This window comes from Crocodylus siamensis, chromosome 4, assembly GCF_052110815.1.
Source record: "Crocodylus siamensis isolate JL-2025a chromosome 4, ASM5211081v1, whole genome shotgun sequence".
NCBI classification, from domain to species: Eukaryota; Metazoa; Chordata; order Crocodylia; family Crocodylidae; genus Crocodylus; species Crocodylus siamensis.
The window spans coordinates 19,827,307-19,962,584 of NC_143398.1; the positions used below are offsets into that span (position 1 = coordinate 19,827,307).

Here is a 135,278-nt window from a genome sequence, read left to right on the forward strand (position 1 = left end):
TAGGGCCACATGTCTTTGCTAAAGAGGTAAATGCATCGTGTTACCTGCCAATCATTTGCTTAGTCAGCATAAATGGAAAAGAAGCCAAAAGCTATCACTCAAGTTCTTAAGCAGAGTGTTTACTCTTGATCATGCAAAGAAAAGAAGCAACAGTTATGGACAGTGCAAAGACTAGCAACAATTTCAGGAGAGATTAAACAGATACAGATCTAGCTCCAGTTCTGTGTAATGCAAAGGGCATATTGCTGGATTAATATTAAACAACATCCAAAGAGTAGACAACTCATTTGGAATCAGTGTGCCAGGTTAAGATGCTATGGCTTGGAGTTATGTGACATCGGGTAGATATAGGAATAGGTTATTCAAGGATTTGAATGGTATGGTTTGGAAAGGAATGAGCCTGTGTTGAGCTCTGGAGATCTCCCCCGGACCAATTTAAGACTCTATCATCATGTCTGTTACTTTTGATTTCCATTTGAAGCTAGAGGCTGATCAGCTGTGAACAAATAAATGTCCACTGGGTGGCACAGAATACACAGCTTTTCACTCTCTTCTTCATTGGGTAGTGAACAAGGAAGTGAGGGTCTTGCAAGTTATTTGATCTTTGTACATTTGCAAGGAGAGGCAGGAGGCAAGCTGGAGATCAGTTATAACCAGAACTACTGACAGTTCTATGCAGAAATAGAAGAGACATCTGGTGCCCACTTTGATGACAGAAGAAACAGAATAGAAAATATTACATACATTAGGCTTATTTAGAAATGTGGGATGAATTTAGTAAAATGGGCCATTTGCTCATCTGTGCCTCCATCCTAGACTATTCTGGCAAAAGGAATGTGAAAAATACATTGACTTTTATTAATTATTTGTTAAATATGACAGTGTGTTAATCTATATATAAGATATGATCCCTGCCTTAATCCCCCTAACTGGGTAGGTATAACATTACAGTCACAAACTGCCCTTGATGGCTTGCATTGCTCCACTGGGTAGATAGTTTCAATGAAATGACATTTCTCAGCTGGAAGAAATATATTTTAATGAGGGATTTGAGAGAATGCATACAGTAATTAAGAGTTAAACTTTGATCTGCACTGGTGTGTAAAGGAACACAAGAGTAAGGAAGGAGTTAGAGCAAGTGAGCAGAGGGGCATGGAGCGTGGTTGGGGAGACAGGGTTCTTCTCTCTAACACAGCCGACCCAAGGAGCAGGATGTTATAATTTGTTGCTAGTAAATACAAGCAGCAATTAACTATATCTCCTGGTGAAAGGATGGACAAGACCTCAATTAAGGATCATAGAATCATAGAAGTAGGGTCAGAAGGGACCTTATAGATCTTCAAATCCGACCCCCTGCCAGGGCCGAAGTGACCCCCTGCCAGGGATGGACAAGACCTCAGGAGATCATCTACACCAACCCCCTGCTCAAAGCAGAACCACCCCAACTAAATCATCCCAGCCAAAGCTTTGTCTATCCAGGTTTTGAAAATCTCCAAGGATGGAGCTTCCACCACTTCTCTGAGTAACCTCTTCCATTATTTTACTACATTCCTAGTCAACAAATTCTTCCTAATATCTAACCTAAACTTTTCATTGCTGCAACTTGAGACCATTGCTCCTTGTTCTATCATGACTGAGAACAAACTAGCCCTGTCTTCTTTCGATCCCCTTTCAGGTAGTTGAAGGCTGATCTTAAGTCCCCTCTCAGTCTCCTCTTTTCTAGACTAAATAAGCCCAGTTTCCTCAGTCTTTTCTCATAAATCATGTCCCTCACCATTTTTGTTGCCCTCTGCTGGACTCTCTTCGATTTTTCCACATCCTTTCTGTAGCGGGGGGCCCAAAACTGAATACAGTACTCCGGATGTGTCCTCACCAGTACTGAATAGAGGGGAATAATCTCTTCTGTTGACCTAATGGCAACACACCTAACAATGCAGCCCAGTATGCCATTAGCATTCATGGCAACAAAAGCACACTGCTGGCTCCTATTCAGTTTATTGTGCACTGTAACCCCCAGGTCCTTTTCTGCAGAGCTGCTGCCCAGCCAGTCGGTCCCCAGGCTGTACTGGTGCACAGGATTGTTTTGTCCTAACTGCAGGATTTTGCACTTGTCCTTTTTGAACCTCATGTGATTTCTTTTGGCCCAATTCTCCCATTTGTCTAGGTCAGTCTAATTCCTAGCCCAACCCTCTCCCCCCAGCTTGGTGTCATCTGCAAACTTGCTGAGGGTGCACTCTGTGACATCTTCCATGTTGTTGATGAAGACATTGAACAAAATTGGCCCAGGACTGACCCCTGGGACACTCCACTTGATCCCGGCTGTCAACTAGACATGGAACCATTGATTATTACTCTCTAAGCACAATGCTCCAACCAGTTTTCTATCCACCTTACAGTCCATTCATCCAGCCTATAATTCCTTAGCTTGCCTGTGAGAATATTGTGGGAGACTGTATCAAAAGCCTTGCTAAATCAAGGTATATCACATCCACCAGTCTCCATATATCCACAGAGCCAGTCACCTTATCATATGAGGAAATCAGGTGGGCCAGACATGACTTGCCCCTGGTGAATCCATGTTGACTGTTCCTAATCACCTTCTTCTCCTTCAACTGCTTATAAATGGATTGATTCCTTGAAGATCTGCGCCATGATTTTTCCAGGGACTGAGGTAAGGCTGACTGGTCTGTAGTTCCCTGGATCCTCCTTTTTCCTTTACTTAAAAATAGGCACTGTTTGCCCTTTTCCAATCATCCAGGACCTCTCCTGATCACCATAAGTTTTCAAAGATGATGGCCACTGGCTCTGCAATTACATCAGCCAATTCCCTTATCACCCTTAGGTGCATCCCATCTGGCCCCATGGACTTGTACACATCCAGTTTTTCTAAGTAATCTCTAATCTGTTCTTTCACCACTGTTTGCTGCTCACGTCCTTCCCAAACTGTGCTGCCTGGTGCAGTAGTCTGGGAACTGACCTTGCCTGTGAAGAGTGAGGCAAAATAAGCATTGAGCACTTCAGCCTTTTCTTCATCTTCTCTCACAAGATTGCCGCCCCCATTCAGTAAGGGACCTACGCTTTCCCTGATCCTCCTCTTGCTACCAACATACTTGTAGAAATCCTTCTTGTTACCCTTCACATCCCTTGCTAAATGTAACTCCAGTTGTGCTTTGGCCTTCCTGACTTCACCCCTGCATGCTTGAGCGATGCTCTTATACTCTTTCCTACCTATTTGTCCAAGTTTCCATTTCTTATAAACTTCCTTTTTTGTTTTTTAGTTTACTGAAGAGTTCCCTGCTAAGACAAATTTGTCTTCTGCCATACTTGCTAGTCTTCCTGCAGATCAGGATATTTGTTCCTGCACTCTCACTAATGAGCCTGAAATAAACTTGGACAAAATCTCTTTTGTGTAACAATGTGTAACTCCAGTCCCCAGAGAAAAGACAACATGTTCAAAACAGTAAGAAAAAAGGAGATCATTACCCAACATGAAAAGCTTTATTAATCCTCAAACACATACGGTTCTGAAAGTAGGTGTCTATAACATTTTTAAAGTATATTATTTTATAAAGCTCAGAAACATTTGTTATAAATGCTTGTTCAGTACAATGGCTTAACAAGGAAGAATGGAGATCTTACTTGTAAATCTTAAATACAATACTTGTAAATCAATTAGGGTTATCCTATTATTTTCACTATATTAATACACAATCACTGTAAACAATGTTTTAAATATGTTAACGCATTAACCAAGTGCAGACTAGATGGTGAATATCACCTAATAGTCCAAATCTGCATCGAGACCAATGGGATTCTACACATGACTAAAATTACTTATATTGCATAAGGGATAAGGTTTTCACAATCATAGTCTGAATTTTTGACCATTGCTGCAATAATCCCTAAGACAGGAAAATCTGACCTGTTGGCAATGGACAGTCAGGCAAAAACTGAAGGGAAATCCTGTGTAAGGCAATAGCAGTTTTAACATCAGCTGAGTTAAGATTTCACCATTATCCTTTGGCATGGAAAAATTAGGTATTGTGCAGTCTTGATGTAGAACAGCAGCAGAGCTGTGCTGATTTCAGCTCAAAAGGAGAAGAGCCAAATGAAGCTTACAAATTTGAAGCAACTTTCACGCCTCCATGTCCTTTTCTGCTGGTTGGCTAGCCGTCAGCCCAAATTAGGGGCGTGTTAGGGTTGCCTTATATTGCATTAAGCTCTCTACCAGGCTATTCTGGAACAGAAACAAATATCTGTTTCACAATGAGTGATGAATCAACAGAGAGTAATTAAAAGGCCAATGTTGCACTGTCCTGAACCTTGTATAATCATTTATACCTACACTAATTAAGACAAAGTGCGTGTAAAAATGTCATCATCCTGGTCTTTCATCTTGCTCTGAACTGTAGCAGCTTTATGGCAGCCAATTCCCCTGCATAAAGTTGCCCTAACCACAGTGGGGATCCCCACCACAAACCATTTTAAATGGATCCTTGAGGGTTATGGAACCAGTGTAAGATCTTCTGGGCTACAACCCCCTCCTCACATAGTATGGAGTCATGGCAAGGAAAAAAGGACATGTGGCCAGAATGCCTCTGTGCCTCAGAAATCCTTGGCTGCCAGAATATCTCTTTGGGATTGTTAGCAACTAACAGTCTAACAACTAACCACTAACTTAGCAACACCCCCAAAATTGGGATTTGTATCCGGTACCAGGAAGCTTAAAGGCACTTCTGTCACCTGTTTCTCCATCCTGAGCCTTTGAGAGCTCCACAAGTGTTTCATTACTCAAGGGTGGACAGAGGCAGCCTGATTGCAATCATTTTGCCCAAATGACTACACAAGGTGAAATCCATGGAAAAGAGATCCACTGCAAACAGCTTGTGAGCAACTTGTAGCCTGTGATTTACTTAAAAAAAAAATTCATGGCAAACATGTGCATGAGAATAGATTTGTGGAAATAAGAATGCAAATGATTAGCAAAGACAAACAGAGACAAATTGTTCCAGAATCACTTAAGTGATTTCTCATTTGATTAAGCAGCCTGGCTCCATTATTTCAGACCAGAATTTGGTCCACTATCAGAAATGAATAATTTCGCCAGCTCTAATTATTTGTTACAATAGTCATGTTCAATGCATCACAGGTGCTATTGCTCATTGAGCAGGAACCTACAACTGAAATATATGACAGAATCAGTGTTTTCTCAGTAGTTCATAAACAGTCTTGCTTTCTTCTGGCTGTACAGCAATGAGACTGATATCAGATCTCAAAAGATAGATACAGATAGGCTCTCTTACCTAATAGGCTTGCTTTTCTCCGCAAGTCGAACATCTGCATATCCTAATGTAATGTTTGGATCAGCCTTGGCTGCACATTGTATTTTTATTTAGAAAGGATCTGACCTTTCAGTTCTCCCTGACTTCGATGGGAATGGCATATTTCCTAGTGCAGAAGGTTCTGAACATATAGTAGCACATCAACCATTTTTTCCCCTTCTCATCTTTCATGTTATCCTCTCTTAGGAAGGCAAATTTTCCTGGTTTAACATCTGTTGCAGAATGTTATGATAAGGGTTCACCAGATGAAGCTGTGTTTTTGTGAATATTGGCTGATGTAATCATAAATTTAATTTCCTTTGCAATCACCTTTTGAGAGAAAACACCGAATCCTGAGAAGCATTAATTCATGCAGGTCTCCCTAAATTCAGTGAGTGAACGGGAGTTACAGATACTTCACAGGAACTGACTTTCTTACTTCAGAGTGAGTTGTGGGTCCCAATTCCACTGAAGTCAATGAAAATACAGCACTGATTTCAATGTTCATTGGATCAACCACCAGGATGATACATCCTATTAAAGAGCTAGCTGCACTTGCACAGTCACAGTACATGGCCAGTAAGAGAAAGGTTTGTGGCCCCCCTTTTTGTCTTTGCATTCCTCTATATCAGGAAGGGATGACTGCTAGTGATAGTGTTGGTGTTAGCAGGTCTGCTTTCACTTCTCCAGAGACTGATCCTGCCTATGGATATGGTAAAGTGTATCATGTCATCTGAGAGAAGAATAGGATAGAAGGATAGCCTGAGATGAAAATGAGAAGTTGAGATGAAAGTGAATTTGCAAGATGGAAGGCAGTTGGCTGAGAAACTACCAGAAAAAAGCAGCAAGTATAAGGGGTCAAGTAGGAGGGTGCAGTGGATGCAGGTTAGGGATTAGGAGGCAGAAAGAGATGGTTAGAAGGGAAGCAATTTTGGGTATGGATCTGCCACTCTTAGTGTGCAAATGAACATACATATGTGTGTATTTGAACAGGTGTTCTGTACATACATTGTTTAAAATGACTCTTATAGTAGGTCTTTTATTGACATACATATACACACACACTCTACATAATAAACTTTACATTCATTAAAATTCACATCTCAAACAAGAAGGTAGCAATTCTATTGCAGCAGCTTCCATTCCTTAAAAGAGTGGAAAGAAAAAATTACATGTACACTACATGAGTTTGGTGTCATTACCCTCAACCCATGCTCAGACTAGATCATCAGCAAATGGCTTTCATTCCTATATTTTGCAGTCCCAAGACAAGAAAAGTAGCAAGCTGCATATATGGTGGCAGGTAGATTGCTCTCAAAATTGGATCTCGCTTTTAACCAATTTAAATGTTATTTTACTATTATGTAACAGAGGTTTACACAAAGGTAGCAATTTCAGGGTATGGCTTTGAGCCTCTTTGATGACATGGTAAAAATGTACCTTTGGAAACATTAGCTGTTTCTAGCTTTTAAGATGGAACCTGTATTTTCTTCCCAGCATGAACACCATGTGCCCCCGGAAGCTGAGGCACGGTGAGCTTCTGCAGGCGGCAGCAGCACAGGTGGCAGTAGGAGCATGGCAGCAGCAAGCGTGGAGCTCTTGTAGGCAGCCACAGCACTGTTGGCGGTGGGGGGTGGCAAGCACCGACTAATAGTCAGTGACTACCCACCGACTCTGTTCGCAGCTGCGGCAGCAGCCAGCAGTGATCTCAGACCACCTGCGGACACCACCGACATCAGCAGTGAGGGCAGAAGGTCAGCGGCAACCGCCCACAGGTGCTGCCGACACCAGCAGTGCCTATTCACAAGGGGTGCACTGGCACACTCAGGGGGTACACATGGACCCACGTGCACTCCCTGTGCATCGCTATTGTTTCCCAGAACAGAAAAGTGTGTTTAATTCCATGACGTTTTTGTTTGTATAAAGTACATTATGGGATCAGATTAGTACGATTCAATGACAAAATAAACTGCCAGAAATATGACAGCTATTGCCAACCTCAGAAGACCTTTGCTGTCTGTAAAGAAAAAAGATAATGGTTAATAAACTGTGTATATATGTTCTTCTTACTAAGTAAGAATGACTTAGTAATTTAGACAAAACAACAGTGCCTTATAGAGGGCAGACAATCTGTTCTTATTATATATTATTATCTATTAGGGCTGTGCGAAGTGTCACTGGCCATTTCGTTCTGACAGTTTTAACCAATTTCAAGGTCGAAACAGAAAAATCAGAATGAAACAAAGGCCATTGAAAGAGGCTCGAAATAAAGAGAGGCTGGTTGAAATGTTTTGAAAGTTGAAATGTTTTGACCATAGGCTGGGGATAGGAAGTCAAGTCAGCTGGGCTGCTTCCCAATACCCTGTACTAGATTGCGCTGGGGCAGGAGACAGCCCAGCTGCGCGATCTAGTGCAGGGCCTCAGGAAGCAGCCCAGCTGGGCTGCCTCCACCCCCGGTGTGATGTAGTGCTGGGGATGGGAAGTCAGACCAGCTGGTCTGACTTCTCATCTCCAGCAAAACTCAAAACAGTGTCAAAACAGCCTTTTTGTTTTGGCGGAATTGAACAGCTGTTTCGACTCAAAATGAAATTTGAGACAAAACACTGTTCTGTCGAACTGTTGAAACACAAGGCAAAACAGAATGGTGCCATTTTGCACAGCCCTATTGTCTATGTTGTTTTTTTCTGTAAAATGCTACTAACCTCGATTACACAGTTTTATAGCATTATATTGAAGTTGATACTATTTAGCTCCTCATTTCTTGCAATTCATTCAAAAAACACATCTGTTTTGCTGTTTGTCAATGTTTTACTGTGTCTACATGCATTTGCTACAACTACTTTATTTACTGTGCTATACCCCATTTGTACCTTATTGGACTATTATTTAGTCCTATCCTCTGTTATATAATGCCATGACCCAGTAAAACTAATGCAGTTCAACTGTGAAATGGTGAACAAGAAAAAATTAGAATATTCAAAGTTCTTGTTAGAGCAAGATGCCTAAGTCATAGTACACAGGAAGTTCAGTAGGTCAGGCTGGGAAATGCTGCTAAGACAACCTATTGATCTGCATCTCCAGGGTTTCAAAAGGCATTGTACCTCAAAGAAGGGGAGTGGAACAGCCATAACGGCCACTTCAGTTCTGATCTGTGGAACAGCTCTGGACAACAGATCATAAAGCCATTTAAAAAATTTCATAGATTTTATAGGCGTTAGGGCTGGAAGGGACCTCAGAAGATTATCAAGTTCAGCCCCCTACCCCAGGGGCAGGAAGTCAAAGGATCCCAGCAAGATAAACGTCCAGATGTCTCTTAAAGGAGTCCAGAGTAGCTGCTTGCACCACCTCTGGAGGTAGTCTGTTTCAGGCCTTTGTGGCTTGTACAATAAAGAAGTTCTTCTTTATGTCCAGCCTGAAACAGTCTTGGAGGAGTTGTGACCATTTGACCTTGTCATCCCATGGGGCGCTCTGGTGAACAGGCATTCCCCCAGATCCTAGTGAATATCTCTTATATACTTATAGGCAGCTACCAGGTCCCCCTTGAGCCTGCACTTCTCCAGGCTGAAGAGTCCCATGAGTGTGACCCTTTCAACTGCTTGAAAATAAAGCACTGCTTTTCAAGTCTTCCAAGTCCCATGGTCTAATCTTGCATGAAACTAAAAGCATTGATAACATCCTGCCTGATTAGTGATATGAATTGAATTCGCAAACTTGAGCTGAAAAATGTTGCAACTGTTTCAAGGGAAACCCTTAAAGTAAAACTGACTGATAAATATCTGGCTGAATTAGAATTCAGAATTCAAGGAACACTGAATACATAATATCCACTAAAGAATTCTAGGGCCCAGACCCTGAAGTCTTTAGTGAAGGAAAGTTCCCATTGAGGTCAATATCTACTTACTTATTTGAATTCCTTTGATCTGCATACAAAATATGAGATCATGAATGCCAGGAACATCACAGAACCAACAATGATTAATGCTATCTGCAGCATGTTGAGCATGTTGATTCGAGAGGTCACTTTTGATCTGAACATTTCCGCTTTGTCATCACCAATAATAGCTGTCTGAAACAATGCAAGAGCAACATCATTTATGAACAAATCGTATAGTACCTTTCTCACTAGATGCATATTCATATGCGATCAGTTCTATAATGATTTTAGCTTGTATCAGGATTTAAGGACCAGATCCCAACTGGCAAATAAGAAGTCTAAATGGGATTTAGGAATAAATCGGACCCCGAAATCTTAAAAACTGATTAACAACAATTATAAACCAGCCACTGCAAGTCCTATTTAGGCACCCAAATTCATTTAGCATTTCTATTTTGGCCTGAAAAGATCCCCAGGTCACCTAGACTTAAACCTCTGAACATACTCAGAAGAAACCAATACAAGCTAAATCTTGCCCTCCTCCGCACTGGATCAGTTCAGCCTTTGGGATATGCCTAATTCACACCAGCGCGGCTAGCACAAGCCACATGACAGTGGTTACAGTCACAGGTCACAGTCACTTGGAAAAAGAATAGGTAGTAATGTCACCCACCCTTTTCACAAAAGTTTAATAACTAAAGCACATGCCAGGAAATGGGAGACCTGGGCTTTAAGACCTTCCTCAGCCTGAGGAGGTATAAAACTTTTAGAGTGCCCTAACCATCAGGGCATAGAATAGGCTGGGTTGCCTACAATCTCCACAACTTCAGTTGAAGCTGCACCACTGTGCAGAAAGGCATAAAAGACTCATAGGGCAAAGAGGAGCATGACACAGTAGCCCACTGAGTAGAGCACTCGGTTAGAAGGGGAGACGCCTGGGGTTATGGTCCCTGCTTCCAAGACTTTCGTCTCTCAGTGTCTTTATTATGGAGGTAGCTTTAAAAATAATGAGCACCTTGTTTCAAGTACTTAAATTTAGGTAATCGAGGCTGACAATGCTATAGAACCATAGAAAATTGGGGTTGGAAGGGACCTCAGGTAGTCATATAATCCAACCCCCTACTCAAGGCAGGACCAGCCCAGCCAAAGCTTTGTCTAGCTGGGTCTTTAAAATTTCCAAGGATGGAGAGTCCACTACCTCTCTGGGTCACCTGTTCCAGTGTTTTACTAGCCTCCCAGTGAGAAACTTTTTCCTAATATCTAACCTAAACTTCCCTTGCTGCAACTTGAGACCATTGCTCCTTGTTCTGCTATAAACATTTTTTGGTAAATTCAAACTGTTTCAATGAAAGATAAAATCAAGTGATAAATAGACAGAAAATATACTGACCTCATTCAGCCAAAGAAGAGGAAAGATGTAGGGCTCTTTAATTTTGGAAAGAGTTCTGTAATTAAACATATTATTTAGAGTTTGCATCATCACGGTTTTGATTTGGCAATTTCTAACCCCCTCTAACCTTCCACATTTCTGAAAATGTCAGAAAGTATAATTTTTACACACTTGCATAGAAAAGCTTCAGTAAGTTCAAATTGTAGAAAGGCATACAGGTAACTACAGCCATTGTACATATTACATATCCCTCCGTGTCTAGTACTCACTTTCTGAGAAAATAAATAGCTCTTTCCCCATCTCTTTCTCTCTACCCCTGCCCCCCACACCATCTACTCATCTACCTGAACTCGATTTTTCCCTTCTACTTTTTGTTCCCTATATACATTTGTTTTCTATGTATCCATCTCCTGCCTCCTATACTCTTTCAGAATGGAGTAGGGTTCTCTGACTGGTTTTTTAGGGGTGTGTACAGAGCCAAACTCAAAAAGGTTTTGATCCCTGTTTTGGGGACCTGATACATGCCTGAGGTTTGTAGGTGCAACCATAAATAATGGATGTGTATACAGTGGATGCACATACATTTTTTCCCCCATTTGAAAAAGTCCTGATTTTGGAAATCTACCAATTACATAACACGGGAACAAGATTGTATTTACTCACATACTACGTTCACCTTTCCCCCAAAAATTAGCTACCCAAAACTGGGGTGAATATTTTAAATGAGAAAGCTGATTTCTACATCAGAATGGGGCCATGAGGATGCTGGAATAGTTGCTGGAAGGCTGTCTCCATACTGGACTCCCGGCTGCATGTAGGAGGGGTAGAGTCCGCTTCTCAGCATCACTCACACTCTCCTTGCAGCTCGGTAGCTAAAGCTTTAAACCACAACCACTGTCAAATTGGCAATAGCTGTTGGCTAAGCAGCAAGAGGAGGGTGACTGATGCTGAAAATCTCCATGCAGTCAGCATTCAGCCCTAAGTCTTGGATAAACCTTTTCTTCTTCATTCTGCTTTTCCAAAGCAAAGTGCCTGTCCTGTTTAGGAGCATGTGGTATGTGAAGGAATACAGTTGATATGTGTGTGTGTGTGTCTTAATACATGTACAGATGCACATGCATAGAAATGTATATGTGTGCATGTGTACAAACATATACACGTGTGCATGCATATACATATACATGTGTAGGATGCATGGATTCTAATGGTTTTGTGAGGGGCGTTGATTGTTGTGGTGCTGGAGACATGTTGACACATTTTGCATTTATAATTATCTGAGGTCTACATCCCATGTGCAGTCTGTTGATAGGAGCCTCAAACAAATTCTTGATTTCAACCACTCTTAAGATTTTTTTTTGGAGACTGTCACCCTTGCTAGAAGGAAATATAACAAAATACTGTATCTGAATTTTAGAAACTAAAGAAAGGAAAAGCACTTACTGAATTTTTGGTGCAGGTTTCACCATTAAGTTTACTTGCAGCCTTTTGGCAAAATGTAATGTAAAGCCAGTTGTCTAAAACCAGAAAGAAAAATAGCCAATGTGAATTTAGTGTTGGTGTCACTGACCACTAGAAGCATTTACATGAAATAGGTGCAGCATGATCAGAGGCAGAGTTTCTTGTGAAAAAAGACAAGAAAGGAATCAAGCAAGAGGGAGTATGACCACAGCCTGATGAAACCAACCTCTGCTTGTGATGGGAAGTCCTGGATTCAGGACCTTTAGTTATTATTCTCGTTAGTCTGATGACTCTTTAATGCAAAATATATAAGTAAGGATGGTGACAGGACACCAAACATGAAGCCATAATACAAAATTATAGAATTTCAGCCTATTATTCAATGTCACAGAAGCACGTAAGAATGTGAAATAGGTTCAACTATTTCATATTTACTTCAGTAAAATCAGTTTTTCATCCTGATTAAAGACCAGATGAGATATTGAAATCTTAGATTTTCCCACAGGGTTTCACAAGCTTTTACTTTATATCAATTCTGGAGTCAGTTTTTGAAGAGATCTGAAGCTTAGAATAGTGGCTGAGACCAAGACTAATTTTGTAGATACAGGGTACGTCTACATGTGATATCAAACTGGAGCAATAACTCCACTTTGCACCACAGTCAGCTACTGCCAGGTGCAGGGTTTACATGTGTGACCAGGACTGCAGCATTTTGAGCCAGGGAAGAGCAGCCCCAGGCTCTGGGTGGCAATGTCAGGCAGTGGAACAATTGGCTGGGGCACAAGGGTGCAAAAGTGCAGGGCTAGGCAGCAGGCAGCCCCTGCACTTTAGCACCCTTGTGCCACAGCCAGGCCCTGTCCCTGTCTACGCATGCTTTTCAGCAGTGTAAATTATTCTGCCATAGGATAGTACTGGTCCCAAAAGTACTCCCCTATGCCAGAGTTAATTAATTTACTGTGCCTTAATACTGATGTATGTGTAGACTGACTCTTTACTGCAGAGCTAGTTAGTAAACAGTAAAGCACACATGTAGATGCATGTAAACAGATTAATCTGCTCTTCTGTTTCATATGTTCAGGTTTTTTTCCACTTTAACCCTTGTATTTTTAGAATAGAACTTCTATTCATCCTTTCTCCAATCTATTAAAACATGTAGAAATGTATTTTAAAATATGAATAGTCTAGCTGAAATCATTCAATGATAACTATGTATACGCTTAAAATTAAATGTGGACATTGCTGGATTGGAACCGAAGTAAAGGGAAACTTGAACAAAGTAAAGGGAAAGATATATGTTTATGAATAACTATGTTTATGTTGGGAGTTATCTGTAATAATAGCATTGCGAAATATCTATTAGTCAAATCTGTTTTAGAATCAGACCAGAAAGTTACATGTTTTCAGTCATTAACATGACAGGAAGATCAAACAGATCTGTATTTACTTCTTCATCGTAATTCAGCAGCGGCTGCATTTATATGAAAACTACATTACAACAGAATTTAATACATGGGAAGCACAGAGCAGAAACAGACAAGTTCTTGTAGGAGATAACTTCAAGAAAAATGTCCTTGAAGGTTTCAGGTAAACAACAGTTGTATGTGATTGCTGACTGGTAGAAAATAGAGTAGCACTATTGGCTTCAACATAATTTATTTCTATGGGGAGTTAGTCCTGGTTGGGAATGTGAAGGTCTCCAAAGTCAAGGCATTAAACTATAGGGACCTATAGATGCCATCTTGGCCATTATACAGCCTACATGTATAGAAAAATGGCCATTGTACTTCCTATATGAAAGTCTGCTTGAGATTTCACGTTGATTTTGGTTAATAAAGCAGTAGCATTAGGATGGATGAATGAGCAGGGCATGAGCCCTAGGCGTTTCCTAAACTGGGGAGAAGTGCTCGAATGGTGTGGGGGAGTACCTCACCTTCCCATCCACTGTTCTGCCTTTTAATGCATTTTCCAGCTCTAGGCCTAGCAGCAAGCTGGTGTACCAGTACAGTGTGTGCACGACAATGGGAAATGTAGCTCTCTAGGGCAGCAATGGAGTTCAGTGCTGCTGGGAGGTGGTGTCACCACATTGTTTTCCTGCCAAAATCAGGAGGGCTTTTATGCCCACTTGACATAGGCATCAGTAGCAAAAAAAATGAGGTGACATTTCCCCTCAGCAGCAGTAAACTGCAGCTGCTGCTCCTGTGTGCTGCCGGCTGCCAGAGCCTCCAGGGAGAGGTGGGCAGGGTGTGTATGGGAAGGACTACTGCAGGTGCAGTCCTGATCAATATATCTCTGTGACATGACTTGACAAAATCAATGAAATTTTGTGGGGAAAAAAATCATTTCCTAAGACAATGTAAAGATATAGACGACAACTAAAGAATTTACAGTACAGGCATTTTGTTAAAAGTGAAAGTATTCCTAAACCATCTTAAACCATTCTTTTATAACCCCCCCCCAGCCAAATACTTCACATAAAATAGAATCTATGCGTAGATTTGTTAAAACAAAACCTGATTGATGAGGCTGTGTAAAACTATTTTTTTATGAATTGGTTGATACGTCAAAACTAAAGGTGTTGTTAGTAGTCATATTATGCATTATGCTACATGCATCTTGAATACAGATCACCCACAGTTCAAAAATATATCTAATTTGTGACAGCATTATGCAAGCCCAATCAAAAAATATGGACTCCTCTGGTCATCCCTGTGCCTAAAGAACCAGTGCTGTAACTATAGGGCAAAGTGATATTGTGAATGGTTATGAAATAGCAAGTATTAAAGTAACTTTAGCTTACAGGCTCTACATCTAAAAATGTTTCATGTTCATCCTTGTTTGGGCTCAGTCCTTCAACAGCTTCTTGTATATCTTTACTGGCAAAGAGAAAATGGGGAAGGGTAATATATACTGGCCTCCCTATTAAAAAAAAGAGAGAGAGACAAGCATATTTAGAACATCAAGATTAATCTGCTTTCTCTTTTAGTCCATCATCTGAGGGCATTTTTATGTAACCATATGTTTGTAACAACCATGCCAAAAATGTACATTCATTATAAAAAAGTACTAAGCCCGAAGCAAAGAGAGGCCCTGGAGAATCTACAATCCCATTAGAGTGCACACAGACTTTCCATGAGTTCAGAATATGGACTACAATTTCAGCTGGATTCTAGCAGATCTATGTTTAATTAAACTAGCTGAGTGCTTCACCCTCTCGTCATGCACAAAGTTACCACACTGCATATGTGAAATATCAGAGACTGTGATTTTTGGCAGGGGTTGCTGATCTTTTTTATTTTTCCTCCAAGGCTAGGGACAGACTTTACACATAAACCGGTTTAAGTGATCAGAAGCTAGTTTAAACCTGTAACAGAACAGATATTCACACAAACCAGTTTGAAAATGTCTGAAACTGGTTTGAGATAACCCCCGCTGACTGTTATATCAGACTTAATTGATTTGGGTCAAATCTGTTTATGCAATGTCTGTCCCAGACCTCTTGCTGGTTTAAGTTAAACCAGATCCCCCAGCATCCTCGCATGCTCTCTAGGCTGGGTGGGGCGCTCTGCTCCACAGCAAGGCTGGCCCTCCCCTCTGCTCCCTGGCTGAAGATCTGGCAGAGACTGCAGGCATCTGCCTAGCTTCCCCCAGCTGCCCCCTCCTCTCACCACTCCCTGCTAAACAGGCATTCCCCCCTCCCCTCTGCCTCACACAGACACCTCTCAGCATTAGCTAGCAGGCTAGCTATATCCGTGCTGTGGGAGATGGGACTAAGGCAGAGTCAGCAGGTAACTGGTAATGTTCCTGTGCTCCTTCCTTGGAAAACCTTTTTTAAAAGAGCTTGAACCAATGGAGAGGGGCTGTTGTTTTCTAAATGAGCTGATAAACAGTGAGTTAAGGGTGATAATCACAGTGTTAACAACTGCCTGCTGGGCTGCTTAGGTGGTGAGGAGTAAAGCCCTTCCTAATCAGAGCATCCTGCCAGGACCTGCCCACAACCCCTCCCCCCCGCAATACAGCTCAGCACTGAGAAAGGGAAGGGAGGGCTGCTTTAGCAACCCTTCCCCCTTCCCTCCCACCGCCCCCAGCTTCTAGCCTGAGCCACTGCAGGCATTTGCCTGCATTTTTTCAATCTAGAGGGGGTGTCTGTATGACTACAAACTGATTCAGCCTAGGCAGGTTAGACTAACCTGCAAAGATTAAATCAATTCAGGCTTTTTGAGTCTGTCCCTAGCCCAAAGGACTGAATATGGAAATGGCACTGAAACGTCCATCTCTATCTACTGACTAATGAATTGCCCCATCTTGACCTGTACTTTTTGAATTTGTGCCATAATCAAACCTAGCCCCATCATCATAGTATGTGCCTGATCCTCAGTGTGTGTATAACGCACAGGCACACACACACACACACACACACATTATATATTGTATATGATACTTCTCCTCCCTTCTGGGATTATGTAGAAAAAATATAAATAAATACTAGCCAATTTCCCATCAAGAATGACGGGAGGGGGCTGGGATGGAGTGCCACCACTTAATGCCCCATGCTGCTGCTGTTCTGCCTCAGCTTCAGAATCATTGTGGCGCTCCCACATGCTTAAAGCACCCTGTCAGAGCACAAATAAAATGTTACAGACAAACAGACAGACTTAGGCTTTTATAATATTAGATAATGAATATTATATATATATAATAAATAAAATTATATACCTATAATGTATATATAAGTTATCTATTTATTTATTTTTCCTACAAAATCCAAGCAAGGAGGAGAAGTATTACCACCTTTTGAGGGTAGAAGTAACAAAAATAGTAAGTGAAGTGTCCAAATTCACGTAAGAAATCTGTGATACAGACCAGGGTTAAACACACATTGCTTTTACCCCAGAGAAGTAACTTTACTACAAGACTTTTCTTTCTACTGGTTCATATGACGTGTTTGGATTAATACCATCCTACTATACCTGCTTTGCAGGAGCTAATGTCTAGGGCTCCCGCAGATGTACAGTTTTTTGATACAACAGGATCAGTGCAGAAGCACATATTATCTGGATTTATAAGGGGAGATGCAAATGCTGCACTAGGAACACTAAAACGGTAGAGGGGGATCCCCTTCACAACCTGGTCACTCGTGAAGATGCCATAGATGGACCTAAATGTAAAAGAAAAAAATGTGTTTCATATGCTTCCTGTTTTGATAGCTAACATGTCTAAAACATTATAGGAATTCCCTGCCTGTCTTTCCTTTAAAATGATAAGGTAACTCCCAAGAGTTGTATCAGTGACTCCAGACTCCCTTAGAATACCTTAACAATTACAGACATCTACAAACAAGGAGCAAGAATGCTTTATATTTTCATGAAAGTAAGATGAGCAGAGGGGATCAAATAAATAAATAAAATGCACACGCAAAAATACACTTGTATAAGTGTATGAAAAATGTATTCTGTAGCCTGCATCTATAATTATTGCCATGGTGGAACATTTCAAGTTTTTCAGTACTACTACTTCAGTCTGACACAACATGGGAGAAGTTTTACCAGTCAATCACATGCGTAGTGGGTTTTTTAATTTTTTTGGTAAGACTGGATACCGTAAGAACTGCCATACTGAGTCACACCAAAGGTTCATCTAACCTACTATCCTGATTCCAATGAGGACAAGTGATGATTGCTTTATAGGAAGAGTATAAAAACAGGGCATGTGTAATGTGATCTACCCCCAGTCATGTGCTACCAGTTATGAGCAGACATGGGCTTAGGGAAATATGGTATCTGAGGTTATGTCCTTGGCTATTGTGATTGTTAAACCACATCAATCATTTTTTTTACAAGCTAAAGAGTCAAAGTTAACAAACTAACATAGTGTTTAACAAATCAGATAACAAAGAAAACAATCTAATGTCTCCAGTCCTAGAAAAAGATGTCTTGCATGATGGTCTTTCCTACAGAGTAATCTAAATTGCTTTCCACTTAGATCAGGACTTAAGGACACCTTCATTCTTTAGTTAATCTGAGAATTAAATAAGCAAAAAGAACTAGTCTCTTGAGTTATCTAAAAGAAATGTCCTTTGCTGTGATCAGTGGAGTAGACTTCACTTCTGGGATCCAAACTGGTCCATTACATGAGCTTTATTTCAATTGAAAAACATTATTCTCTTTTTTTAAAATACTTTTCAAATAAATTACTTACTTTTAACCTAAATACAAAACAGCTGCTTGCTGGCACTGACCATACAAGCTGACTCTGGAAATAAATTTTCCAAAGTAATTAAATTTCTGTATGCTCAAATTTATTTAAGCAGTGCTTTAAACAACCCCTCTGGGGCATTCAAGGACATCTTTATAGCAAAAGCAGAAGGAACAGACTGAAAGAAGATAGGCCGTGAAGATTTTTTTTTTATTTGGTAAGTTATAAAAAATGCCTTGTGACAAAGCAGTTATGTATTTATCAGTGAAGGCTAAAATTCAGTTCTGTGCATATTATATGCACAAAGTCCATGCAACATTTACTTTCACATAAATACTAAAGTTAGTGCTTAACTAACTCATCCAACCTTATAATTTAAGGTTCAAATTTGTGTTAGGTACTACTAATATACAATCCTTTTGAACTCTCACATCCTGCATTTCCTTTAGCTCTTTCAACAAGACCAGCTTTGTATCAGTGAAACACATCAGAGGGTGTTTTTACAAATGCTCTAAAGGTGGGAGGATAGGTGCTTTACTTACAGTGGCTCCAAAAGCTGCTCTAACTAAAGCACCAGCCATGTGTCGTGCATCAGTGTCCCTGTGCTTCAAAGTGGCAACTAGGGCACTTTAACTAAAGCTCATTTGATGAGCTTTAGTTAAAGTGCCCCTACTGCCATTTTGAAGCACAGGGATGCTGATATATGAGACGCGGAGGCTGCTGGAGACATGCTAATTAGCACACTCCAGCAGACTCGATTAATTGAGTCTACTCCAATGTGCTATAATTATAACATATCAGAGCAGCCTCCATGCATGTCTATAGGCACCCTGAACTCCAAATGAGTTTCTCTTGATTTACATGAGTGTACAGGACCAGAGAAATAAATTACAACAACTTGCTTTTTAAGACTAATAAAGGTGGAAGAATCATGGTCTAATTAGGAAATGAGGAACGCAAAAGATTTAGTATTTACTTTAAGGTTGAAAGTTTGTATACTGATTTCAGTGACCTGGCATCTAGCAAAAAAAATTTCAGCAAAAGTCTTACATGAGTTTTTGAAGAACGTACTTAAAAAACTCTTGTGAAGCAGAGATATCCACTAGAGTTTTACTTACCTGCAAATATCAGAGGAAAAGAAACGCAGTATTGAATCTTTCTTAACAAAGGGAGGAAATGATGATCCATCTGTCAATGAAGCAAAGTAAGAATGGAATTTGAAAACAATTTAACTTTTATTATAGAAGCTTGCTAGCAATGCAGCACTCTTCCATGCCTTCTTGGCACAAAAGAGGAAAGACTTGGCACAAAAGATCATGAGCAGGTAGGCTGGGCACGCTCAAGAATGATTGTTCTAGGCAGCTCCAGGGTTTATGCAGTCCAAAGGCTTCACATCTGATTTTCAGAAATGTTTAAATTGAACTAAAGAGTTGAGTGCTTAGTGCTTATACAAATCCTACCTTTAGGATTTTTCCTTTGCTCTTATTCACTTAATGTCCCTACCACAATTGCACTGAAGATTGCTCTTGAGCAACACCATGTTATAATCAACTCTAACTGGTTCTTTGGATCCTATAACAGTTTGTTTCTTATACTGTAGCCAACGTATCTGAAAGCTTCTGTGATATCAATGCATCCTCAGGCTAGCTGAAAAAAAGTATGGTGAATTACTTCCAGATTATCACTTGCCCTCGGCAGGGTTATTTTCCTCAGATAAAACCACAGAGATGTGCTATTCCTAAATCTTCAAAATCTGGAAAATTAGCTTCCAACTGCTGACTCACTTTCCAATCCTGTGTGAAAATATTGCCAATAGTGGGCATATCTACACGAGATGGTACACTGCCCTAGTGAGGAGTTATGGTGACGTAGCTCATCACTACGGTGACGTAGCATCACGGGAACAAACTGTGATACTGGTACTACATCGCCATAGCAACAAGTTACATTGCCATAGCTGATCGCTACCACAATGTAGAGTCTAAAAATAACCATGTGCTTGCTGGGACTGCACTTTACTGGGGGTGTTACTCAGTTATTTAGTACTTGCCTTAGCATATGTTTTAGCAAGTACTAAATGACTGCACACTACCAAATGCACAGTCGGGGTACATGCAGACATGACTAGTATTTACTTGCTATCTAACCACTTATTTTTATCAGGAAAAGGAAGGCCTGGAAGTCCATAGGATAAGAACAAATTCTCACATCTTGACAGGATGTTTGTGTACTGTTAACTCTCTAGACTCGTATTCCCTGCTCAGCAACTCCTATGAACGTTCGTGTTGTAAGAAACGTGTTATTCACAAAATGTTCTTGGTTTACTCACTCAGATTAGTACCTTGTACCCTGGCACAAATGCCAGTTGCCAGAGAATGTCTATAGCCTACAGGCTTGTCATTCTAGTTTCCTTAAGAAAAGGAAAAAAGTGAAAAATAAGATGGCAGAGAATGAGATAAAGGATTCAAAATAAATTTTAAAAAAATCCCAGGACATGAGGGGCTGCTTTGCCTGGGGTAAAGAAGCACTAGGTTGGAGCATATGGAAGAATCTATCCTTCAAGACTCCACCTTCATGGGATGCTCAGACTCGGGGACTTTCACAACAGAATCAGCTAATGTCTTCACTGTATTGTAAGGAGAACCGTCTATGGGAGCTAGCACATTACAGTACAAAAAAACCTGTTTGTTTTTCACATCCTCAGGCTTGAGGCCTTTTGGGAAGAGGATAGTTAGTTCACATCACATAAAATGAACTGTTTAAAGTTTGTTGTGTCCTCTGGAGTTGTTGCTAGGATGGAGTCCCACAGGGTTCATTTCTTGGCCCTCTGTTCTTTCCTATCTCTGTTCTCCCTTTTAGTCATCTTGCTTTTGCTCTCCTTTTTATCTATTTTAATCTACCAACATAACACAGAGCTGTACATATATTTTGATATTGCCATGTTCATCTTCACTGCTTATTTTGACCAGGTATATCTGTAGCTTCATTTCAACTTCCTCCACCCAGACACCTCAAAGAAAGAAGTGTTTCTCATCCGTATATGTACTCCTGTCTTCTCCCTCAATACCCGTGACTAAGGTTATAGATACACAAACATGTTGCCATAAAGTAAGCTATGCTGTGAATTTAGTGCGTCAGATATTCCATAGTAACTGCTCTGGTGTGTGCTCTTCTGCAGAGATGCATGCATGGACACTTAGCCCATTTTAACAGAGGGAAAAGCTACTTTCCATTTATAATGAAACAAGAGCATCGGCACAATCACTTCTGAGACAATAGTGCATGTTACTTCATGGCAAAATGTTTGTATGCCCATCCCCTCAGACCCCATTTGTCTCTACCTCCCATGTCTATAACACTACTATTCTTGTACCAGCCTTCACCATGGCTTCTGCAATCTCAGGCTCACTGGATTTCTCCAGTGTGAAAAGCAGTAAGAAAATTAACCTGACCCTTGCACCAGTCCATTGGCTTTACTCAGAATCAATTCAAAATGGATTTTAAAGATCTCCATTGGCTTCCTCCCGTCAAGCTCTTGCCTCCAAATGTATTTTTTACTGTTCCAAGTGAGAGCCTTTTCCACTGTTTCTGGAGCTCCTTATCTTCCCATATCAAACACTTGGTAAGCATATAATTTAGGTCTGGGCAGGATTTTGGGACACATCATATACAGAAGCTGCACACAAAGAAATAAATCACTATTCTATTGTACTATGCAGATAATAGGAAAAGTGTGTTGGAGTCTTTCTGCATCTGCTTTGGTAAGAGGGGAATTCTTTATGTGCAGAATACAAAAAAAAGTTTAAGGTATTTCATTTCAACTTGGTATCACACCAGTATCAGAAAAATCACTGGCATTTTTAACATGTGAAAGACATATAGGCTCACCTGTCCCATTGATCAAGTCACAATGACCTTCCCAGAATGAAAGATTTCTTTAATAAAAAAAAAAGGTTGTTGGTTATTCAATGTCTTGTGTAATACAATCTACTTTATTACCCAATTAACTACATATGTTGCTTTAGTTCCCATACTAGCCCCATTCATCAACAAGGACACAGAAAAGCTCATGGAAGTGATGCTAAAGCTGTGCCATGCCTTCTCAAACAACATCAATACAAGACATGTCAGTCTCTCGCTGTCTCATCTCATGTTTTCAGGACTCAGTAAACTCTGGGGCTGCGTCCAGTATGTGGCACCACAGACCCATTTGTGGCACCTCACATACAGGTGTTCCCTGTGCTGCTACCTTGCAGTGGGGGGGGGAGGAGGGGTTGGCCCCGTGAGATCCCAGGGTCAGGAAAAACCACATGAAAAAAAGCAGGACAGTGCACATGGCAGCAGCATGCACTGCCCCAAACTGGAGCCTGCCCAGGCGGAACCACATCCTGGCTGCTGGGCAGGCTTCCTGGCATTGCTGCAGCTCTGGGAGGCCCCCAGGATCCCAGGTAAGGTTGCTGGGGCCAGCACAGTGCTGTTGGTCATCACAGGGCCAGCATCCCCTACTGCACCCAGGGTAACCTGCCATGCTTCAGAGCGTGTATGGCATAAGCATTTTCTAGGGACAAATAGCGGAGCTGCAAGGTGTGCCACTGCTTCTTGTTTCCAGGAAAACAAAAGTCCGCACTTGTCTGGACACAGCCTAGTTCTTCCTATTGACTTAGGAGTTTTAACTTGGTGCAGAATCTGCATGTTTCATCATATTAATTTGGTGAGAAAAAATGCCATTATGTCAGTGCCATGGAGAGGAAGACACATCCTGACTGGTAAAAAAACAGTAGACACAAAGACATGGATTGAGGGATTTAAAATCAAGGAGGAGGCTTAATCACATCTCTCCCACTGAAATCTATGGGAGTTATGAGGCTAAATCCCCTAGGCAGCTTTGAACATTTCATTTGTGGGATATGGCCCTCATCCAATAAAGCATTTGACCACTTGGCTACTCATTTACTTAAAGTGATGGTTTATGTCCTTTGTTGAAGCAGAGCCCATGCAGCTATGGACCTGAACAATACTTTCAGTATTGAGTCCCCTACTTGCTACAAAGACATCTGCTGCTTTGATTTTCAATTCTGATGTCTAATATTCCAGAGTAAGTCACCCTGCTTGCTCTCCCACAGAAATGTTGACCCTGATTGTTCCCTGGTACACACCCAGGCTAGGGATAGACATTATAAATAAACCTCTATAAATGACTGGCAACTGGTTCAAATCTGTAACACGATAGAAGTTCAGTTCACATAAACTGTCATATTTCAAAATGGCCAAAATGGGCTTAAGATAAACCTAGGTGGATATAGTATGTGGGTGGGCTAGCCATGGCCCAAGCTGTCTGCTCTAGATGGGCAGGGAGGCTTGCTCTGGCACCTCCAGGCTTCTGGTCTGGGCCACTGTAGGCATGTGGCTGCATTTCCAAACTCAGAAGTAAATTTATGTTCATTTGCTTGTCCAATCTACACAGCTTAAACTAACTTGTGAGGATTGAACCAATTCAGCCTCAGGCTTTTTAGCTGTCTGTACTTAGCCCCACTGATGTCTCCTAAGGCTAATGGAAGTATTTGGAGGACAGAACACTTTAGAGTTTTTCTTGTTTGTTTGCTGTTTCTGTTCATTGGAAAGGGATATAATCTTTAATATATGCCAAAAAGATTATGTTTTAATTTTGTGAATTGGGAAAAACCCTAAAGAAATATAATGAAGTCTCCTTCTCAGAAAGAAGAAAAATAAAATGCTGTATGGACACATAGAGAATTCCAGTGTAATAAAAAGGATATCTTAAAGCATATTTTTGGAAGTTTCAGGACCATTTTTATCCAAGTGGCATTGAACCCAATGGCAAATATTTTTTTCCCTAGCATTGCCAGGATATTTTTAACATCTTAACTCATCTTAAACAGGGATAGAGTGTGTAGATTTACATCTATGTTCCAAACATGTTTCTACTAAAAACATTTCCTTTTCTACATAAAATATGAAAATTATGTACGAAACCAAATGAAACATTTTTTTCCAGATTGCCAAGTAATCTAAATGATGCTTACATTAGCTACTGCTCTGGCAACTCACTATAAGAAAGCCTGAGAGGGAATTTTATTTTTACAGTAATGCAATAATACATTTTGATGTCACACTTTAGAATGGATGAGTGCTACCTTGACTTTCTAACTTAAACGATCCTATGAAATGGTCCTTTATTCAGTGCATCAAAATATGGGACAAAGTGTTAACTTATTTTGGCTGTCTTATCTGCCTAGGGTTCTATCATATAATACTAGTGATATAGGAAATGGGATTAAAGGTAATCGGTTACTCACAGGGGAAAAGAGGAACAACTACTTGATTACAATATCCATACCTGTCTTAAGTATAAGACAGAAACAGAGTGAGTTGTGAAACTCAGTCAGCTAAGAGCTATGGTTCTACCAATAATAGGGTCAGATCCAGATGTCAGTGATGTCAATGGACATTTTTCCATTGATTGTAACTCATACTGAATCTGCCCCATTTTGTCCTTTATAGAGCCGTGCCTTCAAAATGTGCCCATTTTTCTAACAAAAAATGCTTATGGTACCTTTTGTTTTTATAGGAATCAATTATTGCCGTCTTGCTTATGTCATCCTTCCCATTATAAACTTTGTAAACTCCATCAGATGTTCCATTATACTGCAAGATACAAGAACAGACAATAACAGCTTGAGTATTTTTGCTCCAAACATTTCAACAAGACCTTTTTTGAATACACCTTTCTTTATTGTTTTTATTCTAAATGTCTTGCTGACTGTGCAAATGTCGGATGTAGGTTTTTCTCCTTATGGGTTTTATTGGCATGGAGGTTGCAATGTTTGGAATAAAACGTGATAATGATAACAGCAGAAAGGAACTAAGGATTTTATTCAAGGAAAGCCTGAATTTGCCCTGGGTATCTACATATCTGAACAGTCATATTCATTTAACTAAGATGGATGTCACTAAAGGAAACCGCTTGCTTAAGAGATTTTCTGAATTGGGGCCCAAGGGCACACAGGCCTAGTCGTGGGAGAAGATGGTGTAATGTTTTCTTGTTGCTTAAGCCTCATCTGGGAAAGATTCCAACGAAGTGCTGAAGGAAGTGCTAAATGTGAATCTCTTCTCTTCCCACTGGTACTATCCCAGATGGCAGCTGATTAATCCATATGTTGCCATCTGCTTTGCATACTTGCTGAATATCTTTATTTCTTCCTGTTGCCACACAGAAGGATTCTGGCTACCGGAATGCTCTGCTCTCTCTTGTCCTACAGTTTTTCCTATGAAATGTTTGTGTGGCTCAGAACTATACCCTAGTGCCTTTTTGCCTGTTTGTTCCCTCCTACACTCACGGCTGTGCACTAATGTAACAAAATGGAAGAAAATGTGTTCTCTCGTAGTGGTCACAGGCTAGAATGCAACTCAGAAACTTCCTGACCCCCCTTCTAAGTAAGCGTTATCACAGGCTGCATGCTTGAAATTAAGCCCATGTCCAAAGAGCCTCAATCTTCTGTGGAGAGCTATTGACTTCTGTGGGAGCCTGCGAGGAGGTAAGGGCATGTGTGTATGCATATGTTTTCCGGATTGGAACCATGGTCTTTGACATGGGTTCTCCTAAATACTTCCTTCGATTTTATCAATTTGTTCCTTGTTTAACCCTCCTATGAGGTACTGCAAATATCTGTGTGTACTGAAGGGTTTGTTTGGTTTTTTTTACACACCAGGTCCCTTTCCACAGAATGTTAATTGAACATTTTCTCCTGGATCTTACTTACCGGGTAGAAGACGCCAACAGTTGAGTCCAGAGGGAAGGGGACTTTCTCCAAGAATGGATCCTTATAGCCCCACAGTATTTCTTTCACAGTTCTGTTCTGCAGCATTGCTGATTTGGAAGACTTAATCCAAGTGTTTAGCAGTAACTGAATGAAATTGTTTGTATACAGGGCAGGGGCAGCCTGAAATAGTATAACAACAACAATGATAAGAGTAACAGTTATAATTATAGTTAGTATTAGTAGTAATAGTAGCAATAATAATAGTAATAATGAGGATGATGATTCTTATATAATAAAAGCCTTACCACCTCCGTCTATCTGTAATGCTCTGGGCCAACTGCGCATGCGAGGCTTTATGACAGCCAGACAGACAGGCGGAGGTGGAGGTGGAGGCGGAGGAGGAGGTGGGGGTGGAGGTGTTCAGGGCCAGGCTGTGCTCCTCGCTGAGGGGCACGTGGTAGGACCGCCTGTGTGGGGGGGCATGGTGTGTGGCTGTGCGGGGGGAGGGAGGTGCGACCGCAGGGTGCTGTGCAGGGAGTGGGCAGGGCGGGCACATGCTGCAGCACACAAACCCCTACCCGCCCCCTGCACGGCACCCTGTGGCCACACACCACTCCCCACACCACGCACCATGCACCTCCATGTAGCTGCAATCCGTGCCCACCGCCCCAGTCCCCCGTGACAGCAAGCTGGGGATGGGAAGCATGACGCGTGATAACAGGGTGCTGTGAGGGCAGTGGGCAGGGGGGAGCTGGCAGCGCCTACTGACCGCGGCTCATGGCCGTGGGGTGAGGAACGCTTCCCACACCCACCCCCTGTGCAGCATCCTGCAGCCGTGCACCACACGCCCCCTGCACACCACACTATCCCCTAGGAGTACCCACTGGCTGCAGCAGGGGCGGGGAGCACAGCTGCAGGGTGCTGTGCAGAGGGGGGCCACATGTGGGCAGCACCTGCTGGCTGCAGGCCACGGGGGGGACATAGCAGGCTGGGTGTGGTGCACACCCGTGGACAGCTCCAAGGGGAGATGGTGGGTGGGCATAGGCAGCGCCCACCAGCTGCAGCATATGGCCACAGGGTGGGACGCCTTCCTCGCGCCCACACCCTGAATGGCACTCTGCGGCCTCACGTCACGCCGCTCCCTGTGCTCCATGACCCACCCCCCCCGCCCCCGGAGTCATCAGCAACTGTGGGCACAGGGCGCACAGGGTGTGGAGAGGGGGATGCGGCCGCAGGGTCCCGTGAGGGATGTGGGCATGGGGGGCGTGGGTAGCGCCTGCCAACTGTAGCTGTGCCCCCCTGCCCACTCCCTGTGCAGCTCCCTATGGCTTCACAGCCCTCCCCCCATGCACCACACTCTCCACACACCCTCTGCCACACCCCAGGGCCATGCCATGCAGCCACAGCCAGTGGGCACTTACCATGCCATATGCCCACCACACGGCCATGTGCCACATCCCCCATGTACCCTGTGCCACAGCCATGTGCTACCTTGCCCCCTGCACAGCCTTGAGCTACATGCCCTCATGTGCAGAGCAGCAGGGAAGGGGGTGGAGCAGGGCTGGACCCAGAGCAGCAGGGGGAGCGGAGCATGACCCAGAGCAGTGGCAGGAGGGGCAGGGAGCAGGGCAGGACCCAGAGCAACAGCAGGAGGGTGGGGGGAGCAGGGCAATACCCGGAGCGGAGGTGGGAGTGGTAGGAGCAGGGCTGAACCTGGAGCAGTGCGGGGAGGGCGCAGGCCAGACGCTGGTCTCTGTCCCTGCCCTGCCTCCCAAATTCATGATGGGCATTTTGCTAGTAGTACTAATAATAAAGATACATACAAATAATGTCAGCAGCAGCAGCAAGAACATTGTGGAAACAGTCAGTGCCAAAACATAGAGATCTAATAATTTATCCTAGTTGTCCCAGTTCAGTATAACTGCAAGACCACTACTTCTATCTCTGCATTACATTAATATCTACTAGTATAAATAGGAGGATTATGTGTCACCAAAATTTAAGCAAAACATCTGCTTAAAAACTGATGTTATGAAATGGCCTATTACCACTAAACAGTAGCAACAACAATAGCATAGTATTTACATTTGGGGGCATGAGATCCAATTTCCCCGGGGGTTTTAGACAGAAAAAAAAAATCTTTTTTTTTGTGAAAAATGTATCCTGTTTTCATTAGTTCTTATTCTAAATTAGAGATACACAGTCCTTTTAACACAAACAGTTCAGATGGACAAAAACAAGTAGAGAACTACTCTATGGATCAGGTCCCAGGTTGCTTGGACAAAATACTTTTGTTAAAAGAACGGTGATCTTAATAGGACTGGTTGGCTCAGGGGACAGGGTGGCCTCACTGGCACTAATTGGCACCATTGTTAGCAGCAGTGGCAGGGAGGCCAAGTATAGAATAGGCATGGGAGTTAGTCCAGCCTTTCCCTACAGAGCAAACTAAAGAGACTGGCCAAACAGTGTGGAAAGACTGTACTGTACGGTGAATGCTGCACCTTTGGTGGAGAAGACACTGTGGTCCTGAAGAGTTGCTATTCAATTTCATATTAAAAATGATCAGTGATCTCCTTCTGCCATATATCAATAAATCTTCAAGGTTTCATTGCTAGCTCTGTGTTTTATTGATGGTAATCTGCCTGTCAGCCTCATTCTGTTTTGCACTCAGGCTGCTGGACATTATTCAGGAATCTTGAAGAGCCTTTAAGTAAATATAAAATATACCCACTGCCAAATCACATCCATTGGTCAAGTAGTCTTCTACAAAGGACTCCTACATAAATGAGAATCAGGTCCTCTCTATTTAGGCAGACAGAGCCAATCCTGCAGGTTTTTAACATGGATTGTGTTTATTTCTTGTTCCCATAACCTTTCAGCAGCCAAGTGGCAAAACTACTTACGACAACAGCCAGATTAATGCATGTAACAGTGTCATTTTCTGTCCCAGCTGACATCGTTGGTTCAAAGCGAGCAATATTTGGCAGCATATAGGACACTGTGTTGTCAGGATTTTGAGTGATGTTTAGTTTGGCCAAATATCGCATCCTTAAGATACAAAATAAGAATACAACATAGTTGGAAAGTGGAAACACAAATATATCACTCCAGCTGATTTTAAAAAAATAATAAATTATATATTTTTATTTCAAACTTTTTCAAGAATAAAAGAACCAACCACTTGTTATGATCACATTGTAAATTCCTCCCTTTTAGGCTAAGTGCACACAGTCAGAAAGCCTGAGGCTGAATCAGTTCGATCCAGGCAGCTTCCTCTAAGCTGCAAAGGTTGAACTAAAAACCAACTGAACTGATGTTCAGTTTTAAAGCAGGAACGGCAGGGGGAGGCCTGCCATAGGTGGGGGGTGCTAGAGCATGTCTTCCAGCCTGCTAGCCATTGCCAGCCCAGCCAAGTGTCCCCAGCCCCTGCTGTCCCCCCATAGAGGATTAAAGAGCCCCCTGTCCAGGTGCTGGCCCACCCTGGGGGAGCTGCCCCCCAAGGAGGCTTCCCCCGGCCTGGGGAGATGAGGGGAATTTCCCCCTCCCCTTTCCAGCTGCTGATCGCTTCAGCTGGTGCCATCAGAGGGAGGGAGGGAGAAGAAGTCCTCCCGGCTGGGCCCCGGGGAGCCCCTACCTTGGCAGTCTTCCCTGCGCCCCAGCCCAGGATCCCCCAGCCCGGGGCACCCCAGGGAGCTGAGGGGAATTCAACCCCAGAGCTGCTTGCCTCGACTGCTGAGAGTCTCAGGCAGCACCAGGGATGGAGACAAATTCTCCTGCTCCTTTGCAGCCAGTTTTGCCTCAGCTGCTGTGAGTCTGAGGCAAAATTTGTGCAGGGGAGTGGAAGAATTTCCCTCTTCTTCCTGAGGCTGCCCGTGACTTGCAGCAGCTGAGGCAAGAGGATCTGGGGTTTGGGAAGGGAAGCATTCCCCTCAACTCCCTGGGGCTGCCCCGGGCTGGGAGATCCTGGGCTGGGGTGCAGGGAATCCTCCCAAGGGGGGGCTTCCCGGTGCCCACATACTGGGCTGCATGGGCAGGCACCCAGCCAAGAGGACTTCTCCCTCTCCCCTGTGGCAGCCACTGAAGCAATCAGCATCTCGGATGGGAAGGGCTACTGAGAGACAAAAAGCCCTCACCACATGGGCTATCCCTATAGGGCTCAATTTTATGGGCCCCTACCACAGGGGAGGACCCATGTCCTGTGTAAACCCTAGCAAGGGAGGTCTGGGGATCTATTCCCATGCTCCCCCCCCACAACCTCCCATCCTATTGCAGGAAGCAGGCTAAGAAGCAGAGAGGTAAAGCAGTCTCTGCTCCACTGGAGCAGACAGCAAGCCCAGGGCTGCAAAATATACTGGGATGCTGGAGGATGATGGGTTCATTTGAACCAGGAAGGGGTCTGGGATAGAAATTCCATAAACCAGTTTGACCTAAATCAATTAAGTCTGCTTCTACATTCAACCAGGTTTATCCTAAACCAGTTTTGGCCATTTTGAAAGCAGTTTATGTACACTGAACTTCTGTTTGGTTATAGGTTTAAATCAATGTCTAGTCATGTGTAACTTCTGTCCCTAGCCTTAGAGTACAGTGAGTATCTGTAAAAATGCAGTGTATTTGTAGAATATCTTTTGCTTCCGGAAAGATCTCCCTGTTCCTCGGTGAGATATTTACCCACAATGTAATATTTCCCCACAAACTATCCAATTCAACTTGCCATTTGTGAGCTAACTGAGCTGGATTTCATCGTGTCATTTTTTTAATCATACTCAGAAGGGTCAGTCGAAGCTACTAGGATTTGTTTTCATAGGCCTTTTTTAGATAAATTAATAGGAATTTGTTGCCAATATTTGGGAAGTGCTGATGTTTAGGTACTCAAGTGATTGAGTGATCCTTCAAAGGGCTGTTCAGAGGCTGCCTTACCCAGTAGGCATACAGAGACCCACTTACACTGCCAGGTTGCTCAGGACCACACTCATAGCAGAAATCTCAGGTGAAGGGTTTCCTGTCTGACCGATACAGTCTGACCTAGCAGGCACTGTAAATCTACTGGCCTTACTGGGCTTTGCACCCATGAAAGCTGGTGACTAGGGATTTCACAGCTAGCTGGCATGTATCTCATTTTACCCCATACTCTAGTGCAGGGCTGTCCAACTGGTGGCCTCAGGCTGCATGCAGCCCTGTAGCCGTCTCCCACTGCCACATGGTAGAGGGGGACAGGGCATACACCTCTAGCACTGCCCAGGTAACAAGGGGCAGGGGAGCAGATATGGCAGGGGAGAGGGTGGCAAGAGGCTGCTGGTGCCGCCTACATGGCAGGGGGGATCCTGGGAGCATGCTCCCACAGTGTATGACCTGTGTGGCATACAGGCCCCTGGCAAAAATTGAGCAGCCCTGCCCTATTGGCTGGGGCACTCACCAGAAAGGTTAGATCCTTGTTCTCAGATCCCCGCCCACTTTTAAAGCAGGGAGTAAACACGGTCTTCTATTTCCCAGGTGAGTTCCCTAACCATCTGCCTATTCAAGCATGCATTTCTCCCCATATTGCCTGTTGAGGAAAATTAAAAGAACAAAATATCATTTTCTAATTCTCATAGTATAAAGCAAATTCATGATTTTAGAGATTTTTCATGTTCAGGATTGTCAATAGTAAAGCAAGCATGTGAGAAAGTGATGAAGCTTGACTAAAAGCAGTGATATATTATGCCTTAGCATCATGTCAAGCCAGGGTTCAAATAGGCATTTCTTACATAAAAAACAGATTATTTTGCACTAATTACTTGTCTATAGACACATCTACACTTGCTATTAATGCACCAGAGTTTATTGCTCCCAGGAAGAGCATTTACATGTGTGCCTGGTACCGCAATATGTTGAGCTGGCAGATCAACCCCAGTGGGCAGCCTGGAGCTGCTCTACCCAGTTCAAGGTGCTAAGGAGGGGCTAGCTAGGGCACAAGGTTGCCCACACATTGAGGCACACTGTGCCACAGCCAGCAGTGGAGCAACTGGTTCATGCCCCAGCCAGCCCTGGGCTGCCTGCTCCCCCAACTTGAGGCACAATGCATCCCAGCTAGCCAAGGAACAGCTGGCTGGGGTACTGGGTGCCTCAGCATAGGGAGTTAGCATAGGGGGTTATATGAAAATATACCTTCTTGATTTACAAAGAAGATGTTGCATTTTCAATAAATTTACACTAGTCTGAATAGAAGATATAATGCATTAAAAGGGTTTGCATACCTATACGTGTAAGGCCCTTTTTGCTGGAGTATTGGCCGTGATCCATTCATCACCTCTGCTGGATTTTGCACATCAAAGATCCAAAATTGCCTGTAAACAGGACTTCCTGGCACAATCCAGTTTTCATAAGCAATTGTACCTTTCTCAATAACAACTTCCTGTAACAGCAAAATCAAAAACCACATTAACCACAGCAAAAAAAATAAACTGATATGCTGATATCTGTATAGGTGGTATATAATCTTCTTTTAATCACAGGAAAAAATGCAATGTGCAACAATAAAACTACTGCAAACAAGTTGCAAAAGGCCATTTTTCATTCAGATGAGACCAGGGGCAGCCACTGTTAGCAAACACTTGAAAATGTGAATTTTCCAACATGTAAATAAAGGCAGAATCTAGCCATTAGTATAAGTGACTTTTAATATAACTCCCCTCGAAATCCATAGGAACCTTCACTGAAGCGAAATAATTTTGTGAGAAATTACCAGTGTGACTATATTTTCTCCAGAAAAGTCTTCCTATTCAGGCCAAAATGAAACAGGCAGATGCAATATCTTTAGAGTTCAGACGCATTGCGCAAGTGGCTCAGCGGTTTGACGCTATACCTCCGATAGTGCAAGCAATAACCCAACCAACAAGTTATTGGCTTTTCTGCAATGAGTCTCTTGCTCTGAATTTTCACAATTTTCTACGCCTCTGGTTTTGTCCCTCTGAGAAATGGGCATTTTTTTTTTAAGCCTTGTAAAGTTTTGCAGTGTAGAAAAATCATATCCTGCCAAGCTGTGAAGATTTTGTAACAATGTCCTGTGCAAAATTAATCAATTAAATTGCAGCTCACAAAGGAGCTTCAAACAGCAAAAGGCTGGCATCAGGCCACAGAACTCCAAAGAAAGAAGAGACGTGCCTATTAAAATTCTCCAGATTTTCTTTCCATCACATTTTCTGTCACTTCAGTTTGCTCAGCAAATGCCACAATTGCATAAGGGATGGCAACAATTAGGAGCGACTTCATTTAAAAGTGAATACGGTTGTCGTGGAGAGGCCTACATAAAGATGTTGCTTAAAATAGCTGCTTTGTTTAAGTAAAGCTCATATGTATGTTAATTTGTAAATACACTTGTGACAGTTTAAAATACTGACTCTGCTGTTTGAATATCTGCAGCAATTTATATCTATGGATATTTGTGCAAAAGGGAACAGAAACCCAAAAAATTTGCTGACTTTTCAGTTCATGATCTTGCATTTAGGGCCTCCTTCAGCAAATATATCTCCCACATTATTGTGCAATCCCCAGAAGCCCAGGAGCAAAGCAGTATGTCAGTTGATCAGGAGGAAAGATTAAGCTGTCATAACACTATTTTGGAAGAAGGGTGACAACCCCATAGGAACTCAAGGATGCAGGACCTTAGTTCTCAGAAAGCCTTCTCAGAAGGCTATGGCATGCTAATATTCCCGCCTAATAAGAACTTTGCTCAGGGACACTTCATCTGGCTGACCTCTTCTGCTCTATGAAGGAAGTGTAGGAGTTATCATCTAGCCAGAACCGGCATTAACTTTCTTGAGTGGCCTGAAAAATTTCCCTCCAAATATTTCGTTGGTATTGCTCCCATCCTTAGGCACAGAGTCAATTTTAAAGAGGATCAGAGAGATCATTGCTTGTAGCTTCCCCAGATGCAACTTACTTTATTTCAATTCCATGTCTTAACCTGCTGCTTCAGGAGAAGTAGCAAAGAGGTCTGCTGGGATTTGTGCCAGCAGTTAAATGTATCCAGGAACATTTTCCAAACAAAATGAGATTTTGTGAATGCTGCTGGCCTTCCAGGCATGGGGCAATTCTATGCACATTCTTTTCCAATTTAGAATAAATTCAGGAATGTTTTGCTAACCTTTTTTTTTTTTCACTTGTTGACATACTCTCAATGAGAAATGTATTATCCCAAACTTTCAAAAGAAAGAACAAAGAATGATCAAGTGGTTTTACCAAGGCCCAGTCTACACAGTTGTGGTACCAGTAGACTGGTATCAAGTGGAGTGCCCCAGGGTTCATTCCTGGAGCTGGTTTTGTTTAATATCTTCATCATCAACCTGGAATATTGGATAGAGTGAGCCCTCAGAAAGTTTGCAGATGACACCAAGGTGTCGGGGGTGGGGAGTAACAGATCTGCTGGAGGGTAGGGCTAGGATTCAGAAAGACTAGTACAGGCTAGGGACCAACTACCTAAGCAGCGGCTCTGCAGAAAAGGACCTGGGGGTTACAGTGGGCAATCGGCAAGATATGAGCCAACAGTGTACCCTCGTTCCAAAGAAGTCTAGCTGCATACTGAGCTGCATTGGTAGAAGTGTTGCCCACAGGGAGCTCTGAGCTCACCAGCTGACTGGGGCAGTGGTTGCCAGAGCCCCTGCTCTCTCATTCCAAAACTAAATGAATGAGATGAATGATACTGCTATACTTACCCGACATGTTCTGGCTATTGGCTCTGGGTTGGGGAAAGATACCTTGGGTTTATCTATGTAAGAAATTCAGTGCACTGTAAACAACTGCCTGAATTTGCAGTACACCAGCTACCCTGGATTAGCCCCCAGTTGGACCTCTTTTACTATGCAGTAGGTGTGAGGCAACTAACTGCCTTATCAGAGGCACCTTAGCCTGAGGCTGAATCATTTCAATCTGCACAGGTTAGCCTAAACTGCATAGATTGAACAGATAAGCAAGTGAACAGACATTCAATTTTGTTTCCAGAAATGCAGCCACATGCCTGCAGTGGCCCAGATCAGAAGTGGGGGGTGTTAGAGCATTCCTCTCTGCGTGGTTGGAGCAGACAGCTTGGGGCAAGGCTACCCTGCCCACCCTGAGAGGGGGGAAGGGGATATGGGGGAGGTGCAAAGCATCCTGGGATGCTGGGGGAACCATAAGTTAACCTGAATCTGGAGGGGATCTGGGGCAATAGTTCAATAAACTGATTTAACCTCAATTAGTTAAGGCTGATACCACATCTATCCAGGTTTATCTAAATCCGGTGTCAACTTTTTTGAAGGTGACTTATGGGCATTACATTTCTGTTGTGTTACAGATTTGAACTTGTTTCTGATCACTTATATTGGTTTATGTGTAATTTATGTCCCTAGCCAGGCAGTTAGTGCAGGGTGATTCAGCACCATAGCTTCCCACACCTAGGATTGTAGACAAGCTCTGTAGTGTTTACTGGCAGGTAGTTAGCAGAATGAATCAATCCTTCTGTGTTTGATTTGGCTTATTTCCCCTCACAGTATAACTACAGGTGCCTTGTTTCAAGCAACGTTTTTCAGTAATCTCATTAGTTAATCATTCTATAGTAAAAATGCACTTTTTTGGCAATAAAAGGAAAGTCATCTGTCCCTAAAAGCACTTACTTGTCTGTTCTCCTTTAAAGTACACATTAACTAGTTCTAATGGCACAAGTTTTGCTTACACTGTGCTGATTGTAGTACCCTGTGCAGTGTGCACTTTCACAAGATCAAGTTTGTCCCTGGTTAGAATAGAGAATGAGATGAATGAAACTATCATCCCCTATTGATCTGGCCCAGGATATTTTATTCCTTTGATATGTTAACTAGCAAAAATAAAATACAGGAAATGCTGAATACTAGAAGAAATATGATTTTACTGCATTGCTTTGGTTTACAAACAACTGAATGACATTGAAATAATGAAAACTTAGGTTGTTTATAGATGTGCTCCAGGAGACAGTGGGGGGTGAAAGGGGGCACTTTAATTAGCTAGGCTCTGAGAGGCACACTAATTAAATGAGCCCAGAGCATCACATATATCAGTGTCCCTGTGCTGAAAAATGGCAGTGGGTTGCTTTAAACTAAAGTTCATCTAACCAGCTTTAGTTTAAAGCACCCCACCACCATTTTTCATTGCAGAGATGCTGATACACATAACACTGGAGTCTTCTGGAGAGGTAATTACCACACTCTGACGTGCTCTGGCATGCTATAATTACTAATATAAGAATTGCTGATCTGTGAATGCTGCTGACCAGGTTGTCAGAAGATTTGTCACAGTTCCTCAGAATGTCAAAATTTCTACATTGATTATCTCAGTTTGTGCTTAAGTGACCACTGTATATCTGGGGTTTTGGTTGTAGCCATATTGATCTAAGGACATAGGCAAGCAGGTTCTTTGGATAGATGTGATATCTTTTATTAGACAACTGAGTAGTTGGGAAAAAGTTCTTAGCAAGCTTTTTGTCAAATCCCACAGACATTTTCTGTCCATGAACATGAAAACTGCCCTTTGAGATCAATGAGAAGTAAACACTAAGGCCTGAGTTGATACTGAAGAATTGGGTACTGTGATTTTGAACAAGGACTGACAAGTATGGCCATGGATCTTTGAAAACTCCTGGCGCTCTGGTGTAGTGCCCGAAGACTGGAAGAAGGCCAATGTGGTGCCGATCTTCAAGAAAGGGAGGAGAGTGGATCCGGCTAACTATAGGCCCATTAGCCTGACTTCTATCCTGGGGAAGATCTTAGAAAAGTTTATTAAGGAGGCCATCCTTGATGGACTGGCCCAGGCTAACATTCTAAGGGACAGCCAGCACGGGTTTGTTGCAGGTAGGTCTTGTTTGACCAATCTCATTTCCTTCTACAGCCAGGTGACCTATCACCTGGACAAGGGAGAAGAGGTTGATGTCATATATCTTGACTTCAAAAAAGCTTTTGATCTGGTATCCCATGATCACCTCTTGGCCAAACTGGCCAGTTGTGGCCTTGGCTCCACCACGATCCGCTGGCTGGGAAATTGGCTTCGTGGTTGGACCCAGAGGGTTGTGATTGATGGCAATCACTCACCATGGTGCCCTGTAACCAGTGGGGTCCCTCAAGGCTCTGTCCAGGGACCCATACTGTTCAACATCTTCATTAACGATGTGGACATTGGAGTCAGGAGTGGACTGGCCAAGTTCGCCGATGACACCAAACTTTGGGGCAAAGCATCCACGCCAGAAGATAGGCGGGTGATCCAGGCTGACCTGGACAAGCTCAGCAAATGGGCAGACGAGAACCTCATGGTGTTTAACACCAAAAAATGCAAGGTTCTCCACCTTGGGAGGAAAAACCTGCAGCACCCTTATAGGCTCAGCAGTGCTACGTTGGATAGCACTACAGAAGAAAGAGACTTGGGGGTCATCATTGACCACAAGATGAACATGAGCCTGCAATGCGATGCTGCGGCTAGTAAAGCGACCAAAATGCTGGCGTGCATCCATAGATGCTTCTCGAGCAAATCCCGGGACGTCATTCTCCCCTTGTACTCGGCCTTGGTGAGGCTGCAGCTGGAGTACTGTGTCCAGTTTTGGGCTCCACAATTCAAAAAGGATGTGGAGAAGCTTGAGAGAGTCCAGAGGAGAGCCATGCGCATGATCAGAGGTCAGGAAAACAGATCTTACGATGACAGGCTGAGAGCCATGGGACTCTTTAGCCTGGAAAAGCGCAGGCTCAGGGGTGATCTGATGGCCACCTATAAGTTTATCGGGGTGACCACCAGGATGTGGGGGAACATCTGTTCACCAGAGCGCCCCAAGGGATGACGAGGTCGAACGGTCACAAACTCCTGCAAGACCGTTTCAGGCTGGACATAAGGAAGAATTTCTTTACTGTCCGAGTCCCTAAGGTCTGGAACAGTCTGCCAGCGGAGGTGGTTCAAGCGCCTACGTTGAACACCTTCAAGAGTAAATTGAATGCTTATCTTGCTGGGATCCTATGACCCCAGCTGACTTCCTGCCCTTTGGGCAGGGTGCTGGACTCGATGATCTCCCGAGGTCCCTTCCAGCCCTAATGTCTATGAAATCTATGAAATATCCTCTCTTTGTGTTTGCTACTGTATATATATGGGAAGTAATTTCTTCCCAACCAACACAAGTGAAAGATGAATTGGACCAAAGAGAGCCAGTAGCTATGGGGACAATAAAGCTTTTGAGCACAGTAATTACTACAGTTCATAAAGTATGTGGCTTATTATGCCATAGCAACATTGATATGAGGCTTTTACCTTGATAGGAAAGTGGGACACACAATTGCTGAGCTGTTTTAACACTAGAGCAGGATAACAGCATTTACCTAAAACTCGCTACCTTTTTTAGCAGGAGCTGGCCCTAAAAAGGGCATTTTGTAGATTGTACTGGCTCATTTCTCATGTCACCCCCAACTGCGTGTGAGTGATGGGTAATAAGTTCTCCACTGGTCTAGACTTCCCCTTCTGAGCTTTTCAGAAACTGGGTGAAACTGTTCAGAAAAAGTTTGAAGAAAGATCAAACTTTGGAAAAGTGTGCAAAACCATTATAATGGAAACATCTTAGCAATCATGTTAATTTGGCAAAAATGTGATTTCTTAGCTAAGGTAAGGAAAAGTTCTGACAATTTTGCAGTGGGACAAGTTGGGAATGAAACATTTGAATTCTTCTGGCCAGAAGTGGTTTTACACTTTCATTTGTTTTCCATATTGTCTGCTTGGATATAACACAAAATGCACTAAATAAATAAATCAGAAAATCCAAACAAAATGTTTCCATGGATCCAAAACACAATATTTTGGGGAATTTTATTTAATGGAACATTCTGTATGTTTCTTAATTAGAATAAGGCCAAATTTCCCAGTCTTCAACTTCTTCAGGAAATATAATTACTTTCCCCAGCACATATCTGTGTGGAAGCAATTGGCCAAAAGCCCAGCTATGCAGTAGCAGGCACCTTTACATTGGGAAACCTCTCCCCTCTGAAAGCTGTACTTCGGATGTAAATAGGCTGAAGTTACAGTTGGGGAATAAATCCAGTATGTGGATCACAGCCAATGCTTTGATTGTTACTGCCAATTTCCTTGGAGCGATGCCCTTAAAGGGTGGATACCCTGAAACTTGCCGTTGGGAGTTGGGGTTAACTAGACCAGACCTTTATTAGCATTGTAGCTTATGGCTGCTGTTGCTGTTTTGGATGAGTGCAAGGGTGAGGTGGAACAACCCTTCCAAAGAAGGCCTATGCCTCCATGTCTGCCACCAGCCCTGAGTGGGGGCACTCACTACAGAAAGAGGATTTAAGGTACAGGCTAGCAGGCCTGGGCTAGAAACCCTTGGAACAGCAATCCTAGGAGTATTTTGAGTCAATGCTTACGGCATCATAAATGTGGTTGTTAATAAGGCCGAAATCGTTTCTGCCCCCACTTACACTGTGAACTTTGTTTAAAGCCACGTGGTTCAAGTACCGTCCATTGGGCCTTATCTAGGAGATAGTGGTGGAATGCAAGGTCAAACTTCTAAGTGCATGAGTCTGCATGTACTAACCTCAGAAGCTAGCTTGTCCCCCTTTGAAAAAAAAAAAACCTGTGTTGGAAATAAAAATCAGTAGGTTTATTTAAAATCAATTTGCTCTTGGGAATTAACCAGAATTAATCTTGATGTTTAATCTAAAAAAAAGAACTGAATATTTTCCCTGCTAGGCTTCTGTTCCTAATATTTCTTTGAACCTGAAGCCAGACCAGCATTTCTTATTTACAAGGGTTTATAATATCGTTTATATGTGCAGCCCAAACTTCCCCATTTTAATGAAGTTGGATTTGTGTGGGAGTGACTGGTGATTGCAGAATATAGATAAATGCCATAACCTGTTACTTCACAGCTGTTTTATTTCTTGCAATTGTGAAGAGTATCAAAATTCAGCCCTAAGCAGCTGAAAGGCAAACATCAGGGATGTCAAACTCCCTTGGCTCCCTGAGATGGCTCTGTACCTCCTTGTGGGCTGGATCTAGACCGTGAGGAGCCTTGTGGACCAGATACACACCCACACCTGGCAGCTGGACAACCAGTGGCAACACTGACTGATGTAGGTTGAACCACAGAAATAAAAATGCCCATCATTTATGCCCTTCATTGGTGACATGTGTCCCCAACATGGCTCTGTTTGACAGAATTTAGTGGTGGGTGCCACCCCTACTTGTCCTGCTCTCTAATTCCTGGTCCTCACAGGAGCCCCACACGCCAGACTCTACAGCAGGGGCAGGCAATTATTTTGGGCAGAGGGCTGCTTACTGAGTTTTGGCAAGCCATCAAGGACTGCATGACAGGGGCAGATAAATATTAATTTTCTAAATTTTTAGGGGCCCCATGGGCCAGATAGAATGGCCTGGCTGCATTTTGCCCACCCCTGCTCTACAGGCAGATACAGACATTACCCTTTTACCAGTATAAGTGATTGGAACCCAGTCTTTACCTGTAACAAAGCTAAAGTTTGGTACACATAGACTGGTTTAAAAATGGACCTAGTCTAAGATTTGCTGTTCCACTTCTTGCCCCCAAAGGGCAAATGTGTGTTCTGTTTGCTGCTGATCTAAACTACACCACTTACAGAAAACCATGTATCTTAGATCAGTTCTACTCCAGGCTTTTTGAATGTCTGTCATATCCAGTTCACATGTGCTATACCCAGAAAGATGCAATGTAGCTGGCTGCCTCTGAACACAGTGAGCTTATTGGCATGCGTCCAGTTGTAGTGTGGTTCCATTACATATATTTGGGGTTTAGTTTCACTGCAGTAATCTCTAGCACAAGCTCAGCCGTGTAGATCTGCCATCATACATCCCTTTCTGGATCTCACACACCTTCCCAAAGCCATGTGAGCTGAAACTGATATGTTTCAATTAAATATGTTGATTTCAACAAAAACAGGAAAAAAGACATCAAATGTTTTTAACAACTTCAACTGAACAGACCAGCTCCCTACATATCGGCAACCATATCTTTATTTTTTATTTGTTTCTGGTGACTCATGTAAACTTTTATTGCTTATTGTTCCTGTTAACCTGACAGGTGAACACAGTTCAGAATGAATTAACTAATTTTGCTTTCTTTCTGTTCATTGCAAACAGCGCTTCAGTGAGTTATACTTAATCTTTACAAGTTTCAATAAGTTATACTTATGCAAAACCTTCTTTCTGGGAAGGGGATTACCCAGGTGTCTCTGACAGTCTAACTTGAGTGGCAGTGATGATGCACATGAAAGAAGGTCACTTGACCACTTGACTCACATGATCCAGAATAACTGTGGCAGTTAGAGTATTTTTTTCACCTTTAAACTTATTCTAGGAGTGATGAATGTAAAACTCCTCTATAGCATTCCTATAGAGTGATTCTTCATTACCAGTATCTTAAATCCAAAACACCCCGTAATAACTATTTAAACATGATTCAAATACATTTGTAAACTTGATTGTATATGTATTCTACAAAGTTGAATGATAAAAATGTCAAATAGCTAGAAGAAATGATCACGGCTGCAATGAAACCAAAAAAAAAATAAAAAAAATTAAAAAAGAAAGAAGCAAAAGTTTATTCCATCTGTAACTTACAAGTTAAGATCTCACACATCTGCTCTTACCCAATAGAGATTTTCAAAGGATGTTTATGGTATAACTGATCTCAGAGGAATATTCATATAAAGTAAACAACGGAATATATAATAATGTTGCCAACATCAATACTCAATGTTAAAAAGAACCCTGACAAATTGAAAGAATGCTCTTGTCTAGCCAAAAACAAATATTTAATTTTGCAAAATTAGAATGAATTTCAAGGTTATGTAACTGATTTTTTAAAATGACATATTATTCCAAGTATTCTTGATTTTTTTGCAGAAATGTATTTAGGCATAAATCAACATATTGGTAGGTGTGGGATCATGCCTTACTGAGATAAACCAATTTGTCATTTATTGATTTCATGTTAGCCCCCCTGAAACTATAATTTAAAAAAAAAAAAAAACAAACCAAACCAAAATAAAAAACTAGAACTAGAGCTGGCTGGAAAAAACTGCAAATTGCAATAAAATTTGTGATGGATATTGCAGAGTTGTAAACCTCAGGCAGTTTTACAGAAATGTTTTTATTTTGACAAAATTCTACTGAAAACCTGGCAGTACTCCAGTGGAAAAGTTCCTGGGTTTCTGTCAATTCATGTCCAGCTGTTCCTGCCAGGCAGGCAGGGGAAGTACAGCTTGTCAGGCTGGGGCTCTAGTGCAGCTCATCACTGGGAGCACCTCAACCCACTAAACCCAGGCTCCCAGGCCCAGAACAACCCACCCGCACAACTATATTTGTATTTGTATTTGTGATCTCTGGATTCCAAAATCCAGGCATGGGGACTTTCTAATAACATCCATTTCTACTGAGAATGTAAAACAAACTCCAATTTCAAAATAAGTAAACACTCTGTGAAAAAGAACATTTTTCCACCTATCTCAACCAGGCAGAACTTCACATGTTCTTTACTCAACTGGTATTTAAGGGTCTGATCAAGTGAGGAAATGCATGATGTGGGATTCTTGAGATCACGAGCCCATTGACTATGACAGATACCTTAATAGGCACAGTAGTCACTCTGTGGGCATATTTATATGAGACGCTTAACTTTGTATTAGCATAGTTTACTGAGAGGTAAGCATGTGCATCTACATGCTTACTTCATAGTAAATCTCCTTAATCCTGAGTAAATTTGCTACCTGCAAATGTGGCAGTGCTATAGCACTTGTGTAGATGCCTGACTGGGAGCAAAATCTGATCCTGATCAGCTGTCCACCAGGGGGTGGAAGATTGCTCCCTGTCCTGGGAAGCTGCCTGATGCCAGGGCAGACTTTGCCACAGGAGTCAGGGCGGGGACTATGTCCTAAACTGATTGAACCTAAACCAGATAAGTTTGATACTACATCCTTTCAGGTTTATCTTAAACCAGTTTCAGCCCTTTTGAAAGCAGTTTATGTGCACATAAGCACATAAACTTCTGTCGTGTTACAGATTTAAACAAATTTCCACTCACTTATACCTGTTTATGTGTCACTTCTGCCCCTGGCCAATAAGAGAAGAGAAGAGAAGAGAAGAGAAGAGAAGAGAAGAGTTTTAAAATGTTTGATTCTCCAACTGTTGTAGTTTTTCATCGGGAAACTCATCTTTAATGTTACATTTTTTTATCACTTTTCCCTCATGCTAAGCATGAAAACAAGGGAAAATAAAAGCAGGCAAATGAATTTAGGTTGGAACATAAACACATCAGCTTCCCAGAAGCTCAGCTACAGCCTGAATTCCCAGAGATTAGTAACGTCCCAGTTTTCTCAATGCATTGTGTATCAGACCAATGATTACAGTCTAAGTGATCTTTTATAATAAGTCCAAACTACATTTAAAAAATGGAATGAAATAACATATTTACCTTCTTTATTGTTTTGCTAACAAAGTAATCGCCAAGTGGTATTAAGACTCCTCCAAAGATAGCCAGCACTGCTCCAATGATAGCCCCAGTGAGTAGACCACAGTTTCTGTTGCAGCCCATTCTGCTTCTTTTCCAGGATGTGTGTTGGTTGTGGACGTGTTCTTTCTTCTAGCTTTGGAATCCTGTTATACCTTCGTGGTCCCAATGCATAAGCAGTTCTTACTGGGAGAAGCTGCTAACAAAATTGGAGAGTAGAAAAAGCTCACAATCTAGAGAACAAAGTACAAAGTACAAAAGGGAAAACAGATAGGAAACCAACATGTTCGTGCTGGTCCCTTCATTAAAGAGGTGTTGTCAGAAAGATTATTTTCATTTCAGTAACTTGGCATTTTACCATAGTAGTTTCATAGTTTCATAGTTAGTAGGAGCGGAAGGGACCTGAGCAGATCGAGTCCGACCCCCTGCCATGGCAGGAAAGACTACTGGGGTCAAATGACCCCAGCAAGGTGTACATCTACCCTCCTCTTAAAGACCCCCAGGGCAGGAGCCAGCGCCACTTCTCTTGGAAGTTGATTCCAGATCCTAGCCACCCTGACAGTGAAGTAGCACCTCCTGATGTCTAATCTGAATTTACCCTCTGCCAGCTTGTGACCGTTATTCCTGGTCACTCCTGGTAGTGCTCGGGGGAACAGGGACTCCCCCAATGCCTGCTGGGCCCCCCTGACTAATCTGTAGATGGCCACTAGATCCCCCCTCAGCCTTCTCTTGTGGAGGCTGAACAGGTTCAGGTCCCGTAGCCTCTCCTCGTAGGGCCTGCCCTGCTGCCCCCGATCATGTGAATGGCCCTCCTCTGGACCCTCTCCATGCTGTCCACATCCCCTTTGAAGTGCAGCGCCCAGAACTGGATGCAGTACTCCAGTTGCGGCCTGACCAGTGCTGCATGGAGAGGGAGGATCACCTCTTTGGACCTGCTTGAGATGCATCTGTGGATGCATGGAAAGGTACAGTTGGCCTTCCTGACTGCCTCCTCACACTGCTGGCACATGTTCATCTTGGCATCAATGATGACTCCAAGATCCTTTTCTGCCTTTGCGCTGCCAAGAAGGGAGTTCCCCAGCCTGTAGGTATGCTGCTGGTTCTTGCATTTAAATATTTCATCCCACTCCTTGGCAAACTGGTAAAAAAAAATTCTTTTTTTTTCCCCCCACATCATCATGGGACGCTTCGGACATTTGAAAAAAATTAAGTGTTTGGAAAGTAGTGGCTGGAAAAGCATCCACAGGTGAAGTTCCAGATCACTTTTTGCAGGTGTAAGTGGCAGGTTTTCAGCCAAAAGTGCCACTTACATGCAGGTAGCTATAATATTTCACTAACAGAGTGAGTACATTAAGTATGTATGTATATACAAAGCATGTGCAATAGGCTACACATGCAGTAGGCAGGCATAGGGCTATATACATATATCTCTTCTGGCCACATGCTGGTACTGGCCTAAAAAAGTAGGTGCTTAAACATGTGACTGTAGGGAGAAGGAGGAACAGGATCCTTCTGGATTTTAGTTCTAACAGCTGAATACTTAGCACACTCAGAAAGCTGGACACCCTTTCTTAATGGTGGGTTGAACTCTGCCTTCCCAAAATAGAAATCAGACAGGTACAGTTCTGAATGCATTCTGGGTGAGCAAGGTCTAAAATGCAGTTCTATTGCTTCCTGGGCAAGTGACCTATGCATTGAGCTGATGGGGGTAAAACATGGGAGGGTCCTTCTCACCGATTATTTTTTTCTGGAACTTGAGCATAGCTCTGGTGTTCATCTGTAGGTTATATTGCAAGCTTGCACCTCCAGAGTTTAAAGCAGGGGACAAAATTGTCCAGGTAGACAACTAAAGAACTATCACTTAGATGTGCAAGAGAGAATTCGACCATTAGCGGCCAAATTCAATGTGAGTGTAGTAAAATAGTTGGATGGCTGAACTGGTGGAAACAGGTGATTTCACTTCTGAGTATAGAGCTGGTAACACCACTACTAGAATACTGATTACAGTTTTGAAGACTGCGTAAGCAACAACCACAAGTGGGCTTGGAAAGCTGCAGGATATACCTTACAGTAAGGCTGGGGCTGTGCCTGCAGTCCCCCCAGACCTCTTACTAGGGAACAGAGGGGTGGGGGCAGCCTGTTTTCTGGAGCAGAGAGCACAGCCTAGCTCACCCCAGCCACAAAGAATCTGGGATGCTGGGAGACTCTGTATTAACTTAAACCCGGAAAGGGTCTGGGACAGACATTTCAAAAGCCAGTTTTTAGAATTTTTAGAATTACATACTCCAGTGAATATGCTTCCATCAAAATCTCTTCAACTAGCTCTGATGAAATTCTGTGCTAGGCAGGGAATCTAACTAGATGCTTTCATGGTCCCTTCTGCCTTAAAATCTATGAATCTATGCAAGTAGTAACCTGTATCTGCTAATTCGTTAGTAATAACTTGAATCATTATTGCCTACTTATGCAACTGAAAAGCATTTTAATTGTAAAGCACTAACCATCTCCCACCAAATACCATGCAATAGTAGCCTAGGCACATTCCAATTTATGCAATTCAACTTAACCACTACCCAACAGCTTTGACTTAATCACTTTCAGATAACTCCAAGGTTAGTAACAACATTCAACTGCAGATATAGTTTGTGATGTGACCTTTAGCTGTTACAGTTTTACCACTGACTGCAGTATACAGGGCTCAAAATAATAAATGACAATTGATCAAATCCTGTTCATTTCTGTAGAGAATTCCTGTTCAGACTATTATGTGCATTATGCAAAATAGAATACAGTGTAAAAACATGGAATATCATAAAACAATATAAGCGAATTGACTTCAGTATTAGTAGAAGCACCCCCCTAGAAAGTTAAATATAGCGATAAGATTTTCGGGTTTTTTACCAGTCGCTCTCCATTCTCTTTAAAATGTCATTTACTGTACTGATTAAATTGACTTTCAACACTCTGGGAAGTAAAGAAATATTGGGGAACACGTGAAATGTACTTCACTGTTACTAATTCCATTAAGTAGTTATGCATTTGTTATAATTACCTGTTTAAAAGAACAAAAAATCAGCCCAAAGTTAAGATTTGCCAGAAGTAATCTTTATAAAAAGCTTCAAGCAATAACAAAACTGGGAACAACTGTTTTTCTTCCAATTCTGTCAGACAGTTGTTTTTAAATATATAAACACTGCCCTACAATTTTTACACTCAAATACTGCAGCCCTAAGATCTTGTAAGGGAATGTGACTTCTGTTGCGCTCATTGTAAAAGGCAAAAGAAATGCAAATGGTAAACAACGTAAAAAGCAAAAAAGTCAAATAGATTCTGAAACTTCTCTGTGTTCATAATACACAGTGTTGGGTGTGGCGGGCCAGTAGGGGGCGCTCCTGCGTTGAGCCGCCCACCTCCTTGCGCCCGACCCCCTTCCAGGCTCCGAATGCCTCCCTAAGGGCGCTTTATGCTTGGCCGACCCCTCTCCCGGAGCACACTCACTAGTCTGGGGGTAACGTCGCCGCCGCCACCCCGAGAAGGGACTGTCCCGGCCCTGTGTCCTTGGGGAAACACAGGCCTAATAGTCCAACGGGTACCCAACGCGGTACAGGCATTTGGGGCACTTCCCCAAGTCAGGGGGCAAAAAGTAAAGTCTCCCTTAGTCCGCAAACCTAAGGGGTCTCTTAGGCATAATTTAGACCCACCCCTCAATAAGTCTCCCACACCAGTCAAAAAGGAGAACTTTATTGATTACAAGGGGTAGGGGAAACTAGGGTACAGGATTGAGCAATATCTTAGGAATCCTAAAGAGCAAACAGTGTGGCTGAGGTAGCCTTTTGATCACGCATCTGTGTTACTGCCAGCTAAATATCTAATCAGATTGAGTAGCTTACTCACAAGCATCTTCCAGAGGCTGGTTGAGTTTCCCCTCTGGAGTCTTGGGGTGAGAGAGAGAGCTAGGTCCAGATGGTAAGGCTTCTCTGTCTCCCCTGCTTGGCTGCTGCTTCACCTCATGGGCAAAGAGAGCGAGCCTCCTTCCCCCCGCAACCTATATAACCCCTGTGACCTCATTCACCTGGTCCAGTGGAGGTCAGCCCCAGTTGGCTGTCAGCCAACCAATTTGAAATACATCACCTGTCACCGGGCAGATTCCAGCTCCCCAGGTAGATGCCCCTCACCCAGGTGGCTGATGCCAGTCAGGTAGGCAGAGGGAGCAGGTTTCCCCCCTCCCCCAGGACTGCAGCCAGCTCAGGTTACCTAAAGAGACAGGCTGAGGTATGAATCCTCTGTGCTGGCCCATCTAATCACATTGTCACAGGGCAGAGATTTTGGGGAGAAACCAAGGTGGCTTTCTGCCACACTGGGAATCTTAACTCCTTCTAAGTCATAAGGCATGCCCAGGAAAATTAGGAGATTGTCTTAAAAAATCACAAGATAATTAAAAATGCATTTGAACGGTCTTTAAAGTGTATTGCTCTTTCTTTTTTGATCCTCTGTTGTGCAACACAGTCATATTTTCAAACTTTTTTCTGCAACAATGAGTGCTACAAATTGACTTTTCTTTAAAAAATTGAGAAGTATAGTTCTCATGTATTCACATGGCTCCAGGAACTGGAGCTTGAAGAAAACCATCAAATAATATAAGACTCAATAAAATGAGGAAAGCTGAAAACAACAAATAAAAGGGAAGGGAACACCTTTTAAAAATCTGCATAATAACCTTGACAGTGTTTAAAGAAACAACTTTGCCAGCTCTTGTGGTTTTGTATTATTTTTCAAATAAATATTTTAGGATGTCTTTTCCTACTGAAACAAGAAATAATAATGAGAACACTCTCAGCTTTAATTTTGTATGGTATAACTTACCTTGAAAAGGGGAGATGGACTTTTCAGCTCAGTGTATCAAGACTTAACACATGACTTGCATCAGTGTTACCAGCAAATGAAGAGCTACAACCTCACACTAAAAACAAACACTGTAAAGTCTGTGGGAGTTATATATTCCGGAAGACGTCAGGTCTGTGATTATTATCTTTTGCCAGAAGAAAAAACAAAGTTGCGTTGAAGCTTGGGGTCTATTTTTACAGTCTGACTAAACCCCTTTACTTATATCTCGTGGTAAAATACTTAGCAGCTGTGATCTACAGCAAATTTTGATCCAAGTAAGTCAGAGGCCAAGGAGACAAAAGGGTAAATCACTTGTTCAACTGCCTGTCATTTCTTCTGAGTCACATACTACCCCATTTGCTTTAAAACAATCCAGAATAGAATAACAAGTTTATGACATCTTCTTTATATGAGTATTTTTTTCAACATTCCCAGAGTGCCCCTCTTTAGCTATATAAATAGACTAGTAGTACTACAATCATTGTACTATCACAACACCCCTGGCAAGGCAAAATCTGACTGTATTCACACTTTTAAGGTCACTTGTGGAATTTGATTAGTGGAAACAGAGTACTGTTGTACTGTTTGCATGAATTACTTTTTTTTTTTTTTAATTTCAACAACCGCAGTGTGCGTGCATCTACACAAGATGCTATGCTTGTTGCTACAGTGATATAGCATCAATGGACATGAACCGTGATGGTGACACTACTGGACTATAGCAGCTAAAAATAACAGTGCAGCAAGAGGACTTTGCCGGTAATGCTTGAGCAAGTACTAAATGATAGATGTAAGAACTGACAAGGGAAATGATACAAGCTGCATCTATATAAGAACTGCACAGTCAGCCGCTCATGTAGACATGGCCTGTATCATTTCCCTTTGCAGAATAAGCCTTCTTTCTTACATGTTGCAATCTCAGCAATTTTCTCCAGGTATTCCACTTAGAAATCAAGGTCCCAGAAATCCTTATGGTACCCTACATAAAAACAAGTGTTTGACCCTACAGAACACCTTAAATAACTGGATCTTCTTATAAAGTTAGAGTAGCTAATGCCCTACTCCTTTGAAAGCCACCTAACAATAAAGTTCCTGGAGGACAACTGCTGTCATGGAGTGGTATCCAACTGTTGGCCCTAAATGATAGTGTCATATACTGAACAGAGATACTGAATACCCTTCCCTCTGTCCCTCAGCATAGAGCCTAATACAAGTGTTGAGAGAAGAGGGAAAATAATATCCCTAAGGGGGCAAGCCATTTTTCATGCATCAGTAATGAATTAGGCAGTGCCTCTACAAATGTTCTGTAGATCCTCCAGCAGCAAAATTTCTATCTCGTACTGCACCAGTGGTCTTAGCGCAGCATCTTACTGCTACCCCTCCTACAGGGAGTAATGCAGGTCATTGCCTTTCCTCCATTGACGCATATTCTGCAAATCAATTCCCTCCCTGCCAGAAAAGCTCCCAAAGAAAAGGAAGTTCAGTCTATTGTCTTTGCAGGGTCATGTAAGTGGCAAATACTAAGCAAATAAGACATATAGCACGAATCCCAGAAAAAAAACCCAACAGCCTGTAAAGAAATTTGAGTTGTTGGAAGTACCTAGCGTAGTTATTCTGAAATACGTTTGAAGAGCGGATAGAACTTTCTATTTTCATAGATTTCATATATTTTAGGGTCAGAAGGGACCTATTAGATCATCGAGTCTGACCCCCTTCCCTAGGCAGGAAAGAGTGCTGGGGTCAGATGACCCCAGCCAGGTTTTTGTCCAATTCAACCTTCACAAGACAGATGCCTGCAACACCTCAGCTAATTTCTTCTAATAAGAGTGGGAAATGGTACTTACCTCCCTCTGGGTACTAAGGAGTATGCCTTGCTCAGTCTCAGAGGATTTAAAATAAACAGAAGTATAAGCAGTCATTGGAGATGTGTTTAGAACGCATGGCCCCTTGGCCCCCAACCAACTATCCCAAGTCAAAGTCTATTGATTAAAGCTGAACATTAATTACGTTTATGGGGTTGTGGAACATGGAGGCTGATGTCAAGTGCTAATTTTACAACTTATTTGCTACAGATGAGAGAGCTGCCCTATTTTGCACTGAAAGATGTGTAGCTGTTCCTTTTTCTCTGATTGAAATTTAGTACACCTGACACTTAAAGGCTTGGCTTTTCATGGAAAATGAAGCCTTCTGTTTATCCTCAGAATATGGAAAACATGGGAAGCAACATGAGAGTATTCTACATACACCATATCCAACAGGGTATTTCTAGTATGTCCACACCTTTATCAACACCTATCATTGCAAAACTCCTTATATTTTATTTGCCTTGTATCTTCATGGTCCTTTGTAAGTATTAAGTATGTAAAAACTATGTAATTATTTTTCTTATTTAATATTCTTAAATAGGGAATAACAAGGGAGTTTACTGTTTTGGCTGGGACAAATATCCATGTAAGTGATGATAGATTTTATGATGTGAACATCTGGGATTAAAAACTAGAATGAAACTACTGGCTTGATTCACTCAAGCCTGAAGCAAAGGCAAACAAAAAGAGGAAGAAATAACTGTTGCAAACAGACAAGGCTGCGGGAAGCGGACAAGATTATATCAGATCTGTCATTTTATATGGTGTTATATCTTAGGAAATTACCATGAAAAAAGAAACAGGAAAATATCTTTTCCCACCAGTTGGGCTAGCGTGTGCTTTACGGTAATTAGTACTCTTATCAAGGAGGAAACCCTCACAGAGACATTCAAAACCCCACATATCCTTCTTCATCAACAGTGTCCCTATAATATTTCACCAATTGCTACATCAGGGCACAAATTACCAGCCTTGCAGCTTCCAGAGGACATGTGAATGAGAGAAATTCTCAAAATACATCATTTTAAACCTGGAGATTTTAGCTTTTCATGTCACAGAGACTGACATAGAATTTGGCAAAGTGATTTGTTTTCCCTTGGACCATGTCATAATATCACATAAAAAATAGTAATTAATCTTCCAGCTCTGTTTTTCAGTGGAACTGATTTGATGTAGTCTCCTATATATCTTAGGATACACACAAAAAACACATTTCTCAATCCTGGCCAGTCTACAGTTGCTTGAAATAAAAGTTGCTTTTAGCACACAGACAGTCTAATCTCCCACCACAGAAGTGTCCTAAGCTTCTTCTTAACTCCATCGGGGGTAGGATGATTAGCATTAGCATAACTTGGCCTTCTACAGTGGGATGGTTTGTAGTCCCTTTGGCTAAGGACAGACATTCAAAAACCCTGTGCCTGAATTGATTCAATCTTTGCAGGTTAGTTTAACCTGTAATGCTTTAATTGATTTGGAGGTGGACAGACATTCCTTTTTCATTCCAGAAATGCAGGCACATGCCTGCAGTGGCTCAGGCTAGAAGTCAGAGGGTGCTACAGCAGCCCTCCCTTCCCTTCCATAGGGCTGAGCTGATGGGGCGCAAGGCCAGGCCTCAGTAGGACACTCTGATTAGGGAGGGGTGTAAACCTCCACATTGCCTTCACCATCCTAGGCTTTTCCCGCTCACTGCTCAAGGGCTGGGAGTGTTGCTAGACCCTGCATCTGTTGATACTGAGCTTTTCAATCTCCATCTCCCTGCTTCTTCAGACTGTCTACAAACCAGCTCATTTCTAATACCTTTCTCTGTCTCCTCTTGAAGACTGGCAGATTGCATCCAGCAGGTTGCTTGTCAGAACAATTTTCATAACCCCACAAGCCATACAAAAGAAAACATCTTTCTCACCTGTTTCAAGCTCTTTCTATCTTCAGGGTACATTTGCATTTACAACCTACTAACTGTCTGCCTTTGGTTCCAGTGAAATTGGAGACCTACACAGATGCCTCTCAGAAGTAGCAAGCATGGGGGGAGGGAACAGGCATGACCAGATGCTGAGTCCCTGCCCTGGGAGATGGGTGGGGGAGGGGATCTCTTCTTGAGCAGCCCCAGGGGGATGGAGTGGGGGAAACCTGCCAAGCATTGCAGTCCCTCAGCCAGCCAGAACAGTGACAGTGCTCTGCCTAGGAAGGATAGGGGTGGAACCAACCCTGCTCCACTGGAGCAGACAGCACAGCCTAGCACAGCCCAGCCCAGCCCAGCCCAGGGATGCAAAGCACCGGAGATGCTGGGGGACTCTGGTTTAACTTAAACCATAAAGGGGTCTGGGACAGACATGCATAAAATGGTTTGACCCAAATCAGTTAAGTTTGATATTACATTCAACCAGATTTATCTTAAACCAGTTTCAGCCATTTTGAAACTGGTTTATGTGCAGTGAACTTCTGTTATGTTACAGGTTTAAACTAGTTTCTGATCACTTAAATTGGTTCATGAGTAATGTCTGTCCCTAACCTTTATGAACCACTAGAGACTCCAGTATTTAATCTCTCCAATTTTGAGAGGTATTGAAGTTTGTAATCCCTTCTGATTTTTAGTACACGCTCCTCTTTTGCACAATATTTCAAAAAACTTTTGGATCAGTGCAGGCTGGCTACAGTACAATGTAAAACATTGTGTTGTAATAATTTTCTCCCAGGGAATGAAGAGCTAAAGCTGGAAAGTCTATGGCAACGTGTTAAGTCAAGTACTTCATTGGCAAACGAGTAGTGGAATTTCACCCTAGAATCTTTCCCTGGACACATCTGTTCAATTTGTCTCAGTCTAGAAAGCCTGTTTCTATGCTCTCTTTTATTGATTGTAGGACACACAGCTCTGAGCTAAGAAAAAGAAGAAATGGAGAAAATTCTAAGAAAACCCTGGCTGCAGTCCTAGAGTACTGTCCCCAAGACTTTGTTATCAAATTCTAGGAGCAGCTTCAAACCAGTATTTTACACCCTATTCAGGAGTGTCTTGCCAGGAATTGCTTACAGAGAGGGTCATTTCTGTATGAAGTCACTGCTTCCTACAATGTGGAAAGGTCAGCCACTTCTACAACATAACATCTCTACTGCAGGTGGCATAGTCCCCTTGTTAAGGACACATTTCTGTGAGTAAGGTGGAGTCAGGTATGGACACGGGGCTGTCTTGGTAGGACATTCACAGACTATAGGAAAAGATTGCAGAAAACCACATAAAAAGCTAAAGTATACTAAGGCCCCTTCCTTCTAAGAGAAATGTTAGAAAAAACATCAGCTATGCAGAACTATGAAATCACACTATCCAAAGACCAGGGATGTTTTAAGGTTAGCATGGAGGAAGAGGTCTCCTGCAGATCTCTGATCTCTGAAAACATTGTAGTTACGTGACTCCAGTAAAAACTGTAACAGGATTGCCATTTAGTTTCCTCCTTTCTACTTCCCTTCCCATTCAAGGATATTATGATCTTGGCCCTCAAGACTGCCCAATGGCCTACAGCTTAAAGACATTTATTATGCAAAGGATTTTTTCCCCATCTCTACTTGGCATACACATGCCCACACACATACACATACATAGAAAAAGGAAACCTCAAGTTTGTTCTTCACTTGGTAAGATGCTTTGCTTTGACAAATGAAATGTAAACACTCAAATCACCAGAGGGAAGAAAACTCAAAGTACAATCGCAGTTTCTGTATGAGACACACTCCTGGCTGCAGCTGAAGCCTCAGAGGGCATAGAACAGATTATGAGCAGTGTGTGCAGAATGACTAGAATATGCAATATTACTAAAAGACATTTCAAACTAGCCAAGTCAGGCCACTAAGATATAAACTGTCAATGATGGCTCCATGCTGGGATAGAGCAGAGGGGCTAATACATGGGTAACATCGTGGAGATCTATGTATTTTTGTGAAAAATACATGTTGGATCTTTAGCTGGTGGAAATCAGAGTAGCTCTGCATGGATAAATATGTATGTATTATACATATTTACATAAATTGAGCAACTGACCCTATCTCTTTAGATTAAGCCATTGACATAGTTCTGTATCAAAATTATCAGTTAGACTTTGAGTTGTTCCATGACATAATACAACTGAGGAAAACTTACATCACTGACTATTTTCTTAGCAGTATACCTGATAAAAGTGTTTCACAAGCCTTGCTGAAGGAATTTAGCAAAAGAACTAAAGAAAGCACGTATTTCATATTTTTCCTGCAATCATTTATGTTTATATGTTCACAGGTCACATAAATAAATATTTATCTTAATAGTAAAAGTTAAAGCAAATGAGATGATGAAAACCTGTTGATTTACTAAGAATTTATTTTATTCTCCAAAAGGAATCCGAGTTAACATCAATAACAGTGAATTAAAGAGCTATAGGAGTACAACTGTATTGTTTAGAAATCTGACCATGTTATTTTAAAGGTGCTTACTATGTCTTGGGTTTAACTCAAGAACTCTGAATCCAATGCTACTTTATGTTACATAAAAACCTTTATCAAATAGGATAATTATTTAATTATAAGATATAATTGAAATAATTTATGTAAGAAATGATCTTGACCTATAACATTTTGCTGGATACCATAATCACTTTATTTGTATATATGCACACATATAAACAAATGCATGCAAGTAAAATGTATGTTACCTATACCTGTGTATAAATTTTACTGTTGCTGCCACCCTGTGTTTCTTTTGCAGAATAAAAGCAATCAATAATAGTGGTGAAAGCTACTATATGCATGTGTGACTGTATACATATACACACCCATAAATACATATATACACATATACATAATGAATTCTGACACTGCAAAATGTGCATATATGCATGCATATATGTACATGTCTATGTCTGTATGTGTATAAGTGTGTGTGTGTGTGTGTGTGTGTGCACTCTGTGTGTGGTAATATTGTAGTAAATATTAAAAAAAATAAGATGTTACATATTAACATGTCTGAAGTCATTTGATTAAAACTATATGAAAATACTCTTTGCTGCCTAAACCTTTCCTTAAGCAAATACACAGTTAATAGAACTGCAAACAGAAAAGAAATGAGCTAAATAACTTTTTTTCCCTTGCATATTGCAATACTAAAAAAGCCCCTGCATTTTACTGGCAACAGAGTCTAGTGACAGCTCAGCTAAAGAGGAGAAGTTATGCTGACAAGTGGCATGCTCTGAAACTGCATTTAGCTCATGGATATGGGAACATACCTGTATTGAGGGAGAGCTGCTGTCAATACCACTGCCAGCAGGATCTAAAGAGTCACAGAAGAGCCTGCTAAGTTAGCTTCTTATTCACAGAGAACTCAAGTTGCTGTAGCAACCCTATAGCAACCCAGGCTGCCCAGTCCTCTAAGAGTCCGTTGATCTTTCATCAGCCACAGACTAAAAAAGCAAGTTGCAGAGACCTTTCAACCACCCTAGTGGTGAAGCTGCCTCAGGAGATATGGTGAGATTTGACAAGTGGGGTCAAGACACACCCATTCCTCCCCAGCCCCATTCTCCTTCACAGAAATAACCAGGGTTGAGAAATCATTGTAGTGATCCCTTTACCCACTACAATAGCCCTGAGCTCAGAGGTAATGTAACAGGCACATACTGACAATCCAGGAAAACAGGTTTAATTACCTCCAGAGCCCTCTGCAAACACAAACTAATCCTAACTAATCCTCCGAAATGGCGATAGCTTGGGTGTCTGATATAATTACTAAGTTTTCAGACCTGGTATTCTCATAGCTACTGATGTAAAATACAGTGGCAGAAATGTAAAATCAAATGGGAACTACCCAAAGAAGGTTTTTACTTAGAAGCTGACCTAAAGCCCATTCAAGGTAATGGGGATGTTTCTGGTGACATCGACGGACTTTGGACAAGTTGTTTGCTGGCTAGAAGAATATGTATCTCTGTTTCTTTAGGTCCAGTTTCATGGCTACAACCTTCTCCAGGCTCTAGCTTTTCCTGAGTCTAAGGCAACAGGCACGGTGCACCTGAGCCACGTCACTGCCTCTAGACGATGGTGGTGAATAGGAGTCCGAACCAGAATAGGAGCCCGAGAAGGACTAGAGGGAATAATTCTGTTTCCTGCCTGTACAGGACAATTATTCCTTCCCCCTTCCTTACGAGGTTTCTCATCCCTGACCTGCAAAACTAGCCAGGGGGGAGAAAAAGAAGACAAAAAATGTTTCTGGAATTTGGTTTCCATTTTCCTGTGTGTTTTCACAGGCACTGAAACTCTCTGATGAGCTCTAATTACCTGGTTAGTTCTCTTCTTCCTTTGACTTCCTTGGGGTTCCTCTAACTAGCTTCAGCTTGGCTTTCCCAAGAATAGCCAGTAGCTTATTGGCAGGCTCTCCTCTTCCTTTTCTCAGTGCTTCGGCTGAAATAGTCCTCCAGTTTTCTTCACTGTTTTCCACCCTAAAGTTTCTTGATCCTCTTTCCACCCTGTAATATTGCCAGTCACTCCTCTGCCTAGTATCTCCCCTGCTGTCTGTCTCCTCCCTCACCACAAATGTCCTCCCTTTTCTCAACTCCTGAGTCTCAGATCCTTCCCATTACATGTCACTCCCCCCCCTGCCCTAGGCACTGCCTTTCCCCCAAAGCTGCCATTTTTCCTCTCTGTCCTGCTTTCTCTTTAACTCTTCCTTCTTGCTTTGACATCCTCCCTTCTCCCTGTCCTTCAAATCATGATGTATAAACTCATGTCACTTAAAACATTACCCTCACACCGCATTTCTGAAGGTCTCCCCTGTCACCTGCTCTGTGTTCTTTCTCCAAGTCTCTTGCAAGTCATTGCTGTTCTGTTATGCACTTTTTTCTCTGCCCAGCTGATGAACCAAAACTAATGAACTTACAGGAAAAGGTATGCCTTTAGCCACAGAAAATTTTAAGTGTGTGTGCAGAAAAGTGTAAGTCCCAAAATCTTATAGGAAAATGTATGTTAGAGACATCAGCCAATAAAGGAAGAGCTGGATGAGCTTGTAGGCGTAAGTTAAACACCTCCTGCCACTCATAGTCAGGGAAGATGTTTGTGGTGGTCCAGAGGGAGCAGCTCTGGTTCCAGCAGGTGCAAGGGAAGCATGGGAACACAAAAACAGCACAGGGCAGAGGTGTATATTTTTTGGAGTAAAAAAAGATGTTGCTTTCTCCTCTGCTGCTGATGTAGCTAGAAATGTGAAGGAATGTATCTTTCCATCAGTCCTCAGTGAGCAGGGTTGTCTTCTGCACTTTGCATTTCAAAAGAAAACTTTAAAATTATACAGGGAAAAGATAGCAGAAGTATAATCACACCATGAAGGGCCCATGGCCAGTACTGTACATATCCTCCCTGTAATTACACCCATGGTTCAAAAAGCCTCTCCCTATTACTCTTTCAGGATGGTGTTGGAGAAGCTGGAGCAGGACACTCCCACTTCTTCAGCAGAATCACAAAAATATGGAGAGGTAATTTCACAAAGGCCCTTTCCCTACAGCTTTGGGCAACAGTTTTTTTATGTCACTGTATAGTCTGATACTGCTAACTGAAGCTTGCTTTCTTGCTTTCTGTCCTTCTTCCCCTCCTTCTTTCTTTCTTTGCCCAGGGGGTGTTGAGGAGACCCTCTTTCTGCCTTCCTTGACTGTCCCCGCCTGCGGCCACTCTTTGTCACTCTCGACCCACTGCTGCGAGAGCTGGGCAGGAGCTTCTCAGAGACCACCTACGTGTGCTCCTGCCCATACCGGGTGGCTGAGAGGGGCCCCGTCTGCCTGGCCAACTTCTTACTGGGTCAGGCCAAATTGGCCGTCCTCAAGAGCTGCCAAAACCGGCTTGCCAGGACCAGCTCAGATGATGCCCTGCAGCTTTTCCGCCTCGTGGCGCAGACGTGCCTCTCGCTGGAGTTTGAGCACGTTGCGCTCCGGCGGGCAGTGCCCACCTTCGAGACACGCTGGGCCCTTGAGGGAGTGCTGTGCCATGTGGGGGACGGCCGTCTCAAATACGCGCTCTCATGTCATGACTGGTCTGCACGACCGGGCTGGCTCAGTGTCAGACTACGACTTCCAGCTTGTGCCGCATCCTGGGCCCTCACCTGGATGCTTTTTTGCTTTCCTTTTGTGTGGGAAGTTGAAGGTTTTGTTACGTGTGTGATTGGATGGAGCAGGGTACAAATTGTCTATTTATAGCTATGACTGTGTGGCTGGCACTCTGACCACGACTAGCATGTAAGGCACGACGTGCCATGTAGCGAGGGTGTCTGTCACGGTGTGATGTGTTGAATGCAATGATATGGTGTTCTTGGTTTGTTTGTTTTTTTGCTTTGTAAGCGGCCACCCTTTTTGTATCCCTGAACCCCTGAATAAAGTAGTTAAAAAGTCCTTCCTTCCTGATTGCTTGCTTTTCCCTCCAGCTGCCACTTTCCATGACAAGCTTCCTCTCCCTTCCCAACAGACTATTTGTCTGTTTTCCCCCAGAGGACAGTTCTGGGATGTGCCTAAGCATCAGGACCAGAATGGCAGGATTCCCAGGTTCAGAAATACAGGTCAGCCTTTCACATGACTGTGAGTGAGAGTTTCTGTCCTGCTGTATTTGAGTGAATGGGCAAGATTTTCCAACCTGAGTGTGTTCATCTGAAGATAAGCCAGATTTTAGGGGGGTGCAAAACAAGCCATATTCAATTAAGATTTGGCCCAAATCGAGGATAGTGATTCAATTTGTTGATTTAGATCACTGTCCCCCATTCAATTCAGCTGAATCCAAATCTGAAGATTCGATGCTGATTTGGAGAATTGGCAATTTGACTGTAGACAAAACTTTAAATGTTTTTTCTACAAAACACAAGGTACCAGGCAGCTCATGAATGCTGCGATGCCGGGGCGGATGGAGCGTCCCGTGTGCTGGTGGCAAACCCAGAAGTGGACCGGAAATACTTCCAGTCCACTTCCAGGTCTACCACCGAGCTCACAGGGGGCACCCCCCTGCATCCCCCTGGCTTGAAAATTGGTGATCAGCCATGGGAGGACACCGGGTGCTCCCCCAGACCCAGGAGGCACCAATCACTGAGCACGGGGGGCACAGGGGAGGTCCCCAGCGCACTCCACACAGACCCAGAAGTGGATTGGAAGTGCTTCTGGTTCACTTCCAGGTCTGCTGCCCAGTGCGCTGGGGACCTGCCGTACTCCTGTGGGATGCTCTATCCGCTCCAGCATCACAGCATTCATGAGCTACCTGCTACCTTGAGGTAGGAAGAAAAAACATTTAAAGCTGTGCCTATGTCCGAATCGCTGAATCTTTCCAAATCTCCTTGAATAGATTCAGAGGTTTCTAATTCAATTTGAAGAGACTAAAGGGTCCCTTGATTCAATTTGGATTCAGACATTCAACCACCAAATTGGGCTGAATCTCTGCTGAAATGAATCAGGAACCGAAGCTTCACACAGCCCTAACAGATATATTCTAATCCTAAATTTTCAAACAGCACTGCATTGCTGTAGGCAGGCTACCCTTTAATGTGGAAGAAGTATAGCACTGTCTGCCAGCTGTCCTGGTGGGTTAATTAGCAACTACACTGCTTTTGACTTTAGAGGCAACCCATCATGGAAAGTTTATTGGGTATACAAGAGCTGAAACTTCTTAGTGCATTTTGTACAAGGTAGACAAGTTTTCTGGAGACCACTACCAAGAACAAAATTCTAACAGAGTTGGGGTGATATTACTACCTCAGTGGAGATAACTAAATAATCTCTGATAGAGAGGACTTGTTCTTGATGTTCATAGCAATGCTACTAAATTATTTGCTTTTAGTTTTTCACCAAATGGCACCAAGTAACAGATCATTTTCAATAATTCAGACCCCATTCTGACTCTCCCTCGGTTTACATGTGTGAGCATCTTGCTGCAGTATATTCTTTACTTGTATGCCTAAGGGAACCTTGTCTTTGCATGTGCTTGCCTGGTGTTGTTACTTGGTGCACTGCTGATGTTTATGTTGGGAATTTTTTGTTTGAAAATAAAACAAATCGTGCATCTGGCCTCTTCCTGTGGAACTCAGAAACAAAGGCTCTGTGCTAAACACTGTGGCCTTGATCCAAGAAGCACTTAAGCTCTTATGTATGCACACACATGCATACATGCTCATACATGCAAGTGCCTTTCCAAAGTCACTGGAAGTCTCCTGACTCTGGGCCCGCAAAATGTTTCCCGTAAGACAAACACCTTATATCCAGCACCCTAACAAGGGCAATATCTGCAGTGCAATGGCACTGGGCACCATCACACAGGGGGGCACCAAGTCAAATGGAAACAATATCATGTAACAGCACATATAGGGGTGCTTTGCTCATGATGTGTACCAGGCATCAAAATGCCTGGCTGCAGCTCTGCCTATGTCTTCCCCTCCCCTGTTCACATCCCAAAATAGGTACACATTTGAGTCTCTCCATCCACGTAAGCTTTTGCAATTTTGTTATGACTCGCTATATGCCTGTGGGCAAGTTTTATATATCAATACTTTCATTACTAACATGCCGGTGCTAATATTTGCTTTCCTTTTGAGGAGCGTTGAAAGAATGAATTTATGTTTGCTTTCCAAACGTATCTGTTATGCAAATACTGGATGTGATCTTTCGATCTCACCATGCCCTTATTAGGGCAGGGGGAATTCCGGTCCAAGAAAGGCTTGCTAATAGTCCCACCCCATGGAAGTATCACTTGTGTGCTCTTTTGTTACCTTATGTGTAACTTACATTATGAATTGACCATTGTATTAATACATCAAGTAGGGGGAAAGCCAACCATTCATTGCACAGGTCCTGAGAAACTTGTTGATATTCTGGATGCCACTAAATTAGAGTTGATTTGGGCAAATTTCAGGCCATCTGAGATTTGATTGATCTGGATGCTGCAACTATAAGGGCCAGAATCTAGAGTGTGATCTGCCTCACACTGCCAGGCTAACATAAAGAATAAGTTAGTGTGCCATGAACTGATTGATATGTATTTTGTGAAGGAAGTTAGGTTTACAGGCATTCCTTTTTTTTATTTTGCAGAAAGAAGAATTAATCTATGTAATACCCCAGAAAGGGAAATGTAATGTAACCCAAGCGGTACTCCAAGAGGTACCCCCTCTCCAATTGAAGGGATCAAAGCAGGTGCACAAGCGTGTGAGAGGTGTAGGGACTCTCCTCCCTCTATAGAGCAGAGCCAGACCATTATAAAATAAGGTTGACACTAAATTATCTCATTCAATCTGCCAGGTAAAGTCCTGTACCCATTCCTGCCCCCCCCTCCCCGCCAACACATATGCACTTATTTTTGTCCTATAACTAGAGGAGTAATTAAAACTCAGTCAAAAGATTTTATGCCAGTTGTGCCTTGATTATACTTATTTTTTACTGGTAGAGTTTTCCACAGATTTTTATTTTCCTACAAGTAAAGATGGGAACTGATAGAGGGATAAATTAGTTCTTGTACTTTATTCTGGCATCCTTTTTTCATAGCAGTTTTCTCTGAGAGCACTGACTGGCTGATCCTTAAACAGTCGATTAAGGGTCCCATTACACTAAACAGCAGTAGCACATTGAGTCAGGGCTATTGTTGGAAAGTACATCTTGTTCTCCAGAATGTGCATGTGAGCGAGGTACAGTTATAACAGGGAGAAACAATAAAGTTGAAATGACATTAGGGTCAGATTTTTTAACGTGTTCATGCCCCTAACACTTTTGTGTACCTAACCCTTTACAAATGTGAAATAACATGTATAGACATTATTAAAATGTATCCAGGATCTCTTAAAGCTAATCAAAATTCAGGACAAGGCAATATCAAGGTGCAAATATCAAGGAATTTAAATGATTAGCAAAGGAACAAGTACACCTAAAAACACCGGGTGATACTGAATTATTTCCATAAAGAAGGAAGAGCTGTACTGTATTCACAGATATTCAGCAGCTAAGTGTGACTGAGGCTACAGTCGCATAAGATAAAAAGCATATGTCAACCCATCGCATTTATACAAAGGGATGATCTTGTGAGATTATTAGGTCTATCATCATTGGGTGTATACTAGCGTATGGCCCCTGTTACATGTTACATATATTGCACAATTAACAATGAATTGTGCAATACATTTTCAACAGTCACAAGTGAAAAGTAATAATCACATCATAAAAATGACTGTCATGCTATAAAATAGCCAACCAGCTACAAAATTAGTGCATGAAAAAAAATAACTGTAGCTGCTTTCTATTCATGTTTAATGTTGAATGTGTAGCAGGGCCCTTTGGATAAACCTTTTCACAGCAAAGTCCTACATGAATTATGATCTCCTTGCTGTTTTTGAACAGTTGTTTCTTTGCTGTTTCTGAACATTAGAGGTATCTGAGTTTGTATCCTATGATGCTGAAGTGCTTAAGCATAAACCTAGGGGGAGCAGCCTATAGGTATTTACTATTTTCGTTAAGTATCTGAAACCTATACATACTTTGAGAATAATAGTTACTGGAAGCATCTATAAGAGCAGCTAAATGTGCAGTAGACTCATTCTACTGTGCATTAGCAGGTCACGACAAAAGCCATGCAAAAGTGCTAATGCACAGTACAGTGAATCTACTGTGTATTATCATCACTAAAAAGGCATACACCAGTGTGCTACTGGTATAGTAGCACCAGTTAAAGCTCATTGGTTTAGTACCTGTTATTAAAGGTACTAAACTTAATGCGCAGTAACTACGGCACATTAACGCATGTATAGATGTGGCCACTGTGATTTTAGAAATCACAAGGTAAGTATGTTTCCTTGATTAAACTATCTCAGCAAGTTGTATCCTCTAAATAAGAGAGAGCAGTGTGGGAAGTGTAGTACAGAATGATTTTGCTCATCTCACCACAAAGTGGGCAGGTTTCCCCCTGAGTTAAAACAGGTACCAACCCGTCAGAACATGATCTATATAGACAAAAAAGGGGACTAGACTGAAACCAGGTTAACAGTCTAATTGCAGTGGCTCTCCAAAAACATGTAGTAGCTAAAAGGGAAGCTTAGGAGAGCTGATCCTAATTTCAGGGGTTAGGTAGTTGGACTGTTGAATCCTATATGTTAGGATGGAGTGCCAGACTGATGATGGGAGTGTGTGACTATTCAGTGAAGAATTGGGTGGATGTTGATTGTGGTTGGACTACAACCTAGCCTAGAAACATGTGGGATCAAGCTTGTGGATCCAAGCCAAACAGATTGTTCACAAAAGGAAGCCAGATCAAGTTATGACAACTCCTTTCACGTTGATGAAGTTAATTCCAATATGACAAAGAGGAGAATCAGGTCTTCTTGTACTTTTATTCAGTTTTTCCAAGCAACAGGAAGATCTCTTCTTTTCTATAATTTGAAACCTGAGAGCCTTGTATGACCATTAGAAATATCTCTTTGCAAACCCAAGCACTCTGGTATGATGCAAATACTTGCAAACCAAAAAGGAAAAATTGTTGTGATGGCTAGATTTCCCCCCCAAATTTAGCCAATTTACAAGGGCCCGATTTCCAGAAAGGAGTGAGCATCCATTTTTAAAAAAATCAGGAATCTTTCAATCAGATCGGTTGGGTGCCCAAAGGGTGAGGATTTCTGGTGACTTCCAAAGATGTTGTCCAGAGTAACTAAAATCTTCACTAAGTTGAAGCTGACTAGCTGGTTTGCATAATGGGGAAACCTAAGTAGTGAGTGGTGAAGATGACATATTAAAATACTTCACAACAAAGCAGCTATTTGCAACATTAAGTAATGTCAGCCCCAGAGCTAGAAGGCTTATCAGGCAGGACTGTCTGCCACACCCACCACAGAAGAAAGTGGAAAGTCTTGCTGCTGTCAGACTTCTTAACATATAATTTTGCTTCCCCATACTCACAAAGCCCTGGAAGATTTCTATCCATTGGACATTTACCAGACTTCTATGCTTGGGCCTTTCCACTCTGGGCAGGACTTTGGTTTGTGGAGGTTGCAATACTGTCTCCTTGTTTGCCTTCCAGGGGAAACTTCCTGTGTATAGCTTATCTGTCTGTCACCCCACCCTGGAAACAGGACATTGTGGCTCAACCGCCTTAGATCTAACAAACGAGCTATTTTCCTCCCTCTCCTCTTCCCCAGATTCCTCAGTTGCTTAAGCACACCCTTTACCAGAATTATATTTTTGTGGACACAGTGGGTTTACAGCTTAGCTCTTCAGGGACATATTAGGGTAAACAGAGACACAGATTTCATCATGTGCCAAATCCTTTCACTTAGCTAGCAAAGCAATATACAGGCCTAGACTGAACAATGACAGAATATACACGCATTTCATGCCTTAGTTTCCTCATCGTTGGGCACGTCTACACATTCATTATTGCACAGTAGTTACTGCACATTTAGTTTAGTACTTGCCTAATGCAGTAGCGCTGGTGGATGGGTTTTTTGTGATGCTTACTGCACACTAGCCTAATAACGCTGCGGAGTAGTGTATTAGCGCAGTTTTTGACCAGCACACTACTGTGCAGTTATTAGGCAACTGTGCAGTAAGCACCTCATGTAGACATGCCCACTCTTGAACATTTTTTGGGCTTAGGTCAAAGTTCTCTAAGAAATCCAGTCCCTCCCCTTTTCCATGGCATCTCCCCTGAAGCAAAGAGTCTCCCTCTCTCTCCAGCCTTTCTGTTGAAGCTGGCCCCTGGGCAGCCAAGAAAGACAGTTGTGTGGGGCCAGGTGGAAGCAAGCAGATTAGGGACGTGTGCCTCTACGAAGTGGCTGCAGCCCTAGAAAGGAGGGCATCCTACATTGCAGCTTGGATCCATGTTCCCAATGGAGCAGAAACTTCCCAACACTTTCTATTCATTTTATCCAATAAATATTAAAAGTAAGGTGCAGTGGCTCAGCTTACAGAGGAAGGCAGGCAAGAGGCTTGGCTGATGTCTGATTTATGGTCTGTAGTGTTCTGGGAAACAGAGAAGATAGAAGTGCAAACCTCCTCTGGGACAGGAGGGTGGCTAGCATCTGGCTCTCCTATTTTCTGAGGGCATGCCCTAGTGAGCTGACTATTGGGCTAAAATGTGGGAGAGCTTCTTTTAGGCTTTTGCCCAGCTAGATATTTGGGACTCACACTCACTCACAGGTGTGTACAGAGATATGTGCCTGCCCTACTAAAGCACAACCTACGGAATATACTTAATAGCTAGGTGAACACTTGCAATCCACACTGTACATGGAATAGGGTTGTAAATGCTGCATAAATGCTAAAAGCAGTAGCTCTGTGGGTGGGTAAATGCAATTTGGGAGAGTAAAACAAAACATGATTCTGCACCAAAGTCCACCTGGTTTCATGAGTGAGGTGACAGATGAGTGACAACTATCTTGTGGAAAAAAAGAGTTCTGGTTCTTGAAAAACCACGCAATTAATAATGGAAACATTGGAGTTAGTCATACATCTGAAATGGTGCAGGTTTGGATTATTTTTAGGTGCAGATGTTAGCACATGCTTATTATGTTTTCCCCACAGATTTTCTGATTTACAGGACTGGAACAAATACAGTGTTGTTCAGTATAATAATGCTGAAAAATATTCTAAACAATTAGGTCAGATGAATCTCACTAGAAAGCACTGGAACAGGTTTCCCAGAGAGGTGGTGGAGTCTCTATCCTTGGAGGTTTTTAAGACCTGGCTAGACAAAGCTTTGGCTGGGATGATCTAGTTGGGGCTGATCCTGCTTTGAGCAGGGGGTTGGACTAGATATGACCTCCTGAGGTCCCTTCAAACCCTACGTTTCAATGATCCTATGATCCCAAAATGGGAGTCCATAAGTAAATAGCTCTCTTACTATTTAGATGTCTGTACCTCAGTTCCCCATTTGAACAATTTCTTTCATGGTAGGGTTGTAAGCAATATGTGGTTTTTGCAGCATGTTATATGTCTAAAGCAGGTGGGGTTCATCTAAGATGAAAATGCCAGCACTACTTTGGTTACAGTAACATTGTTACAGTTCTCTGAGGGAATTTCACCCAGTGAGGAGACCAGGCATAAGGAATATGTAATGCTCAAATCCTACACAAGCCCTGTTTTCCAGAGGTGTCATAGGCAGTGTTTGCATCCTTGGTAGCAGCGGAGTGGTGACAACAGCCAGCAGCAGTGGCAGCCAAGAATAGCGTGGCTCTTTAATTACCCCCTCTAAATCAGCACTCAGGCTCAGTGCCCCGCTTGCCCAGCATGCTAACACTGCTTTGGTCCATAATTCTTATGCTAGTCTTCTTCAGAAAAACGAATTTCCCTCTTTGGAGTAAGTGGAATACTCCTCGTTAAAGTGGGAATTAAAAACTTGCCCAAAACCAAATGATATTTATTTTGGCCATTAGTGGGGACTACACCCACACACTTTGAAGTCAAGCATAACCATGGCTAAAACTTGACCTACAGAATCACATTTCCTAGCTGGGAGCTGAGAAACTGGTGAGCAGAATGTCACAAGGACATCCCATGACCCTTGTGGAGATTTGGATCCGCATTTTCATCTGAACTTTGGGTATCTAATGTTACTGGCAATTGTTGTAAGAGAAAGGAGCAACAGGCAAGATTATGGGGAAATGACATTTAAAGTCTGAAATATATTGGGATGCTTGGGATGCATCATGAAGTTGCACAAGTCACCCTCAACTTTGTGCAAAGAAAGCTTAATTAGAGACCAGGAGCCAAGACTACTTGGCTTCTGTTTTCATTTCTTATCTTTTTCCAATCATTTATAAACAATGCAAATGATAACAAGTAGAGAGGTAACCATTCTTATTCAACTTTAAAATAGCAGGGGAAAGGATAACGGAAACACTTATAGCAGCAAAGGAGAAATGAAGGAAAATTAAGAAATGAACAGGCAAAAAGGGAAACATTAATGTCAACAACAAAACAATGTCATTACCTCCAATTTGTCCTCCAATTTAGATATTGCAGGAAGAGCACTTACGAAACAAAGCAGAAGAAAAAGAAATGTTTGTATTAACTTTTATCATTTAAAATCAGGTTGCCAATGGTTTCATCTTGTTACTGGAAGTCTGATGTTTCATGATTTTCTTAAAAACCCAGATTACATGTGCAACTGATCACATGAGAATCTCAGCTTCTACTTTTTTAAAGTAAGTTAAAACTGAAAAAAAAAAAAATCACCCCAATATATATGTTTAAAACTATCACATGATTGTTAGGAACCTGACACCTGAATCTTGAGCTCTTGAAAAAAAACCCACAGTTAAAATATGACCCAAGAGTCATGATTTCCAGAGACCTCGCTACTGACTATCAAATGTTTGGTTTGCTAAAGCTCTAATATTCCAGAAGAGTAGCTGTTTTAAATAAACCTTCCCCTAATGTGGTTGTGACTCAAACCTTCCCACACAGAGAATCAGAAACTGGATTAGAATAAATAGAAGTGAAACTAACTTGGTGGATTTTTTGACATTTGAAGTGCTTAAACTCAAAGAAAAATGCTAGGTTTAATAATCTGGGTTGTTCCTAATTTCATAAAAAGGCAAATCTGTTTAGTTAAAAGAGATCATTTTGGCATTAACTGTGTCCCTTACAAAGTCTACCCCAGGTGCTGGCAACATTTTTGGCCGGAGTGCCAAAAACACCCCAACCTTGACCCATGCATCAACTTGATGTGCCAGGGGCAGACTGGGGGGAACCCCGAGGGGTCTGATTCTCATTGCTAGAAATGGTTGCATGTGCATCTCTGGGCAGATGCGGGGAAGCAGGGTTGCTCTGCCCCAGCCCATTCCCTGCCTTGCACCCTGAGGTGTGTGTACAGTCACTGCCAGCACAAAGCTGGGGCTGGGGCTCTGGAGCCTGGTTCAGCTGTTTGCAGCCTGCTCACCATTTGCTGCAGCTGCCCAGAACTTGGGCTGGCTGTGGCAGGCAGCCGGGAGACTGCAAACAGCTGTGCCATGCTCCAGAGCCCTGTCACCAGCACCATGCTGGCAGGGGCCTGGGGCAGCGCAACCCTGTCATCTTCACTGTCCAGCCACCTGGCGTGAGCAGCCCAGATTCCAGGACTGGCTGCAGCTGCTCAGATCCAAGGCCAGCTGTGGCATGATAAGCAAAATGGCCTCACATGCCATGGTCTGGCACACATGCTGGGTGTTTCCAAACCCTAGTCTATCCATAAAAAAACCCAGAGACTAGGGGGGATGATCTCATGATTTGTCAGGGATTCATCCTAGCAGTTTTCAATGGGAGTTACAGTTCTAAATACCTTTAAGGAACTTGTTTTGTACTCTTACTTCAAAGACATCACAGGAGAGTCCAGAGACATTGCAGGAGAGTCCCAGGACAGCTGAATGGAGGATGGTCACCTCCAGAGCTAGATAGCGTGTAGCTGTGACTGCTTCCCCACTGCAACTGGGGAACACATACAACACATACACCCACACAGTCAAATGGGTTGCCAACTGGCTGGAGGGCCACACCCAGAGGGTGGTAGTGGATGGGTCCTTCTCAACCTGGAAGACGTGGGCAGTGGGGTCCCGCAGGGCTCGGTCCTCGGGCCTGCGCTGTTCAACATCTTCATCAGCGATTTGGACGAGGGGTAAAAAGCACCCTGTTCAAATTTGCTGACGACACTAAGATGTGGGGGGATGTGGGCATGCTAGAAGGAAGCAACAGGCTACAATCAGACCTAGAAAGGTTACAAGGGTGGGCGGACGTGAATAGGATGGGATTCAACACAGACAAGTGCAAGGTGATGCACCTGGGAAGGAACAACCGGCACCATACCTACAGGTTAGGGAACTCCTCTCTTGTCAGCACGGAGGCAGAAAAGGATCTTGGAGTCATCACTGACTCCAAGATGAACATGGGCCAGCAGTGGGGGGAGGCAGTCAGGAAGGCCAACCGTACCTTGTCATGCATCCACAGATGCATCTCAAGCAGGTCCAAAGAGGTGATCCTCCCCCTCTATGCAGCACTGGTCAGGCCGCAACTGGAGTACTGCATCCAGTTCTGGGCATCAAACTTCAAGAGGGATGTGGACAGCATGGAGAGGGTCCAGAGGAAGGCCACTCACATGATCAGGGGACAGCAGGGCAGGCCCTATGAGGAGAGGCTACAGGACCTGAACCTGTTCAGCCTCCACAAGAGAAGGCTGAGGGGGGATCTTGTGGCCTGTTATAAATTAGTCAGGGGGGATCAGCGGGCACTGGGGGAGTCCCTGTTCCTCCAAGCACTGCCAGGAGTGACCAGGAATAATGGTCACAAGCTGGCAGGGGGTAGGTTTAGGTTAGATATCAGGAGGCGCTACTTCACAGTCAGGGCGACTAGGATCTGGAACCAACTTCCACGAGAAGTGGTGCTGGCTCCTACCCTGGGGGTTTTTAAGAGGAGGTTAGATGAAAATCTTGCTGGGGTCATTTGACCCCAGTACTATTTCTTGCCATGGCAGGGGGTCAGACTAAATGATCTGCTCAGGTCCCTTCCGACCCTAGAAACTATGAAACAAAGCCCTGGAGCACTGGAGGGTGATGCAGCAGAGGAAGCCGCAGAGGAAGACATGTCTGCAACAAACACCAGGCAGGTGGAGCGAAAACCGAGCAGCCAGAGAAAGAGACCCCAGGTCATCGTGGTGGGCGACTCGCTCCTGAGAAGCATGGGGGGCCTATCTGTTGGCACAGGAGATTTGCTGCCAACCCAGAGCCAGGATCCAGGACATCATGGTGAGGATGATGTGGCCAAGAGTAGTCCAGACCACGTCATGAGTGACTACAAGGTTCTGGGGGCCAGGTTTAGGACACAAGTGGTCTTCTCATCCATCCTTCCAGTCTGTGGTTGACATCAGCATCAGGACACCTGCATCAGGGAAGTCAACCCGCAACTCCAGAGTTGGTGCCATCATGCAGCTTTTGGTTTCTACAACTGTGATCCGCACTTCCATGAGAGAGACATCCTGGGATGAGATGATCTTCATCTGTCTTCTAAAGGTAAAAGTCTGTTCTCTTACAGGTTGGCTGATTTCCTCCGAAGAACTTTAAACTAGGTTTGTCGGGGGATGATGAAGCAGAGGATAAGGAGAACCTGGGATAAGTGGCCCATGATCAATGCACTGGATCAGTCCAGGTAAGCACTAAGATAAGCAGTAAGGGGCCCGATAGACATCAGGACAGTGGGGTACCAAGGGCACCCATTGGGGGGCTTAAATGTTTCTACACCAATGCTATGATCATGGGGAACAAGCAGAAGGAACTTGCATTCCTGCTTGCAAGCAACAACTTCAACCTGGTTGGACTAACTGAAACCTGGTGGGACCCTACTCACAACTGGGCAGTAGGCATTGAGGATTACAAGGTGTACAGATGGGATAGAGTGGGGAAAAAATGGAGGAGGGTGTTGCTCTCTATGTTAAGGAACAATATGCATCCTCTATAATCAAGATGGGATCAGAGAAGGGCCAAACTGAGGTACTGTGGGTCAGGATACAAGGGAGTCGGGGGAAAGGGACTTAGTAGCGGGGGTCTACTATAGATCACCACACCAGGAGGATGAGCTAGACCTGGAATTCTCCAGAGAGCTTTCAGAGGCCATATGGTCGAGAGAGATGGTTGTCAGGTATGACCTAAACTACTCTGACATCTCCTGGGAGGAGCAGTCAGCCAAATCTAACTGCTCATGTAGGTTCTTAACCTGCACACAGGACCTCCACCTAACACAGGAGGTATACGATCCCACTGAAGGAAACACCTTGCTGGACTTGGAGTTAGCTACAGGGGATGACCTAGTGGGGAATCTGCAGGTACAAGGTAACCTAGGGAATAGTGACCATTGATTGATTGAATTCACTATCCACCGAAGGGTGGGTAAACTAACCAGCAGGGCTGAAGTGCTAGACTTCAGAAAGGGTAACTTCAATGTGCTCAGGAGATTAGTTAGTGGGGCATTAAAGCTCAAGAGCATTGGGGTCCAGAAAGGGTGGTCATTCCTCAGGGGAGTGATCCTACAGGTGCAGAAGGAGACAATACCATTGCTCATAAAAGGGGGCAAAGGGGCCAAAAATCCGTCTTGGCTGAACAGGGAAGTCCAGGAGAGCCTAAGGGCAAAGAAATAGATATACAGGCTGTGGAAATAGGGTAGCTACCAAGGAGGAGTATACATCCCTGGCTCGCACTTGCAGGGAATCAGTTAAGAAGGCCAAAGCAAAATTAGAACTCAGGCTGGCAACAAAAGTTAAGTACAACAAGAAGTCCTTCTTTATAGGGAGGACTTCTTTAAAGTCCTTCCTTCTATATACCTTTCCAGGTATATAGGGAGCAAAAGGATTGCACAGGGTAGCATAGGACCCATACAGGACAAACTAAGGCAACTGGTGACAGAGAGGGGGGACAAAGCTGAGCTCTCCAATGAATTCTTTGCATCTGTATTTCTAAACACAGACCAAGACAAACATCCCAGTTGGATCATAGATAGACACAGGAGGGACACCAGCCCACCAAGTGTTAGCACAGACTTAGTGAAGGGGCACTTGGAGGGGCTGGATGTGTTTAAATCAGTGGGCCCGGATGAACTTCATCCATGGGTGCTGAAGGAATCAGCCAGTGTCATAGCAGAGCTGCTGGTGCGGCTATTCGAGCACTCATGGTGCTCTAGTCAGGTCGCAGAGGACTGTAAAGGGGCCAATATGGTCCCTATTTTGAAGAAGGGGAGGATGGAGGAACCAGGAAACTATAGGCCAGTTAGTCTCACCTCTATAATTGGGAAACTTTTATACTCTGGAAACTAAACTTTTGAACTCTGGAAAAAACCATTAAGGATTACATTTGTAGGAGCTCAGCAGGGGAAATAATGCTGAAATCAAATCAGCACAGGTTCATTGCAGGTAGATCCTGCCTGATTAACCTTGTTTCTTTTTATGACCAGGTCACAAAATGCTTAGATGCAGGAGTCGAGGTAGATGTCAACTACATAGACTTTAAGGCCTTCAATACGGTATCTCATTCTGTTCTCGTAAATAAACTGACAGGCTGTGACATAGATGATTACACAGTCAGATGAGTGGCAAATTGACTTAGGGGTTGCACCCAGATAGTGGAGGTGGATGGTTGATATCAACCTGGAAAGATGTGGGCAGTGGAGTCCTGCAAGTCTTGGTCCTTGGACTGGTGCTATTCAATGTCTTCATCAGTGACTTGGACAAGGGCATGGAGAGCACTCTGTCCAAGTTCGCAGATGATACCACATTATGGAGCAATGTTAATACAGCAGAGGGTAGGGAACAGATCCAGTGGGATCTGGACAGGTTGGAAAAATGGGAAGAATGAAATAGGATGCAGTTCAAACAAAGACAAGTGCAAAGCGCTGCACCTGGGCAAAAGAACCACCAACACGCTTACTAGCTAGAGGATGACCTTCTCAGCAGCACAGCAGCAGAAAGGGATCTTGGTCGTAGTTGACTTCAAGGTGAACATGAGTTGTCAATATGATGAAGTGATCAACGAGGATAACCGCACTTTATCATGCATGACGAAAAGGTCCAGGGAAGTGATGCTTCCCCTCTATGTGGTACTGGTTAGGCGGCAGCTACAATACTGTGTCCCGTTCTGGGTGCCCCACTGCAAGAGGGATGCGGAGAACTGTGAGAGGGTTCAGGGGAGGCCACTTGTATAGTCAGAGGCCTGCAGGCAAGGCCCTATGAGGAGAGACTGAGGGACCTGGGCCTCTTCAGCCTTCTCAAGAGAAGGCTGAAAGGTGATCTTGTTGCTACCTGTAAATTCATCAGGGGAGGGAAGTAGGGAATAGGAGATGCTCTATTTACTAGGGCACCAACTAGGAACAATGGCCACAAATTGACAAACAGCAGATTTAGGCTGGACATTAGAAAGAACTTCTTCACAGTTAGGGGTGCCAGAATCTGGAACGGGCTTCCAAGGGAGGTGGCGCTCTCCCCTACCTTGGGGGTCTTCAAGAGAAGACTGGCCAAGCACCTAGCTGGGGTTGTCTGACCCCAGCGCTTTTTCCTGCCCAGGGCAGAGGGTTGGACTCAATGACCTACTGAAGTCTCTTCTGACCTGAGCATCTATGAATCTATTAATCTATTTAACAATGTCCTTTGTGGGAGACAGCCTCTTTCTATAGGCTCATCACTCATACACATACAAACACACGCCGCTATTGCAAATCATGCAAGTTCAGGACAGTATTAGTAAAATAGTTCTTTTAACAACTATTACTTTGATTTATGTTTATTCCTAATTTACAGTTTTATAGATATTATTCATCTTGCTGGTTAATTATGCCTGTAGAGGTGATCATACAATCCTGGATTTGCCCATACTTAGATGGTTTGTCGATAGTTTCTAAAGCATAGTATCTAAAGAATTGATACACTTTTAAAAAGTACTTTTTTAAAATTTATTTATTCAGAACCGAAATAGATAAAATCTAAAACAATCTCACCTGAGACAAAAGGACCTGGTTCCTGAGAAGATCAGTGTGGTTCTGTTCAGTGTTGCTCGTCACCAGCTTTCCCTGACATGGAAGGAGATCACTAGTTGAGAAGCAAGTTGCTAAGCAATACTGGGAAGCAAGCAGTTGACTGCTGAATAAGAGAGCTGGGGCCTGGCCACTGAAGTCAGCCTGGAGGGAGGAGCTGGCATCCTGTCCATCCTTCATTCTGGTGTTTCTGGTATTCTACTGGGCAAATATGGTAATTACACTTGCAATCCTGGCCTAAGAGGTAGCAGGTACCTAGCTGAACAATGCAGGCAATTTAACATGGTTAATCCAGGTTGAGAATAGTAATTAAGATAAATCTTCTATGTGAAAGAAACTCCTAAATACAATAGGTGAAACTGAATTCCTGTTCCACGGTCTATGCTGTAGCATGGGAGAACAGCTTTAACAGCAATAAAATGGACTCCCAAAGGTGTTTATTTACACTGGAATTCAGCAGGTTCCTGTCTCCACATAGATTCCCACAGATTCAAGGCATATTAATTTGCTGTTTTAAACTGCCTTGGAAAGACTGTTCTTTATCCACGCTGACAGCACAATGGGCACTTCTTTATACCTGAAGCTGGGCAAGGGGGAAGAGAGAGTTGGACTTTCCATACCATTTCGTTTTTCTGCCGTCTTTAGGTAAAAATTATCATGCATCTTGGGCTTTTTGGGCCTCTTCTTCAAGAAGAACTTCAACAATGTGCATTGCTGAAAAAACAGTTTTCTACTTGACGCATTTGTTTAGCAAAAGCCTATATCCTAGGACTGCAGGGCCTCTTCATACGTTGCCATCTCTCTCTGTTCCAATAACAGACAGATCAGCCCCAGGTTCCAACCAATTCTGCGCAGGCTTATTCAACTTACAGTATAGCTCCCGAGTGCTGCTCTGACTTGGGAACTAGTGCTTCTCTTCTCTCACCTTTTCAGGCCCTCACTTCTTCCACTAGCATGCACCTTCCGTAAGTGATCTCCTCCTAACTGCTCCATTAAAGGAAACACAGCAAGACCTTATCTATGTGTACTATTGTGGTTTTTTGGTTCTTTCACTTTTGAGGTCAGAAAAAATGCTTTTATCAATGGGCTTCTAAGCTCTAGAAACACATTGTCAGGAATGTGCTTCACCCACCTGGTGGCCACTTTCCTAACTGGTATAAGAGAGTCTGCATTGTTGATCTGCATACAGAACTGCTTCTTGGGTTTCATGACTATGTGGCTCCATGGCTATGAGTCCTTTCCAACTGAGGAGACTGGAAGAGTTAGATTTTTTGATGTTTTCAGTTTGCTTATTTGTTTGTTTTAAATAAGGATTGAATAGTTTACATTAGGTTGCCCAAACTGGACACTTTTTCATATGTGCACAAAAAACTACAGCCATCTAAACTATGCAGTTCTTTACAGAGAGAAAGGACGTACAATGCATTGGGGATGAAGGCACCAGACTGGTACTTCGGTCACGTATGGGTCTGCTGCAAACATCCACGGTGACCTAGAGCAAGAATGATTCAGAATTGCTGAAGGCATAGCATGATTCAGAGCTGAAGTTATAATGTGTTTCAGAGCTGCTGAATTCTCCTACTGAGCCAGATTTAAGCTTTGAACAGTCAGTCTAACTATTCCAAATGCTTTCACCATGTACCTCCTCTTTAATGCTCCCCTATATCTAGCTTAAGATTGTTAACTCTTGGGTGTGTATAGTAGAATGGGGCCCTGAATTAGGTTAGGGCCTCTAGGACATTTACATTATTTGTACCTAAGTGCCCAACTAAACTTGAAATTATATAAATTGTGCATTACCTCTATGGAATATCAGCAAAGCCTAGTCTGCACTTTCCTCTTCAGGACTGTGGTGGTAGGGAAAGCAGGCATCTGAAAGTTCATCCTTGCAGTTCCATAAATAGGGACCTACCAAATTCATGGCGGAAGTGGGGTGCACTGTGGCTCCTTTAATCTTGCAGGTTCCCCTGTTCCCCACCCCCATTTGGTGAAAGGGCCCCACTTGCAGCTCGCTCCTGGTAAGTGGAGAGGTGGTTTTAAATATGACGCTGTTTTTGCCTCCTGCCACTCATTGGCTGAGGGGCCCTGGATGGCACTGCTATTTGCTGCTGACAAAAAAAACAGCACCATGTTTAAAACCACAGTTTTAGCTTCCCTGCTGAGCAAGAGGGAGCAGTGGGTTCCTCTGCTACTCAGCAGCAGCAGGGGAGAAGAGGCAAGGTGCACGCAGGGGAACATGCAGGAGTAAAGGAGCTGTAGTGCACTCCACTTCTGCTACAAATTCGGTAGGTCCCTATTCCACAGCCATGGAAAGTGGCTCCTGACAGCCCACCACTGGCTTTGAAGGGACTCAGAATACCAACTTAGGGGCAGAGCAAACAACAGCGATAACTGAAATGCATACCCACAACAATGCAGAAATGGATACAGTCCAAACAAGGAGCTTTTACGACACTGCTGGAAAAAGCACACGGAGTGTGAGGACTGGGTACTACTACACTGAATAGGATGAAAAAGATGGATTAAGAGGGAGAAAGAGAGAGTGATTCACATACCAATCCCACACCTCAGAGCACACAGGTGTGTTAAGCAGAGAGTATGCTTCTGCCTACTGTTGGACCTGTACTGAGAAATTGGTCCCCAGTTACCTGAGTGGTCCTGGCTGACAGTGTCCTAGCTGCCCCCAGTTGCTTGTGTTCGTTTGGCTGCTTGCTTATGAGCCGCAGCCTTTTCAGTGTCCAGAAGGCACTCATCAGGACAAATAGCTCCATGTATAATCCTGGACTTCTGAGGCCTTGTTCTTAGTGCCTAACTTTGATTCCTAGTTTCCCAGTCCCTGAGTGCTACCTGTTTTGTTCCTAGTGCCTAGGTCCTACTAGTTAGTTCCTGGTTCCCTGTTTCCTGAGTCCTGCTTCCTGGATTCATCCTTGCCTCTGGTTCCTGCCTGTGGATTACATGTTTCAAACTCCAGCTTTAACCTGTTGTGCTCCAGGCTGCCTTGCTGGCTTTTAATCCCTTGAGCTCCATATTCCAGTCCAGACCCCAGTCCCCTGGTAGCTGGCTTCTAGCTTAGCTTGGTGATAACCTACATTCCAGCCTCATACAGCTACAGCTCAACAACAGTCCTCTGGCTAATGACTCTGGCGTGGATTCCCGATTCCTCTCCCTGACCCTCCCTGACCACCTACATCCCAGGCCCTTACAGATGTTAGCCTTTTATCATGAAGACAGAAGCAACCAAGGGAAACAAGGAATAAGAGAAGACTCCATTGGAACAAGAAGACCTTAGCATCTTGACCTACCTTGTCTTCCCCCGAATTTACTTGAGACACTTGATGTTGTCTGTCCCTAATCCACTAGGCTGTGACCCTGTAGGGTCAAGTCCTGACTGCCTATGTCTCAGCTGTGCCCCTTATAGTGCATTCTGTGTGCACCAGGATGTTTGCATGCTCCTTGCGGCCATCCCCTGGAGCAATGGGCTGCAAGGGTTTGGAGGGCAGGGGAAGAATGGGAGAGAAGGAAGCTAAATGCCACCTCACCAGGTCCTGCCTACCAACGTAGGGATGTTCAAGACCAGGCAGTCTGTGGTACTACATGGGGAGAACCGACTCTTACAGTGACTGCACTAAATTCTTTCTAAGCAAAGGGAAAAGCAGTTCTACTAAACAAAATCTGCCAAATTGGCAATAATTGATCTCAGCAGTAGTGCAGTTTCTACATTTCTGGAACCAACTGCTAGAGAATTCCCTCCTGGTTCGAGACCAGCCAAGATCTCCTAGGGTCCACAGGTATTTAAATAAGCGGCTTCATTTTGCAACTGGAAGTTGTTAACCTCTCAATACTGTTGAAAATGGCATCTGTTCACAGACTCACGTACCTGAATTGAAATTCCCATTTTTTTTAAAGGTTGGCCAGATAACTTTAAGCTATAAATATCAGTGGGGTTTCAAACGTACCTACCTCTTGGTACAGTCTCATCACAGATGAGAAGAACTTGAATGACTTTATCCCCATCGGCCACTAGCAGAACGTTCCTTTCAGTGAGCTCATGGTCCTTTCCCTAACTTCACACTCTGTAGTACGAATGGAGTTGTGATCTGATCATTTTTCATTTCATGTCTGGGTACAGTTTACCTGAAGGAGAAGGCAGTGAAAAACAAGGGCTTGGCAGGGCTTGTTTTACAAGAAGATCTTATAATAGCTGATTTTATACTGGCATTCCAGCATGTATTTATATAATCAACTGGGCTTATAATTACCACATTGTTTGTCAAATGGGTGAATGTTTAGAGCTAGGGATAGGTGGATTCAAATTAACCAGAAACATAAAAGGCTTTACTGCAAGTTTGGCAGTAAATGCTGCTGAATGAAATTTGAGCGAATTACATATTGAGAGCAACTCCTTTAGATTTCTAGGACTGGAGAACAAGCTCTCATGCATTTCATTGTTGCCAATTGACAAGTTCAGGAGGCTTGTTGGTGAGGCCCTAAGGGACCACGACCCGAAGGGGAGGGGAGTTCAGAATGAGTGGTTGCTCCTCAAGGGAGTAATCCTGGAAGCACGAGTAATGTCTATCCCGTCTCGGAGGAAAATCAGCAGAAGGGCACAGCAACTCCCTTGGCTCTGCGGAGAGCTAGTGGACAACCTGTGTCTAAAAAGAAAGACCTATAAAGGATGGAGGACTGGATTCACCCCAAAAGAGGAATACTCTGCACTAGTCTGAACCTGTAGGGAGTGAACCAGGAAAGCCAAGGCTGTAACTGAACTCCAGCTGGCTGCATGTATCAAGAACAATAAAAAGTCCTTTTTTAAATATGTGTGGAGCAGGAGGAAAAGCAAAGGTAACACTGGACCCCTGCTAAACTATGTAGAACAACTGACAACCGACACCCAGGAAAAAGCCAACCTGCTTAATGGGTTTTTTGCATCAGTTTTTCACCAGTCCCAAAGGACGGCCCTGCGCAATACGGGACCGGACGGGACTGGACAGGACTGCCAGGGTGAGGGAGAATTATTACCCTCCATCAGTGTAGACGATGTGACAGAATACCTTGAGAGGCTGGACACCTTCAAGTCAGCTCGCCCAGGCAGTTTACACCCCAGGGTACTGAAGGAGCTGGGAAGCATCATAGCTCTGCCACTGGCACAGATCTTCAAGAACTCCTGGTGCTCTGGTGTAGTGCCCAAAAACTGGAAGAAGGCCAATGTGGTGCCTATCTTCAAGAAAGGGAGGAAAGTAGATCTGGGGAACTACAGGCCCATCAGCCTGACCCCTATCTCGGGGAAGATCTTGGAAAAAATTATCAAACAGACCATTCTTGACAAACTGGCTGATGACAACATCCTGAGGGATAGTCAGCATGGGTTAGTTGTGGGTAGGTCTTGCCTGACGAATCTCATCTCCTTCTATGACCAGATGACATATCACCTGGACAAGGGAGAAGAAATTGACATCATATACCTTGATTTTAAAAAAACCTTTGATCTGGTATCCCATGATCATCTCATAGAAAAACTGGCCAACTGTGGCCTCAGCTACATCACAGTCCACTGGCTGGGGAACTGGCTCCGAGGTCAGACCCAGAGAGTGGTACTTGACTGAAGTCAATCATTGTGGTGTGCCGTGACCAGTGGGGTCCCCCAAGGCTCCATCCTTGGGCCTATACTTTTTAATATCTTCATTAATGATGAACATTGGTATCAGAAGCAGACTGGCCAAGTTCTCCAAAGACACCCAACCTTGGGGTAAAGTGTCCATACCCGAGGACAGGACAGTGATCCAGGCTGACCTTGACAGGGTCAGAAAATGCGTTGATGAAAACTTGATGGCATTCAACACCAAAAAATGCAAGGTACTCCATTTTGGGAAGAAAAACCCACAGCATGCTTATAGGCTTGTCAGTGCTATGCTTGCTAGCACCACAACCAAAAGGGACTTGGGGGTCATGATTGACCTCAATCTGAATATGAGCCACAAATGTGATGTTGCTGCCAGTAAAGTGAGAAAAACTCTGGCTTGCATCCATAAATGCTTCTGAAGCAGATCCCAGGATGTCATCCTCCCACTGTACTTGGCCCTGGTTTGGCTGAAGCTGGAGTATTGCATCCAGTTCTGGGCTCCACAATTTAAAAAAGGATGTGGAGAAGCTTGAGAGAGTCCAGAGGAGAGCCATGCACATGATCACAGGTAGGAGAACAGCCTTATGAAGACAGGCTGAGAGCTATGGGACTCTTCAGCTTGGAAAAGTGCAGGCTCAGGGGAGACCTGGTGGCTACCTTTAAGTATATAAGAGGTGCTCACCAGGATCTGGGGGAATGCCTGTTCACCAGAGCACCCCATGGGATGACAAGATCAAATGGTCCCAACTGCTCCAAGACTGTTTCAGGCTGGACATAAGGAAGAACTTTTTTACTGTCCAAGCCACAAAGGCCTGGAACAGACTGCCTCCAGAGGTGGTCCTACTCTGGACTCCTTTAAGAAACATTTGGATGTTTATCTTGCTGGGATCCTATGACCCCAGCTGACTTCCTGCCCCTGGGGCAGGGGGCTGGACTCGATGATCTTCCAAGGTTCCTTCCAGCCCTAATGTCTATGAAATCTATGAAACTTCCTTTTTATCAGGAGGAATAAACAAGCAAATTAGCCAGAAGACTGGTTGAGAGTATTTGATGAAATACATATTAGTCTCCCTGTTAGCAGAGTGAAAGAAGAAAGAAGAGAATACATAGAGTGCAACAAAATAGTCATGAAATATTTTGGCTGCCTTCAAGTGAACAACTGGCATTTGAAAAATTGCCTCTGTGCATTCTTCTCTCTCCTTTTTTTCAGTGCTTTATGTGGTTAAGTCCATACTTTTTGTCTTCTTACTCCCATAGATTCTCCCTTCATTCCTTGTTTCCCTTGTTTGCTTCTGTCCTCATGACTGATAAAAGATTCACTGGTATACAGTAAATTACCATGCATCCAGGCTACTATGGATGTGACCCTCTGTTTTAAATCAACCAGAGGAAATATAAGGCAGGGCTTATGGACCCACTGTTCAGTAGTTAAGAGAAATATTTTCTATATGCATACCACAAATATAGGCCAGACATGAGCACTTAAAATATGGGCATGCAGCAGCATTATCTAGAGGTGCATGGATTTATGGCCAAATGTCACATCTTCTGCATAACTGTGAAGTGTCCAGAAGAAGCACCACTAGCCAAGGTTGCAAGAAAAGAGAGACAGATTTGCAAGAAGCATTTCCACAGAAGTATAGGGTCATTATTATAATCAGGTACAACAGCTTCCAAGAGAAAGGGTGGATTCAGAGCCTTGTCTGGGCCATGGAATACCTGGGTTTAATCCCAATTTAGCCACTGCATGCAGGACCTGCTGCAAGACCCTAGGCAAGTTACTTAGGGTTAGATCATCCAAGGTGCTTAAACATTGTGGGAGGCCCCTAGTAAAATCCCTAAACCTGTTAGTTGTCTTGTCCAAGCTCCCCATACAATGCAAGTGATTAGTTACATAAGGAAACAGAAGGAAAGCTGCCTAAAGGAGTCAGAAAAATGGAGGAAAGGGATCAATGTAGGTGGTACCTAGTTTGTTGGGCTTGCCTAGAGATAGACAACTAGGCAAGTGGGTGTCTCCTTCCACATGACTATTAGCCATGGACCCTCTCTTGGAGTTAGAGGCCTAATTCAGCTGCAGCTTCCAAGGCTGGGCTTTAATCCAATGTCTCCCTGAGCCCAGTAGAGTTCTCTAAGCACAAAGAAACACCTACACTCCCCTGCACAACTTTGTATGGCTCCCCACTGTTTTGCTTAGATGTGATTTGTGCATATGTGGACTGGACCATGCTGGTGAGACAGGCAGGAGCATGCTTAGTTTGAGTACCCCAAATAGGGTCTCTGGGGTTTTGAGCTGGGCCAAGGGCCAAGCATCTTTCTATTTGTCAGGTGGTGTCAGCACTTGAGTACTTGGTGGGCATGTCAGGGTATGTAGGCCTCTATGGGGTCCAGTGGCAGAAATGTAGCAGTTTTGAAAATGTTGGGAGTGCTTAAATACTTACAGGCCTGAAGAAGCAGACAGGCTGATGTACCTTTCAGGATCTGGGTCCAACCCTTCCCATGCCTCAGTTTCCCGTCATTAAAATTAGATTGATCATCCTGCCCTCCGTCATGGAGGTTTTGTAAGGACAAACACATAACTAGCACTGAGACACACAGCTAATGTGGTGGTAGGTGTATGGAGGTCATATAAGTATTTAAGATAGACAGCAACATTTGGCACCAAGATTAAGTGTCCTTTTCCCCAGGGCTCCATACTCAGGAGGTAATAAGACCTTGTCACTTTCTGAGGACTGAACTGTAATCTTTCTATCTTTGAATTGTAGTACACATAGTGGAGCGTGTTTGTTCCCCACAAGGTAATCCCATGGAAAAGGACATGGAATTTCATTTCTAGTTCCTTTCTAAGTCAAGGTGAAGCCCAGTTTTGCTTGCAGCTGGAATGATTTAAAACATTTGCAAAACAATGGTTATGTAACACACTGATAATAGTAAATATAAGTAACAATCACTTGGACTGCTGTGTGCATTGACTAGTTGGCATATGCAAATTGTTTAAAAATTGTAAAAGATTAAGTGTTGATTACAATGATACTTTACCTAAATAGCCATAAAGGTGCTATCTGAGCAAGCACATGCACTGCCTAAAAGTCTGTTTTAATTAAACATGGGCGGTAATACAAAGCTGCAGGGTATGAACTGAGGATTTAACACATCATATGTTATTTCTGCTGGAAGATTTCACCATGGTCAAAGCATCTTTTCGAAAAGTTGGTTGCATCCTATAAGCCTACTTTAGATTCTATTGAAGTCAATGCCAAACCATCCGCTGATTTTTATTCATACCTCTGATTTACATAATAGTCACATACTTGGAGCTAAGGATTGGAGTCTATCCCTTGGCAATCTCCAGTATTTCCATTACACACACAAAAGAATCTCTGACACGTGCTCCCAACTGAAAGCCTTGCAACAATGCATCCATACTATTTGTGTTGATATTTTTATCCGGTGTAATCTACTATTTCTAAGTTGCATTGTGCAGTGTATAGATCAACATATGCCTCCTGCTATGAAGCACTTGCAGTCACATGAGATGAACCAAGACAACAATCAAAATGCAAACAACCTGGCGTGATCATGTGTTATGGAAGAAGAACAGTATGGAGTTTTTAAAATAAATCCCAGCACTTGAATTGCTTGGATATCATGGGGATAGGACTCCTGTCAAATACATGTTTTGACCAGAGGTAGATAGGAATAAATAAGGACTTCTCTACAAGAAAAAGGCCATGAAGACATATATACAAAATAAATTGCAATTCTGGGTGGGGGGGAAGGGCTTCTCATCTCATTTAAGATTAACGGTTGCGCTATATAAGGAACAAAAAGTGTCTTAGTGAAAGGGGAAAATTACAGTAAAAAGTGATCTGCCTGACAGTTGCATCCTGCCACAGTTTGCCTCTGTCAAACACAAGACACCAGTCATCTTACAGCTGTTCCCATTTCTCCCCATATCAGCTGCAAAAGCCTCTAATAAAGAAAAAGAAAACAGTGTGACAACATGCTCAGTTAACTATAGAGCCACACACATCACCAAAAATGAAGTGGGGGCAAGACACCACAGGTGTGATGAGGATCAAATGAAGAGCCTTTTGTAGTCATTGGCACCTGTTTAAAACAAGTGCAAAAATGCATCATCAGCATGAGTGAAGAATTGTCATTTGTAGGATTTTGTGATGTGTGCTTTACAAAACAAGTATATGCTGCAAGGTACAGAACAACAAACAGAAACAAATCAGGCTCAGGGTGGTTTTATTCCAGGTCCACATACATTGTGTTAATGAAATTTGCTTGCTATCTTTGGAGAACTTGCTCCTATAGTAGAGCTGAAATATTACCTGTGAATGGTATTGGAAAACTGGTTATCTTAGACAAATATTTTATTTTCTTTGGTGCATGAATGGAAATCTTCTGAATTCAAATCCACCAAAGTAACAATTGTCATAGTAAGCCAGAATATACATTTATGACAGTATATAGTGAAGTAATATTGATAGAAGTCCACTGACTTCACTGGAGGGAGTTATTTTCTTTGGTGGACATCATCTCAGGTCCAGAAACTCCAGACATGATGTAAACTATATATATTCTATGTACTATATACACTGTACATTCAGTGTAAAAGATGATCCCTAAACTCAAAGCATTTAGTGATGATTTTAAAAGTGGCTAGTGTTTGGTTTTAATGTGTTTCCTTTGATGTAGATTAGAATGACATGACCCCCTTCTGGAAATGCTGGCATTCTAATAAAGGTGATATTCAGCTGGGCTCCCACACAGTTTTACACAGAGCCTTAAGAAGGAGTTGTTACTTCAATCAGGCTCTAATTACACGCTGGACACATCTACATGTGCAATTAATGTGGCTGAATAAAACTGCATTGGAGTTTTTTTCTCCCAGGTGCCATGTTTGCATGTGTGCCTAGGACCACAGGATATTGAACTGGAGTGGAGCAGCCCCAGCTGGCAGGTGGTCCTGGGGGTCAGCCCGCCAGCCTGGGGCTGCTCCAAACCATCTCAACATGCTGTAGAGGGGCTGGCTGGGGCACGAGGGTGCTTCAGGGTGGGGCTAACTTGCAGGCAGCTGGTTAGCATGCTAGATGGGAGGAATAGGCTGCTATCACACCTAGACAGGTTACAGGGGTGGGCAAATGAGAACAGGATGGGTTTCAACACTGACAAGTGCAAGGTGCTGCACCTCGGGAGGAAGAACCAGCAGCATACCTACAGGCTGGGGAACTCCCTTCTCATCAGTGCAGAGGCAGAAAAGGATCTTGGAGTCATCATTGATGCCAAGATGAACATGAGCCAGCAGTGTGGGGATGCAGTCAGGAAGGCCAACTGTACCTTTCCATGCATCCACAGATGCATCTCGAGCAGGTCCAAAGAGGTGATCCTCCCCCTCTATGCGGCACTGGTCAGGCCGCAGTTGTAGTACTGCGTCCAGTTCTGCGCGCTGCACTTCAGGAGGGATGTGGACAACATGGAGAGGGTCCAGAGGAGGGCCATTCACATGATCGGGAGCAGCAGGGCAGGCCCGACGAGGAGAGGCTACGGGACCTGAACCTGTTCAGCCTCCACAAGAGAAGGCTGAGGGGGGATCTAGTGGCCTGTTACAAACTAGTCAGAGGGGCCCAGCAGGCATTGGGGGAGTCCCTGTTCCCCCGAGCACTGCCAGGAGTGACTAGAAATAATGGTCATAAGCTGGCAAAGGGTAAATTCAGACTAGACATCAGGAGGAGCTACTTCACGGTCACGGCAGCTAGGATCTGGAACCAACTTCCAAGCAAAGTGGTGCTGGCTCCTACCCTGGGGGTCTTTAAGAGGAGGCTAGATGAACATCTTGCTGGGGTCGTTTGATCCCAGTACTCTTTCCTGCCATGGCAGGGGGGCAGACTTGATGATCTGCTCAAGTCCCTTCCGACCCTATCAACTATGAAACTATGAAACCCTTGTGCCCCAGCCAGTTCTGTCAGCATCTACTTGTGGACTGTAGCAGAGAAAAAACTCCACTGTAGGATAGTCCTTGTGTCAGGTAGTACTAGCCTACAGTGGAGTTCATTAATTTACTCCATCCTAATAGTGCCGCATGTGTAGACAGTAACATTTTGCTATGGAGTTAATTAGTCAGCTCTGCGGTAAACGTCTCATGTAGACATGTCCACTGAGGATGAAATCCCTTGCACCGGTGCTAAAAAATGGCAAAACCTCCACTGAAATTGCTGAAGCAAGGACTTGATCCTTTCTAGCCATTTAAAATCCACAATAATTTGTCAAGTACCTTGGTTTGATAACATAAGATCATAGGAATGTAGGGCTGGAAGGGACCTCATGAGACTATCTAGTTCAGCCCCCTGCTCAAGCTAGGAGTAACTTCAGCTAAACCATCCCAGCCAAGAAAAGACCAGAAATTCCGCAGGTCTCTCACAGAATGCACAAGGCAATCTAATTATAGAGATTAATTATAGAGAAGGCTGAAGTATTTAATGCCTTTTTTACTTTGGTTTTCACAAATAGGGGCTGCTACCAGTTGATGAGTGCAGTTGGCAGCAGAAGCAGAAGCAGAGGAGGAGACAGCCTACAGCAAAGGCAGAACAGGTTCAGGATTACTTAGAGAAACTAGATGCTTTCAAAGCATCAGGGCCAAGTCAGATGTACCTGAGGGAAGAAAGTAAGAGCATTGCATGGACACTCAGGAAGAAAATTAGGAAGGCCAAGGCATACTTTGTGATGCAGCTGGTACAAAAGGAATTGTATAGGTATGTCACTGCCATGAAAGTTATCTTCTACACTGAAAAATACAAAACACAATTTAGTAACACCAATTTATTGGTGAAAACTTATCTAAGATCCCCAGACACCAAAGCAAGGTTGAGCAGAGGTAAGAGATTAACTTTAGACTTATGCAAAAGCTTCTCTATATGCCCTCTTGTGTATATTACCAAAACCCAGAACAGGAAATGGTACAGATCATGATAGTGAGTGGTTGTTTTTTTTTTTTCCTGTAATTGCTGTAGTTTCTCAGATACAGCCTCACATCAATTTTGTGGTTTCATGTCACATCATCTAACAGCAAACTGGCTACTGGCCAGGTAGGGGAAGTGGGTGTGGCCTAGCCCCAACCTGGTTGGCAGGGGAAGGGATACGGCCTGGCCCTGCAGGGAGAAGGGAATATGACCCAGCTTTGCAGAAGGAAAAGGGACATAGTTCAGCCCCAACCCAGCCGCACAAAGGGAAAGGGGCACGGCCTGGCCCTGATCTGGCTGTGCGGGGCAGGGTCATGGCCTGGCTCCAAACAATATCTGTGATTATTTTTGCCTAGTTTGTTGTGTTGTTTTTAAACTACTATATATAATCTAGCAAATTAGTGCACGTTCCAATATATATTTTTTACTTTGATCTTAAATTAAATAGCATAGCACTAGGCCCCTAGTATATTAGTAAAGCATCCAGTTTCACTTAAGTGGAGGAAAATATGTGTTGTGTTATATGCAATAATGTGGCACATCAGCACCTCCCTTTTCAAAACCCTGGATCCACCCATGAGCAGGATGAAGTAGCCCTGACACGTGCTTTTCTTACCTGCTTCAACAAACCTTCAGTAAAGGCTGTTACACTGTTTCTGTCAGTAGTCAGTTCAAACAGTTTACCACTCTTCCTGTTAGAAAGCTTTCTTTCATACCGAAACTTAATCTTCTGTGCTATAAATCAAGCAGCTTTTTTCTTAGCTTTCCTTCAGTAAACACGTGGAAACAATGATTATTTCAACTTAGCAGCATCTTAAGAATTAAAAGAGCCATTTCCCCCTCAGGTTTTTCCTTTCTAGTTAAACAAACCCAATACTTTTAACCTTTTCTAATCCTCTTATTCTTTTTACTTTCCTCTGGATCTTTTCCAGTTTGCCTGTACATGTTTTAAAGTAAGATGCTGTTACCTCTAAGCTCTGTGGTCTTGGGGAACCCTGGCACAGGATGCAGCCTGTCTGACTCACAAAGGCCTCTCTCCCTCCCCACCCCTGCGTGAACAAGAACTGATTAGAGGAAGAACTTACAAAAGCAAGGAAGATGCACTGGGAGATGCACCTAAAGCCCTCCAGGGTGATAAGAGTGAAGCAGCTCTCCTGGTCTCATTTACAGGGGAGATGAGACAGAAAATCACCTTCATTAGCATTCAGGATGGACAACAGAGATCCCACCGGGACCAGAGAAGCAGGGGAGCACTACATGATGGGGGATCCCTGCTCCAAATGCTAATCAACCCATGTCTACACATACCCGGCTCAGCATTTATCGGCCCAATTCTAGTAATGACTCCTTTATTGGCACCCAAAACACTGAATCTGCCTGTCTGTCTTGTGAGCTCCCTCAGAGTAATGCCACCCATAGCCAGGAGGGATCAGCTCCTATTATCCAGCACGAGCCATTGTTTACCCCTGAACAAACCTAGTGCTCTCCCTTGAGCCATTGCTAGTTCTCTACAAAAATCCCTGCCCAAGCTCAAGTTTCTCTCCTGGTGTTTGAACCCAAAACCTGCACCAGTTGCACTCCTGTAATGCCTAGAGTCCCTCCATGGGTCATGCTGAGGGCTCTGCCTATCTGCAAGCTCCAGCAAACACCCAGGAACCTCGACTGGTTCAAGCTTTGCTGAGTTGTGAGACCCCAACACTTTTTCTCTCTTTCTCTCTGACTCCAGGAACCTGACTTCCACTTTCTCATTCCAGGCACAGGTTTCTAAACCGGACTTTTGTTCTCTTATTCCAGGCACAGCTTTCTAAACAGGACTTTTGCTCATCAAACTTGACCTAGACTTCCCCAAATACTTAACTGAGACTATGTAATATTGTAACTCTTTTATTTGTCTCTCTTGTGTTTGATTGATTCGGTGGTTGGAGGAACCCAGCTCCATTGAACCTGAGTCCTGCAAGATAGCTGCATTGGGGATAAGGACTTGCAGAAGGGAGAGAAACAGCTGCATATAGAAACAGAAGTGACACCAGCAGCACATTGATAGAATTAGAGAGACACCAGAAACATACCCTTAATAAATAAGTGAACCGCAAAGTGACAGGCAAATCTGGTAACAATGCCCCAAACCAAAACACAGTATTCCAGCTGATTCTGCACCAACACTGGGTAAAAAACAGAACCACCTCCCATTTAATCCCAGCATGGGATGTGCCTTGTTTAACACCCAGCTTGGTGCCTTCAGCAAATTTTAAAGTGTATTCTCTCTTGAATGATCCAAGTCATTAACAAAAATACTGAATGGAACAGATACCTGCACAACCCCAGTTGAAATGCCTTCTGAGTTTGACCACTCACCACTGATAATTACAAGGTGATTTCTTAATTATCTAGGAACCCATTTCATGGCAATTTCATCTAGACCATATTTCCTTAGCATGTAAGAGTTTCATACAGGGCAGTATTTATTGTATCTTAAAGACCGTAACATTAAAATAATCATTTAAGCATAACATTCCCAACCAATATTTAAGTTAGTGTCCAAGAGAGCAGGTCATCACTCATCCAATGCATGCCAAGATACAGCTGTTTATTAGAAACATTCACATTCTGCCAAGGATTCTTGTTTAACTGAAGAAGGTTCTTTGGTGAATCCCATACACATCCATTTGGTTGTATATGGATTTTGCAAAGTACAGTATAGCGCCTCTTGGTTATCTATGCAGACCAGCTGCACTTATTGTGGGGCACTTCTCATTACAGTTATCACAATGACTAGTAATGAAATAAAAGTATCAACTCCTTTTCCTGTAATAAAAAATGGATAACAGATAATAACTTAAAATTGTACAAAGAGAATACTGAGAGTCACAATACATTTTTTTTCTTATTCTGTGCAGGACACACTGTAAACCAGTGATTCAGAGTCCTTGAGAACTCCTAGTATTTCCAGTCCATGAAAGGAAAACAGGAAAAGCTCCTAAACATCTCCACTCTGGTTTCAGGACTTACTGCTCTACAAACAATGAAGAGTGAACAGATGATCTTCTTGCTGTGAACTCCCTGGCAGAAAGCTGTTCTCTTCACGGAAGAGAAGAACTGAATTTCCAACAGAACTGAGCATATTATGGATTCTCCTGTATTTATAGAAACTGTTGTTAGGGTCCTGTTTCCTCCACTGGGCATGTGTAGTACACTCGATGTGTCTATGAGCTATTCTGTAACTACTACCATTACGCATGTAGGCATGTAAAAAAAATCTTTTGTGGGAGACTAAATTGTTGACTCCTAAGTATAAAGTTTGCAATCTGAACATGAGTGTGAAAGGAGCTGAGCTGGATCAGTGTACGTAGTATTTGAGTTCATGGCAATTTATTTAAAATTTGTAAGTAATTTTGAAAATGTAAATTGCAGTATTTTACAAGTGGTACATATTGTCATTACTCCTGCAAGCATAAAAATGCCTTCACATTGGGCCATTAGACAGTATGTCTAGATATCCTGTTAAAAAGCAGAATCTATCTTTGATTCCATTCCCCAATTGACACTTTTATGATGTTGCAAATATTAAAATTGGCAGGTATAAAGTGGTTAGAATTTCAATAGCAATGCTTCTTTTAAGTGACTTATAAGTATGATCACGGCAGAGCTTCTCAAGGTCAAACACAGCTCACCAAGCTGCTGTGTTTTTGTTCTGTTACATAGGACCCAAACTAATTTTCCCTTAGTTTGAGTAATTGAAGAACTTTCTATTTCCTCAGCCCCACTGGCTTTCTATTACCACTTCAAAGAAATAGAAAATTGTGACCCAGTTCCCTCCCACTTCCCCCTTCCAAAAAAATTTTTCCTTCAGACTTCTGAATGGCTGAAGTACACGCTCTCAGGGCTTTGTTACACAGCAATTTTGGGCAGGTCCTGGAGCTCTTACCCCCTGGATTATCTGCACATTAAGACGTGAAATGAATTTTAAGCACTCATTATGCAGATCAAAATTACACCACCCCAGAGCAGGATTATCTGTGATCCGCACTACCCAGTTCATGTTGCACTAAGATATGGCCACACCTAGGCTGCACATTAGTGGGAACATCCTACCCACCTCTCTCCCATCCTAGCCCTAATCAGGCACACTGCTCCACCCCACACTCTCCCCAGCACCTCAGATCCCCAGTCATTGCCTGCTCCTGCTTACATGTAGCTTCCTACACTGTCTGTTCTGAGGGAACAGGCAGGGAAGGGTTAATCAGCCTGCACAGCTGCTGCCACCACTGCTGCACTCTGGTGGGCTCATCCTGGAGATGAGCAGCAGCCCAGTGGCAGCACTAGACAGGCAGGTTAAACCCTCCCTGCCTGCTCCCCCAGACAATGCAGGCAGCTATGAGTAAGAGCAGTGGAATGGGCAAGGGAGAAGTCCAAGGGGCCAAGGGGGAACCAAAGGAGCCATGGGGGACAGAGGGTGCAGGGGAGCCTGGAATACAAGGCTGGGGCAATTCTTAACTTTCAGTCCCCTGGGCCCTTGCTAGCCTGAATATGTGACTGGTCCAAACTCAAGCTACCACTAACAACAACCAACATTTGTGCTCTATGGGCAGCAGTATGAGATCCTGGGATACTGGAGGACTACGATTAGGGCAGCACATGTGCGAGGTATGGTCATATCTCCGGGGAACAGAAGCTGGATAGTGCAGATCAAAGATAATCCTGCCCCCAAGTGGTGTTGCTTTGAGCCACATAATGAGTTCTTAAAACCACTTTAAGGTGTTAAAAGGCAGGGAAGCCAGTGGTTAACACCTTCAGGAGCTGTCCAAAATTACCATGTAATAAGGCTCTGAGTTCTCAGTTCATCTCATTAAGGGATACACAAAATCTGGGGTAAACAAAGAGACAGACTCCCATTTTCTACTTACCTTAACTACAACCAAAAATACATAGATCTACATAAAATTATAAATGCCTACATGGGCTCCCCTATTTCTATCACTCTTGAGCAATCTTTGGGCTTAGGTTATAGTCTGCTAAGGAGCCAGGACCCCATTCTCTAAATTGGCTTCTCCTGTGCAGCATGAAGTCCCACTCCTTTCGCCCCAACTCTTTAATTTTGTTTTCTTTCTCAAATTGCTAGTGAGAGCCTTGTGGCTAACTGACCTCCTGATCAGCTTTGCCAGGTGATCATGGTATCCTACCGAGTGGTTTGTTGCTTAGTCACCTATTGTGTACTTTTCCTGGGCAGCAGGCAGCTTTTTGTCCAAGAGGGTATCTGTGCAAATAGACAACAGGTTGTTGTACGGAGAAGATGCACATCTGAAATCAGCTTATTGCTCAAAGAACCATTTCTGATTCACACCACCTACGCCCATACCTGGGGAAGTAATCTGTGGCAATGATTGCTGCTGATTACTTTCCATGTGGCACTGACTCAACTCTTCTGGCTGGCAGATGATCTCTTGTATGGAGCCAAAATTACAGTTGCATATGGTGACAGTAATACATTGGCAAGTGAATGTAATTCATTGTTTATGCACGGAGGAGGTGGAAGGGTGGCCTAACAAGGCGAGCCAGTGCCTGGGGCAAAGCCTGTGGGAAGGAGGGGGTTCAGGTACTCTTGGGTATGGGGTGGCTTCTGAAAGTGGGGTGGGATGGGCTCATGGCTCTGAGAGCCATCAGTCGTGGCCTCCTAATGTGGTAGGGGCAGCTTTCTACCCATGCTGGTAACTCCTAAACAGCCCCCAGCTGAGCCTCTGCTGCTGCCCTCTGTTCTGCCTGCCCTGGCTGTTGCTCTTAAAGCAGCCCCAGCACCAGCAGCATCCAGGGATTGTTTTGGAGTTCCCCTCATGGGTATGTTGCTGGGGTCTGGACTTTGCAGAGTGGGGAAGGATTTTAATACCCCTCCTAACTTGGTACCCAGGACAGGTGCCCCTCTTGTCCACCCTAATTATGCTGCCGGTGTAGAGCTTTAATAAGAAAAGCTACCAGGGAGAGGGTGTGCAAAGTTGTTAATTAAAATAACCATGAGTAGCATTTAAGAAGGCGTGGAATCGAGTAGGGTGTAGGTTACACCCACTTATAGGTCACATGTTAGTTTTGGGCGGCTTCCAGAGTTCTTAGCTCCTGGATTGTCTTCACAGCTTTAACTGGCTTAAAGCACTCATCATGCAGATCAAAGTTACAGCACTGCAGGGCGAGATTATATCTTGAGCCACATAAGCAGGTCCTGTTCCATTAAAGAGAAGCCACTCCCCACAGATGTGCCACTCAGATTGAAGGTGCAGCTGCAAGTTAGCACTAAGCCAAGCAATATTTGTGCAGCTCACATTGTAACATTTAACAAGGCCCTTACACACCTAAGTAAAACTTAAGTTCTGCTAGCAAATGGTCTCTAGGTGGTTTTGACTGCAGTGGCAGGGCTGGATGAACTTCATTCAAAGGTACTGAAGGAACTGGCAGAGAAGATCTTGGAGCCCTTGGCAATGATCTTCAAGTCAACAGGGATGGACCAGGTATCAGAGGAAAAGGAGCAGTGTAGTGACCCTCTTTAAAAAAAGCAAAAAGAAAGACCCTGGAAACTACAGACTGCTTAGCCACACCTCAATACTTAGGAAGTTACTGGAGTATATCCTAAGGAAAGTCATTTGCAAACATCTGGAAGAGGAAAAGCTGATCACAAGCAGCCAGCATGGATTTATGAAAAACAAATGTATCAATCAAACTGGATTTCCTTTTTTGACAAAGTAACTACTTGGGTGGATGAAGGGAGTGCTGTGGATATAGTGTATCTGGATTTCAGTAAGGCTTTTGACAAGGTCCCACATGACCTTCTCAAAAATAGATTTGAGAAGTGTGGGCTAGATATAACTACTACAAGGTGGATAGATAACTGGCTCAATAAGCGGCAACCAAACGGTAAATATTAATGGGTCCATGTCAGAATCGCAGAAGGTTTTGAGTGGAGTCCCACAAGGGTCTTCCCTTGGCCCAGGGATGTTCAACAGCTATTAATGATTTCGATGCTGCCATAGGAAGTTTCTTGGGCAAGTGTGTGGACGACCTGAAACTGGAAAGGATTGCAAACGCATTAGAAGATACGAGCACAATTCAGAAGGACCTCAACAGATTGGAAAGTTGGGTTAGAGCTAACAAAATTAAATTTAACATGGACAAATTAAAGGTACTGTATCTCAGAAGGAATAATCAAAAATACAAATATAAAATTGGTATTGGACACCTGGCTGGATGGCAGCATTATGGGAAATGACTGGGAAGTCTTGGTAGATCACAGACTCAATATGGGTCTGCAGTAGACCTGTGTGAGTAGGCAGCTATTGGATCTGGCTTTGGATCCAGCTGCTTCGGATGCTAGCGATCCGATCTGCAGCTCTGGACCGGGTTTCTACTTTGATCCGGCTGAACCAGTTCCGAAGCTTCGGAGCTGCCTCAGAGATCTGTCCATAGGGTATAATGGGGAATCACCTTAACACACACAGGGTTATTTATGTCACGAGTTTTGCCTGTCAGCAGCTTGAGGTGCAGTTCCCCCCAAACCCCTGCACTGATCTTGAAACTTGGCAGGGTTTGTGGTCTCACCAGGGGCCACCACCCCTGCAGTTTTCACCTCCCTGTGTTGTAACACATACATGTGACATGAGTTTTGCTTTCAAGAATTTGGGGTGCAGTTCCCCCTGAATCACTCAGCCTATCTCCTTGAAACTTGACACTGGGGGTGTTCAAGAGGAGCTTGGGCAGCCACTCGTTGGGGATGATACAAACAAAACCCAAACAATTTGAAAATTGCTGTAAATGCATTCATACTTTCCTCTAACAGTCATTGGTTCCAATATCTTACCACCATTATCAGGGAAAAACACTCAGCTATTTTAATAATGAAGAAATTCCTTATCAAAAGTATCCTTTGGGATCTTGCTGATCCTCACTTGCAGTGTAATGCAGGGACCCTAGGGCCCACAGCTCAAATTCTTGTCCTTCTATGTCCCATAAGCAGGAGCAGCCACCCCCAATAACAGGTGCTCTGAGTAATCCAAGAGATGTCACAAAAAGAAGTTGAAATAAGAACTCCTGCCACATGTTCAGCTCCCATCCAAAACAAGAATTTCCTGTGGGTGGAGGAGCAGTCTTCTCCTTACTGGTCCTACTCAAGAGAGCTCCAGAAGCAGGGCTGTCTTTAATAACACTTCTACTGATCTGGGGGTGGTGAGGCATGCCCAGCCATTTGTTTGTCTTCAACTGAGTGATTCAAACTTAACCCAGATTTTTATCTGTGTTTTAGTAATGTCAGTTCTGAGCACCTCCCTTATCCATTTGGATGAGCACATTCCAGAGCAGATATGACTTGCATGTTTTAGTTTCATGACTGTCCTACCTGGGGTTAAAGAGTATTACCAAGAAGTAAAGTGTTGTTATTCAGAAACATGGACACTGCCACCTTTCAAAAATGAAGATGTACCCAAACTAAATGCCAGGTCCAAATGCTACTGAAATTGGGCAGCTTAGATATATATCTAGCCCAAAATCTTAAGTCTGAATATATGTTTTAGTCAAAGCCAAGTCATCAACTCATTGAGTTCTTAACCCAAATTAAATTTTATGGCCTGGTCTGACAAACTTAATGTTTATGAGTCTAGCGAATGCACTAATGATATTCCTTAAATAAAAATACATTTCCAATTCATACTGAAAAGTGTACAGAGGCATGGAAGACATCTTAACTCTACAGCTTATTTTTACTCCAGCGCTTTCAGAATGCTTTGGCCAACAAGGTAAAAGAGAAGTCCTGAAATTAAAACCAAGGGAACCCCAGCTGCAGCAAAAATAAATGACCATCCATAATACGCATTCACAAGGGTGTCCTCCATGCATTTTTCACTTCTTTCTAGAAGTATGTATTTCTACATATCAGCTGCCAGCTTCTTCCATATCACAAACAGAAATACGAGCAGGAAAAACAAACCTCCAGATGCGATGAGGAATCTGCCTCCTACTTCATAAAATCTAGCATTGACAAAGGGCACACCACACACCAACAGGAATCCTTCCACCAGACTGGCAGTGATGGATAGGTCAGGTAGGATAATTTAAGTAAAAGAATTTCAAATAAATCTTCTTAATATTTAACCAGCTTTATCAAGCACAACGAAACAAAGTTGAATGTACACTCAGAATATTGATAGTTATTTTTAGAAGATGGGTATTACATAATAACATGTATTTATATTTTGATGCAAATTCTGCAAAGATTGAGCCCAACTTACCAGATTTGGCCCGTAGACATTTGGGACTATTCATGTGTATAAAGTTACACATGCTTTCTTTTAGTGCTTGGAGGCTCACGGGTTTAATTTGCATAATTTCCCACTGCACATTTGACTTTTACATGTGTGTTTGAGTATGTCAGATAAAGCACAAAAAATGTACAATGAGCCCTGGGCAGTGGCAACATGCAGGACAGTGCCAGCTGCCAGCTGCCAGGTTGCTATTTTTGCACCCTCCCCTCACCCCCCTGCCACGTACTCAGAGGCAGCACCCAGAGTACCCTCCTCTCCCTTCCAGTTACATTACTGGTACTGAGAACAAAGCAATGGGACTGTTCCATGGTTCATCATCTGGAGAATATACTTTGTAGTATCATCAGTCAAAGAAATTATTTCAAGAAGCATAAGAAAGTGTGTTGAATAACCCTAGAAGTAGGTAGGAACCAGCATTTCCTTTTTACAGGACATTTCAGATTTCCAAAATTATTTTCATTCTCAAACAGAATGAAATGTGATAGATTTTGCTGAATGGCAATTTTGAAAAAATTCACTAAAAAGAAGTGGAATGGAAGGTTTCAAAGGAAATGTGCATTGGAAACCAGACAGCTGGCAAGCTGGCCAGATAGGAAGGGACCTGGGGTGACACCAGCTCACCAGTCTTGAAATCTGGTAGCCCAGAAAGGCAGGCAGTCTGTCTACCTGGCAGCTGACCACAGAACTTTTCAATTCCACCCATCAAACAGCATTTTCAAATGGCCAACTTCCTCACTTGCAAAATGTCAAGCAATATTAACACTACAGCACATTCTGCTCAGTATTTCTTTGAATGTACATTAAGTGCTTTGCATTGGTCTGCTTAGAATAGTTTGAATACCCTTAACATGTTTTGGGTTAAATACACACCTTATTCCTGAAGTGTGCGACCAGTATGCGCAGCTACAGAGTTGAATTTTCAAAGTACTACACAGATGATAATATTCTCCTTTTGTCTCTCTCTTGAAATGAAGCTGCTTTAATTATCTTTAAAGAGAGTCTCATAGGTGAGTGTTGTAGCCTTTTAAATGAGATCTCTTTTCTGTAGTACTCCCATAGGAATGAGTTTTCTTTAGCAGCTCCCTCTGCTCTCCTTCCTGAAGCACTGAAATCCTGGCAGACCTGAGGCTGCTTTCTGAAGACAACTAACTGGACTATAGGGTCACCAGGCAAATATTTTTAAAAAATAATTTGTTCCTTTTTATACCTGATTTTTTTTTTTAATGCAAAGGGTTCCAGAATTCAACTGGCTTTAATGTGTTTTCCCGCAGCGCAATGCACAATCACTGTTTTATGTGCATAAGCAGGCACAGAAGTGACCAATGACCACAAAGTAATGAAGTCAGGGGCCAGTGCTGCAAAAAGGGCTGGAGTTTCACTGAGACATAACCATGGGAGGAGTGGAGAAAAGAGACCAGCTGCTGCCTTTGAAATAGTATCTGGGAGAACACACGATCAGGAGCATGCCATGGTGCTGAATCACTCTCAGGGACCACACTGTCTTGCTTAGCTTGTATACAGCCTAAGAACTGATGTTTTGACATAGCTAATTGCTGTCATTTACTCTTAACTCAGGGATAATCCTGCCTCAGGCGGGGGGTTGGAGGAGATGACCTCCTAAAGTCCCATCCCTTCCAGCCCTCCCTCTCTATGATCTTATGATTTAAACAAAACAGCACAATACAAAGCAAGTAAACGTAGAAAACCAGTTAATGGCAATAATAGGTCTCCAAATACTGTGTTTACTGTAGATTCACAAACATGTCAGGGCTAGCTACATAAAGGATAATAACCAGTTCCCTGCACTTGCAGTAACACAGATCACAGACAAGAATCATTGCCCCCGTGAGTAAAATCATAATGAGACAGACTACGCTTAGGTACATCAGCTAAGAACTAGACTGACTTCCATGAAACAAGATTTCACTTACACAAAGGCTGAGCCAGAATCAAGCCCCACTTCTTTAACTATAGACGGGTGGCAGTGTGGAGCTCTGTGCTCTTTCAGGCTTTACTTGACTTGGGTATTTGTGTTATAGAGTGAGATTCCTGAAACAGATGCTTAAAACATAGAAATATTATGTAAATATGGATGTATTGCACAGATGTTGATTTTTATAACTGTGATACAAATTATCCAATAAAATCTGGGCCTTTAAGAACAGAATGAAATTGCCTGGTGTGAACTCTGGCAACAGCTGGAGAGTTCATGCAGCTTGTGCATGTCTGTGCTGTCACTGCAGCAGCAGGCTGGCAGTAGCAATGCCAGGTTTGGATTATACCAAGATAACCAAAAGTTCTTGATAACGTGAGTTACAATTAGTGTGTAACAAATTCCAAGTTTCTGCAGATTTATTTGTAAGAGTTTCTTCAAAACTTCTTAGTCAAGCAGAAACTGAACAACTCCAAGCTGCCTGTCTACTAGCAGAGCAGGGCTTTTTGGCTAGGATCAGTTGGCTGCAAAATATATAGGATTTTATTCCAATGTACGTGGCACAAAAACCAGAGGTTGGATTAGGAGTATCCTGCAGCATACAGAAAAGGAAACTGTTTAGCTCAGTGATCATTCAGCTGAACAATCTCATCCAGGTAGATAAGAACAACCCAGATACAGAAGAACTTAACAGGAAAATCAACAGGAAACTTTATTAGTTTGAAGAAACATGGAACAAAACAATCTGCAAGAAAAAAAAAAACCCAAACTACCAATAGAGTAATTTAGAGCGAAGCAAATCAAAATTAAATCAGGGCTTCTAGTGAAAAAATAATAAAGAAACTTAACCTCAGATAGATCTAAACCTGCTACAGGACTTAGAAAAGATTGCAGAATTGTAAAATTACAGAATTATTGGCAATTCTGGACAAAAGGAATGTTTAGTCTGGAACACAACATTGGAAATGGAATGAAGCAGAGTTTTCCTGAAGCAGATACCACAGCAGTTGGGATTCATGAAATCAGCTCAAGATCAAAACTCAGAGTAATTTTTAGGGAAAGTGTGATCTTAACTTTGTCAGAGTGAGGCAAATCCTTCAAACACAAAATAATAAAATATCAGCTACCACCAAGAAACCCGATATTCCACTGCATTTCTTTTTGTGTGTAATAGATGCTGCTTGCATGAGGGGAAAAAAAAGCAGAGTAGTAAAATATTAGCCTAAATTTCTTAATGTAATTTCAGCATATTTTGATTGGGTGGTTCCATTAGAATGACAGGATTCAAATGCAGTTGATGAATATTGCCTGAAAAAACTGGAAGACTGCTTGTAGCATTGTAGCATTGAAAGTTGGCATTATAAAAAATAAAAAGAAGGATCAAATATGCAACTGAGGCCATTGCATATCAAAGCTGTGCATTTTGCTTTATAAGGAAAAAAAAGAACTTGCTATGCATAAACTGTTCCTCATTGCATTAATTGCCAGCTAAAAAGATGTGTTCAGGGTGTCTTCAGGAAAAGTATTATTTCAAGGGATTGTCAAATGTAGCACAGAGGAAAATTTAAAACCATACATGATATTCAGCAGTGCCCAACAGAGAATACTAAATGATGAAGTGGCTCAATTTTGTTGATCTTCAAAGCTAAAAGATTCTCTTAACTCACAGAAAAGTTGAAAGCTATCTGGAAGAAATGTTTAGTGCCATGCTATCTGAGTGACAGGAAAGTAGTCGCAAAAAGGGACAAGGGTACCGTGGTTTCAATGACTGAAAGAGGCCATCTCCTAGAGCTGAACGCAGGACCTGGCAGAGCATTCTTAGATATTAAAGGGGAAGCCAGATGCAAAAGCAATGAGTTACATTAAAGTTCTTTATTAATGTTGTTCTGAAGTAAGATTCTAGGCAACACAACCTACCACAAACCATACGGCAAAGATAGGGGTCTCTACCCCAATTTGTTAAGAGATGGAGAAGCCTATAATAGGCTTCAGGGTCAATGAATGGATTATTAAGGTGATTTAAGGCAAGGCCCCCTGTATGCAACTTTAAAATTCAATACTTTGCAGAGAGGTAAAATGAGAAAAGCTGTAGTGAGTTTAATTACTGGAAAGGCCAAAAGGCAAATATTTGTTTGCACAATCACAAAAGGGAGAAGAAACCATTTCCAACAAGCAGTTGGAAAGTGTATAACAAGAGGGAGACATATGTACTCTTTGAATCAAATGAACTACCACAATACCCTGAAGTTCCTGATCTTAGAAAACACCTAGTACTTATCCCAAAAGAAAGTGTTGACAAACTATCACCATCTTAAACATGGCAAATCAGTCAACCATGAGCTCCATCCATGCTCCTGGGACCAGACTGCCTGAGCTAGCCAGTTTAAAGGTACCTACGGCATAAAGATAGTCTCAAGTACATCAGCTAAGAGCTAGACTGACTTTGGTGAACCAGGACTTCATTTACACAAAGTCTGAACCTGTATCAAGCCCCGCTTCTTTAACTATAGCAGACGGGTGGCAGCGTGTAGTTCTGTGCCCTTTCGGCTTTGCTTGACTTGGGCATTTGTGCTACAGCGTGAGGTTCCTGAAAAAAAAAAAAAGCTTCACAAATAGAAATATTGTGCAAATATATATGTATTTCACAGATGTTGATTTTTATAAATGTCATACAAATTATAAAATAAAATCTGGCCCTTTAAGAGCAGAATGAAACTTCATGGTGTGAACACTGGCAACAGCTAGAGTCCTAGACCTGGAGTCCAACACCTGGACATATATAGCACTTAAATTGGTTTAAATACAATTTAAACCTGAAGTGGACAGATATACAAACCTATTCAACTGGTTTAAAGTTGCCTAGAATAATTAAGAAGTGTCCCCAGAATATCAAATACTATTTTGAACTAGTTCACTGTGAAGCAGGTCAGTGTTACATATGGATAGCAAACGTTCTGTGACATGGGTTTGGTCAGTCCTACAAACATTATGTTTTACCCATCTGACACTGTGTTGATCTTCACTCCTTCCCCACTGCTGGAACTAGCCATTCTTGTATGTAGTCAGAACTCAATTGCCACTCTTTTCCCCCTTTGTTAGCAATTTTTTCAATAAGCTCCCTTTCACTGCTTGTTTCATAAAAGCAATCTTTCTGACAACCAGGTTTGTCCTCACCCCCTACTAGACTGCATCTCCTGAGCATATCCCATTATGAAACCCAAATCATGGGTCCAAGCACTCCACCCCTCCCCAGCCACCCCCAAGTCAGGCAAGCCATGGTAGATTCCAGTCATTTGCAGGTTATTAAAGTTTGCTGAACTCATGTTTAGGAGAGAAGGGAAAGTAGAAATGTGAAAATGCCATCAGCCACAGGTCACTCACTCTCCAAAGCAGGCATGCAAGCATCCCACCCCCATTCCTCACCCCAGTTCACTCACTGAGAACTGGGGTCAGCAGCAGCCACTTCACGCACCCCGCGCTGAGCACCAGGAAGATTGTGGTGCTGCTGCTGGCCCCAGCCTGCAGCGGCAGCCTGCTAAACTCAGTGCACAGATCAGGGGGCCCATGCCCCCCCAGGAAGAGCTGGAGGAATGATCAGAGAGCTTGAGAATCGAATCTGAAGCTGAGGCATCAAGCCAGAAGCTGGGCGAAGGTCAGATCCCTGAATATGTTCCTGGTTCAATTCCCCAGCTCCCCAGTCTTACCCCCAGCTCTCAGATCACTTCCCCCAGCTCTTCCCAGAGGGCATGGGCCCCCAGATGATGCAGGAAGACAACAAGCTGCCACTGCCAGCTGGGCATGGCAGTGGCTCTGGGCTATTTCTACAACCAGCAGCAGCAGCCTGCTGAAACCCTGCATGCAGATCGGGGGTCATGCCCCTTGGGAAGAGCTGGGGGAATGATCAGAGAGCTGGGGAATTGAACCAGGAGCTCCGGCTGACACGCAGACCCACCCCAGCTCCGGGACAGCACATGGCACCCTGCCAAGCCACACTGCACCTGCATGATGGTGCAGGTTCCAGGTGGTGAGGCAATCCCTGCTACTTCCCACTGCCCCCCACTGTGTGGGGTACTTCTGCCATGAACACCCAGAGGCCCCAGTTGCTACTGCCAGATCTGGTGAGTGTGGGGCTTTTTTTTTTTAAAGCTCTGCACTTACCGGCTCTGGAGCATGCATATGACAGCATGCTGCCACTGCTGGCTGGGACCAGCACCTGAGTCTGCCTGGCACAGCCCACACCAAGCATCAGAAAGAACCCAGTGCTGGCACTGGCCTCAGCTAGCAGCAGCAGCAAGCTGTCATTGTGCACAGAGATCCTGGGGTCTGTACCCCCTGGGAGGGCTGTGCCAGATTCCTCCTGAGGAGAGCGGGCCCCAGATCTGCATACAGGATGATAGCAGGCTGCCGTTGCTGGCAAGTGATACTAGTTTTACTTTGACTAGTTTGAGGTGAAGTTTCACAGAACCCCTGGAATGTATCTCCTTGAAACTTGGCAGATGTCATGTCTATAGAAGGGACTACCATCCCTGCAAGTATCATCCAAATCAAGCAAGAAATGACAAAATTATAGGCATTTTCACAATTTCCCATTATAGACTATGGGCAAAACGTGAGTGTCAAAAAAGTGAACCAGTTTTGATGAAATGAAATGGAACAGTCTTCAAAACAGTGAAACAAAACACTGTCCCTTCAAAATGGTAAAACTGAAGTCAAATCGAAATGGTGCTGTTTGTGCCCTGCTGGTTTCAGATCAAATATGTGTTCAATATGCACTTTAACTATGGCTGCAGCGTAACTATTAGGGCTGTGCGAAAAAGCACCATTTTCATTTTGGTTTCCATTTTGCCATCTTGATGGGACAGTGTTTTATTTTGACTTCTGTTTCATTTTGGAAAACTGTTCTGTTTCATTTCATCAAAACTGGTTCACTGTTTTAACACTGTTTCAATGTTTCACCCATAGGTTACCGAAATTGCCCATAACCTTGTCATTTTTTGGCAGATTTGGGTGAAAACAGTAGGCATGGTAGCCCCTTTTGAGGGTGTGAAGCCTGCCAGGTTTCAAGGAGATAGGTGCAGTGGTTTCTGGAAAACTGCACCTCAGGCTGCTGACAAGCACAACTCGTGACATATGTGACTGTGAGTATGTGTTAAGGTTTAGCAGGGTGAAAACTGCAGGCGTATTAGCCCCTGCTGAGGCCACAAAGCTGCTGACAAGCAAGCATCACATGTGTGTGTTAAGGGGGGTGAAAACTGCAGAGAGAGTAGCCCCTGCTGAGGCCATGAAGCCTGCCAGCTTTCAAGGAGATAGGTGCAGGGGTTTCTGGGAAACTACCTCAGGCTGCTGACAAGCAAAACTCATATTATGTATGACTCTGTGTGTGTGTTAAGGAGTGTCCTGACTGGCACTGGGGCCTCTACATGACATGTAGTGTGACCCAACGAGGTCTCCTCCTTCCCTACAGCCTCAACCCGGTCTACCACTTTAAATAACAACAGGTAAGTAAGCAGCACAGTAGCACCAGCAGCATCTCAGGCAGCCAAACTGTCACAGACCAGAGTCTTTCTTTCCTTTCCTGCAGGAGCTTCTTCTCCAGCAGCTGCCAGAGGACATTCCTGGATCGCCGTCACTGGCCAGCCATACAGTCAATATCAGAGCAGTCCTTCCTCCCGTTCCCCACTCCCTCACCTTAATTTCTGTTTCCCTGCAAGCAAGCCCAACTTCAAACTTGAAATGTTTCAAAAGTTTTGAAATGTTTCAATGGCTTCCATTTAGTTTTGAGGCTGTTTTGAAGACTTTCATTTCATTTCAATTTCGCTGTTTCAAGCTCTAGAAGAGTCGAAACAGCATTGAAATGAAACACCCAGTGAAATTTTGCACAGCCCTAGGAACTGTGATCCCCAACCAAGATGAACCAGTATTGCATGAAAAAGTTTCCCTTTACTTAAATAATAATCCTAAGAAATACCCTTGAGAAATAGTTTATCACTGTAACAACTGACAACAATTGGCCAGCCTATTTTTTTCTACTTCTCTATCTCTCTCAGGAAACGTGAAAACATCCACCTCCCCAAAACTAATATCCAGGCATTTTTAACTTGATAAAGCAATCACCATTTACATAATTTACATCCTGAGAACGGCCTTCATTTGTACTAACTCAACACATTTAGCATTGTTTTTTTACGTATGTATATCTGAGCTATTTCTGTTATCTGCTGGGAAATTAGTTCCAGGCTTAGGACAGTGAACTGACTTAAGGAAAAGCAACCTGCTTTTGCATTGTACAAGTGCTCATTTCATTAGGCCCTGAAGCTATTACAAGTGCCCTTGGAAATGAAATGCTATACTAGATTATATTGGGGGTCTCTTTACTCCAGATACTGTTTCCCACAGTGGCCAGTACCAGATTTTTTCAGGAAACCCCAGTAGGAAAAAGGTAGAAATAAGGTCCCACTACTCCATAGGGAATTCGTGCCAAGGAATTCCAGCTGTGGAAATCTTGTGTCTCCAAGCATGGGGATTTTTCAATGTCGTCTGATATAAACAATGGATGTTTTCAATTCATCCCTGTCTAGCGGGCCAGCACTTGAAGCAAAACATTTGTTCTCATTCCCCAGGGGAATCTAGAAGCGGCATCCCTTTTGGCAACAAACTCTGACTAAACCCAGTCCAGTCACAAGCTCATGCCTCAAAACCACAGTGGAAACGGTCTTCCTGACATCTTGCTTGTTTTGGAAACCTCTGGTGGTACGAATGCTACACAGTGCTAACCTGCCTCCGAGCTTACTGCAAGAATGCTAGAAAGCACACATGACTGAAGCTACATTTATTTTATCTTTTTTCTTTCGTTTTCTTAGTGAGGGTTGTTTCCTGTCTCAAGAATAAAACCACCCCCGACACAAAAATATTTTGCATACAAAACGTGAATTTTACTGGATTTTGAGCAGAGATCAAATCCAAATCTTAGCCAACTGGGATAAGCCTAAGGAAATGCCAGATACTGTTGTTTAATCAGTTGGTTCTGTTGAGTTCATTAAAATGTTGGTTAATCAAGAGGTTTTGAATGGAAGCCAATTTGACCCAGCAGGCTTTCTTACTATCCCAGGTAATCAGGGACTTTTTGGATTGAAGGAGGTAAGGACAGGCTGAAATTGGGACAGAATAAAGGGGAGACACACAACTTTGTCACCTATATCTGCCTTGCCCAATCTACTAAAGCCCCCAGGTCCTTCTTTCTCAGCAGTACTGCTGCATAACTAGTTACTCCCCAGTCTGCATTTGTGCAGGACTTAGCACTTGTCCTTGATGAACCTTATCTAGTTGATTTCAGATCAGTTTAACCATGTTACTTTGGACCTTAGAGTCTGCAACTCTACCCAACTTGGTGTCATCAGCAACTTTGCTAAACATACACTCAATCCCATCCTCAATATCATTAATGAAGATTAACAAGATAAAACCCAGGACAGAGCCCTTGAGGAACCCCACTTGTTACCTCCTACCAACTAGACATGTTCATCTGAATCCTCATAAGCTGAGGAGAGTTTCTAATTAGGACTTAGGGTAAGAAAATGGGCATTTCAATGCCTTACAACTCTTGCACAAAGTACTAACAGGAGCAACCAAAAGGATTTAAAACTTGAGCAGCAGTCTCATACCTGACAGTTTTACTGATATCGGTCAAATGCTGACAACTATTTCCTTTCTTATGCTGACACTATTTTTATTTCTGGCTAGAAAAAAACACTTTTGTGGTTATAAATCAACTGAAAACTCCACAAATCTTATAAATAGGCCTACCTTAGCAACCTGCATCTGTCCAGCAGAACCACTTTATTTTTGTTCAGATAAGCAGTCTACTTAATGCTTTATCTGGTAAATGTGCATTCCTGCCGCTGTTGCTTCTGCTTCTGCTGCTTTTGCTCGGTCTTACCCATGAGTCATTTCACTTATGCCAAGCTTCTGTTTCGTTCTCAGTCTAACTATGGGCGCAAATGCTGTTTTTAGTACATAGTAAGTTGACCTTATGTCATAGTAAAAGTGAAGTAGACACATTGTGCACAGTTCTACTATACAATGTGTCACTCAAGTGCAAGGTAAAATTACCTCTCAATAAATGTGCATTAATTTTACAGGACCTGTGCTCCTGCTACTGGGAGGAAGAAAAGGCAGTATTGCAGAGGACAGGCTAGGGAATGCAGCTTGAAAAACAATGAACTGCAGGGATCTAAGAAACTAGTAAGGGGATTGAGAGCCCTGTTGCTGATTTGCATAACTGGAAACACTTGGGCCTTTTCTCCCCAGGAAGTCCAGCCAGGTGACTGGAAGGGGGCAGAGTCCAGGGCTGAGTCCAGCCCAAATCCTCATGAGTGTGGGAGCTCTGCAAAGAGCAGAATACAAACGTCACTTATGTGTTTTGGGTATGTGTTAACTGTGAGGTTTGACGTGGCTTAAAGGTGAGGAGCAGGCCTGAGAGAGGATGCTGTTACTGAGGGTGCCAGGGAGACATGCTGCATTCTGGAGCTGTGATCCAAAGACCAGAGCCAAGGACCTGGTGTAGAGAGCCAGCCAATCAGCTTAAAATAACATTTTAAGCTGTGGATTTGGGGGGCCTGACATGTTCACCCCGGGCTGAGGCCTGGCCTGGAGCACTATGTCAGGGGAATAATAGCCTCAGCCTGTTTGGACCTGGCAAAAGGCAGCTGCCCCTGGGAGAGAGAGGGCTGAGGCCAAAGGGCCGATGCCTGAGCACAAAGGGGGCTGAGGGGCTGATGCCGAAGCAAAATGCCCAGAACTAGAGGAGCTACCGGTAGAGTGCCTCAGTGCAGTGTTGCATTAAGAGGGGCTAAAGCCCAGACAGACCCTTGCCAGGGCCTGAGACCCAGTAGCAGACAAGAGCAAAAGAGCAAGCCCAAACGCTGCTCAGGCTTGGGAGCATGGATCAAGCAGACTGGAGGCCTGGTGCTGAGCAGAATGGAGCCAGGCACCAAAAGCTGGAGTCCAGTTCTCCGAAGGCAGCCTCCCGAAGATACAAATGTTAAATTCAAGATGTGGCAGGAAAAAAAGTGAGGCCAAATAATAGAAGGTGGAGAAGGAGAATAGGCATAGTGTGGCCCCGAGGGGGTGCTACGGTCCCCCTGGGGATGCACCCCCTTACAGAAGGTGACCAAGTCGAACGTGCCACATGCCCACCCCAGGGACTTTCATCCCAGTGTAGCTATTGGCTCAGTGCAAACTGGCTCTTTCTGCCACCTAGTGGCCAATCAGTGTCATAGTGCCTACTGCAGATACAGGTGGTTGGTTGTGTGTCGGTTCTTCACTACTATTCCTTATTAGTGAATTCATTATAGAGTAAAATCCAGAGCAAATTACTCTGAGTAATAGTGTTGTGTACCTTATGTTTTTACCCCTAATCCTAAAACAGGAGAGAAGAGAGAGAAGAGACAAGAACGGAAGATGCCTGGAAAGAACAATATGCCAATACAAAAAGCAAAGAACCCAGCTTACCATGTACTTCCCTTTCTATCCAGCACCGTGCCTAGACTCCTGGCAACCCTGGGCAAACTTTTAGCATCAGGTCCCCCTTCACCAGAGATAATGATAACAATATATTTTTTTAAATTACCATTTTCAGGCCCCGTTTTTCTCCAGGCTCTGGGTGGCCGCCCATGCCTGTGTCCGACCCTGTTTATATCACTACCATGTCAGTGCTCTAATTCCTTGAATCCAAATGCAAAAGAAGGAAGTAAAAAAAGAAAAAAGCTAAATAATTATTGTGCACAAATAGCTGCTATGAAGCCTTGTAGATAAAGCTTGGAGCATCTTCAGGGAAGTTCCATTCACCATTGATGAGAGTCACCAAGGATTTGATGGCAAATCTACTGGGGAAGATAAAGAAACCTTCCTGAGTTGCTCCAAAGTAATTTCCTAGTTGACTGTAGTGTTGCTACTCTTTTTCTCTTCCATTCTTGCCCCCCCTAACCCCGAGTCCTGAATAACTATTGAAAAGAATAGATTACCACATGATTAAAGGGTGAAGGATAACTGCCCAGTTGGAAGCAGTCTCTAAGGTCCTTATAATTTTCTGTGAAATAATGAAACGACTTTGTTGTGATCTGGCACATACAGTCCAACAGTGTGGTGTACCATTTCACTGTAGTGTTCAGAAAGCAGAAGGAAGCTATAGTTAGGACCTTTGGAAAGAGGCAGGACTCTTTTGAGGATATTGGTGGGCAAGTAAATATATAGAATGATGTTAACAAATATCTGAGCCTGTGTGCAAAATGAAGAAACCTTCCTGTTCAAAACAAAAATAGTAGCTTTCTAAAGGGATTTGCCCTTTATTATTTGGTCCGTATGTTAAGGATTCTACATAGAAAGAAATGTAGGACAGGGAGGCACCTCAGGAGACACTTCAAACTTGCTGGGAGGCATGTCACAAATTAGCCCTGCACCATCCTCAAGTACTGCTCTGATCCCCTTCCTCATCTCCTCTGCTTCTGTTTCCTGCCCTCTCCGCTGCTGTGCTGCCTGCCCCTTCCTGATCTGTCGTGTGCCACCCAGAACGGCTCCCTGTGCCACTTGTGGCACTCGTGCTGCAGTTTGGCTGCCCCAGTCTAGTCCATCACCTGCTCTAAGGCAGTATCAGCATACCTACCTGGCAGATCATCGTGACAGATGTTTATCCGTCCCGTTCTTAAAAACCTCCAATAAAGGGGTTCCACAACCTCCTTAGGTAGCCTGTTCTAGTGCTGATGATGTTTTCCTAATACTTAACCTAACTCCTGGTTAATGCAGATTAAGCTGATTGTTGCTTTCCTACTCCCTACAGCTAACCGATGTTGTCTTTATAACAACTTTTTACTTGTTTGAAGATCATGATCATGTCCCTTCTCAGCCTCTTCTTTTCTAAACAAGGCCAGTTCTTTCAACATTGCCTTACAAATCATAGATTTAAAATGCTGATCAATTTTGTTACTGTCCTTTGCACTCTCCTCAATTTGTCTACATCTTTCTTAAAATGTGTTCCCAAAATCAGCTGAGGCTTTACCAACTCGAAGACAAGTTAAGCATCTGCCAAAGTCTAACAGCCCAGCAGACCTATGTGGTAACAGCATACTCATTTCTACAACCATCGGCATAAAAGGGAAGACTAGGACTAGCTTACATCTAACTGCTGCTATTAATTTGCATCTGGATCTGGGTTGACAAGGCAAGGGCCATTTCAGAACAGGACAAGAGCAGGGTTTGAATTACATTTTGACTCTTGTCCGGGGGAGGGGGAGGGGGGGGGATCTGCAAAAAAAAATGGGCTGCCCATAACGATGCCCTAATAAAATCTACCCCCTCAGGTTATGATTTTCAAATTTTATGGGGAGCCTCTCATCACTTATGGGGGGGAGGGGCCTCAGCCCCTCCAAGCTCTTCCATAATGCAAACCCTGGACATGAGCAAGCCTCCAACTCATGTCTCTTGAGCCAGAACAAGACATCTTAATGGTTGTGCCAGGGGGTGGACTAATTCCTTCACACATTGCTCTCCAGTTAAAACATCCCAGGATGAGGTTTTCTATTTTTGCAACAACATTGCATTGTTAACTCAGTTTGGGCTGCACAGTAACTTCCAAATCCTTTTCTGTTTTATTGTTACCTAACAAGTTATTACTCATTTTGTATTTAATGCATATGTAAGCTATTCCAGTTCCCTTGGCTTACAAGCCTGCCAGCCTCAGACTGCAAGGACATATCTACATTCAAGTGACAGTACACTTTGTTCAGGACTCCCCTATGCACGTTGTAACCACCCACTCCTGCTGCTGTGCTCCAAACCCAAAAGTGAGCAAGTGAGGTAAAACAGAGGGGTTGTGGCTCTTCTCAAGCCCCAGTCCGAAGCAATCCTGGACAGCCTCACTGCTGTATTTGCAAGTTTGGTGTGTACCCATGGTGGCAGGTGGACTGGCCATCCTCGAGGGAATCCATGCTGGAGTCATACTATCTATTCACTGTGGAATAGGTATGTCCTGAAGTGAAACGAGGGCCAAAAGTGGAAATGCATTGCTCACAGTCTCGTGGGAATCGTGGGCTAGTCTCATTCCAGCAATGCAGTGGTGTCTCAGAAGTAATCCTTAAACATCTCTGACTCTGAGATTTGGTTATGGTTCTCCTCAGGCAGCTTCTCTTTGTGCTTCTTCTTTTGTGTCACAACACTTCTGTGACAATCTGTATATCATGCCAGTGAGCAGAAGAGACGTTTTTCCTCCCAAACTTTTTTTCTTTTTGTTTTCCCCTTTGCAAGTGTGCACAGCTGAGACTTTTTTCACTTTTTTTCCTCCCCATTTACAGGACCATTATTTACACTTTTCCAGGTAAACTTAGATCATGTGGTACTTTCCTCAATAGATTCATAACTTGGGATAGTGGGCTAGTAGAACTGTGGCAGGAAATCAATGGCAATGTGGGGTTTGGGATCAAGCTAACTAATTCCTACAATTTGTCTTGTTTCAGTCCATCACCAGCTTGGCATTGAAAGCTGACACCATTTTCAAAGCAAGTGCTTCATCCACTACAGAGGAAATATTAGCAAATGGTATGATGAGGCACCAGTTTTTGTTTAGAAACCTAAAACACAGACAGACTTCGGATTCTTTTCTAAAAGTCCGAAGATATTAAGCCAAACATAAATTTTGGAGAGCTTCCAGAGTCTTTAGTAAAAGACCAGATAATACTGAAAATCAGAGACCAAAGAGAAAATGACTGCTGGAAAAAACAAGATGATAGAGTTGGCTAAATTTAATTAAAAGGTGCCAAGCAGATGAGTTCAATTAGCACAGAACGCAAGTCTTGGGGGAAAAACAAGAGTGAGCAACCATCGAACTGATTAGGAAGCAAACAGTGAAAAGTCAGCCTGTAAGTTCAGGGCAAGCAAAATTGTTACTCCAGCCAGAGGCTTGTTACCTATAAGCCAAGTGGGCAAGCAGCATCTAACAACATGAAGACCACTTCATCTCAATAAACTTTCCCTTCTGGCTCATGTTTAAAGCCTACCCAAGAAGTCTGGCTCTGTTACCGAGTCTTGTGAAAGCTATTACATTATAATCATGAAATCACTTGTTTTTAAAGAAAGCTGAAATCCAGCAAGTCATTGTCTTCCCCTCCATTCAAATAAAGGTGTCTTTTGGCACTGCCCTGTGGCGTGGCAGAAACAAAATCAAGGGATGTGATTTTTATTTTTATTTTTTGTTTTAATCTGAGCAATGTGTTTTACATGTGAGGAAGGAAATAATGGGGCTTTGGAAACTACTACTACTACTTCCTCCTTTTGAGAGAGTGGGAGACAGCAGGGAGCAGGGGCATGTCGGGTGTGGTACGGTTCTTCAGTTGATCTCTTGATTTTCTTCCTGATCTGTGAGGCAAGAGTTTGTTTGTTCTTGTTTTAGTTTTTATTCTGTTTCTGTAATTTGTTTTATGGTTTACTGTTAGTCATCCTGAGCCTTTTACTGGAGGAGCTACAAGGCTGGAACCTGATGAGAAATGTTTTTTCCCCTACATTTCCTATTATTTGCAAGCCACAAGCAAGATGCCTCTACCTCATATCTTTGTAACACAGGAAAGTTTGCAAACAAGCTTTGCTGGTATCAGCATCCTGGTACATTGGAAGTAAGGGAGAGAGCCTTGCACCAGGATTGCAAGACATTGTCAGACTTGCTAAATATTTTAAATGTCTCTGTGAAATGCTGCAGTGACTCAGGAGCAAATAGTTAGGAATGGATTATGCTCCTACTCTGAGGCAAGGAGAATTTGTGCCTATATATACATATAGGCGCGCATGTGCTCACACACACACACGCAGAGAGACATATATATAGATAGATAGATAGATAAGCACACATATATGTACAGGCACATATATATGTGTGTGTGTGTGCAGACATATATGTCTGCAAATAAGGCTGTGCTCAGGATTAAGGCTCATGCATGGAATTTTTGCAAACTTGTTATCATGCTTTATGTAGTGATTTCAGTGCACTTGTGTAGAGATTAACATTGTACAGGATTGTGTTTTGTCATAATACGTGTAAACATGCAATGAAAGCAGGCATGTTAATGAAGTCGTACAGCAAAGGTGGGCATTGTCCTGAATTTTTCAATACACTAACTCATTCATGAAGGCATTGTCAACTACTCTTTTAATAAATAATAATACATTAAAAATATTAAACTTTCTTGTGCATAACAAATGTATGGGCATTAAAAAAAACTTGATAAAAGAGCAAAATCTAATAGGCAGAGATAGCTGTGCTTTCACAGTCACAGATTCATAGATGTTAGGGGCTGGAAGGGGACTTACAAGATCACTGGGTCCAGCCCCCCTGCACTTGGACAGAAAAGACTGCTTGGTTCAGATAACCCCAGCAAGGTGAGCATCAAGACACTTTTTGAAGATTGCCAGGGTAAATGACTGTATCACCTCCGGGGGGAGCCTGTTCCAGACCCTCGGCACTCGGCTTGTAAAGAAGTTTTTCCTTATGTACCATCAGAAGCAATCTTCAATCAGTCTGTGCCCATTGTTTCTTGTCTTTCCCTAGGGTATCTTGGTGAACAGATGGTCCACCAGGCCCTGAGGTACAACCCTAATATACTTTTAGGCTGCCACCAAGTCCCCTCTGAGTTTTCTCTTCTCAGACTGAACAGTCCCATGTCTTTTCAGCCTCTCCTTGTACGACCTGCTCTCTAGACCTCTAATCATGTGTCTGGCCCTCCTTTGGACCCTCTCGAGCTTCTCTACATCTCTACATCTTCTCTTCAGAAGTGCAGTGCTCAGAACTGGATGCAGTACTCCAGCTGTGGATTTGCGTGTAAGGTGCTCTGAAGTGAAGTTTGGGGTATGAAGTGCTGGTAGGAGATGAGAGGATCTCCTGGTAGTTTTGCCTGCAGTTCTGCACCATGGAACATAAAGAAAAGGACCAATTTCTTGGCAACATCACAGTGGGTAGAATGAGAGAGGGTCTGTACAAATGCCTCTCTCAAGAACACAGTGTAGTTCAGGACCTCATTATGGGGTCACACTGATGTACAATGGCTTAGTTATCAGGAGAATGCCAGATATGCAAACTGCCCATGAACTAGAATGATAAAGGGCAGTACTTGGCTGCACACCAGCATTTAAATAGCAAGGTGATATTTAGTTAGCAGTAGAGAAACACTAAAAGGCATGCAGGCAAGTGAACACACTGACCTATGTAGCTAGAAAAATAGTGTGGGATGCTAGAGAGAAGACTGGGTACACTTGTTGTGGGAAGGGATGCAACCACCTATTTAGTGCTGGGAAACTTCACAGTATGCTTTGCAACAAAAAATCTAGTGGGGGTGTTTGCAGGACAGGAGCAAAGCATCTTCGGATGCTGGGAGACTGTGAGTTAATAAATCTGAAGGGGATCTGGGACAAAAGTTCAATAAACCAATTAAACCTAAGTTTTGATACTACATCCATCCAGGTTTATCTTAAGCTGGTTCCGGCCATTTTGACAGCAGTTTATGTGCAGTGAAATTCTGTTGTGTACAGGCTTGAACTGATTTCCAATCACTTATATTGCTTTATGTGTAATTTCTGCTCCAGCCATGGGAAACATTCATTTTGAGAATGCTGATTCAGGACATACAGCAAGAGCGAGAGGTCTGAGATGTGTGGGGCTTCAGCTTCAGTGTTTAGGTACCTCTGGGCACATCTACATGTCACCCTATGGTGACATTGTTACTGCGCTCTGTTTTAGTACTTCCTTTTAGAAGTACTAAAGCAGGGCTTAGTAACTGCCCGTACTGTGCCACGTGCAGCACACGGGGGTTTTTTTGCTGCTATTTCACCATAGTGGTATGCTAAAATGGGGGAGCGCGCCGCTACAGTGAAGTAGCTGCCAGTCACATGTAGATGCACATTATCACTACATTGTCACAGTGATGCACTATGGCGACAGAGTGTCGCTACAGCAACGTAGGGTGATGTGTTGATGCGCCCTCTGTGCATGTCTGCCAGTGGGAAACTGGACAGGTATCTTCAACATTTAATAGCAGCAACAATGTTGAGGATATCTGTGGTGCCTAAAATTTAGTAGATTTAGGTGCCTATACCTTTCTGTAAGTCTTGAACAAGTACACTTAATATCAGTTTAGGTGTAAAAGAAAGCAAGCCTACTGAGCTTTTGTTGGCTTTACAGGTGTATTCCAATATGGAGAGAAACCCAATGTGATGCACATTGGTAAAGCAGATCTTAGATGTAAATTAAGGAACCTAAATTGCAAAAAGTGAATCCATATTACTATCATCCCAGCAGGTCTAAAACTCAGTAGGTGAAGACATTTTGAATTACAATGCTTCTGAGGCACACAACTTTGGGGTTTTTGCATGATAGAAATGGTCCAGTCTGGGCAGTCAGGCACCTAACTTCTGCTTAGCTCCCTTGTGAAATGACAGATCTGTGCTTAAGTCCCTGGGGAGCCCTAAACCATTAGATATCCACCAATCAGCCCTAATGCACGTTGACACCATGACCTTAGTACAAAACACAGCAACTATGGACTCTTCCATTCAAAAAATATGAGGTTGACCAACTTCTATGTATAAGGCTTGTGGGGAAATTACTCACCCAGGACATGGGAAGGTTGGGACCTATAGCTTCATCAGTCTGAGGAGATTAAAAGTTGTATTTCCTTCTCCAAAGAGAATCACCTAATTAGCAACTTATAAAATTGTTTCCATGAATCACCTTCTAACCCTATTGTTAAAGCTGGGGTATTCCACAGAAAGAAATGCAGGCTTCACAGTGCCAGCAGGTGAGCACAAAGGGAGGCTACTTGTCTAGCCTACTCCTTAGGGGATGCAGGTGAGGGGACATATGGATTCTGCTCCCTTTTCCCAGGACTGTGTATGCATTTAAAAACAGACTGCCTTTGGGTGAAAAGTGGAGATGGATCAGGTAGGCACCCATTCTGCTAGAAGGGCTTAGTGCTCCATATCCCAAGTAAAAGGAGGTGCTAAAGCTCCAAAGCAAGACAGGAGATTAGACACAGCCCTGTGCTTAGTTTTTGGTGCCTTCTATGCCAGTGCAGGTCCAATTAGATACCTGGTCATATCTCAAAACCACTGCCTCTGGGGCACCATTTGGCACCTTTACTTTTATTGCTACTAGATAGCCGTGAAAACAGCAATCTTGTAAAAAATGTGGTTCTTCTAGGTCGGGGGGGAAGCATGGTACTAGTGTGATAAGTTATCACTCCACCTGGGGAATGAGCCATCCCTTTGGCGGCTAGTCCAAACAGAACCTTAAAACCAGTAGGGCAGACAGTGTCTGCAGAACAGGAATCTTAGTTTATGGATCAGCCTGATTCAAGCACTTTATCTTAAATCTGGTCTCTCCTCTTTCTCCTTTTTTCTCCTACTATTCCAGTCCAGCTTCTGATTTTAGCTTGCTGACTGTGACTCACAGATCGTTCCCTTTTCTAGCTCCTGATCTTGGCATCATCTGCATCTCAACTCTGACTTCCTAACCCCAGCTTGACTTGCAGTTTCTGGATTCTGGCTCCTTAACTTGCACTTCTTCTGACCACCATTCCAGCTTTTTGACGCTGACCTACTTGTACTCTGGATTCAACTTTGGCATCCAAACATAGACTCAGACCCTCCAACTACTGCTGACCTCACCTTTCTCTAACCACTCCAACCTTTCCCTGATATCTCATGGCCTTGTGCTGACCAAGTCGGAAGTAGATTGGTTAGTTTTAGCTTTGCAGAAGAATAAAATGCTTTTGCTTCCCATTACTTATTCCTTGCACTACACCCACCAAAACACATCAGAGGAATCCCTGGAATTGAAGGATTCCTACATCCAGACCCAGACACAGGCATGGGTGAACCAGGCAGCTGCCTGGGGCTCAGACAGAAAGGGGGCCCCAAAATGGTAATTTTCCCCATTCTTCGATTATTATTACCATTATATTTCTGGTGAAGGGGGGCCCAATACTAAAAGTTCACCTGGGGCCACCAGCAGTCTAGGTATGGTGCTGGCTAGATCCCAAGGTATTACATAGAATTGTAGTTATTCACTCTTTCTACTAATTTTAAACGGCAGGTCCATTTAAAATTTGAGGAAGGCTCAACTTACAGCTAGACTGACATGGGCAACCAACTTAGGCTCCTAAATATCTCTTTAGGCACTTAAGGAAACATGTACATTGCAATCTGTGTACAGTTCACATAAGGATACCCAAGCTCACTTTAACCACACTACTGCTGGGAATGTAAATGTACGGAGGCATCAGCTTCAGCTGTTGAGTACTTCAGCTGTTGAGCATAGCTCACAACCACAGGCAGGTTCCTCATGGGCTGGCCATCTGTCACAGGATCATACAAATGTAGGGCTGGAAGGGCTGGCAAAAGGTCATCTAGTTCCAGCCACAACTCAAGGCAGGATCTTCCTGATTAAACCATCCCAGTCAAGTGTTTGCCTAGCCTGCTCTTAAAATTTTCAAAGGAGTAGGATTCCACAACCTGTCTGGATTGCCTGTTCCAGTGCTTAACTAGCTGCTGAGTGAAAAGGTACTTCCTAGTATCCAACCTAAATTCACTAGCTGCAGTTTAAAACTGTTGTTCCTTGTCCTGTTCCCTGCAGTCACAAAGAATACTGTTTCATAGTCAGTAGGGTCGGAAGGGACCTGAGCAGATCATCAAGTCTGACCCCTGCCCTGGGCAGGAAAAAGTACTGGAGTCAAATGACCCCGGCAAGGTGTCTATCTAGCCTCCTTTTGAAGACCCCCAGGGTAGAAGCGAGCACCACTTCCCTTGGTTGGTCCAGATCCTAGCCGCCCTGACAGTGAAGTACAGACTCCTGATATCTAGCCTGAATCTACTCTCCGTCAACTTATGCCCATTATTCCTTGTTACTCCCAGTAGTGCTTGGGGGAACAGAGACTCTCCCATTACCTGCTGGTCCCCCTTGGCCAGTTTATAGATGGTCACCAGATCCCATCTCAGCCTTCTCTTGTGGAGGCTGAACAGGTTCAGATCTTGTAGCCTCTCCTCATAGAGGCTTCCCTGCTGCCCCCTGACCAGCAAGTGACCCTCCTCTGGACCCTCTCAATGTTGTCCACATCCCTCCTGAAGTGTGCCGCCCAGAACTGGATGCAGTACTCCAACTGTGGCCTGACCAGTGTCATACAGAGGAGGAGGATCACCCCCTTCGACCTGCTTGTGATGCATCTGTGGATGCATGACATGGTGCAGTTAGCCTTCCTGACTGCGTCCCCACATTGGAGGCCCATATTCATCTTGGAGTCTATAATGACTCCAAGATCCCTTTTTGCCTCTGTGATGATGAGAAGGGAGTTCCCCAGTCTGTAGATATGCTGCTGGTTCTTTCTCCCTAGGTCCAGTACCCTGCATTCGTCAGTACTGAATCCCATCTTATTCTCATCCACCCACCCCTGTAGCCTGTCCAGATCCAATTTCAGCCTGTCCATCCCTTCTAGCATGCCCACATCCCCCCCACAACTTAGTGTCATCTGCGAATTTGAACAAGGTGCTTTTCGCCCCCTCATCCAAGTCGCTGATGAAGATGTTGAACAGTGTGGGCCTGAGGACTGAGCCCCTGGGGGACCCCACTGCCCACATCCCTCCAGGTTGAAAATGACCCATCCGCCACCACTCTCTGGGTGCAGCCCTCCAGCCAACTGATGACCCATCTGACTGTGTAGGCACTGATACCACAATCTCCTATTTTTTTAATGAGAATGGGGTGAGAGACAGTGTCGAAGGCCTTCCTAAAGTACAGAAAAACTAGGTCCACCACAACACCTGTATCTAAGGATTTGTTGACCTGGTTGTAGAAGGCCACGAGGTTGGTCTGACAGGACCTGCCTCTAATGAACCCATGTTGGTTGCCCCTAAGCATACACTTCCGTGCTTGCCCCTCACAGATGTGCACTTGGACAATTTTCTCAAAAAGCTTCCCCAGGACTGAGGTAAGACTAACAGGCCTATAATTTCCTGGATCCTCCTTTCTCCCTTGTTTGAAAATGGGGACCACATTGGGGACCTTTTCCAGTCCTCTGGCACCTCGCCAGAGCACCACAAGCGCTTGTAAAGTTGTGCTAGGTGTCCCACAATGACCTCTGCTAATTCTCTCAGCACTCTGGGGTGGACATCATCAGGACCTGCTCATTTGAACATGTCCAGTCCCACCAGAAGTTCCCTGACTAGGTCCTGTCTGACCCTGGGCCTGGCTGCACCTCCCCGGGACCATCGTGGGGGATGGCCTGGTCCCTGTTCAGAAAAATGGAGACAAAGAAATTGTTAAATGGGTTAGCTTTGTCATCTGGTGAAACCACCAGATTTCCAAGCATGTCCTGCAGAGGCCCCACATTACCTGGAGGCCCCTATTTCTCCATCCTCTTTATAACCACCCTCAGTTATTTGAAAAATGTCATCAGGTCCACCACCCCTCAAGTCTTCTCTTCATTGTCAATGATGCCCATGCTGCAAAGACTACCTTTCCATCAGTACATAAATCAGACCATTTAAAACTATCTTGTTTAAATTATGTGATCTTAATCCCCTTCTGGATTCTATTTGGTAGGTGCTGCTGGAATTCACAAAAGCCCAAAGCATTCCTTTAGGCGCCTAAACTTCCTAAATCCTGTCCCCACCTCCCCTTCCGCCTTACAGAGTTTAGCCTTGAGAATTCAAAGGCTTCCTTTTCTCATCTGTTTTTGTTTGTCTGTGGATGCAGCCTTCATGCTACGTGGGTAGGGATTCCTGCCTTGAACATCTAGGGAGTCTGAGAGCTGCATTGATTACATTCAGGGCAGAAGTTAAACTACTTTTATTTTGTTTTGTTTTGTTTTTCGTTCTTTCCTAATTCTAGAATAGAACATTTGGGGGTGGAGGACCCATCGAGAGGAAACACTCAGCTCTTAAAAGGTCCTCATTTGAGAGGATTAAGGGTGGGGAAGGGATAAGAGAATTCTTCATTTTTCTTTAAATTCTTTGCAGGCCAGCACTTCCTTTTGGAAATGTGTCAGCATACACTTTAGGACTTTATCAGGATGCTGCAAAGTAAGGGGAGCAGCACATTCTGTAAAGTTCTGATAGAAAAAAATGTTTGTACATCCCGTGTATGCAGCGTGTGTGGGGGGATAGGGAGGGTGGAGTGCATATTTAGCTAGTAACTATGAATAGTTCAGGAGAATACAGACACTGCTCAGAACATTCTGACCTGAAATGTTAGCATGCAGGGAACAACTGTGCAAGCAATGGGTCTCTGGGAGGATCGGACTAAGCATATCCCACCCATGCTCCCACCACCCACTGATGTGCTTTAGAGGCAGAAGTTCACCAGTAAGGCTGCTTCAGACTTGTACCTAGGACCTGATCCCATGCTCTTGGTCCCCAGTGGGTCTGAGTGGGCTGCAAATGAGTCTTCAAGTCCTCGAGCACATTAACAGACCTGAGTACTGTCCTCCCCAAGCCCACTGCTGACATGATGCATGAAGAACAGTTTAATTGAGCAGGCATGGGCTCTCTGCAGGGATCTAAGGACTTTCTTTTCAGCTTGGTAAATATTGGAATGAAGGTGCAATGGGGGATTTAGTTACATTTTTTTATCCCAAATGTTTTTATCCCAAATTTTGACACTGGGGACCCCAGACTAGACAGGTCCTGAATGTCAGAGCTGCCATGGTTATACTAATTTTCAGAAAGGCTATAAGGGTAGATGAACATCATCAGGATGCAGGGATGCTGAACATTTTAGACATCTCCTTTTCTCCAAGTTTCACATCCCCCTGTACTAGCATCAGAAAAAGAGGATGGCAAAACACCTTCCAAGTCACTGGGATCATATCCAGGGATCCTTTAGTCATGAGTAACATTAAGAGCCATGTGCTTTATAACTTCATTTTACTAGTACAGCAGACTGAAGCAGCAGTAGTGGACTTTTACCTCTGACCCAAAAATGTCTATACAGGTCAGAGGAAAAGCAGTGAAGGTCAAATGCACATTGGTAAATTAGATGCCTAATGGGACTTAGGCAAAATTAGGCACTTAACTGACAAAAATAATGCCAAAATACCCACACTGTAGCAGCCAGAGAATCCATTAGCACACTAAGTAATCACGTGCCTATATTTTGGGCTGAAAATTTCATTATGTATCCAAGCTTGGGTTTCTGAGTACCACAGGCTGATAATTTCTGTGCTCTCCAGTATGGAAATGGAGAGGGGCATCTGAACTCTGCCTAATGCCAACATATATTAAATGAGGTCAGTGCAAGGCACAGAACCCACAGTCACTAGAAAAACTAAGTAGAGGAGGTGGGCTCCTGTCCCTGCTGCTAGGGTTAATTATGTTTTCTTTCCTGTCTATTGCAGGGGTAGGCAACCCCCAGTATGCATGCCAGAGCATGGTATGTGAAGGCATTTTACCTGGCAAGTGCGCCTTGGGGAAAGGGCCATGGCTGCGCTGCCACAACAAGGATTGAACCCCTTTCAGCTACCGCACTGTCCTCCCCTGGCATGCCAACATCTTACAAGTCAAAGGTGTCTCTCTCTGCCCAAAAATATTGACTACCCCTGGTCTATTGTAAAATAATCCTGAGAGCCACAACCCAGAATGCTTTCCTTTTGGGGGAGTGGCCTCATCACTTGCTGTAAAGACAAGATCTCTCTTGCTTGCTCCTCTCAGAGCCTTCCCAATTCTCACGTCTCATTCTGCACTGCTACCCAGCTTTGGCACGAAGGGTAGAAGATGATTCATAGAATCATAGAAGTTGGGTCAGAAGGGACCTTGTAGATCTTTAAGTCCGACCCCCTGCCTGGGTGGGAGAAAAACTGGACTCAAAGGTAGGCATCAAGCCTCTTCTCAAAGACCCCCAGGGTAGAAGCCAGCACCACTTCCCTTGGAAGTTGGTTCCAGCTCCTAGCCGCCCTGACTGTGAAGTAGTTCTTGCGGATGTCTAATCTAAACCTACTCTCCAAAAATTTGTGTCCATTATTCCTTGTTATGCCAGGGAGCGCTAGGAGAAACAGTGTCTCCCCCAAACCCTTCTGTTTGTTTATAGATGGTCACCAGGTCTCCCCTCAGCCTTCTCTTGTGAAGGCTGAACAGGTTTAGGTCCCACAGTCTTTCAGTGTAGGGTCTGCCCTGTTGTCCCTGGATCATGCGGGTGGCCCTCCTCTGGACCCTTTCAATGTTGTCCACATCCCTTCTGAAATGGGGTGCACAAAACTGGACACAGTACTCCAGCTGTGGCCTGACCAGTGTCGCACAGAGGGAGAGGATCACCTCCTTGGCTGTGCTTGAGATGCATCTGTGGATGTACGACAAGGTCCGCTTAGCCCTGCCAACCGTGCCTTCACATTGTCGGCCCATGTTCATCTTGCAGTCAATAATGACTCCAAGATCCCTTTCTGCCTCCGTGCTCTCAAGAAGGGAGTTTCCCATCGTATAAGTGTGCTACTGGTTTCTACAGCCTAAGTGCAGGACCCTGCACTTGTCAGTATTGAAATGCATCCTGTTTATGTTAGCCCACTCCTGTAACCTATCCAGATCTTGCTGCAATCTATCCCTCCCTATTAGCATGTTCACCTCACCCCAAATTTTGGTATCAGCAGCGAATTTAAACAGGTTGCTTTTCACACCGTCGTCCAAATCGCTGATGAAGAAATTGAACAGCGCAGGCCCAAGGACCAAGCCCTGGGGACTCCACTGCCCACTTCCCCCCAGGTCGAATATGACCTGTCCACCACCACCCTCTGCGTATGACCCTTGAGCCAATCTGCAATCCATCTGACTGTGTGGGCATCAATGCCACAGTCACCTAGTTTTTTAATGAGGATGGGGTGGGAGACGGTGTCAAAGGCCTTGCTGAAGTCTAGAAAGACTACGTCCATGGCGACACCTGCATCCATTGCCTTTGTGACCAGATCATGAAAGGCAATGAGGTTGGTCTGACGTGTCCTGCCCCTCATGAAACCATGCTGGTCACCCTTGAGCATCATCCCTGAAGCCCACCCATCACAGATGTGCTCCTTGAGGATCTTCTCAAAGAGTTTCCCTAGGATTGAGGTAAGACTGAGGGACCTATAGTTGCCCGGGTCCTCTCTCTTCCCTTTTTTTTGAAGATGGGGACCACGTTTGCTATCTTCCAATCATCTGGCACCTGGCCCGAGCACCATGAGTGCTCGTAAAGCCATGCCAAGTGCCCTGCAATAACCCCAGCTAGCTCCCTCAACACCCAGGGGTGGAGAGCATCTGGACCCACTGACTTGAACACATCCAGCCCCTCCAGAAGCTCTCTAACCCGGTCCTCCCCAACCTGAGGTCTAGAGGCGTTCCTCTCGAGTCTGTCTGGCATCACAGCAGCAAAGTCCTGGTCCCTGCACAAGAAAACAGACATGAAGAATTGGTTAAAGAGTTCCACTTTCTCCTCTGGCGCAACCACCAGATTGCCCAGCATATTTTGCAGGGGCCCCACATTACCCGGTGCCTTCTTCATCCTCCCTATATATTTGAAAAAGGACTTTTTATTATCCTTGATCTTGGATGCTAGTCCTAGCTCTATGTCCGCTTTAGCTTTCCTGACAGCCCCCCTACAGGCCCGAGCAGAGGAGGTATACTCCTCTTTGGAAATAGCACCCCCCTTCCACCGGGTGTACGCTGCCTTTTTGGCAATCAGGCATTCCTGGATACCCTTGGTGAGCCAGGGGGGCTTTCAGGCACTCTTGCCCCCCTTGCTTTTTGTTGGGATGGACACCCCTTGGGCCCTGTGTATCGTTCCCTTAAGGAACGACCATTTGTCCTGGACACTGAGTTCCCCTGCCCTCAAGGATGCCAGCGCCTCTCCCACTAGTCTCCTGAACTTGTTGAAGTTGGCCCTCCTAAAGTCTAGGGCTACCATCTTGCTGCAGGGCCTTGACACCCTGCGCTGGATGGTGAATTCCAGCAAGCGATGATCGCTGTCGCCCAGGTGATCAAGAACCTGGAGGCCCCTTACCAGGTCATTGCCTGTGGCCAGGATCAGGTCCAACAGGGCATTTCCTCTGGTGGGACCGTGAACCTCCTGAATTAAGTGGAGGTCCTGTATCTCAGCCAGGAACCTCTTGGAACGGTCCGTTCCGGCTGACTGTTCCTCCCAGTAGATGTTTGGGTAATTAAAATCACCCATGACAACTGCATCCCTTGCCTTAAGTGCCTCTGCAAGCTGGCCCAAAAATTCCCAGTCCAGCTCGTCCCCTTGGTTGGGGGGTCTGTAGTAGACCCCCCACTATCAAACCACTCTCCACACGGCCCCCTTTAATCTTGACCCAGAGCACTTCAGCCTGCTCTTCCTCTGACCCCATTCTGCTGGTGGAGGATGTGTAGTGCTCCTTGACATACAGCGCCACACCCCCACCTTTCCTTCCTTCTCTATCCCACCTGTAAAGCCTGTATCCCCTAATGCTAACTGCCCAGTCGTGGGACGAATCCCACCACGTTTCTGTTAGCCCTATGACATCTGGGTTTGAACTAGCTATTCTGAGGGCAAGTTCCTTCTGTTTTCCCCATACTGTGAGCATTGGTATATAGGCATTTAAGGCCTTGCAAGGCTGTGTGTGCCACCCCCCCATTAGGGAGACTGTCTGGACCCCCGTTCCTTACCCTAGCACTCCTTGCCTTTGTCACCTGTCTTGTTCGGATGGCACCTCATCATCTTCCTGCGGCCCCCTCCCCTGGTGAGGCTAGTTTAAAGCTCACTGTACGAGATCAGCCAACTTGGAAGAGAAGACACGCTTACCTTTAGGAGAGAGATGAAGCCCATCCCACCCCAGCAAGTCCCCCGCCCGAAAGCATGGGTCATTATCAAGAAACCCAAGGCCTGCCTGGTGGCACCAGCTGCATAAGTGCTGGTTGACCTTGCCAATGCAGGCCTCGTGTTGTTGTCCCCGCCTACTCACCGGAAGAAGAAAGGAAAATACCACCTGCGCCCCCATCTCCCTCAGCTTGCCTCCCAGAGCCTTGAAATCCTTCATAATGCGGTCAGGGTTGCCCCTGGCCGCGTCATTCATACCCACATGGACAACAACCATGGGGTACTGGTCTGCAGGTTGGATGTAGGCCGGGATCCTTTCCGTGATGTCCCAGACCTGAGCCCCAGGCATCAAGCAGACCTATCATGTCAAGGGGTCGGGCTGGCAGATGGGACCTTCCAGTCCTTGTAGGATGGAGTCTCCAATGACAAAGACCCGGCATTTCTTCCTCCTGGTGTTCGCTCTCCGCCCATTCCCTGTTGTGTGGGGAGTGGCATCGTCCCTGCCAGAGGCAATTCCACTGTCCTCCTCTGTCACAGCTGCCAGGGCATCAAACCTGTTCCCCAGCTGAACCTGGGGAGCTTCCACTGCTCTAGGCCTAGCAGCTCTGGATTGGGGCACCTTCTTCCACTCCTGCGTTGGATGCGTCTCCTGTGGGGGCTGTACAGTGGGCAACCGGACCTACAGAGAACAGAAACAGACATCAATTTCATCCTCTGCATCCCTGATCCCCCTTAGCCTGCTCACTGCAGCCTGGAGCTCACTTCTCTGCTCCTCCAGGGATTGATTCCACCAACACTATTGCATAGCCTAGTAGTTAGAAGTGGGAAGTGGGTTTAAACCCCTTCAAGGCTAGAAAAGGTTGGAAACTATATCTTGCTTTCTATAATACAGACTCATAACAACATGAATTTACAAAATCAAAAATCTATCAAAATAAGCAGAAGTTGGTCCCACTGGGAAGAGGATAAGAGCACAAGCAACACTTGACAGCTGTTGATCATAGTGAATAATGTATTTTAGGAATGCACCCAGAAACTACCATAATAAGTACAGTGTAAGAACTTACAGAGAACAGATACATAGCATGACCTGAGTGATAGCTCAGCATCCCTATAACATATGTTATAACATATATAACATATATGTCTTTTCTAGAGATCCACTGACAGCTCCCTTGCAGAACTAAGTAAAAGAAGAACCTATTATTTATGCAGTATAGTGTCATCCCAGCCATAATATGTAATGTATGGAATTCTTCTTCCAGTCCCTAAGACTACTTTGCATGTGTATGTGTACACTTGAATATCTGGAAACCAACAGATAATTTTTTTCCCCCCAAAGTTATGGGAAACAGTTATCTTACTGAATGGAGCTGCTCTGCCTCCTATTATTTGGATCACCCATTTCTACAAAAGGGACTGAGGTCCTACTGGTAAGTGGGCCCAAAAGTTATAGCTGGACCATGATGGATAAAAGAGGGGGAGCATGCTGCTTTAGCAGCAGCATGAAAAATAAGATTGTTTTTTGTTTACTTTCCCGTTTGGTTTGTTTCCTTCCAGCTGAATATATGTGGGAAAGGTTATAATCAGAGCTATTTAAAGAGATCTATTAATCAAACTGGAATTACCATGTTTTTTTCTCTTAATTTCCTGTAATGCAAAGCACTGTGGGATCTGGCATGGTATAAAAACCTTGCTCCAATGGGAATAAAGCAGTCCAAGATAGGATCTTGAGAGGTACATGTCCTTATTGTTTTTAGATTTTTTTTCACATACGATGTTCAGTCTGTACTGGTAAATACATCTTCCAGGTTACATGTAAAGCTTTTTCCATTTTCCTTATGAAACTCCATTTCTTATTTCCCTTAATATAAGATGTATCCTGTACAGTATTGAACTGAAGGAAATGTCAGCCAGTGAGGAGGAACCAAGATTCATCAGGTCTTAGTCATAAACTTATAGCCCACAGGGATTGTACGTCTCTCTCACTATTCACCACACTGCAATGGCCATTGTCTGATGTCAACAGCGTTTCCTCTTTCTTTAAAACAAACCAGGAGAAAGGTTAATCTTAACAAAGAACTTTTCAGTGCAATGATTTGTGCCAGTTCAAAATGATACAGACCAGGTGGATCCACATGTGCATTCTACTGATTAATTAGTCGACTATTTAGCTCGGCAGTAAAGTGTCACTGTTTACATGTGTGTATTAGGGTGCAGTAAGTTAATTAACTCTGCTGTAAGATAGTACTGTCAGGGAATTTATCATATTGGCACGTGTAGACGCACCTTTTTGGGAATAGTCTACACTCACTTTGCCCAGGTATGTGAGGCTGTACAAAGTGAGAACCAGTGAAAACAGGGGCTATTAATTAATTACTACCCATTGAGCCCACCAATCCAGCCAACTTTTTATCCACCTTACAGTCCATTCATCTAACTCATACTTCCTCAGTTTGCTTGCAAGAAGGCTGTGTAAAAGTATCAAAAGCCTTGCTAAAGTCAGAGTGTATCATGTCCACTGCTTTCCCTGCATCCACAGAGCCAGTTATCTCACCATAGAAGGCAATCAGGTTGGTCAGGCATGATGTGCCCTTGGTGAATCCATGATGACTGTTTATAATCAACTTCTTCTTCTGCAAGTGCTTAGAAATGGATTCATTTAGGACTTGCTCCATTATTTTTTCCAGGAACTCAGGTGAGGGCGACTGGTCTGTAATTCCCTAGATCCTCTGTTTTCCCTTTCTTAAAGATGGCCACTATATTTGCCCTTTTTTAATCATCTAGGACCCTCCCCAATTGCCATGAGTTTTCACAGTTAATTTTGAAATGATCTTTTATCCAATTCTAAAATTACTATAATGAGTATAGATTGTTTATATCTCTGGTAAAATTTAAAAAAAAGATATAATAAATCCTATTTTAGTACTAATTGTTAAAATATATATTTAAAAGGTACAAAATAGCAAATCTTGTTCCCACTGATGTTAATGAGAGTTTGACTATTGACTTCCAAGTCAACAGCACTATAATATTTGTTAACAAGAAAAGTAAGGCTTAATTTTGGCTTTACTTGTTCCTTTTGTTTTTTAAATGGAAAACCATATGAAGCTAATAACCCTTAACATATTTCAAACAAATCACAAACTGCACATGATTTCCTGTAGATGTGGTCCCAGAACAAAATCTTTGTCCCAAACAAATTAAACCTCTGGGAAGTTATTTTCTGAATGTGCACATGAATTGTATGTCTGGCTTTTTCCCTTTAATGGTCTAAACCAATAACCCAGGTCCATGCACTTCTGGAATCACCAGGTCTGGATCTATACTCAGCCATATCTCTACAAATTCAAAACTTGGCACAAATTCTCTCAAAATTGGGCACATGTTTAGTTAAGATGTTTGTGATCATGCCAACATTATCTCAGACTTATCTACACTGGGACTGAGCCAGCATTCCCCCATCTAGGTCTAAAAGAACGACATGCACCAAGTTACTTTTTCCATTGCATCAGCATGTGCTATAGATATAGAACTGGGTATCATGAGCATACTGACAGCAGTACAGTGCATATCACCTTACTAAACTCCCCTGTGGCATCATAGACAAGGTGGCTAGAGCTGATTAATGAATTATTAATGTGTATGAGATTTTTGCTATTTCTTCTATTGATCAGTTTTTTCCATTAGAATTTTTTAAACCTTTTTTTACTCCTGAAATTAATAAAATGAATTGGATTTTCCCCATATTTTGCTCCTTCCTTTCTTTTAATAATCTATCACAACCCCAAATTTGGAAGTGTTGCAAAGTGACAACGGGATAGTGTGTCCTTTAGGTAAATGTTCAGAAGTTGGAGAAATTAAGCAAAACATCACAAACTGTGAAAGAAAGGAAAGAATGCAAAAAGAAAAAGACATTACCAGTATTATACCATTAGATTCTGTAGCAACAAGAAAAAGTAGCAACAAAAATAGAAAAGAATTACAAAAATATTTCACTATGGATACTTTTTTTTCTGAAAATTAGTGAAGCAAAAATTTCAATTAGAAATTACACAGAAATATGTACTTACCTCATTTTAACATTTCCATATAAAAAAAGGATTTTTCAGTAACACTTACCCTATGAAAAAAAAATTATTTCTCTTGAAACCTATTTTATATACATACATACATCAGTTAGAAAGCTTTAAGCAATTTGAAGCTTGTTAAGGAGTTGTACTTCTCAAAAGGTTTTATGAGGGAAAGGTCAAGGCAAAGTTTCATTGTTACGTTTTTAGTGCCAACTGTTAGAAAGAGCTTGAATCTCAAAAATGCTGTCAAACTCTAAAAAGACAGAGAGACTGAGAGACAGAGCAGAATTGCGCAAGATAAAAAGGAAAACAATTAATTAAGCTCATCTCAGTTCCATCCAGTTTTGTTTATGTATGAGTCACAATTCAACAATATTCTGTAGCTCTATTTTGCTCTGGATATTTGAGGATAATCATTCTTTAATAGGCAAATAGTTCAACTGAAATTCAGTTCTGCATTATACATGCAACTGCTGAAAAAGCTCACACTAGAGCATCCTTATTATAATTCCTGCAGAGATAAATTAAGTGGATTTGATTTTCTGATGGAAGCGGCAAGATAAACAGCAGAGTTAATCAGCAGATAAAAGCCAAACTAAACCCAAAAGGTTACCGCCAGTAGGTATCCAAGATGCTAACATTTTAGATAACTTAATTCTTAAGCTGCCTTGGAAACATATGTACCAAAAGGAATATACTTTACATTGGATATATAACAAGAAGAGACTATAATGTGGAGAGGGTTAATAGCTGCAGTACTGGATCTGCTCTGCTTGAACATTTGTCCATTCTCACAATAACATGCTGTTGGTTTTGCTTGGAAAATCTTTAAAACACGGTAAGTTTTCCTGTGAAAATGGTGCTGTTCTCAGAAAACAGAATTCTTACCATGTTTGCAATTTGTTTTGGATATTGATACCCATGTAAACCTGACTAGGTAATGGCTTTTGCTTGCATATAATTTATGCGTGGCTATTTTGTAGATTTGGAAGGAGTTTGGGGTAGATAAAACACAGCTTGACATCTTCACAAATGGATGGATAAGTGAACTATGCCCAAAGCATTGGGAGGCAGAAGTCACCCTTACATACCGTGCATTCTGCAGTAGTGCAGTGCAGTAGTGCCATGAAGAAGCCCAGGGCAGGGCTAAGTGGGATGGAAGGAGATTACATCTGTTGTGGTAAGGGGCTAACTGGGCTCTTGTATGATACTGACTCCTCCTTAATGGAAGAGAATCTATTATGAAGAATTTAGCTATGGTAGCAAAAGTCAGCTGGAGTCCTGTACACTACTGACTTTCTTTTGAAACAGATTTTACCATGTATAAGCTATGTTGAGATGGGATTTTGCTAAAAGAGCTCCGGTTACTACAAAGTCTGATTATAGGCAGCCTGAGGAAAAGAATGAAACCAGCGCTGTAGAAATAAAACCTGACGATTGTGTTGCAGTGACGATCCTTGGGCTGAAGCACTGGGAGGGAAGTAGATGATAAGCACAGTTGGTAAAAGATAGGAAAAAAAGGCAAATAACCTAGATTAATGAAAGAACAGGTTAGGGATTACTAGATGCTTTCACGCCAGCAGGACCAGCAGGACCAGATGGTATGTACCCTAGGTGCAAATTCTGAGGGAATTGGCTGAAGTAATTTCAGAGTCATATAGATTTCACAGATTTTTAGGGCCAGAAGGGGCCTCAGTAGATCATTGAGTCCAACCCCCTGCCCTGGGCAGGAAAGAGCATTGGGGTCAGATGACCCCAGCTAGGTGCTTGTAGATCTCTTCTTTGAGAACTGCAGGAAGTCAGTTGAAGTCTTGGATGATTGAAAAAGGGCAAATATGGTTCTCATCTTTAAGTGAGGGAAGAAGGAGGATCCAAAGAATTACAGACCAGTCAGTCTGGCCTTAATACCGGGAAAGATCATGAAACAGGTTCTCACGAAATCTATTGTGAAGCACTTATCAAAAGCAGTCAGCATAGATTCACCAAGAGCAAGTCATGCCTGTCTAAGTTGATTTCTTTCTACGATAAGATGACAGATTCTATACATGTAGGGAGAGCAGTGGATGTTATATACCTTAACTTTAGCAAGGTTTAACACTGTCTCCTCCTGTGACATTCTCATTAGCAAGCTAAAGAAATTCAGACTAAACAGAAGTACTGTAAGTTAGATACATAACTAGTTGGATCATTGTACTCAATTGGCAGTCGTCAATGGCTTAATGACTAGCTGGGAGGAGGTATCAAGTGCAGTTTCCCAGTGGTCTGCCCTGGGTCCAGAATTCTTCACCATCTTTGTTAATTATTTGGATAATTAGATTGAGTACACACTTAGCAAATTTGCAGATGACACCAAGTTGAGTGGAGTTCCAGACACTCTGGAGGGCAGAGCAAGGATCCAGAATGACCTAGATAGACTGAAAAAAATGGTCTGAAAGCAACCAAGTGAGATTAAAAATGGATAAGTTCAAAGTCCTGCACTTGGGACGGAATTCCTGCATGCACAAATACGGACTGGTGAATGTCTGTTTAGGCTGCAGTACTGCTGAGAAGAACCCGGGGGTTACAGTAGACCATACGCTGAATACAAGCCAACAGCATGCTCTTGTTGTAAAAAGGGTCAGTGGTGTACTGGGTTGTATTAATAGGAATGTCACTTACAGATCACAGAAAAATATTCTTTTGCTTTATTCAGTACTGGTGCAGCCTCACCTGGAGTACAATGTCCAGTTTTGGAACTCACACTTTAACAAAGATGTAGACAGATTGGAAAGAGTCCAGGGGAGAGCAACAGAAATGATCAGAAGCCTGGAAAGCATGACATATGAGGAAAGGACTAGAGTTATTTAGTTAGAGAAGAGAAGGCCGAGGATGGATTTGGTTACAGCCTTCAAATATATAAAGGGAAATTATAAAGAGGATGGGGATATGCTCTTTTATGTGGCCATCAAGGGCAGCACTAGGAACAATAGAATCAAGCTTCATCAGGGGAAATTTAAGTTAAAAATCAGATGGCACTTTCTGACTGTGAAGGTTGTCAAGCCCTGGCACAAGCTAGCTAGACAGGCTGTAGACTCTTCATCCCTAGACATTTTCAAGAGCAGGTTGGACAGACACCGTAAATGGTGTGGTCTAGTTAGGGATGACTTTGACTTTAGCAGGGAGCTAGATAACTTGTGAGGTCCCTTTCAGACCTACTTTCCTATGATTCTATAATCTGAAGAAGGAAGGAGGTGGTGGCAGCTACCTAGTTTGCAACTCACAGCTGGGGAAGAAGGAGTGGTTCAGGTTTACTGCCAAAGAAATTTGGACTACTGTTAAATAGTTTGGTTTGTCAAAGTTGCTGTTAACCCAGTTTTCCTTTTCCCTTCCTAGTTGGTTAACCCCTGAGATCAGGTGGACCACACTCTTGACTCTGCTGAGGGTGGTATGTTGTGGCTGATACAGAGTCCAGCACAGCCCTATTAATTTTAGTTTAGGAACTGGCAAGACATTTATTTTGGGGGTTTTAGTTTTGGACCTGAGTCGCAGACCAGACAGTAAATGTGTGTAATGTCTTTAGGTGTGTACTTGGTATCTGTGTTGGCCTGAGACAAAAAGAAGTGCAAAAATGATTTCCTAGTTGGTCTAATAAAATCATTTCTGAACCAAGAGTTCTAGATTGTTGTATTTCTAACATCGTTAGATACTCACAGAGAAGATGTTCCTTTCACTAGCCACTTATCCACATAAAGGTATGCCAAGACTCATTACTACCACTTGGAACATTTGGGTGAACACCCTTGTACTGAATCCTGTCTCAGATACTTCCTTTATGGCTGCATGATGGAGGGTGTAGGCAGAAGGGTGTTCACCAAAATGTTCTGGCATATCTTATCAGATTAATGGATAAGAGCTGGTCCCCCAGTTCCAGGAAAGGGATTATGGTAATTGGTGTCAGCCCCTTGAACTTCAGTTTTTGGATGAATGATCTGAGTTTCTCCAGAACTGAACTAGGCCATCACCTTCATTTTCCCTTTGGCATTATGAGAAAAAAAAAAGCATCCCTTCAACATCAGAGAAAAGAGTGCAACCCTTTTCTCTGATGTTGCAATAAGGATTTTAGAGGTTTTTGTTGATCTCATGAAAAGAGGCACAGGAACAGGATTTGGAAATAGATATTCAGATGAACTGGATGGTATAACCAATTGAGACTGTGTCCAAGATTAACTGATCAATTATAGAGGGCCTCACATACCTGAACTAGGCCAAGCATTTCCTGAAAAGCGGTGCGATTGACACTGGAATTACATGGATTGGGTCAGATCTGTCACCAAAGACATCAAAATATTTGCATATATTCCAACAAATCCAGTCTTTTGCACTTCCTATGTATTGGAATACTGATGTGCTTCCTCCTTTGCTGATATCCCTATGTGAGAAGATAGGAATGGATACATAAAGAAGTACTCTGCCCCTTTGTGTAGAACCTGGCGTTTCACTTTGCCAAACATGAGTGGAGGGCTGCCATGGCTTGGAGTCAAACAGTAGCATAGTCTGCCTGGGTCCATTATTCACCTTGTCTGGAGACTAGACCAAGCCTCTATCAAGACTTTAGTGTTGAATGACTTGGTTCCTTCCATATCCTCTGTGGGGACCTGAAAATGGTTGCCATCCTTACAAGTATAGGGTGACCAGAAAAGTTACCACTGCATTTGTGAAGAAGGAGGTGTTGTAACTAGGGCCTTCCACATCCACAAATGATATTGTGCATTAGGCCTGTGCGAAGCAGCTAGTATTCTCTTCAGATTCGAATTTCACTGATTTGGGGTAGAGTGATTCGCCTTGGTGATTTGAATCACTGTCCCAAATTAATTCAGCCGAATCTGGTTTGGAGATTCTCAAATCACCCAGACCCATCCTCCACCCACTTTCCAAGCTCAACAATGGCTGTCCTGCCTGCCCCAGCTCCTGGCACTCTGAAAAAAAGAAAGCCCCCAACTCACTGTGTGCTGCCCCACAGGGGAGTGATCCCCGCTGCCCCCTACTACCCCATGCTGTGTGGGGTGCTCTGCCACAAGCTCCCCAACCCCCTCCCACTCTCCCAGTCCCCCCCATAGCTGCCCTACCCACCCCAGCTCCAGCCCTTTAAGAAAAAAAAAGACAAAAAAAAAGCACTGACTCACTATTCCTGCTGGGGGTGGGGGGTAATCCCTACTGCTCTGCTGTGTCTGTGGGGCTCTGCATGAGCCTCCCAAAGTCCTGAGACTGCTACAGGAGCCAGTGAGTGTGGGGGAGTTGGGGTTTTTTTTCTTAAAGAGCTGAAGCTGGGGCAGGTGGGGAAGCCATGAGGGTTCTTGGGGAATGGTGGGGGTCGGGGAGCTCATGGCAAAGCCCCCCATGTGGAGTAGGGCAGTGGGGCGCTATAGGGGCAGTGGGGATCACCGCCCCCCCCACCAGTCAGCACCAGGTGAGTTGGGACTTTTTTTAAAGGTCCAGGAGCTGGGGCGGTTGGGGACTGGGGGAATGGGTGGGGTGAACAGGGGAGCAGGAAGGGGATGGGGCCTGGCAGGGGTCCCCCCATGGAGAAGGGGGAGGAGACCATGGGGGGACCCCTGCCAGGCCCCATCCCTCTTCTCCAGCCTCCCTTCTTCTGCTCCCTACTTACCAGCTCCAAATCTGGGTCCAGCTTTCTGCTGCAGCGGGTGGGAACTGCCCAAGTTGTCGAAGCTCTCCAAATCTTTTCCAAATTGATTCAGAGAGCTTCAGATCATTTCAGACGTTTTAACTGGTCCCCCCAATTCAATTCAGATTTGGAGAGTTAGTCACCGAATCGGGCCGAATCTTCTCCAAATCAAATCAGCACCCAAAGCTTCGCACAGCCCTATCGTGCATCATCCTGTCCTAAGGTATGAACTAAGATCATACCTCACTTCTGAGGCAGAAGCTGAGTGCTGCTTCAGAAAAGGAGATGGTTGATATGACTGCTGAGAATGTATAATAAGTGGAACCATGGGATTGGCTTGTGCAGCACCAGGAAGTTCGCCATATTTTACAAAGGCCATTAGAGGATGTCTGATCATTATAAGCCCATTATGGTTCCTGCTTCTACTTCAGTATTGTGCCCCTTTTAACATCCAGGAGGCCCTTTGTATAGCATGCTAGTAGGGCCTCAGGATGAAAAAGGTTGAGAATCCCTTTTCTAGACTCCTGATGGGATATCAAAGAGAAAAGTGGGAACTCAATATAGATTATAATTGCTATAGATGCATGTAGATTATATATATATATATATATATATATATAATGTTCTATTCACCCTGAAGTTTATTAAAGCATTTTACTCCAGGATGGGCTCAGATTCTAACAAAGAGATGCCTGGCACCAGGACCACACTTGTGTCATTTCATATGTTAATTTCTAAAACAAATGGAAAGATTTATTCAGGCGTGCAGATGCCCAGAGATCCTGTTACCTGTCATTTTAAAGAATAAACAAAACAGGAATGTAGACTGAGCACAACAGTTTTTCTTGCTGTGTAAATAAATATGCAAAACCTCAACTGTTGACACTTAGCAACTGCTTCCAGCCCTCCAGGAGACACTGGAAAGCTAGTTTCCTTGATGCATTGAGCAGAAGGGATACACTGAAGGAGCCAAACCAGCATACCTGCTAGTATAAGTATGCGTTTTAACAATAATCCCTTGATTTTCAAATCTTATCACTGTAGAATCAGAGCACGTATTTACTCAAACACACAAGCAATTTTTCTATAAGGCAAAATCATTGTTTCACTGAGGTCAACAACAAACTTGCACTGATTCCAACAGGATCAAGATATCAGCCTTTGAAGTAAGAAATGACTAAGATCTAGGCATCATTTCAGCTGAATTCTGCAACCAGATGCAGCTTGTACCCGGAGAAAGGGGACTGAAAAGGAGTTGTTTCCAGGCCTCCAAGGCCTGACAATCATTATACAGCAGCATTGACCAAAGAGGAGATCACAGCATCTGGCTTCAAGCCAGGAGAAAATGCCAACTTCGCAACTCCTTTGTGCTGGACCCAAAGGAGAGAATCTGGCCTCATGCCTTTAGAGAAGTCCTTTCTTCCAGAAAAGGGGAGTGATATTTTTGGCTAAAAGTTATATGCATCACATTCAATAGCAATTTCTAGGGTGACCCAAAACGGCAAAGATACCATAGCTTTCACCATTAGGTGACCATGCACAAGCGTGCATCTTCGAGAAGTTGCAAACTGGAATAAAACCTAAGTATTATTGAAGGAAACATAAGGCATGGTATCATAGACTCATAGAAAATTAGGTTTAGAAGGGACCTAATCCAACCCACTATTCAAAGCAGGACCATCCTCAACTAGATCACTCAGGCTTTGTCAAGCCAGCCTTAAAAACCTCCAAAGGTGGAGAGTCCACCACCTCTCTGGGTAGCTCATCCTAGTGCTTCACCACCCTCCCAATGAAAAAGTTTTTACTAATATCCAACCTAAACTTGCCTTGCTGCAACTTGAGACCATTGCTCCTTTTTCTGTCCTTATTGTATGGTTATAGTGTGAAACCGGAGAGCATTGTGGCATCCCAATTTATTAATGTTAAAATCAGCATAAATAAGTAGCTATGAAACGGCACATTTCTATGTGAAAAAAGGGAATGTTTAGAAAGATTAAAAATAAATAAATGTTCTCAAATGTTTGTAAGGAACATTTTGCTTCGGGACATAAGCCAAAGATTAATTCCTGGGGTGAAAAATCCATTCCCCCTAAACAGTGTTATCCTAAAATTGGGTACTTTATGGTTTCTTTCACTTTCCCATCTCACTAAGG

General features: G+C 43.4%; 1 protein-coding gene across 11 annotated transcripts; it reads right to left on the reverse strand.

Moving 5' to 3' along the window:
• Positions 1-3,479: 3,479 nt before the first annotated feature.
• Positions 3,480-96,871, reverse strand: CD36 (CD36 molecule (CD36 blood group)). Of its 11 annotated transcripts, none has more exons than XM_090041906.1 (14): positions 96,491-96,871; positions 43,484-43,718; positions 32,250-32,407; positions 28,920-29,064; positions 26,017-26,196; positions 24,810-24,901; positions 22,124-22,170; positions 19,354-19,423; positions 17,011-17,198; positions 14,841-14,959; positions 12,026-12,099; positions 10,586-10,640; positions 9,223-9,387; positions 3,480-7,338 (listed from the first exon to the last, which is right to left on the reverse strand). In XM_090041906.1, the coding sequence occupies exons 2-13, from the start codon at positions 43,601-43,603 to the stop codon at positions 9,223-9,225; spliced, it is 1,413 nt and encodes a 470-aa protein (XP_089898032.1). In that variant the 5' UTR covers positions 43,604-43,718; positions 96,491-96,871; the 3' UTR covers positions 3,480-7,338. The 11 variants fall into 11 exon arrangements, with proteins under 11 accessions (XP_089898032.1, XP_089898030.1, XP_089898025.1 ...); XM_090041904.1 differs by lacking the exon at positions 96,491-96,871 and adding an exon at positions 67,192-67,287; XM_090041899.1 differs by lacking the exon at positions 96,491-96,871 and adding an exon at positions 56,554-56,792 and having other exon boundaries at positions 43,484-43,715.
• Between the last annotated feature and the right edge of the window lie 38,407 nt (positions 96,872-135,278).

What these genes read in the sequence shown, in the direction of transcription:
- CD36 (XM_090041906.1), bottom strand. Translation starts at nt 43,603, where the DNA reads ATGGGCTGCAACAGAAACTGTGGTCTACTCACTGGGGCTATCATTGGA. An exon ending in TTTTCCTCTGATATTTGCAG is followed by an intron (nt 17,199 to 19,353) that starts GTAAGTAAAACT and finishes TTTTACATTTAG; the next exon opens with GTCCATCTATGGCATCTTCA. An exon ending in AAACCTGCACCAAAAATTCA is followed by an intron (nt 10,641 to 12,025) that starts GTAAGTGCTTTT and finishes GTTTAATTACAG; the next exon opens with AACTCTTTCCAAAATTAAAG.